The sequence below is a fragment of the Narcine bancroftii genome, chromosome 2 (genome assembly GCF_036971445.1).
Source record: "Narcine bancroftii isolate sNarBan1 chromosome 2, sNarBan1.hap1, whole genome shotgun sequence".
NCBI lineage: Eukaryota > Metazoa > Chordata > Chondrichthyes > Torpediniformes > Narcinidae > Narcine > Narcine bancroftii.
In genome coordinates, this window is record NC_091470.1 from 319,351,694 (window position 1) to 319,495,872 (window position 144,179).

General features: G+C 40.5%; 4 protein-coding genes and 1 long non-coding RNA gene across 10 annotated transcripts in view; 3 read left to right on the forward strand and 2 right to left on the reverse strand.

The window, feature by feature from the left end:
- Positions 1 to 5,129: 5,129 nt before the first annotated feature.
- Positions 5,130 to 50,492, reverse strand: LOC138755573 (phosphatidylserine synthase 1). 5 transcript variants are annotated; one of them, XM_069921798.1, is made up of 13 exons: positions 49,753 to 50,487; positions 49,370 to 49,461; positions 49,216 to 49,260; positions 47,214 to 47,338; positions 44,662 to 44,820; positions 43,223 to 43,374; positions 38,062 to 38,203; positions 34,793 to 34,905; positions 32,077 to 32,142; positions 26,938 to 27,037; positions 19,423 to 19,491; positions 10,626 to 10,704; positions 5,130 to 6,480 (listed from the first exon to the last, which is right to left on the reverse strand). In XM_069921798.1, the coding sequence occupies exons 1-13, from the start codon at positions 49,929 to 49,931 to the stop codon at positions 6,371 to 6,373; spliced, it is 1,431 nt and encodes a 476-aa protein (XP_069777899.1). In that variant the 5' UTR covers positions 49,932 to 50,487; the 3' UTR covers positions 5,130 to 6,370. The 5 variants fall into 5 exon arrangements, with proteins under 5 accessions (XP_069777899.1, XP_069777901.1, XP_069777902.1 ...); XM_069921800.1 differs by having other exon boundaries at positions 49,395 to 49,461; positions 49,753 to 49,841; XM_069921801.1 differs by lacking the exon at positions 5,130 to 6,480 and having other exon boundaries at positions 26,938 to 27,017; positions 49,753 to 50,490.
- Positions 50,241 to 94,874, forward strand: mterf3 (mitochondrial transcription termination factor 3). Of its 2 annotated transcripts, none has more exons than XM_069921804.1 (8): positions 50,241 to 50,453; positions 58,413 to 58,752; positions 61,639 to 61,797; positions 64,565 to 64,754; positions 72,429 to 72,576; positions 76,478 to 76,549; positions 88,004 to 88,165; positions 93,728 to 94,874. In XM_069921804.1, the coding sequence occupies exons 2-8, from the start codon at positions 58,434 to 58,436 to the stop codon at positions 93,920 to 93,922; spliced, it is 1,245 nt and encodes a 414-aa protein (XP_069777905.1). In that variant the 5' UTR covers positions 50,241 to 50,453; positions 58,413 to 58,433; the 3' UTR covers positions 93,923 to 94,874. The 2 variants fall into 2 exon arrangements, with proteins under 2 accessions (XP_069777905.1, XP_069777906.1); XM_069921805.1 differs by having other exon boundaries at positions 88,004 to 88,082; positions 93,728 to 93,862.
- Positions 94,875 to 107,191: 12,317 nt separating this feature from the next.
- uqcrb (ubiquinol-cytochrome c reductase binding protein) lies at positions 107,192 to 113,603 on the forward strand. Its single transcript, XM_069921806.1, has 4 exons — positions 107,192 to 107,298; positions 109,549 to 109,620; positions 112,518 to 112,684; positions 113,219 to 113,603. Exons 1-4 carry the CDS (start codon positions 107,280 to 107,282, stop codon positions 113,294 to 113,296), a joined length of 336 nt encoding a protein of 111 aa, XP_069777907.1. The 5' UTR covers positions 107,192 to 107,279; the 3' UTR covers positions 113,297 to 113,603.
- Positions 113,604 to 138,542: 24,939 nt separating this feature from the next.
- On the reverse strand, positions 138,543 to 139,714 carry LOC138755578 (uncharacterized). Its single transcript, XR_011352399.1, has 3 exons — positions 139,554 to 139,714; positions 139,079 to 139,122; positions 138,543 to 138,772 (listed from the first exon to the last, which is right to left on the reverse strand). It is a non-coding gene; the product is annotated as an uncharacterized lncRNA (long non-coding RNA).
- Positions 139,715 to 139,815: 101 nt separating this feature from the next.
- The window catches only part of gdf6a (growth differentiation factor 6a), a 10,950-nt gene continuing 6,586 nt past the window's right edge, over positions 139,816 to 144,179 (forward strand). The window contains exon 1 of the mRNA XM_069921807.1: positions 139,816 to 140,291. Within this exon, the coding sequence (XP_069777908.1) occupies positions 139,925 to 140,291 (367 nt within the window). The 5' untranslated portion in view covers positions 139,816 to 139,924. The remainder of the gene's footprint in view (positions 140,292 to 144,179) is intronic.

Sequence of the window (144,179 nt, forward strand, 5' to 3'; positions counted from 1 at the left end):
TACGAGTTTGCAAGATTCCACCCACCATTCTTCTAAACTCCTATGAATAAAACGCCAACTACCATAAACATAAAAAATTGTGGGGGGCGTGGCAAGATGGCATAAGGAATAGACGTGCCTTCCAGTCCCCTCCTGACTCTTTGTTATTGTTTTGTCTATAAGTGCCGGTTGAAACCTTCTAAAAAGTTTATAGTTAGAGGTGTTGAACTAGCTTCTAATGGTACAATTGCTGAAAAAAAGTAAAAGAAAACGGCAACAGATCACTAAGAAATTACATTTCCCGAAGTTATCTGAGCCTACCTGTTTACAAGAAGCCAGGACTCAGCGTGGAATGGATCCAGGAGGAGAAGTGCAGGATTCGGCAACGGAGCCTCGCACTTTACTGGTAGGGCTCTTTAAAGATGGCGCCCGGCAGCCTTTGGAACAGGCGCGTGTATTTCAATCAACGCCGGCTATGAGCGCTGTCACTGAACCTTTGACAGTTGGAACAGCTGGGACGCCGCCAGCTGAAGACCCGACTTTAAAGAGACGTCCGCCGATTATATAGCGGTGGCGCTGTGAAATGTACCACCAGTTATTAAGACTTCAATAGATCTTGATGTAATGAAGGCTCTTGATGTAATATGGGTTAAGGATAACCCTGACTATCAGTCTTCTGATACTACTGAGGAGGTTGTGGCAGGGGTTTCTACACGGAGTCAGACTGCAAGAAAAGCAGTTAAATTAAGGGAAGGATTAGAAGATCCTCCGGTTACTCAGAAACAGCAGGATCCTATTTTGCCTGAATCTATTCCAGTTGATATGCTTATTAAGAATCTTAAATTTAAGTTATCTTCTTCAATCAAAGAGTTAGGTAAATCTTTGGTTCTAGTTAACACTTAAGCTTAATACCTTGGTGGACATTAATACTCAACAGATGGTTGATTATGGAGCTTTTAAGCTTGAAACGAATGAAAGACTTGATGTTTGTGACCAAGGTATAGTTGAGGTACAAGATCAAATACAAGACATAAATAAAACAATTGAAACTTTACAAATTCAGAATAAAAATTTAGCGAAAAAGGTTGATTATTTGGAGAATCAGTCTAGATGGAACAACGTAAAAATTATTGGTTTGCCAGAAGATATAGAAGGACCAGATCCAAGAAAATTTTTTACCGATTGGATTCCACAAGTGTTAGGACAAGATAAGTTTCCGGAAGATTTAATACTGGAAATGTGCTCACCGAGCTTTGAGAAGAAAGCCTTTTCCAGGACAGAATCCAAGACCTGTTCTGGTCCGTTGTTTAAACTATTATGATAGAGACAATTTTGCGTGTGGCTAATGCGCAACAAAGTAGATCTCCTTTGATGGTCCACAACAATCGTGTTTTTTTTTAAATCCAGATTTGAGTCAAGAAGTTATGTCTCAACGACGTGAATTTAATCCTGTGAAAGAAATGCTATGGAAAAAAGGATATAAAGCAACATTTAGATACCCTGCAGTATTGAAGATTTTTCAGGATGGATATCAACCAAAATTTTTTGATAACCCTAAAGAAGCTATGGACTTTGCTCAACTGTTTCCAATCACGCAATTCCAGGAACGACGTAGTCCTCCACGGTCTCCAAAGAGGATGGAGACGCAAGATGGGAATCGAATTTCAAGAAGAAATGGAAGCAATGGTGGTCGGAGTGACAAAGCTGATTAAAATTTTTTTTTTCGAGAAGATTTCGATAATGATGATAGTTTAATGTGAAATGGGAGTTAGGAGAGGGAACTGGGTGGGCATTATTTTCCAGAAGTCGTCAGCTACGTGTGAGTTATCACACACCCAATATTTTGTGGGAGTTACCGCATTGTGCGGTTCAGACAGGAGGAGGTAGTTGTAACCTCTTACCTGTTTTTTTTTTCATTAATTTTTGGATTAAGGAGTGAAGTTTCTTTTTATTATTTTTTAAAAAATAATAATTGTCTTTTTTTTTGTTGTTGTAGTTTTAAGAGGGGATAAGGGGAGGGGGTCTTTTTTTTTCTTTTCTTGTTTTTTTTCTTTTTTTTTCTTTTTTTTTCTTGTTGTGTTGTTGTAAGAAATGTCTAAATTAAAGTTTGCTTCTCTTAATGTCCAGGGTTTAAATAATCCTATTAAGCGTAAGAAAGTACTTGCTTACTTAAAAAAATTAAAAGTTGATGTGGCTTTTTTGCAGGAAACTCATTTAACAGATAAGGAACACTTGAAACTTAAACGTGAATCGGTTGGACAAGTTTTTTATTTTTCATTTAATTCAAAGGCAAAAGGAGTGGCAATTTTGGTGCACAAGAATCTACCATTTCAGTTACAGAATGAAGAGAAAAATGGTGGAAGATTATTAAAACTGAACTGTACTTTTTGAAAAATATTTGAAAAATTGAATCAAGAAGATAGACAAGAGTTGGATAAATCTTTTACAGAAAATGAAATTGAAATGGCGATAAGAGATATGCCAAATGGAAAGGCACCTGGTGAAGATGGGTTTTCTATAGAGTTTTATAAAACTTTTTATGTTGATATATCTCTTATTTATAAGGATGTAATACAGCAAATTTAAAAAACTTTTCAATTACCTGAATCTTGTTCTAATGCAATTCAAGATAAGATGTCTTTTTATAAGTAGAAGTGGACTCCATTGTTAAGTACATGCAATTAAGTTTGACTTAAATGTTTTATGTGTGATATTTTAGATTTGATAACTTTTTTTTATTAGTATTTTTACCTGTTTTTTTTTGTTTGTGAGTGTTTTTTGGGGGGGGAAGGGTGTTTTTTTTATATATATAGATTTTTTTTTAGTGGCCGTATATATGGGGGGGGGGGTTAGACTGATTTAAGTTAGGTAATTAATGCTGTGTTGTAATAATTACTTTATTTTTATTTTTCTTTAAATGTAATTTTTTTGTTTTATTCATGTGATAAAATCTTTAAATAAAGTTTAAAAAAAACATTAAAAATTGTGAATGATTTACAATTGCCAAGGACTGATTAGGGTTAGTCAACATGGCTTTGTGCATGGTAGGTCATGTTTAACCAATTTGATAATTTATTTTAGGTTAGCAGTAAAGATGATGAAGGAAAGGCTATGGATGTCTACATGAACTTTAGTAAGGCTTTTGACAAGCTCCCACATGGGAGGTTAATCATCAAGGATCAGACACTAGTATTCATGGGGAGGTAGTAAACTGAATTCAACAATGGCTACACAGTAGCCACAGTGGTGGTGGATGATTGCTTCTCAGACTGAAGGACTATGACTAAAGGCGTGCCTCAGGGAGCGATGCTGAGACCATTATTGTTTGTTATCTACAGTAATGATCTGGATGATAATGTGATAAATTAGATCAGCAAGTTTGCAGATGATACAAAGATTGGAGGTGTTATGGACAGCCAGGTAAGTTTTCAAATCTTGCAGAGGGATCTGGACCAGCTGGAAAAAGGAGGTGAAAAATGGAAGATGGAATTTAATGCAGTCAAGTGTGATTTTGGAAGGTCAAAGCAAGAAAGGACATACACGGTAAATAGTAGGGAACTGAGGAGTGCGGTAGAAGAGGGATTTTGGAATAGAGTTACATAATTTCCTGAAAGTGATATCACAGGTAGATAAGGTTGGCATATTGGCCTTCATAAATCATAGTATTGAGTATAGGAGTTGGGATGTAATGGAAAAGTTGTACAAGTCATTGTTGAGGCCATAATTGGAGCATTGGGTACAATATTGGTCACTTAAATACAGGAAAGATATCAATAAGACTGAATGAGTGCAGAGAAGATTTACTAGGATGTTGCCTGAACTTCAGGAACAGAGTTACAGGGTAAGGTTAAACAGGTTAGGACTTTATTCCCAGGGGCATAGAAGAATGAGGGGAGATTTGATAGAGGTCTTTAAAATTCTGAGGGATATAGCCAGAGTAAATGTAGGTTGGCTTTTTCCACTGAGGGTAGGTTTGATATAAACCAGGGGACATGGGTTAAGAGTGAAAGGAGAAATGTTTAGGGGGAACATCTTCACATAAAAAGAGGTGGGAGTATTGAATGAGCTGAAACGATGAATGTGGGTTCAATTTTAAGAAGGATTTGGACAGGTATATGGATTGGAGGGGCATGAGGGCTATTGTCAGGCTGAAGATCAGTGGGACAAGGCAGTAAAGTAGTTCAGCACAGACTAGCAGGGCCAAAGGGCCTGCTTTTGTGCTGTAATGTTCTATGGAATACCTGAGCTCTATTTCTGGATCTAAACTTGGAACTTCCTGTAACCAACCATTTTAACTCCCCAAACCAGTGATATGCCTGTCCTTGGCCTCATCCATTGACAAGATGAGGTTAAACAAAAACTTGAACACATCATATTGTACCTGGACAGCCTTAAATCTAACAGGATGAACATTAATTATTCTAATTTTAGGTAACCTTTACTACCATCTGATTCTAGTTTCCAGCTCTTTGTTATCCTATCTATTTCTCTAACCTCCCTTCCTTATAATTTCTCCCTTTACCTGTCTCTCAACTTTTCACACTTTATGTTGCATGTTCTATCACCGTCTGGCCCCTCTCCCAGTTTATTTCCCCCTTAATTTATATAAAATTTAGGGATACAGATTGGTAACAGACCCTTCCAGACCACAACACCAATTACATCCATGCAACCACTTAACCTGCTAACCCGCATCTCTTTATATACTGTATGTAACTTTATTCATTCTGTCTTAGCCTTGATAAAAGGTTCACACCTGAAACATTGACTGACCTGCTGAGTTCCTCCAGAATTTCTTTCTTTCTTTGAGATTCCAACATCTGCACCAATTTTCTTTTGAAAGAAATCTTTTATTGTTGAATGTAAAAAAAATTAAATTTAGACATTCAGCACAGTAATAGGCTATTTTGACCCACAAGTCTGTGTGGCCCAATTTACACCCTACTAACCTACACCCCCAATACATTTTGAATGGTGGGAGGAAAGCAAAGCACTCAGAGGAAACCCATGAATTCACGGGGAGAAAATAGAAACTCCTTATGGACAGTGTGGGATTCAAACTCCACTCCAGATTGCTGGAGCTATAAAGGCGTTGCACTAACTGCTATGCCAACCATGCTGTGTAAAAATATCACACATAAAAAGAACAGTTTATTCCTCAAGTATTTTATTTGGAACCACTGTCTGTTAGTATCACAAATGTAACATTTTCCTGAGAGAAGACAGTCAGTTTTCAAAATAAATTTTGTGTTAAGATTGGGTTTTAATCTGCATATCAAACCTGCCAAACACTTCATTTGCTGTGGTCTGTATGGATTTTGTACCATAAACTTTAAAAAGTCAAGTTTCAGACAAAAAAAAATCAACTTTTTTTTATAGTGGCTTCAAAGGTACATTCTGTATTGTCCAGCATTTAATTTCAGGATTATTCACATCATTTATGAAAATTATAAATGTTCCAAGGAATTTATCCAAAAGCAAAAATGTGTAACCCACAGTCCATCTCATTTCTCATTGTAGCAGGAATGGCAAGTCATCTTAATTTATGACTTGTTCTTTTAAAAAGAGCAAGCAAGATTTCATATTTTCAAAAAGGTGACACATTATGCAATCAACATAAATTCACACAAACCCTTTACACTAGATTGAAGTGTACAACAATATTTAATTTGCATCGTGTCCCTCATTTAATTTTATTGTGCATACAGTATATATTATCTATCAAATAAAAATAGGTGAAATGTTCAAAAATTAAAAGGAAATTCAGGGAAAAAAATTCCACCTGGAATAAAGATTATAAAAACATTTAAACGTGTCAGCAAGGGTTGTGCCTTCATAAACCAAGCAGTATTAAGCAATTTCAGTCAATGCAAAGTGAAATCAATAACGACAGCATTTGGCACAAACAGTATGTATGACTGAAGCAAGCTTCGCACAGAGCACTTGTTTCGGATGATGATGTTGAATCAGAAACTAGTCAGAAAGTGCATACAGCATGTACATTACTAAAAAAATTTAACTTCACCTCACTAACCTAAATACAATTCAATGGTTTAGCTGTAATTGGGTTAATTCATTAACTCAGAAACAAAGCTGTCTGCAAAAACAAAATGTTTTAAATAAAAATATACAAAAGCTTACAGAATTTCTTTCTTTCTTGGCATCTTTTAAAAAAAAAACTTGCAAGAACTAATGTAGAAACATTTTTAAGCCTATGAATTGCTATCTGCAACAAAAACAGCAAAACTGCTAAGTCTTCATGCACCAGCCCTTGGCTACTGAAATAACCAATCATTTCAGTTTTCCCTTGTTCTAGTCCACATTCCAAGTGTTTTCAGATTCAACTCCAAAATTTCTCATGGAAGGCAGACTCCATCTCTTTGACACCAATTTACTTTTTGCCAAAGCCATTACTCATTCTACATTTACCAGAGAGTTTTTTACGTTTTGTGGCACCTTTGTCTGTTGTATTCACATTGGATACCTCACAGTTTCCATCGCCTAATTTAGAAAAAAGATTTTGTGAATGAAACAAAATGGAAGATTAAATTCTAAAACATTTCCTTGAACCAAGTGTTAAATATCTCATTTATAGATGGCAAAATTGCTGTTCAGAATGCTGTATATTCTCTGTCAATCATTCTCATTTCAGTTACTAATTTACATTTATCAGTATTAAAAGTAGTTTAGACATTTAAAATACACGAAGAGTAAATTTATTAGTTTGTTTTGTAAAAACAAACTTATGAAAGCAGTTTTAAAAAACACCAATAAAAGAACAAGAAGGCGATTGGTTGAAAGCATTTTAATGAGCTAGCTTTTTACAGGCTCAGGGTGAATATTTTAATCCAGAACTGACATTTGTCTAACTTGCTTTACAACTTTAATCAGGAAGTATTTAATTTTAAACAGTTTCATATTCCAACTATGAAGCTATCAATACACTGTCATGAATAACCACTTTATAATTTAGTTGGTTTGTTCCATCAACTAATAGTTTAAAAATTAATCCTTTGAATATGCAGCCCTAATACAATGAAATTTCTTCATATTCTATCCAACTGTCCGGTTAATAAGTTAGATCAGAACTAAACTTTTTTCCTCAAAAGTGTCAATATCACAACTAATTTCAAACTCCATCATTATCAATGCAAAGAAAAAATTATTGAGAATCCCAGAACCACTAAGGCAGTCATTCTCAACTATTTTCAGCTATGGACCCCTTAGGTTTCTGCTCAAAGTTTACAGGCTCCCTTCCCTGTGAGCAGTCAACTTTTGGTTTCTTCCGTAGTTCTCTCCTACCAACTACATAATGAATATTCATGCTACACGAGATGAAAACAAGTCCTTTGCTTAAATGTGCTGTGGCCCCCGTTAAGAATGGCTGCTGTAAAGAACACTATTCAAGGCAATGAGTTGAGGTTTCAATGTATGAGATATATTCTGGATTGTTGAGGATGGGAGGTGAATAGGTAAATAAAGACCATCAGGCTAGTAAGCTGAGGAAAGATGGAGAAGCTTCAAAGCAATACAAGAAAATGGACCCTTTTTTCCAACTATTCTTAAAATAGTCATAATTTTATTGTCATCAATCCAACATGTGTTAGAGATGTCAAGGCACCAAAAAAATATCAAAGACTGAACTTCATATTGGCACCAAGGCCCTGAAAAAATATGCATAAAGGACAGATTTTAAACTGCTGAGTGCTCTTCTTTCATCACTCCCACTGTTATGCAAAGGAAATGCTTGGCTGCATTTTGTATTACTGGAGCCCGTACAATGATTCGGTTTGGTGACTGGATCAGCATTGTATTTTATTACTGATGAGTAATGACCATCCAGGTCCATTGTATAATAACATGCTATGTTATGGTATTAGTTCAGTCTGTGTTGACTTTTCAGTAACTGGAATCATTCAAGGATCCAGTAGCTTGGGATCAGGGTTCCCCAATGATCAAGTTAAAAGTGATGGCCTCAATTTCAGAGCCTCAGGGTTAAGGAATAGTCCAAAGTGAGGTTTAACTTTTGTAAAACATGTTGGTTCAGTGTAAAAAGGTCACCTCTTGCTTTTATTACTTTCTTTGAGTGGGAATCTGAATCCCTCTTCCCTGTATCATGTATATCTATTTCCACTAAAAAACAAATGCAATATGGAAAATAAATAATGAAATTAATTAGACTTAATAGATGATCTATTTACCACACATTTACAATGATGTTGGTTCTAACTTTGTGGTAAAATCGACAGCACAACTATCAGTACTCAATAGGATTTTAAAGTGGATTCAACTATAACATTTGACATTCACAAACATGCTCTTAAATGGGAAGTCAGGAAATCAATGTCAATTTTTTCTGCTCCTCCACAAGCTTTTGCAACATTGGTATAATTTGGAAAGATTCCATGTATTATAGCAGATTGTTGTGGTTCCAAGCAAGTAAAATAAAATAAAGCTAGGCCCTTCAAAAGAAAGTGAATTTGTAATGATGCGACAAACTTAATTATTACTTAAGATATCTACATTATTTTTACTTTTAAAAGTATGGAGTCTCACCCCTTTGGGTTTAAAATATTGATTTTTATTCCCTCTTTCTCCTTGTTATATTTTTATTTTTCGTGAGAAGAAATTCAGTGGGATGTTGCCTGGAATGGAGGCTTTTATTTGTAAGGAGATTGGATAGGCTGGATTATTTCTCACTGGAACTCAGAAGGCTGAGTGGTGACCTTACAGAGATTTATAAAATTATGATTATAGATAGGATAGGTGGTCATTCTTTTTCTGAAAGAGGGGGTGTTCAAAACCAAAGAGTATTTTTCCAGGCCGTTTTAGACATGCCTATCAAAACTCAGGTTTCAGAAGTGGGCAAACCTTTGAAGTTCTGGCCAAGTCTGATTTAGCTCATTTGTCCCCTCATTTTGATGTGCCCTTTTCCACTATCATTTGGCATAAAGCATTTTAATGGCAGGTTTTGGGGAAAATTATGAACTGAGCTGTGTGTTAGTTATTGAGACCCAATTTTCTGTTATAGCCATTCCTGGCACCGTCAAGCAGAAAAAGAAGCCTTAAACATAAATGTACAGAAAAGTGATATTGTGGGAAAAAAACATGCAAGTTTAAAAACATCAAACTTTCTATATTGTTTATTTTAGGTACAAAATTCCTGATATTTGTACTTTTTTTTTAAAAGAAGTATCAATACATAATACTGCAATTATCTAGGATAGAGTTGAAGGCTGAAGGTACAAAATATAAACTTACAAAAATTGCAGTTTTAAAAAATTCAAAAGATAATTATCTTGCACATTATTTCAACTGCAGCAGAGAATGGGTTCTTCAATGTCCTGTTTTGAAGCAATCATTATTACTTTAACAAAGTGTCCCAATGATGCTTCATCTGGCACTTTTCCATATTATCCCATACCTCCTCAGCCAAGATGAGAAAGTCTGTGGATTTGAATTCTAAACATAACTATGTTCTCCACATCAAGACTGAATTATTAAGAGATGCTAAATAGGCTAGGACTTTCTCCCTGGAGTGTGGAAGGCCAAGGAGGGACTGAGGTTTAGAAAATCATGATGGACATATATAAGGTTTATAGTCATAGCTTTATCTCCCATAGCAAGCAAATCTTAAACTAGAGAGCACAGATTTAAGGTGAAAGACTTAATAAGGACACAAGGGTGGTAGGTTTACAGAACAAGTGGCCAGATGAAATGATAGAATGGTTTCTTTCATAAAGAAGTTTAGACAGGTACATTAGAGGGAAATGAGCTGAACTCAGTAAATGGGACTAACTTGGTTGGCATGGACAAAATGGACTGAAGATCTATTTCTGCAATGTAGAATCCTATTACTCTCACATGGTCTGTTGCATTTTTACTGCAAAAATACTATTCCTCTGCTGTGCTACTTTGATCATATCGTGGCATCATATGATTAATATAGGAAGAGTTCTTTAATGTACCGAATTCCTTTCAGTCAACAAAAGTTTTAATAATAAAATTGATACGATGTGAGCTAAACACTCTTTAATGGAAAAATATTGATAGTAGTTTTAGCAAGTGATCAATGGTAGGTTCATGTCAGGCTAATGAGAATGTTTTAGTAAAGGTCTGCGATTAGATAAATTTCAACTTGCTTTTGTATATTTAGCATTATCTGTAGCGAAAAAATGTATTGCTAGTACGTGGAAAGATACGAATATGATTGATATTAATAGATGGCATAATGAGATGAAACATTGTTTAATAATGGAAAAAATCACATATGTTTCGCATGATAACTATAGTTTATTTATTAATAAGTGGTTGTTATATTCAGAATATTTACATTTTGATTTACATTGATTAGATCTTAATATGTATGCTTAATTTTTCTTTAATTTTTTTTTCTCTTTATGGCTCTCCTTAGGAGAGTTGGCTGAAGGGGGGGGGGAAGGTTTCCTTTTTTTTCTTTTATATATAAAATATAGCGTTCATGCTTAGTTTATTGTTATATATGTTACTTATTATCTATTTTGAATGAATAAATAAAGTTTAAAAAATGGTAGGTTCATGACACAAACAGCTGTGGTCATTATTAACCTCCCCACTAATAGAGATAACTAGAAAGAGTAATTTCAAAGTTATTGAAATGCACAAACCTTTAGCAAATGTGTCACTAGGCAGTGGTGAGAAATCATCGCAGTTAGCTCCCTCTTCACATTCACATTCTGAAAGGGACTGAAACATAGAAAACATTGAACAGTTAAGTCATTACAAGTCACACAACTGGATTTTATTTTGTAATTTAGAGATACAGCATGGTACAAGCTCTTCTGGCTCACAAGCCCTTGCCACACAAATACATCCAAGTGACCAATTAACCTACCAGCCCTGTATGTCTTTGGAAAGTGGAAGGAAACTGGAGCACCCAGAGGAAATTCACAGAGATATACAAACACTTTACAGACGGTGCTGGATTTGAACCCAAGTTGCTTGCACTGTAATAGCTTTGTGCTAACCACTACACTAATCGTGCTGCTCTAATCCATAGCCAGTATTTTGCAAACACATGAATTAAAATGTTGGGTGAAAATAATTTACAGCAAAGAAATGGGCTGATTATCCCAAATGGTCCTTGTTTATTTTCTTCACAAGTATATTTTGCATTCAACTTAGCAGTGTTCCACAGTTAAACCTTTTTGATTCGCAATAGAATGAATAATGGAGGTAAAATTCCCACAGAATCCAAAGCTGTTTTTATTGGGAGATATTAGAGGGGTCAAACCTAAATTGAAATTGAATATATATCAAGTGAAATTTGTTCAAATTGCCTTAGCCATAGCTAGAAAATGTATCACAATTTGGAAATGATATTGATTTGGGATTTGATTGTTTGCATGCATAAGTTAGGAGTTGTATACCAATTAAAAAAAAGTTATAATAAATGAAATAGGAATCAAACGTTTTGGAAAATATGGACCCCATATTAACAGAGTGTGAGTATTAAAATTTTAATGAATCTCAGACATATTTTCTCTCTCTCTCCCTCTCCCTTCTGAAGAGATACTCCTGTTGTGGTTCTCCTGGTCTTTATCCTTTTCTTTTGTGTAGTATGGAGTTGGAGGGAGAAGGGTGGGGGTGAGATAGTAGGGAGTTTTTCTTTTCCTCTTTTTTTATATACATAGACACACATATATTTAGAATAAATTGCTTATTTAGTAGTTTGAAATAAAGTATTCAAAAAAATGGTGTTAAAGTTAAACACCACTAGAATTAGATTAGCACTGAGAAAACTATAATTCCTTTTGCCCATGTCCTTTTTTTGCCAGCTCCTTCCTGATTTACAAAAGTTTCAATGAGTTCAGTTTTTGTGCAACTCATCCAAATAAGTTTCTTTTTTGTGTAATTACAGATTTCAGTTTAATGTAAACTATATTGTTCACATCCTGTTCCTCTGTTAACTGCAGCTCCAAGTTGAAGAGCAGAAATAGAAGAGAAAACCTACTAAGGAAAGCTTCAGTTATATTTTCCTTGATTTGTCTATAGCAGACATTTCAGATTTCAGATATATTGTCAGAGTACATACATCGCATACAATCCTGAGATTCTTTTTCCCTGCTGAAGAATTACCACTAATTGGAAGTGCAATACAAAAAAAAACTTTATACAGCATATACATGTAAACAAATAAAGAACTGTAAATAGATAACAAATGTAAACAATACAGAGAGAATAAAAAAGAACATAAATTAAGTGCAAAAGTAAGAGTCCTTAAGATTGAGTTTGTCGTTGATGGTGGAGGGCAGCAGTTGTTCCTGAACTTGGTGGTGCAAGTCTTGTGGCACCTATATCTTTTTCCTAATGGCAGCAGTGAGAACAGAGTATGTGCTAGTTGGTGTGGGTCTTTGATGACAGCTCTGCTCTCAGACAGCAACATTCCCTGTAGATGTACTCAGTAGTGGGGAGGGTTTTTCCTGTGATGTCCTGGGCTATGTCCACTACCTTTTGGAGGGCTTTAGGCTCAGGGGTATCAATATCCCCATACCATACAATATGCAGCACACTTTCCACCACACCTCTGTAGAAATTTGCCAGGATTTCTGGTGTCTTACCAATTCTCCCTAAACTCCTGGGAAAGTAGAGGCGCTGATGTGCTTTATTCACGATGCAACTGGTGTGTTGGATCCAGGAAAGATCCTCTGAGATAGCGACTCTCAAGAACTTAAAACTTCACCATCTCCACCTTTGATTCCCTTAATGATCGCTGGATCGTATACCTCTTACTTTCCTTTCCTGGTCAACAATCAGCTCCTTAGATTTGGTGGCATTGAGTGCAAGGTTGTTGTTGGTGCACCATTCAGCCAAGTTTTTCATTTCCATCCTGTCTGCTGGACTTATCCCCTTCCTTCAAACAACCCACTAACATGACATCATCAGCAAATTTGTAAATTATGTTATTGATGTCGTACTGAACCACACAGTTGTAGGTGTAAAGTGAGTAGAGCAGGGGGCTAAGAACATAGCCCTGTGGTACTCTGGTACTGATGGAGATTATGGAGAAGCTCTTACCAATCTTCTTTTTTAATATTTTATTTAAGCTCGTACAGCCATATACAGTGTCATGCCATCAATGGCAGTTCACATTCAAATATACACATATTCATTTTCTTCATGACTTTTCATAAAAGCCCGTGTCTCTACGAACCTACCTCCCCCACACATAAAACAAGACAACTCACTCAAACTTCAACCAAGAACAACAACACTTTAACAGCAGCAAAGTAAATAATAAACAAGAGGCTGGGATTGTCGCAGCTCAGTAGACAGCCTCTAGGCCAATATTCGTTCCTGATTTCCCTTGATTGGGATCAGTGTGAAAGAGGGAAAGCCATAGCAAGGAACGGGGAAACCAATCACTGCCATGCACTTATGTCGTGACAGATATATAGCTGCCAGATCTTAAGAAAGGTACCGTATTTATTTCTCAGGTCACAAGTTATTTTCTCCAGGGGAACGGAGCTCTGCATTTCCTTATTCCATCATTCGATACTAAGACTAGAGTTGGACTTCTAAGTTTCCGCAATGCACTTCCTGGCCACTGCCAATGTGATCAACACAAATTAGATTTGAAATTTGGACAGCTTCATTGTAAGCCTTATGTTTCCCAACAGGAACAACTCTGGGTCCTGCGGGAATCGTTTACCTATGATTTTCTCTAGGACTTGGTCTAGTTCTGCCCAAAAGGGCCTCACCTTGGCACATGACCAGGTTACATGCATAAACGTCCTAGTCGTCATGCCGCATCTGAAAAATTGGGATGAGAGATCTGGTTTTGACCTGTTTATTTTCTGCAGCGTTAGATAAAGCTGGTGCAAGAAATTGTACTGCACCAACCTGTACCTTGCATTGATGACCATGGTCATGCTGTGCCGGCATAACTCGGACCAGCATTCCTCATCAATTACAATACCCAAGTCTGACTCCCATCTTTCTCTCAATCTATGGAGTCCCAATTTGGGTCCATCTGACTGGAGCAGGAAATACATTGCAGAAATGAATTTCTTTCCACTCCCCCTTAGAATCATGGTCTCCATGGCACTGCACCGAGGTAGGATCCACCGTAAAAAATATCTTATTTGAAGATAGCAGTGGAATGTCTGATTTGGCAAGACATATTTATTTTTGAGTTGCTCAAATGAAATTAATTGCCCTGCCCTTAACAGTCCTCTATGCAGCTGATGCCATTATGGTGCCAAGTGTCCAAGATCTTGTTACCTACCGTTAATGGTATTAATTTATTAGGAGTTGGGGATATCACCACTTTCAAATATTGGTTAATTTGTTCCAGATATTAATGTTTTAATATGGGGCTGCCCTCCTTTCCTGACAGCAATTTAGCGTTCCAAGTTCTCTGCCATCCTCTTACCCACCAGGTGCAGATCAATTTGTGCCCAGGATGGTACACCTCCTCTCTGGAAGAGAGAGGTGATGTATCTCGACCAGGCTGCTTCATAATATTTTTTAAAGTCTGGCATCTCACCTGGACTGTAGTCCCATGTTAACTTTTCCATAGAGACCCTTGCCACCTTACCATTCCAGAGAAACATTCTGACCTTGTGTAGAAGCTGTTTGAAGAAACCCTGGGGCAACAGCACAGGCAATGACTGAAAAACATACTGGAATCTTGGCAACACATTCATTTTGATGCAGTTAACCTTGCCCACTAATGCTATGGGCAGGGACATCCATCTATTTAAATCCTCCACGACCCTCTCCAGCAAGGGGTGTAATTTAACTTGTATAAATTGTTCAAATTGCCATCAATATCAACTCCTAAGTATTATAACCCCTCCTGTGGCCACTTTAAAATCATTATTTTATTTAAGTTGACTATAATTCTCCTCGGTGAGTGGCATCATCTCACTTTTTCCCCAATTGATCTTATAGCTGGAGAGTTTCCCATAGCCCTCCAATACCACATGCAAAGAAGTCGCAGGGTCTGTCAGATATATCAGCACGTCATCATCAAATAAGTTGATTTTGTGATCCTCCTTGCTCACTCTATAACCTTTAATGTCTGGATCTAGCGAATGGCCTCAGCCAGTGGTTCCATCGCTAGCACCCTAGAGCTGGTACCATTGTCTATTAGATCTGGCAAGTGAGAAAGCTGAAGAGATTTGTCCATTGGTTGTAACCTTTGCCTTGGGCACGTGGTTTAGCGCCCTAATGTAATTTCAATAAGTTGACCCTAACCCCACCTTCTTCAGCACTTTAAATAAAAATTCCCACTCCAGTCTATCAAAAGCCTGTTCTGCATCCAAGGAAACAGCTAACCCCTTCTCATTTCTGATTTGTGCTAGATGCATTATACTCAACAGTCTGCCAAAGTTATCCGTTGCTTGCCTCTCCTGCACAAAACCTATCTGGTCTTTGTTTATTAATTTCAGTAAATGCAATGCCTGTCTGTTTGCCAAGACCTTGGCAAGGACCTTTAATTAGTACTCAGCAGGGAAATTGGTCTATAAGAAGGCACAAAAGTGGATCTTTACCCTGCTTTAAGATCGTCATAACAATCACCATTGTTTTTTTAAATTTTTTATTTTTCACACTATGAACCAAAATACACACAAACATTTCCCTCTTGAATATAAAGTGTAATTTTCTCCCCTTTTTCCCCACTTCCTTCCCACCCCCCTCCCTACCCACTAAACGTTCAAAATATACATTACTATAAACCCATTAAACAATGTCATCACACAATGAAAATAAATAAGAAAATTGTATCATCTACTTTACACATTGGGTCAGTTCATTTCGTCGTCTTCTCATTCTATCATTTTAGGGGGTGGAGGTCCGTGGTAGGCCCTCTCTGTTATGTTCCATGTACGGTTCCCAAATTTGTTCGAATACTGTGACTTTTTTCCCAATGGAATACATTTATTAATTTCTATGTACCATTGCTGTACTCTCAGGCTCTCTTCTGATTTCTAGATTGACATTATACATTTTTTTGCTACAGCTAAGGCTATCATAATAAATCTTTTTTTGTGCTTCATCCAAGTTGAGGCTTAATTCTTTACTTCTTATATTACTTAGAAGAAAGATCTCTGGATTTTTTGGTATGTTGCATTTTGTGATTTTATTTAATACCTGATTTTTGCTACACAAAAATTTTTCCATTTTCTCACATGCCCAAATTGCATGTACTGTTGTCCCCGTTTCCTTCTTACAGTGAAAACATCTATCTGATACTGTTGGGTCCCATTTATTTAACTTTTGGGGCGTGATATATAGCCTGTGTAACCAATTATATGATGAAATCTCATTGTCGATCCTTGCATCTGATGAAATGGTACAGCCGAGATAGGTAAACTGGTTGACCGTTTTGAGTTTTGTGTGCAAGGATCGACAATGAGATAGACAACAGACTCGCCAAGGCAAATAGCGCCTTTGGAAGACTACACAAAAGAGTCTGGAAAAACAACCAACTGAAAAACCTCACAAAGATAAGCGTATACAGAGCCGTTGTCATACCCACACTCCTGTTCGGCTCCGAATCATGGGTCCTCTACCGGCACCACCTACGGCTCCTAGAACACTTCCACCAGCGTTGTCTCCGCTCCATCCTCAACATCCATTGGAGCGCTTACATCCCTAACGTCGAAGTACTCGAGATGGCAGAGGTCGACAGCATCGAGTCCACGCTGCTGAAGATCCAGCTGCGCTGGGTGTTTCACGTCTCCAGAATGGAGGACCATTGCCTTCCCAAGATCGTGTTATATGGCGAGCTCTCCACTGGCCACCGTGACAGAGGTGCACCAAAGAAAAGGTACAAGGACTGCCTAAAGAAATCTCTTGGTGCCTGCCACATTGACCACCGCCAGTGGGCTGATATCGCCTCAAACCGTGCATCTTGGCGCCTCACAGTTTGGCGGGCAGCAACCTCCTTTGAAGAAGACCGCAGAGCCCACCTCACTGACAAAAGGCAAAGGAGGAAAAACCCAACACCCAACCCCAACCAACAAATTTTCCCCTGCAGCCACTGCAACCGTGTCTGCCTGTCCCGCATCGGACTTGTCAGCCACAAACGAGCCTGCAGCTGACGTGGACTTTTACCCCCTCCATAAATCTTCGTCCACGAAGCCAAGCCAAAGAAAAAGAACCAATTATATTGTATCATGCGTAACCTCGTGTTTATTGTATTTCTCATAGTTCCGGAGCATAGCTTTTCCCATTTTTCATTTTTTATTTTTATGTTTAGATCTTGTTCCCGCTTTTGTTTGGGCATCAAGGAAAAAGGACAAACAAATTACATATAACCCAACAGAGATCAATGAAAACTTCCAGGAATTCTACGAGCAATTATACCGAACTGAGAATGAAGGGAAAGAAGACAAAATAGACGAGCTTCTAGCTAAAATTGAACTACCGAAATTGCAAGAAGAGGAGCAAAACAAATTGATAAAACCATTTGAAATAGAGGAAATACAGGATATATTAAAAAAGCTACCGAACAATAAAATGCCTGGAGAGGACGGACTCCCAATAGAATTCTATAAAACATTTAAAGACTTATTAATTCCCCCTCTTCTGGAAGTAATGAACCAGATTGAAGAAACAAAAAACATGCCAGATTCATGTAAAACAGCAATAATTACAGTAATACCAAAAACGGAGAAAGATCCACTAACACCAGCATTATATAGACCAATATCTCTACTTAACTCAGATTTTAAGATAATAGCAAAACTATTAGCAAACAGATTTGCAAAAATAGTAAAACAAGATCAAACTGGATTTATTAAGAAAAGACGAACAACGGACAATATCTGTAAATTCATTAACTTAATCCATGCAGTACAAGGAAATAAGACGCCAACAGTGGCGGTTGCTTTAGACACAGAGAAAGCCTTTGACAGGGTAGAATGGAATTATTTATTCAAAGTACTACAGAGGTTCAACCTACCAGAGAAATACATTAATTGGATTAAAGCATTATATAAGGAACCACTGGCTAAGGTGACAGTAAATGGATATATAATCGAACCAATTTAAATTAAGCAGATCAACTAGGCAGGGATGTCCACTATCTCCCTCACTGTTCACTTTAGCTATAGAACCCTTGGCAGAACTGATAACAGAAAATAATCCCTCATCTCTGACTCTATGACCCTCATGATTGCCATGAGCGCTGTCCCAGTCAACCACCTCCACATCCTCATCGGAGTTCATTAATCCCGAACTCACACTGGCTCTGCTCGAGCCTGCTGCTCCCTGACTCGACGCACTGCTAACGGACCCTGGCCGTCGGGAAGACTGCTGCTTGGCACACAAACTCATGAGCTGCAACAGAGAGGCAGCTGTCCTCCCGTGCTCCTGTTCACCTGCTCCAATGTTCTTACTGCCTTCTCTGCCAGTCGGGACAGTTCCTCTGCTCCTGACACAGCCCATTTGTGGAACTCCCGTTGGTGCTGAGGTCCGGGGGTGGGGGGAGGGTGCTGCGTCCTCCTCGATGGCTCTCAGGTCGTCACCACCATTACTTCCAACACGAGGCACCTCCACTTGCTTCGGATCTCTGTTTGGCCACCCATTTCCTCGCTGTATTTTTGCTTTCTTTGTTGATTGAAGCTTCCTCATCCTCTTGTATTCAGACAGGATTTTTTTTTTCTTTTTTTGTCCTGGATTTTAGATTTTTAATGCTGTTTTCTGGTCTAGGTCTGGGAGCTTTTAGGATCTGGAACCTCCTAGACTCTCACCATCACGTGACCTTAGTTCTTACCAATCTTCACTGACTATGGTCTGGAGGTGAAGAAATCTATGATCCACTTACACAGTGGGGTGTTAACTCCTCGGTCTTGGAGTTTGCTGGTCAGTTTTGGGGGGATGATGGTGTTAAATGGTAAACTGTAGTTGATAAACAGAATCCTGCTATATGCATCTTTGCTGTCCAGGTGTTCCAGGGCTTTATGTAGAGCAAGTGAGATGGCATCTACCTGTTATACAATAGGCAAGGTTGATGTGCCCTCATTTTAATCTTAAAATTAAGCACCTTTGAACATAGTTTCCAAGCAAACTGTCATGAATGACACAAAAAAGAATAAGAAATTATTTCTGATGCAGTGGAACTTTTGTGAAAGATTCAACCCTCTCCCCAATACCAGAAAGGGCAGCAGTAAGTGGTACTGATAGATGACTTGGTTAAGGATGAGAAAGGTGATTTTTCCCACTCCATTCCATAAACAAAACTGACATACTAGAGCTTTTCCTCTAGACTTGCACCTGCCAGAGTTCAGCTATCTCAGAATAAGCCTGTGACTTTACCAGAGATTGCTATGGTTATTCACAATGTTCTAAATATACAATCAAAGGCACCAAGAAATTTCATTAGATGCAACTTCTCCAAATGTAAAACAGTTGTTTTAAAACATGAAGGAAAATGAATCTTGTTAAATTTACCTTTTCACGTTGCCCAGTATGTTCAGCATACCACACCATTCCAGCAAGACAAAGGAAGGTAATGAAAGCCTGAAATAAATGTCGAACAAAATAGTCTTTAATCTTTTGCTGGCCCAAATTATGCACAATTTTAAAAAAATTATGCAAAATGTTTTCATTCACTCATTTTCAATATTTAAGGTGACAGAGAACTACAACTACTGGGATCTTTCTTAATTATAGAAATCATTTTCATCTACATCCCATTTTAAATAGAAAAATTGTTACACTCTAAATACATTATTCTGGTTTATATACACTATATCATGATAATTAAAATCAGTCCATTCATCCACAAACCAGTTAGTAACAAAAATGCCCAGAAATTGGTAATGGAACAATAAAGTATTGGTTAAGGTGGATCCAAGTAAGTTTGCAGGCTTTCCTCTTCAGGATTCAGAAAAACGAGGCTCAAGATGTTTTGCTTAATAGTTGTCGCAAGAAAATCCTGTAAGCCATTTCTGAATCAGGTAAGAGAATGAAGTTAAAAATCAACATTTTGGGGGTGGGATGGAAATAACCAGTGTAGTGTTGGGGCTTCTCAAAGTCAAGCCATGTCAAGAGGCTTAAATTCGCATTAAAATGCAACACCGTGGTACAGCAATTACAGGTTGCACAGAGATCCAATGTTCAATTCTGACGATATGGATTCTGCAAATTGTAATTTTGGGACCACTGCTGAAAGAGTAGGAGCAAGGAACTCAGGAGAGCTGTGAGTGTCAAAAACCAACTGGAGATGAGTGCATTTGAAAAGGGAGCAGAGGGCAAGTTAAGGGTTAAACAGAACAGTGATTGGTGGGTGGAGCAAGAAAGACATGGGGTAGTGACAAATAAAAAGCGGGGTAACTCAAGTAGAGCGGCCAGTGAGTGAGTGGCTCAGGGTAAGAGTGGGACTTGGAGGCTTTGGCTCATGATGCTTCTGTGCGCTGAGGACAACCTAGATTCCAGTGAGGTAAGGCCAGGTAAGATCTCTGAATTTAAATTAGGAAAAATTAATGAAGACAGCAGCTAGGGCAGTGGATTGCTCAGATTGCAGAAAGCAAGAAATCTTGGACAGAACAATTGTCCTTGATAACTACACCAGCAAGAGGTGCATCCAGCTGCAGCTCCTGGAAGACTAAGTTAGGGAACTGAAGGTGGAGCTGGATGAACTCCAGATCTTTTAGGAGGCAGAGTCAGTGATAGAGAGGAGCTTCAAGAAAACAGTCACCTCCAAAAGTCAGGAGGCAGATAACTGGATGACTCTTATGAGAGGGAAGGGGAATAAGCAGACAGTGTAGAGCACCCCGGTGGCAGTTTCCCTCAACAATAAATTTTGGATACTGGAGTGGGGGTATATGATCTACCAAGGAAACGCGGTGGTGGTCACGTCTCTGGCTCGGAAGGGAAGAGGAGAGGAGAGCTATGGTGATTGGAGATTTGTTGGTTAAGCAAGCAGTTTGGTGGTTGGGTGAATGATATTGAGGCTCCCAGATGGTATGATGCCTCCTAGGTACCAGGGATGTCTCTGATCAAGTTCACATCATTCTGGAGGTGGAGGGTGAGCAGCCATATGTTGTGCTCCATATGGGGACCAATGACATAGATAGGAGTAGTGATGAGGTCCTGAAGAGGGAATTATAGGGAGATAGGAAAGAGGTTCAAACAAGGACCTCAACAGTGGTAACCCTGGATCGCTGTCTGTGCCACGCTCCAGAGGGTAGGAATGGGAAGTTGTGGCAGATGAATGCAGGGAGCAGGGGTTCAGATTTGTGAGTCATTGGAATCTCTTATGGGCTGCACCTGAACTGGAAAGGGACCAATATCCTGGCGGGCAGGTTTACTGGAGCTGTTGGGGAGGGTTTAAACTAATTTGGCAGGGGGTACATGAGTGCAGAGAATAGGGCAGAAGGGCAAAAGCATGATGCTATATGCTCTGAGTATGTGAAGAAGGACAGGCAGGGGACAAAACATAAATGTAGCCAGTTAGAGGGTTTAAAATGGATCTATTTCAAAACTAGGAGAATTAAGAATAATGGGATGAACTTAAGAGCACAGATCAGTACGAGGAATTATTAAGTTGTGGCCGTTACAGAGTTGGAGGAAGGGCAGGATTGGGAATAGGATGGGGGAGTAGCATTACTGGTCACTGATAGTATCGTGACTAAAGGGAGGATGCTGCAGAGGGAGGGTCCACTGAGTCAATGTTGAAAGAAGTGAAAAATAGGAAGGGAGCAATCACTGTGGTTGGAGTAGTCTTAAGGCCCCAAAAACTCTCAGGATACCAATTAGCAGATAAGCAGACATATGATGGAATGGTGCAGGAAATGTAGTTATGGGTAATTTCAACTTCCCTAATATTGACTTGCACTTCCTGACTGCGAGGGATAGATGGGGCTACATTCAAGGATTCCTGAAATTGTATGTGAACTAACGATGAGAGGAAAGGCTAATGAACCTGATCAGGTGGCTGACTTGGTGGGGGAGCATTTTGGTGAGTGACCACAACTCCCTGAGCTTTAGCATAGCTATGGACAAGGATAAAAGTAGTCAAATGGAAAATTGTTTAATTTGGAAAGGGCTAATTATGATGGGATAAAGCAGAAACTAGCAAGAGTAAATTGGAAACAGATGTTCAAGGATGAAAGCAGAGGAAATAGGATTCTGTGTTGGGTTGAAAAGTGGCAGATGGAGTTCAATCTGGATTAGTGTAAGGTGATGCATTTTGGAAGGACAAATCAGAAGGCTGACTACAGGATTATTGGTTGATTACTTAAGAGTGTGGATGAACAAAGGGGCTTTGGGGTCCAAATCCATTTATCCCTCAAGGTCATTGCATAGGTTGATAGGATAATTAAGAAGGCCGATGGAATTCTGGACTTCATTAATAGAGGGATTAAGTTAAAGAGTAGAGAGGTAATGTTGCAACTCTACAAATCTCTGGTAAGACCACAATTCTAGTTCCATCATTACAGGAAGGATGTGGAAGCTATGGAGAGGGTGCAGAGGAGATTTACCAGGATGTTAACAGGATTGGAAAAAAAGTCTTAAGAGGCAAAGTTAGCAGAGCTGGAACTTTTTTCATTAGCATGTAGAAGGACAAGAGGAGACTTAATAGAGGTCTACAAGTTATGAGAAACATAGATAGGGTGGACAGTCCAGTGCCTGTTTCCCAGGGCAGGAATGGCAAACACCAGAGGACTCGAGTACAAAGTGAAGGGAGGGAAGTCTAGGAGAGACAACTTAACGCAGAGAGTTGTGGGTGTTTGCAAACCCTTGCCATGGGTGGTGTAAAAAAAACCACAAAATGCTGGAAAAATTCAGCAGATCAGTTTCCTTTATGTAGTAAACATAAAGGACACTACTTTGCTACATAAAGGACACTGTTTGACCTACTGAGTTTCTCCAGCATTTTGTGTTTTTACTTCAACCATGGTGTCCACAGAATTTTGTGTTTTACTTCTTGCCAGGGATGGTGGTGGAGGCTGAAACATTAGGGTCATTTAAGAGACTCTTAGACAGGCACATGGATGGAAGAAAAATAGAGGGTTACAGGGTAGGGAGGGTTTAGTACATTTTTTTAAGGAATATATAGGTCGGCACAACATTGAGGGCCAAAGGGCCTGCACTGTGCTGTAGTGTTCTATGTCTGTGTCAAATGCTCCCCAAGATTCTCTAATTTCCACACAAACTTCAAAGTGCTAGGAGAGGCAGCCTCATTAAGACATAGATTGATAGATTTTTGGAAAGTAAGAGAATTAAGAGTCTTGGGCAGCTCCATTTACCTGCCTAAAAAATGGAGCAGCCTCCACAGCCAGATAAGCCAAATTGGATTCAGAGCAGGCTCAAAGGGCCAGATGGCCTACTCCTGTTATTTCTTGTGTTCTTGTGCTGGAAGATTAAATCACAACTGTAAATGAACCATGGATAGGAGGAGAATTAGGAAAATGGATGGGCATCAAGAGAAGCAGGTTGCAGAGAGAAGGGGAACAATGATCAGTGTGCTCTGACAGTCTGTCTAAATACAATGGGCCAAATAGCTCCTTCTGTAACCCACAGAAATATGAAAGTATGCACAAAAGAATCTGCTAGGTGTGTTCCCTGAGCCACACTTCACAAAATAGTTTCTGTTCAGGTTCATGCTCTCTTAAGTAATACTGAAGCAAGTCTCACTTGTATAGCAATGGCCTGAACCACACCAAGCCTCCAGTCAGGGAGGCAATCATCTCCTATCACTCTTTGGCTTCTCACACAAAGCCAGTGACTGATCCAATTTATCTCATCGTGAATATCGTGTGACTGTACCTTGACCAACCTTCATGTTGGATCTTGTCAAAGGCCTAACTAAAGTCCACGTGGACAACGTACACTGTCTTTCCTTCATCAACTTTCCTGGTAACCTCATGGAAAAACATTATTAGGATTGGTTAGACATGACCCACGTCACACAAAGACAGGTTGATGATATCTAATCAGTTCCTGTATGTATAGTTATATATCTGGTCTCTTATAATATCTTGAAACAAACTCGCCTGTGATGAATGTCAATATCACCAGCCTAGAATTTTCTGGATTATTCTTAGAGCCTTTCTAAAACAGAACAACATCAGCTAGTGTCCAATCCTTCAGCACCTCACTCATGGCCAAGGAAGTTTTAAATACCTCTGTTGGGCCCTCTGCAATTTCTACACAACCCTCCCTCAAGATCCAAGGAATATCTTGCCAAATCCTGGAAATGTTACCTCCTTTATTTGCCTCAAGACAGGAAGCACCTCCTCCTCTGTAATCTGCAAAGGGCCCATGACCTCACTTTTATACTGTCCATTTCCTGAAGTAAATACTGTTCAAAAATCAATTTACAATCTCCCCCATTTCTTCTAGCTCTACACATAGTTGACCACTGTGATCTTCAAGAGGATCAATCATTCCTTGCGATGCTTTTTGCTCTTAATATATCTGTGGAAGGCCTTGGGATTTTACTTCACCTTGTCTGCCAGAGCAACCTCATGCCTTCTTTTAGCCATCCTGATTTCCTTTACAAGTGTGCTTTTGCATTTCATTTACTCAAGTCTGTCATTTTTTCCTTGCTGTCTATATTTGCTATACACCTCCTCCTTCTTCACCAGGGCCTTAATATCTCTCAAAAAACCAAGGTTGCCAATACCTGTTAATCTTGCCTTTAATAATGACAGGAACACACAAACTCTATACCAGGGGTCGCCAACCTTTTTTTTTTAATTTAGACATACACCACAGTAATAGGCCATTTCAGCCCACAAATACATGCATGTAGGTTAATTGGGTGGCTCAGACTCGTGGGCCGAAATGCCTATTACCGTGCTGTATGTCTAAATTAAAAGTTTGGCCACCCCTGCTCTACTCAAATCTTCACCTTTGAAGGCCCCCTCCATACTTGCCAAATCCTTCTTGATACCCTCAAAATTGGTCTTTCATTAATTTAGAATTGAAATCTGAGGGCAAGACTTATCCTTTTACATAAAGGTCTTGAAACTAATGGCATTCTTATCACTCGATCCCACTGACACACAATTCCCTATGTGAGATCCAGTTTTACACTCTCTCTGGTTGGGAATTCCATATATTAAGGAAACTTTCCTGAACACATCTGACAAACTCTAACACATACAGGCCTTTTATAATATGAGTTCCATTTAATATATCGAAAGTTTTAAAAACCTCCTACTTTCATAAACTTGTGCAACTGACTCCAATCTCTCTACAAATTTTCTCCTCCAATTCCTCCTGACTATTGGGTGCTGTACAAGATGATCCTATTAATGCAGTCATTGCTTTCCCATACCTCAGTTCTGACAAGCCCTTTCGTTTGTCCTGTCTGAGCACTGCTATGACATTTTCCCAGACTAGCAATGCCACCTCTCCACCTTTCATTCTCCCTCTCTACAAAACATTTTAAACCACAAAACTCCAAAAAAATATGCTGCCAGTCCTACCCCTCCTGCCACCAGGTCTCCCCAATGTTCACAATTCCACGTGGTGATTCATCCACGAAGCTCATCCGTTATTCCTACTTAACTCATTGTATTGAATAGACGCAACTCAGAACACTATTCACTGCATGTCTTTTATACATGCTGAACAACATCTTTCTCCATAACCATTCTACTATGTGGTCTGGTTCCCATTCCTCTGCAACCCATTAAACATTCCCACAATGTTCTGTTTTTATTTCAGATTGCTACTGTTTGACCTCTTTTTGTGCCTTACTTATATATTTAGTGAGTGAAATACTTGTATATTTTATTCTTACAAAATGTAATGGGCACTATTTACAATGTCTTGAACCTCATGAGGATGTTGACTATATTGACAGACCTGAAGAGGAAGTGGTGGAGGTGGCTATAATCATAACATTTAAAATACATTTGGACAGTGCATGGACAGTAAAATTACTCTTAGATAAATGGGATTAGCTCATGTAGACAATGAAGATTTTAAGCAATGGTTTGTCTGGATTGAATTTAAACATGGAAAAAAAAATCATAATTCTTGGTATAATCCAGGGCTGTCATATTTTAAAAATAACTTCACTATTTATGTTAGATCTGTTCATTCCTCACCATCATCCACTCCAAAAATCAAACTCTGCAGTTCCAATGATTTGAGAAACATCTTTACTAATTCTTTAGCTAAGTGATAGAAAGAGCACAGGATTGAATTCCTATCGTGATGTTATCTTTTGGAATTGATTTAATAAACTGTGCTTTAAACTAGAGAATAATTGATAACTGAATAAGAAATGTCCTGCATTGCACTTTACAACTGTTGCTAGTTGTTTGTTCCAAAAATACAAAATAAAATTGTAAAGTCATTGACATTATTTCCTCAAATTATATTAAACCTTGAAAGGGATATTTACTCTTTGCATGGTAAACCACTACATCAGTTAAAATAACGCCATTTTCCATTAATAACAAAATTTGCTCCAAAGGTAATTGTATCTGCAAAAGCAAATATTAAAAGAAACTTAATTTAATGAAAATCTGTTTCCCCTTAATTATATTAAATGCTAAATTAATCTTTATCAATTATTTTATATATTATCCACCAGACTGAAATAACTGGTGCTAATCCTAACAAGACACATCTACCAAGTTACAAACAGAACCCAAAACCTCAACAATTATATTAATATTAGAACATCACAATGCTCTTTAATACAAGACCAAAGCCCAACCTGAATGAATGTTATTTATTTTCTGCAGCAGATATCATAATTTGTCCCATGTGTAGACAAAAATAAGAAGGAATTCAAAACAAGATATTATGGAAAAAAAATCATTGATCTGCTAGTGTGCGGTTTTAGTAAGTCACTCCCAATAGGGGGAGCCATAGGTGTTAATCAGGGCCTTGGTTGCCAATCCATTCCCAAGATTAAAGATAGCCTTTGGGGTCATGGTATAACAATGAACTTATTTGATCAATAATAATCAATTATTAATAAATCAATTCTCTTACCATGCAAAGAAGCCAAAGGATGACATACCATCCCACAGTTTTGGAGAACAGATCTTGACCAGACTTGATGCACACTATTGCTTCCAGAAAGGAAATGGCACTGTTAACATTTTTTAAAAAGAAAGTTAGACAGATCTCATCAACACAGTCTAAGACACAGCCAGGTTTGCAGTCTAATACTTTTGGGATTAAATTGCACATTTCAGGTATCACTTTAATTAAATAAACAAGCTCCAAAAATAAATGAATACATCAAATAGTGTTTATGGTGAATCAAAAAAATGGGATTACTTAATAGGGGTTGGAAATGTATTGGGGTGGGTTTACACACAGGAACCATGTCAAAATTTAGGAGAACTAGCATGTAGAGTTTTGTGGATGTTATATACAAGTTCTTTTGTGTAACCAATAAATGTAAATAGCAATCAGGAAAGAAAAAAGGCCAACAGGTGAGATGGTTGTAAATGATGGCTACAATGCTTTGAAGGCTCCTGAAAAGGAACAGAAACGAAGAAGTAGTGGATGGTTCTTTGTTGATTGACCTTAGACCAGCAGAATCACAAATGACAACGAGGAAGCGTACAGGAGGGAGATAGATCAGCTCGATGAATGGTGTAACAACAACCTTGCGCTCAACGTCAGCAAAACCAAGGAGATGATTGTGGACTTCAGGAGGAAGTCAGAGGAACATAACCCAGTTCTCATTGTAGTGGAGAGGGTCAAGAATTTCAAATTCCTGGGTGTCAGTATCTCTGAGGATCTGTCCTGGAACCGCCATGTTGATGCAATTACAAAGAAGGCTCACCAGCGACTATATTTTGTGAGGTGTCTGAGGCAGTTTGGTATGTCACCGAAGACTCTCGTAAACTTATACAGATGTACTGTGGAGAACATTCTGGCTAGTTGCAACATTGCCTGGTACGGAGGCGCCAACTGTCAGAAGGTTGTTAAATTGGCCTGTGACTTCACAGGCACCAGACTTGACTCTATCAAGGATATCTACATGAGACAGTGACTTAAAAAAGCAGCCTCTATCATCAAAGACCCCACCACCCAGGCCATGCCCTCTTCATTCTGCTGCATCGGGGAAAAGGTACAGGAAACTAAAGATGAGCGCTCAACGGCATAAGGACAGCTTCTTCCCCGCTGCCATCAGATTCCTGAGTAATCAATGAACCAGACACTGCCTGACTTTTCATGCATTATTATTGTTATTATTTTATTTTTTTTATAGTCATGTTGTAAGATGGTTATAATATGAATGTTTACACTCTGACGCTGCTGCAAAACCCCCGAATTTCATGACTTGTTCATTTCAATAAATCCGGATTCTGAGAATCTACATTTTGGAAACAAATTAGCAGGATGATAGTTAACGTAAGACATAGAAAAGTAGTTAGATAAGAAAAAACTAATGTCTTTAATCCCCAAATCCAGCGAATATGTCCCTTCTGAAAACTTGCTACACCCACAACACATTATAAACCATTAGTGCCTGGGATGTACAATTAAGACAATTCCTGTATACATGTCCTATAACTCAAATTTAATTTGTCAACTGTAATGCAAAATCAAGTCGTCATTAGCAGCAGATTGAATTGTGAGAGTTGAATATGGGGAAACATAAGAAATAGGAGCAGGAGAAGGCCATTTGGCCCATCAAGCCCTGCTCCACCATTCAATAAGATCATGGCAGATCTATCTGAACATTGACTCAACTCCAACTACTGAAATTCATCAAATTATCTGTTACAATTCAAGTTAATCAGAACAATAATTACATCTGCATTTAAAGTGAAACTGATACAACCATAAACCAGACTAGATAAAATCTTAATTGCTTGTATTGATGGGAAGGCTTCAAAATTAATTTTAGGGCCCCAAGGAGTGTAATGGAGCATCTTCAAATGCAGATTCATAGTTCTTTAAAGATGGCAGCGCAGGTAGACAGCAGTGTCGAAAATGTTTGGAGCACCTGCTTACATGAGTCGAGCCAATGAAGACAAGTGCTGGGACATCATATTGAAGCTATACAAGATGTTGGTGAGGGAACATTTGGAATATTCTGTTCTGTTTTGGCCACCCAGCTGTAGGAAGGATGTTATACAAGGATGTTATTTGGTCACCTAGTTATAGGAAGGAATACAGAAAAGATTTATGAAACTGATGCCAGAATTAGGGAAGTTGAGTTATTGTAAGAGATTGGAGAAACTAGGCCCATTTTCCTTAGTGTTAGAAGTTAAGAGGGGATCCTATTGAGATCCATACAATCACAAAGGGCATTGATAAGGTGAATGTGGTAGTCTGTTTCTTAGAGTGGGAGAATCTAAAATGAAAGGGCATAACTATGAGGTGAGGGTGTGGGATTTAGAAACTACATGCAGGGACAGTTTTTTCATTCAAGAGGATGGTGGATAAATGGAATGAGCTGCCAGACAAAATGGCAGAGGGAGGTATGTTACCTTGCTTTAAAAAAAAATCATGGATAACTACATGGATAGGAGGGGATTGGAAGGATATGGGCCTAATGCAGGCAAGTGGGATTAAAGCAAGAGGGGATGGACAAACTGGGCCTGTATAATCACACTGATCTTATTTACCGTTTATGGCATTGAAACTTTAGGATAATTGCACTCATTTAATATCCAATAGAATTCTGATGTGATACCCATTAAGTCACAAGAGAATATTTATAAAAGTTTTTACAGCCAATAAGATAATTTTGCATTGCAGCATCAGAAACATTCCAGCTATTTGCACACAAGGTTTCACAAAGAACAAATTATAATGCTTAATTATTCTATTTCAATTATGCTGGATGTAGTAATAAATACTGAACTGGAAAGAGGTGATTTCTTTCTTCAACTAGTTTCATGTATTTCTTTTACATCCACTTGAGAAAGAGAACTTGATTTATGCCTCATTTAGAAGATTGCAAATCTCAGGATACTATTCAATCCAACTAACTGCCAGCAAAAAAAAAACTTTATTCTCAAATCCCTGACAAAATTATATGTCTCAGAGAAGCAAGGAAATTGGACTGAACGGTTGATGAATCCAACATTTCATAATATTTCTGAATACATAAGGAATTGTCGGTGTCTTCATTTTTTTCTCAAGATACCTTGCAAATGAACAGACCAAATACAGTAAAACCTTGTTAGAACACGGGAGTTGGGATCCAAGATTTCATACCACTTTACAGCCAAGTTGCAGAACAGATGCATACATGTCAGAGTGCCCACGGATAATCAAATCCAAACAGCCCCACCTCCTGCACGCGGGACGTCAGGGCCGGAGCGGCTGACGTGGGACTATGGAGCCGAGGAGGGGGGCTGTTGGCAGCAGGGAGGGGGGCCGTCAGGTGGCTGCCCCGCCCCGCCTCAGGAGGCAGCGTTTGCTCCACAGCATCTCTCCCTGCTGCAGACCTTTCAGGTGGCAGAACACCACCTTCAGCGCTGCCACCTGAACGTCCCTTCGCAGACACCCACATCTGGCTCTGGAGCCGCATTATCCCCGCGATTCCACCTGAAAGCAGCTTATAACTAACAATTTCAATGAAAGAAAGCAAGCGCATTCTTTTAATATTGGTATTCTGAATTTTAATCAACTTATTTTCAAAGTTTGGGGTTCATAGACACCCGCGCTACAAGTGATTCCGTGGATTAACGAATCATGTTCTAACGAGGTTTCACTGTATCAGGTTTTTGTAAAAATCTGAAACATGGTTTAGAAAATATAACAAAAGGAAAACATTTGGAAGTTTTATTTTTTGGGGAAGAGGAGACTAAGAAAAGCCAAAATATTTTCATCAACCATTTAGATACCAACATTATAAATAGAACACAAAATAACCATCTTTTAAAAATCCTGAATACCCTTATTCCCATGACAATACACAAATATTTTGGATCAACTGCTCCATAACTGTGCATCAGTAAAATATACTTTTCTGATATAGTTAATGGTAGATTGATGCAAATCTAAAGAAAATGCTGGAAATACTCAGCAGGTCATGCAGCAACTACGAAAACTGAAACAGAGGTTTCAAGTCAATGACTTTTCATCAAATCCAATGAAAGGCTATTTACCTGAAACATTCAAAAACTCTCTCTCTCATTTTGATTGATCTGCTAATCATTATCAGTATTTTCTGTTTCTACCACAGACTTTAATTTCTACTTTGCTTTTGGATTATGTTAACCAAATTCACTATACCTTCAGTTTAATGAAATGTAATTAAATACATTTTTATCCTTATCCACACCACGTCTTAACAAGAAAAAAAATTGTTCAATATTAATTGAATCAATCAGAGAAGGAACTCACATACCATTGGATGAATTTACCTTGAGTTCTTACACTGTATTGTATGTATCCGCACTTTCACAGCAATGCCTGATCTCTCAAACATGATGTCTTCAGAACAAGGGCAGAAAATACATCTGCCTTATTTTGTCCACAGTATTGAGCCCAGAATTTAAGCTCAAAGCCAAGTTCAAAACCAGAGAATGGATGCACATAATGTGCCATTATTTCATGCCTAGTAATTACAAAGCAGGCAGCATATTAGCTTGATCAATAATGTTATACAGTTAATGATGATCGGACACCAATCCAGACCAGATAAAACTACCCTGCATTATATTAGAAGTAGGTGCTGCCACTCAAGTAGAAAGTGATTTTGAAATGGGCACAGTGAAATGCCATGTGCAGAAGGCTGAGAATAGGAAAGATACAAACTAGATGGCCAAAGAAGTTGATGCAGGAGTCAAACTACAAAAAGTTCAATCAGCTGACTTTAATAGTCCATGTCAGCGAGTACAGCTTCTAATGCCACATTTGGACAATTGCACCAATAACCAAAGATGGTACTCAATTCGCCATATCTCACTGTTTCTGCTATAAAACAGAACCCACATCTAACATTCATATGCCTCACCTCATCCATGAACGCTCATTAGAAAAGAATACCTGATTTTGTTTTAAGATAATGACAGAAGGATCAAGGTTGAAGGCTCAAGGCTCCTTTTATTGACATGTAATAATACATAAAGATGTAATACACATGATAAACTTCGATTAACTAAAATGAAATTTATGCCGTTGTGGAAAAAGTTTAGAAACAAGCACACTTACCCAAATACCCAGCATTGAGTTCCTACTCTTTTGCATTGACTGTCAGTAAGATATGCATAATACTGTCTGTAAACAAAATATAAAATATCAGTGAACAAGTAAATGCTTGCAAAATATGTAATCGAATCAAAGTGCAGGCCAGACCCATTTTGGAGACTGAGTATTACATAAATGTCTGCATTCAGTAATTTGCCATTCAGCAGCTCCTTTGATAACAAGCAGTTCATGCACATCAGACAGGTTATTGAACAATTGATAAAGTCCCCACAATGCCGGTGATGAAAAATATTCAGAATTTATCCACATATTAAAGAGTTTATTGTTCTGTTCAAGGATCAACAAGAAATTAGGAATGGAAATGGAGACCTGCATTCAACAGGTTAATGTTCAAGTTCATCTGAAGCCTGACTTCAGAAATGTTATAAACCAACAAAGAGAGTTTGCAGAGTTAAGTGCAAAGGTAGATCGCTAGAAAGGATCCATGCTGAGAGGTGATGTTACATGTGCAATAGTAGAATCAAGTGTTGAATTGGCTCTTGGTTACTTGTTTCATGTAACATAATTCACAAACTAAAACATTAAATATTCATAATAAAACAACATTCCTTTCTTCTATCAGGCAAATCCAAGATCATCACTGGAGAATTTGGATCATTGTTAGTGACCCAAATGTGATTAAAGAGTTTTACATTTTACTCTGGGCTTCAAGTCAATTACATTTCTTCTGTTTCAACAGAGCAAGTGCACAGGGATAGAAGCTAATATTTTCACTAATCATTGAAATACACAATCACAAATTTTTGTTGAATGCAGGCCTTTGTAATCTGTTCTTAAAGAGATAAGAAATATGTTAAGGAACAGGTACAAAATGCACTGGTTAGATCATGCATGGAGTATTATGAATAATTTGGGGCATCAAAAATTTGGAATTGTTGGAACTTGCAAGATTAAGGGTGATTTGATCCAAGATTCATAATATTAAAAAAAACTAATAAAATAGATTGAAGGTTTCTTATGGTTGAGTTTAGCTATGGCTTATAATCCAAAATAAGAGCTAAGCTTTTCCCAGAACAAAAGTACAAACACGTGGTAGTAAAAAAATTTAACTCTCAGACTATAATTGATGGCATTTTAATGGATGATGTTATATCTGAGATCAATTCAATTTTTTTTTTTTAAAAACAGAATATGATAAAAAGGCAGCACCTAGAGTTAAGTTACAGATGGTCGTAGTCTCAAGAGATATCAGAATCACCAAGGATCTAAAACAACTACTGCACTTCTAATATTCTTCTCAGAACATAATTAAATAAACCCCACAGCAATGTAAATAGGAAAGCAATTAAATAGATCAATCTGCACATTTCTACAGCCATACAAGGACAATCCATGCAGTTGAACTATTGAAATTATGACAAGTTTAATGAAATGCCACCACTCTCAATACAATAAAAGCCCTGGAATCCAGAGTTCAAATAACAAAGCAGCCTCAAGTAACCAGAAAACAAAAAAAACAAGGAAAATAAATAAGAATAGGTAAAAAAGTACTTTAAAATTGTAAAAGCAAATGTTCTCTGAAGTAACATAAAACTCTGGTGAAAGTGGGAGTGAATATTTAGCCAGTGGAATGCCTTGGTTTGAATAAAGTTGTGTGAAACAGCAATGATTCACCCAGCAAGAAGTGCTGGTCGATGCCACTTTCCTTTGGGGTGACAGTCTTAAAGGGTCTTCGCCCTGCTTAGTAAGTGTTGCCCCAGTCAGAGGCTTTATCTGTAAATGTAGGAGAGGGGATGTTAATTATCTAAAGTTATTACTAATCTTTCAGGCAGCTCTGTGGAGGGTTATGAACCTGCAGATACAGCCACAGGCTTAAATGTTTGCAAAGAATATGACTGCAAAACAAAATGCTTTAAATATTCATGCAAGTTAAGTTTGTTCTGTGCAAGTACAGTATAGCATTTTTGTCTTTTAAACTGTTTATTCTTAATGCAGGTGTATTAGGCATTGTAAGAGTGGCTCAAGCCACTGGAAAATACACTTATCCAACATCTACCAATCCCCATAGGTGCCAGATACAAGGGGTTTTACTGTACTTCTGTTAATGTTCAGGTCCATTCTGCCCTCTACATAGTTTTGGGCCTTGTGTTCTAAAGTACTGGAAGTCACCCTGATCGAAGGCTCATCATCCCTTTTCACATTCAATATCAAATCAAAAAAGGTCTAAAGTCATAGTTCTAGATTCATCATTCTGAGAGACCAGGAGACCCTTTCTTATTCTTCAAGCCCTACCCTGAATTCACATTCCTCGCACATGTAAGTGTGCCCTGTACCACCAATTATTCCTTGCTCATCCCAGACCCTCTGTTTTGCGCTCAATTTATTTGTCAAGAAAAAATATTGTACAAGACAAAATTTAACAAATAATAAGTTAAAAGTGATACAATTATATGGAGATGATAGTTAAAAAGGTTATATTGAGACATGGGAAATTGTTAAGGTTGATGCTCGGAGGAAAAGAAAGGAAAAAGAGAAAGAAATAAAGGAAAATGTAAAAGAAATAAGGGAAAATGTAACAAGAAAAACAGTAAATTTAAAAAGTGATCAGGAATGTCAAAAATAGTTGATGAAAATAGAAATAATCTTTATTTTTATGTATAAAAAGCAATGTCACACAAATCCAAAAAATGTAGTTAAGTAAAATGTAAAGTTCCTTTACCGTACAGTTGGAGCTGTAATCACACCAATGAAGAGAATTCTACCATAACTCAGGGCATGGCTTGCTTGAAACACAAAGATATGTTTCAAGAAAAAGGTATTCAGTTCAGTCAACTAAAATGGAGAACAGAAAAATCACATAACACTCTCCCAAGCAACCTTTTAACTTTATTGAGCATTACTTAAAATGATTAGGAATTTCAAAGAGAGATAAAATGTTTCACAATCGAAAAGTATCAAAATTTGATTATCATTAGGAGGAAATGATACAACTAAAATACTGTCGTTGTTTCTATATTAATCTTTCCATATCCATGCCAATCAAATCAATAAAATTAATAAAATACCACACCTTGATAAATTCAACCTCCTCTCACAATGGAAAGCAAGATAACTCACTGTTTAGAAAAATAAGTTAAACAACCCTGGTGGTTTAAACGGCATCTAAACCCAGCAATAAGCGAACAGGCAACAGTTAACACGGTTGCTCTCAAGCTGCCAACCTTCTGTATGAATCAACTACACGTGTGGATATGTTTATCAAGGCATCAAAAAATTTCAACCTGAACATCACGTGGCGGTGAGCGGGAGGTTTGAGCTAGTGGAGTTGTTCTAGTGAACCGGTGCGGACTTGAAAGGCCGACATGGCCTGTTTCCGCTCCGTAAATGGTTATATGGTTATACATGTTGGTGGCCACACATTAAAAACTAAAAATGATGGCATTTTTACAATGCCATTTTTTTCAGCAAGCAAAATAAATGATAAGAATGTGGGGAAATCACACATGGGAAATGAAACAAAATGCGGAGTTTGTGATTCGGAGGTTTAAGGTTTTCTATTTGAAAATGGTATGACATTCAAAAGTGCCTATTTTCTTAGCCCTGTTTCTTCATCATAATTTTAAACTGTCATCAACCGATTGGTTCAAGGTCTCCACAATTAGCAAAGAGTTGCTCATCTGATCATTAACAAAATTTACATTTAAGAGAAGTACAAACTCACATATTTTGCATTCATAAGGATTAAACAGGAGCCCCAACTAGTAGATATAGGCAGAATATGAGATCAATAACAATGAGAACATTGGCTCTCATTGCATTTCAGGATACATTTTAAGAAATTTTGAAAGCACTCATTTCACCAACTAAAGCACGTCCAAGGCTTTTATGATCGCCATACCTGCGCTTTTTCATCTCCTTTATTTTCTTTTTCCCTTCCCTATCACTGTTTATTATTTCCCATTCTGTGCTTTCTCTTTTGCTACTGTTGTTTTCACCCTTCCCTTGCTTATCATCTTCCATTCCCTACAGCAGTATTAGTCCATAAGGAAGAAAAAAAAATTAAGATACATCAGAAACTTAGGCAACAAAAGTTTTAGAAGCAGATTAAAAAATAGTGAGTATAAACCACAGGCAAGACTATTTACAATAAATGATACAGGAATAGCTGGGTTAGAGACGAGGAACTAATAGGAGGCAAAAATTGGGTCACTGAAGTTCAGAAATAAAGAGAGCTGTTTTGAAGCAAATGGTTTGGGTTTTGTTGGGTTGGATGAGAAAACGAGAATAGGGATACAAGTTTGCAGTTGCTACCCCATGGAATGCAGGACATAGAGCAGATAAATCAAACCACTAGCATGGATTTATTTTTTTTTAAACTTTTTTGTTGAACTATGCAAAACTAGTTGCAACATAAAGAGTATGAAGGCAGGTGATATATTTAATTGTGATGCAGAAAGAGTTCAGTCACCAAAGGAACAGGAAGGCTCTCTATTTTCGGGGTCACCAATATAGCGAGGTCACTCTGGCTACAGCTAGGTTATAGCTCTCAGTTATAGCCCTAAAGCTGTAGCTTGAATCTGCAGAAGACACATACCAGAACAGTGTATTCGACACTGAGTTTATTCAGTGGCAGCTCTGTCTTTTCTAGTCAGCTCGGCCGCCCGATTGGGTCCCCTGTAATCCACTTGTGGTAATTGGCCAGTTTCACTGCTCTACCAGCAGCCTATGGAAACGGGCATTTCAGCCCGCATGATGATTTGCCAGTCGCCGTGATCGATGGCTGTCTCCTGTGTCAGTCAGAGGCGCGGCCCGCTACAGAAATATGATTTAGGAGATTTGCAGATCCCCAATTTTATAAACTATTATAAAGCAGCCCAGTTGTGTTTTATTAATGTAATGTGTGACTTAGATAAAATACCAGTTTGGGTAAACATAGAGTTTAGTAAAATAGGGGAAACAAATCCACAAGATTTTATTTGTAAATGGAACTCAAGATTGTTAACAGCGAATAGAGGAGCTTTTATATTGAAACATTTAATTGAGCTTCAAACGGGGGTTAAATTCCCACAGGATCCAATGTTATTTTTGTTGGGTGATGTTAGAGGGGCTAAACCTAAATTAAAATATGTATCAAGTGAAGTTAGATCAAATTGCTTTAGCAATAGCCAGAAAATGTACTGTTGTAACTTGGAAGTCTCAAATAGATTTGGGAATGGAGAGATGGCATGCAGAAGTTTAATATTGTACATCACTTGAGAAAATTACTTATAATTTAAGAAACAAATATCATATATTTTTGTGGGTATGAATATATCTCAGACATTCCCTTTCTCCTAAAGGTCTCGGTATATTAGAAGACTTAGTAAGGAGTACTCCTGTTGAAGATCTCTTGTCTCATTCTTTTTTGCTTTGTAGAGTATTAGAGGGGGGAGAGTAGGTTTATGGGGGAGATTCTCTTTCTTTCTTTTTCTTACATATACCACATGTATTTGAAATGGACGTATTACTGTAAAATGCATGAATCTTTTGTGATTTTAAGTTTATAAATAAAATTTATTAAAAAAAATTTCAAAATTGCACCAACACCACAAAAAGACCTGCCTGCACTATTGTAGCACCATTTTTACTTGCACTACAGTAAATGTGAATATTAAATATCTATTTTTTGAATTTATTATCACTTTTTAAATTTAATGTATACTATTAGATTTTTTTAAGTAACTGTTTATCTGCAGCAAATGAGAATTTTGGTGCAAATGTACATTGTACAATAAATTCATTCCATCTCTTTCAAATTTAGCAGAGATGAAAAAGGCAGCATTGAACTTGTTTCACATCCATAGGGAAAATCAAATAGGATACACAACACGTAACTCATCCAGTCCTTCCTATTTTCAATCTGAGTTTGAAAATGGCACCAGATAACTCAACCAGATGGATATGTATTACAATGGAATGTAACAGGTGTTTTCGAGGTGTATTCTTTACCTGCCAGATAATTAGAAAGAGGTAAATTCCAGCCACCCTCTGTACAGAAGATTTTGGGTCAAACCAACGCACGTATGTCCAGCTGGCTGGAGTAAATTGCAACACTGCTCGTTTTAGCTTTCCACTGGTGCTGTGAATTGCCCTGGTAAAAGCAGATATTATTACTGTGGTTGCAAATTCAAGCAAAAAATTTCCATCATCCTTCAAAGATGTATCATAACTTGCTCCATATCATTCAGAATAACATCATAATTTGTTATAAAAACCATTCATATATATATAAAGTGACAATCAACAAGAATAGTATTGAAAAGACTAGCATGAACACAATAGTTCAAATGCTTTACATTTTCTTGAACATAAGTGCAGAGGCTGTCACATTCAAATAAAAATCAAGACACAAAGGACAAACACATACTGGTAAATAAACTGGAAAAATTACAGATAATGAAATAAAAAAGTGGTGAAAACCATGCAAAATTGTAATAAACCAAGTCTTGAGAAATGTTTTCATTTCCATGCTCAACAGTTCACCTAGAAGTCAAGATAGTTCAATTGAAATGAGCAAAATTAAAGGTAAAAATAAATGGGAGTTGCAAAATGGTCAGTCTTGTGAAGAAAAGAAGGCACAAGTACCTTATATAAAAGGATTAAGAAAGAAATTTTAAAAGCTGGAAAGCAGGGAAGATACAAGATTGAATTATCATACAAAAAAAGTAAAAAAGTGTTCTGCAAAAATAAAAAAACAAAAGTTCGAAAAAATAGGTAATCTCAGTTAATTGACAAAGTAAACAATGAAATGGCAAAATAACAAATATTTACCCTGTTGAATAATACCATTGAAGAGACAATGAAACACATGAAGTAATTTCAGAATCAGAATTTATTGTCAGGAACATGTCACAAAATTCATTGTTTTACAGCTGCATTATTGATACAAAACAATTAAGATAGGTAAAGAGGAGTGGTGAGAAAATTCCTAGATCAAATAAATTATTCAGTCTGGCTAACCATACATTAAAATAATTTTGGGAAGAGAACATCATCAATATAGCGGCACACCACCGCGGCAATCGAGCCGGTGCTCCAGGAGCCAGCGGCACTAGGCCCAGCAAGCGAACTGGTGGTCGTACTTAGGCAGCGTAGGGGCCAACATCCTCAACATGGCACTGGCCCCTGCTGCATAGCCAACAGCTAGGGGATAGAGCACAGGGAGGAAGGAATTGCAATCCAAAAAGGGGGCCCATGCGTGGGAAACCCGCTACTGTTATGCGGGCAGTGACGTCAGTTGATGGGGCAAACAGCAGGAACACCAACAGTATAAAAATCAGGCTTCAGTCCCAATAAAACAGAGAGCTATACTTCACTACACCCCTGTGTGTCTTTCTTCAAGGAGCACGTGGCTACAATATATAAAAAATAGAAAAGACATCCACACTCAAAGACAAATTGAAGAAAAATAAGAAATGAAACCATAGATCAAATATCAGCAAAAGAAAGAAATTTGAATTTTTTCCTCCCCCTAAAAAAAATTAAGGACATCTGGAAATTGAAAACATGATGGGGTTGGGGTGGGCGCGGTGGGGAGAAATTCACCAGAATCCAAAAAGGATGACAGGAATATTGCATTATTTTAATAATACAACAGGCTTAATGTTTGGACTTCCATTGAGGGACTCACAACCAAAGTTAAGGCATGAGGAGATTTGGATTTCCAATAAGGGAATCATGACTGAGGAACGGCCAGAAAATTTAAAAAATTGTCTGCCAATTTGGCTGAAAAAATAAGGTGGAATTTAAAGTATATTGATAAATGGAGATAAGTTGTGCTAGGACTAATACAGTTTTCCATTTATATGCAGAATTTGAACTCTGAACTGGAAATAAAATTTCAACTTTTAAAATTAATTTGAATTGTAACTCATAGCATCTACTATATGAGCAAGAGGTCTTAAGATTATGAAAGGGTTTGTTTAGATCATGGAAGGCTTACCATACGTGGTTGTGAACCAAAGTTCACAAAAACTAAACTATTACTAATAAATAGAATGGATATAAATAGGGAGCATTTTTATCCTTAATATTTTTCAATGTCAGTTCTGATATCTATTTCATTCAGTTAGTTTCCCTGGTAATTATTGAGATATAGTGATGTTTTATTACTCCTGCCATATTTCACTGTCATTAGCCAAGCTTATTACATGGATCAATATCCATTTCCTACATTATTTTTGTTATTTGTTTGCAGAATTCTTTTTCTATTTCATGATAACTTATTCTAGTAGTGGTAAGACTGCACATTAACACAAAGATTTATCACCCAGTTGTAATTGGGAGAAAGCCAAGACAGAAAGGACTTGACTGAAGGGATTAAACGCAGAAAAGAAAAGCAAGAGCCAAGCGCTTGTGCAAGGCATACAGTGGGAGCCAAGGAGGTACTGCGCCCTTTGTGGGGGGTTTGGGGGGAGGGGGGGGCAACACCCTGCCTTTTGGAAAAATTTTGAAAATGTACACACAAAATTGCCAGTTTCAAGCCATTAAAAAAGTCTTTCTTAACAAAATCAATTTTTTTTTCTTAAAACAGTGAGCACAGTACCATCTGTATCTAGACTCTAAGCCCCTTCCAGATCACCAGGCAGTATCTGCTTAACCTATGCTCAAACTAGAGTGCCTTTCTTTTGACCCCAAGCAGTACTACTTGCCCATAACTAGCACCCAGCATGCCAAGCAGTGCCCTTGTCCAACTTGCATCTAATCTGCCCCTGGCTAACCTGTCCTTAATCACCAGGCAGCAACCCTGTTCAATTTGCACCCAAACCCCAGACAGACCCCTGTCCAACCTATCCTCAACCATCAGACAGCATGTCTGTCCAATCTGCACCCAGAGCCCCTGCCCAACCTATCCTCAATCACCAGGCAGAGTACCTGCCCAATCTGCTCCCAATCCCCTAGTAGAGCCCCTGCCCAATCAGCTGGAAGGCAAGAGGCTCCTTCCATGGGACAGCCATCACCTCCCTTGCCTACACTACATCGTCCATTCGCAGGCCAGCTCCCCAGAGTCATAAAGTGGGCTCAGGATTTCCTCCTCACAAACCGCTACAGATTGAATTTCAGTTAAGGTAGCCTCAAAATGCTGCAGTTACCTGAACAGATCCACTACTCCTGTCACCTCGAAGGCTGATACTGAACCACTGTTATGTGTTGACTCACTGCGCTTGTTTGACCCAGCCCCGCAGCCAGGCACGAGCAAGCACGCCTGCGCATGCACAGCCCACCTCTCTCGCGGCACACCATTCATGCATCATTGATCTAAACGAGGAAGGGAGCAGCAAGCGTGCAATTGGACAGCCAGGCATAGCTGTAGAGGCAACAGTGCTGATGACCGAAGGGATGAAAAATGCAGAAATCATTTTAAAAACACGGAAAATCAATTTTAAAAACCACAGAAATCCACAAAAATACGAAAAATTTACAAGCCCCAAAGTGTAAACCAGGGGTGGGCAACCTACAGCCCTCGGGCCAAATCCAAATTTATACGGCCCAGTGCATGGCTGTCCTATTCAGTGGGAGGCCCCCCCTCCCCTCCCCCCGTGTGTGGTTCCCACCTTCAGTGCGCAGCTACTCCCCCTAGGTGCGAGCTTCTCCTCAGTGCGTGGCTCCCCTGCTCTCTGCATTGGAGGCTCTCACTCTCTGTGCGTGGTTCCCTCGCCCTCTGTTGTGGATACAGCTCCCCATGCCATCTGCATGGGACCCCCCCCACCAACCCCGTGACATTCTCCCCCTCTCAGAATGACATTATCCCACTCTCTGTGACAGCCTTCCCCTCTGAGTAAGATCCATCTCTTCTCTGAGAGGCCAGTGTCTGGGAGAATCCACCCCTCTCTCTGCAACATAACCTCTTTCTGCAACACTTTTTCAACTTTTCTGTGTGGTACTCCTCTCTCTCTTCCTGTTTCTGTAAGTGAGACCTTCTGAATGTGCATATGATAGTATTTCTCTGTGTGATTCCTTGACTCTTTGCAATCATCTGCCTCTCTGTGTTGAACTCCCTCTCAGAGCATTGCAATCTCTCTCCCTGGATTGGACTTTCTCTCTCTATCCCTCCCCCTCACTTCTTCTCTCTATCCCTTTTGTCATTTGCTAATCTGCCTAGGGAATGGGAAAAGATTGCAGGGCAGGCTGGACCTGGCAGTGTTTCTCACTGCACCATTATTTGCAGAGAATTCAGGTATTCAGGATTTTAAGGATGGGGGGGGTTCCGCCTCCAGCAGTAATGACACAAGTGATGTATTACATTCAGCACTCTGACAGACAGCTGACCACAGAATTTCACACCTGTCACAACTTTAGATATTATGATCTTAAACACAAAATCACAATCAGATTAATTTGTCAAATGATTATTGTTGAGGGGGGGGCGGGGGGCTGCCAAAGCCGGGCCAACTGCACTGTGAAATTTACCTACCAAACTGATGCAAACATGCAGACACTACCAACACTAATCATTCCTGGTAGGATTGGTTGTCGTTTCACACTGCCAGAAGGCATTTGATGAGTTAACTAGGCTGGGTTCTCAACTCTGCTCAAATCAGAGTTGAGAGCCCAGTTGAAATTGACTTGCCCTGGCTGGTTATTTCTTTTCATACCAAGCGATTCCCACGATTTAACCCTCCAATTTGAAGAGTTAATTCACATGGACTTAGCGGCTCTGTGCGCACAAGTTCCCCTCTCCCTCCCTCTGCAAGGCCCCCCCTTCCCTGCGCGAGGGCCCCTCCCCTCTCACTGGTGTGTTTTGGGGTTAGCCATTTTGTTTACATTGTGACTAATTTTTCTCCTTTTGACTTGTATGTTTTTTTTAAAATTGTGTCATTTTAACTTGATTTTTGGTGCATTTCCAGATTTGAAGATGCCTTCCCTGACCTGAGATATATCATCATATTCATTCCATTTATTTCTTTATTTCTTTTTTTTATTTATTTCATTTATGGTAACATCAGTGTAGCCCACCATTCAATCACTAACACAACATCCGGCCCAAGCATGGTAAAAGGTTGCCTGCCACTGGTATAAACCATCAGCTTGGATCTATTGGTTGAAAGGTGCTTTTTATGTTCTATAATTTCTTTGTATCAAAATAAAAAAACACCTCAAGGTCACCTACCTGAAACTTCCCCAGTGATAGGTTCTCATTTCTAGAAAACGACAGACCACCATTCCTAGCCAAATGCCACCACCATTGCAGAGCAAGATGTCAAGAATGACCTGATCCCACCAGCATTCAGCAAAGTTTGGCAATAGATGCATAAAGAATAGCTAAAACAAAAAATGGCATATTCAATACATAACAACTTAGGAAATCAACATTAATTTATAACAGTCAAATGCTTCAGCAATCAAAATGTATACTAAAACGCTTTTTCTTTCATAATGGCAAATTCAAATTGAGATCGAGAGAAAGCAACTATAAATTGATTTACAATAGGTTGTGCCTTCAGAGAACTGCATTCTCTCACTCTCTAAACTGTTCCTAAAACCCAACTGAGACATGGGAAGATAACTCAGGTGGACAAATTGAATTCTACCAGTGCTTTCTAAATGCTGAGAACAATTTAAGAAAAACAATGTTGATAAAAACAATGCCATTCCAATTCTTTATTCTCACTGAAAAATTGGATTCTTCATTATAAATAATGCACTTTGCAGCTCTAGAGGCAACAAGCAATAATTGAATTAGCAAATGTAAATCACAGTATATTCCAGTGAATTGTTGATGGCCATCATAAAATGCTTTTGATCATTGAACATTACAGAACACAGGCCCTGCATCCCACAACCTACTCCATAACAATCTAATTCTTTGCTGACACCTCTTATCTGCTTAAATCCATGTGCAACAAGTCTTTTAAATGTGCCTATTGTACCAGCATTCACCACCAGCCCCAGTAATATATTCCCAGGCATCCATCACTCTCTGTGTACAAAAGGTTACCTCTGACCTCTCTCCTAAACTTCCCTCCACTCACCTTAACCATATGTTCTCTGGTATTTGCTATTGTCTAATATTTGATGCTGAGACCCATTAACCAACCTCCAAATTCAACTCTTGCTACAGTTCACACCAATGTAACCCAACAAGAAATAAGGTGTAAGGTGCAACACTGCCCTACCCTTAAAATGGACTTTCAGGAATGTTGAATGACACCTCTTTTTATGAAATCCCATTCCTGCTGCCTTTAAAAACAATGTAATTTTGAAAGTGTACTAGTTTTTTTTAAAAATATACATATTAATTTTAAACTGACGCATAGCTTGTTAAGATCTCTGTGGCATTACTCAGCTCGTTTGTTCCTGAAGAAACACTTTTATTGAGGTATAGTTCCATGGATTTCAGCAGTTGAACTGAAGAGCCAATCTTAGTTCCTCTCCAAGAGCATTAACCATTTGCTACTTGAACTGAATTATCGTGGGATTCAAATTCCCAAATCGGTATGACTATCCCAGACTTCTGTATACTTAAACTCTCTACTAATCAAATTGAGAAGGCAATCATAGCACAACTTAACTATTTCCATTGGCATTATGACTTTGTTCAGGCCATACCTCAGTCAACTCCCAAGTAATGCTGATAGTCCAGCAGAGTCCATAGCTACGTATAAGCAATGCTTTCATAGCCCAACCCCAGAAGTGTCCAAAGGCAAAGATGTCAAAATGGCTGAGAATCCTTTCCCAAGATATGTCATGACAGTTTATTGCATATTCCTATTAAAGACAAAACACACAGGTTTTAATATTTGAAGCCCTGTTAATTGTTTAAATATAGCATTTCCAGCCCTTCCAGTTCCAAAATCAGATCAAAAATTGTAGACCAGTTTAAAAAAAAGTACTCCAAGTCAGAAAAAAAATCTTAATAGAGGATAATTATAGTTTCTGGATCTCTGATCACATCTGATAGTTGTTCATTTAAAATTAACTGACTACAATCCATTCTAGTAATGGAGAATGAAAATCTTGGTGTATATGGTCATTGAACAATGACTCCACACACTTCAAATGGAAAGGAATGGCCATAAAACTCCCATATTGAATATAGGTGATACTCAATTTTTCTTTTAAAAATTTCAACAATTAAGCTAAGGTTTGTGTGCCTTAACTAGTTACCAAAGTTTTATTAATGTATTCATTTTTTAAGTGTTTCTAGATCCACTGTGTATTATATTTACAGGGCCATTCACATGAGGAATGGATTCCACAAGGAATTTCTTGCTGAAGGATCTGCAAAAGCAGGTATAGCAGGCGAGTGAGGAAATTCTGTCAATAAACAGGCAACCTTATTGATCAGTATTTTCTGAAATAAAATGTTCCACCTTCTGCCACTTCTAAATAAGGAATCTATCGTACATATCACATATACAATTTGATGCCACAGGTTGTCAAGGCAAATATTTTCTTAAAACCAATCTAAAAGATAGTTCTCAGCAATAAATTGTCTTTCTTCCCCCCACACAGAGACACATTGAATGCAATATTTGTTCCAAGAATCAACAGGTTAAGGAGAGTTTTAACCAGCCACATAAGGCAGCACAACTGCTTTGAATGGATTTGATTTTCCTTAACCATGTTTTTAGTACATTTTTGTTTAAATGGAAGCCAATAGCTATAGGAGTGAAAAGATTAAGTAATGGAGTTAGAAAATGAATTTGCTTCATCCTAAATATGATGTTCTCCAATTGGAGTACAAACGTCATCAACAGAGACTTCTTGACAAATTTGGTTTTCTTCATCAACCTCCAACCCATTAACCATGGCCGAAGCTGAATTTCAAGTATACTCCCTGGGAAATGACTTACATTAAGTAACTAGCAACCTTAAGCAAACATTTCCATCAGAATTACCTTTCAATGGCCCAATGGCATGGCTGGACAAAGTGACGACTCCCTGTCTGCCTTACGGAGAACAAAACTTAAAGAATTTCGTATATGTTACATTCTAAAATATAGTATTACATGACAATAATGGAACTTTTATGTATTCTTCACAGGTAATTATTAATAAATATCTAGTATCTCATGAGATTAAATTTTAATTCAATGCTGTTTAAAAAAACAATGCACGAGAAGCTATTAAAAGTGTTCAGAACACTGTTGTACTTTCGGATTCAAATGTATAATGTAGACCAGCCATTCTCAGTGGGAATCTTACGAACCCCTGGGGTCGCAGCACATTTAAGTAAAAGGTTTGTTTTCTTTTCCTCTCATGTAACATAGGTATTTTTATGCTTTTTTATGTTGTTGGTAAGAGAGAAGGACAGAACAAACCAAAACTTGACTTCCTTACAAGGAAGGGGTTCGTGAACTTAAGAGCAGAATCGTAAAGGGGCCACAGCCAAAAAAAGGTTGAGAATGGCTGATGTAGACATTAAGAATGTTATACTTTATATCTCAAGCCACCACTGCATCAATGGGTTTTTGTTAAATACAGTCTTGATTAATCAGTTTTTATCTAAGGAAAGGCAATTTGATGCTGATTTCATATACTGCAAAACAACATCTCTGCTCATCCTTGGAGTATAATGATGATCACTTGGGAATTGAAGCTTGTATCTAGTGAAACAACAGAACACCTGGTGATCTACATCAGTGGTTCACCTTTCTTTCCTCCCCCCCCCCCCCACTCTCATACCACCTTAAGTAATCCCTATTAACCACCTATGGCATAGGGATAATCATGGATTATTTAAGGTATTACGTGAGTGGGGAAAAAAGGTTGAGAACCACTGATCTACTCAATTCAGTAATAAGTGTGGAAACTGAATATAAATAATATTAAGAACAAAACTGGATAATATAAATGAAATACTGTAAATTAATGGTCTATTGAAATCCAGTAAAATATTCTTTTCATTTTTGCTTCTTCACTTTGTCTTAAAACATCAGAAAATTGGTAGTATCACACTTATTAAAGCAAAATACTGCAAATGTTGGAGAGAGCATCAACCTGAAATGATGGTCTCTTTCTTGCTTTACAGATGCTGCCTGACTTGCTGTAAATACTCACCATTTTTTGTTTTGTTTCATACATCTATTGTTCATGAAAGCATCTTTAAGTAACAGACACCAATGTTGGACTCTAAAGCTATTTCAGACAAAACGTACCATAACATCTGCTTCACGAGTGGCATAGCGCAGATTAGGATCCAGCCAGTACATGACTGATTTCACTTGCTCAAAATTCAGGAATAGCAAGAACACCAGAAAAAGGAAATAAAGTACGCTGAGGCCTGGAATATTATACAAAATAAAACACAAAGTAAACATGACAATACCCAAGCCTGGATGGTTATGTTCTACAGTGGTCTACAGATCATCATTAATTTTTTTTAAAAAAGCAATTCAATCCTGGTACTGCCTCACAACTTTTGGCGAATACAATTAGCTGATTCTCAACTCCACAAAATAGGTTAAAGTAATTAAATCCTTTGTGGGAAAGTCTTAGAATTTACTTATTAATGCTGAACACTCATGTAAAAAATACACTGCAAAGTGCTTTGCAAATTTATTGAGACAATGTATTCCTGGTAACAGCTATAAGAAAATGAACAGCATCTATCCAGCACCTGTGAGCCAACATCATAACACTGTTTAGCAGCATACACAATCAGAAACTCACTTTTCATTCACAACAGCAGAGATGCTAAATTATGCCTGCCTTTTTTGGTAGATACAAAGGTTTCCACAGCTGTATTAAAAGGGAAGCAGTAAATTATCATGGTATCCTCAAAGTTCCTCGATAAAGATCTGGAGAATTTTGCTGGGTCTTTATATAAATTGCATAAAAAGCATTCTTGCCCACTTGTGATTTAGTTAATGTACTTTGGTCATTTTAAGAAGCATCTATCATAAAAACTGTGACAAATGGGTTTGGGATTCAGTACTCCAATGAGATTTGTTAAGGTTAAACTGAAAGACATCAATGTTACATTAAAAATGAAGATGTTCTTGGGAGAAAGTTCTAAGCAGATGATTTTCACTATGTAGAATTACAGTGACAATTTTATCTCTTTATCAGTCTCTTCTATTCCAAGGTAAACAAACCCAATCCATTTAAACTTTATTTATAACTAAAGTATTGCATTTCACACAGCATTCTGGAAATCCTTTGCAATCACATTTTCGATATTTATTTTGACGGTGTACTGAAATAATAATGATTTTGAAAGGTAACAAATATTTCAAAACACGTTAAGGAATATTAAGATCAATTGATGGGTCTAAATGCAAGTGTAGTCTTATCTGCTGTTAATTCCACAACAGAGCCTGCACTTCACTAATTTAACAAAGACCTGATCCTAGCTTGAATAACATTTTGATGCAATGTATCATTATGTTCCTATTAAAGTTCAAAGATGGATGCACTTCACTCCCCATTCTGTTAAAATTTGAATATTTTTGATTCTAACTTGTCAACTGGACAAAATTAAAACTATAAGCAATTTTTCACTTGAGCCGCCATCAAATTATCAAATTATGATTTGTATAAGGCTCACTGAATAGCAGAGGTAAAGGTACATCTTTATTTTTGGGGCAGCTCAATTTACAGGACAGATTTCAATGGAAAAAAAATATCCAAGAAAGAATGACAGTCATCAGTAAAAGCAACAGTCACATCCCATGAACGAATATACAATTTATTTGTTTGACATGAAATAATTTAACTAATGCCGAAATACATCTGGACACACCTAATTTTTTTTTTAAAAAACACACTAGATTCAAATAGAATAAATCATCACATATGTTATCAGTCTAAAGCAGAGAGGTCAGACTGCTTGATAGGTCTATCAAGTGGACATGACAGAACAAGCCTCTTCGTGTATTGCACGCTTCTACAAAGGGAGCTTCGAGCTGACTTTTAAGTCCATCAAGCTTTTTCATTCGGAGATCGAGCAGCCATACACACATTTCTGGTCATTCATCCATATCTAGAAACAAAGTGTTCTGCACTACCAACATGAAAGCACAACGTAATTGCTCAATACCCTCAAAATAAAACTTCAAGGTATGCCAAGGACACGAGCCAACCCAATCTTTAGGCGAAATACTCAAGAGACAGATGTGAGATAATCAAGGTTCAGACAAAACAGCCATTTGGCCTTACCAAAAACCATTCTCCATATTGCTGGATGTGGTCGGGTAAAAGGACCTGAAAAAAATGGAACAAAAAAAACCCTGAGCCGTGTATTTTAGAGAATAAAAGCTGAAAGTTACATGCAAGAAATGTGATTCCCGATAAAAAGCAATAACCAACTTACCATTAGGAAACGCTAAAACACTTACAATTAGAAAAAAGAACACCACCGAGAGAACACCCTTCCATATGTTGTCTTCCGGACTTGAATCATCCCTAGATAATTAAATATAGGACTTGAACATACACTTTAAATGATCATTAACTTCTTGGAGCAGAGACGAAAATGTTACTAACGATACGCGGGCGGGTGGGGGGACATTAACATTTCTAGAGAAGCTGGAAACATTATTTAGTGGGAATACACGCTCTGGGAGCAGGACCTTCACCAACTCGACAGGACACACGTGCCCCGGTATTAACTCGCCCCGCGACTGGAAGCAGCAGCAGGAGGCGGCGGCGGCGGCACCGTCAAGGCCAGGAGAGAGGGGGCATGGGGGACCGTACCTGGTAAAAGCAAAGTACATGACACTGATGATGGTGAAAGTGAGCAGCGTGATGGTGTGGGGCTTGTAGAAGAAGTCTATGGTGATATCCTCGACTTGCTGTTCGTTGATCATGCGAAAATGCAGTTTGTAATTCACATCGTTTTTGCTGATTGTCCGGCTCCCCCCAGCAGGCGCCATCGCAGCAAAACTGCGCACCCCGGGGCGGGCTCTCTGGCACCAAACCCACCGGAGCGCGCGGCAAAGCAAGTCGGGCCCGGCCGGGGGGCGGGGTCGGGCGGCTCAACGGCCTATCAAGAGCCACGTGGTACTGAAACAAAATATTTCGCCATAAAAAGGGGTTTAGCTCATTCATTCACTGCGATCAGTCAGAATCGCTTTGTGTCCACAAATAATGAGAACGATGGAGAAAGAGGGGTTTTTTTGGTGGGGGCGGGGTCGCCGCCACCTCTTCGTTTTCGCAGTGATCTCTCCCGTTCCGCCCTTGGCGCATGCGCGTAGCGGGACGCGCGGATTGGCTGCTGTCCCCGGCGGCGAGACCGGCTGCTGGAGGCCGATCGGGGGCTGCTGGTCACGCTGATCCGACAGCGGCGATGGCGCCTCTCCTTCCGTTATCTGTGCTGTGAGACGGGTAGTTTCTCAGACCGATTCGCGGGTTCAGGATGTGGATAACGGCCATGATCTCTTCCGAGACAGCAGCTGGTAGGTTCGGCGCACAGCGTACTTTGCTCCGTGCTTCTTTTCGGCAGCATCCATACCGGGGTGGGAGGGGGAGGAGGGGAGGGGGAACGAGAGGGAGGAGGGGAGGGGGAACGAGAGGGAGGAGGGGAGGGGGAACGAGAGGGAGGAGGGGAGGGGGAACGAGAGGGAGGAGGGGAGGGGGAACGAGAGGGAGGAGGGGAGGGGGAACGAGAGGGAGGAGGGGAGGGGGAACGAGAGGGAGGAGGGGAGGGGGAACGAGAGGGAGGAGGGGAGGGGGAACGAGAGGGGGGAGGGGAGGGGGAACGAGAGGGAGGAGGGGAGGGGGAACGAGAGGGAGGAGGGGTGGGGGAACGAGAGGGAGGAGGGGTGGGGGAACGAGAGGGAGGAGGGGAGGGGGAACGAGAGGGAGGAGGGGTGGGGGAACGAGAGGGAGGAGGGGAGGGGGAACGAGAGGGAGGAGGGGTGGGGGAACGAGAGGGAGGAGGGGTGGGGGAACGAGAGGGAGGAGGGGAGGGGGAACGAGAGGGAGGAGGGGTGGGGGAACGAGAGGGAGGAGGGGAGGGGGAACGAGAGGGAGGAGGGGAGGGGGAACGAGAGGGAGGAGGGGAGGGGGAACGAGAGGGAGGAGGGGAGGGGGAACGAGAGGGAGGAGGGGAGGGGGAACGAGAGGGAGGAGGGGAGGGGGAACGAGAGGGAGGAGGGGAGGGGAACGAGAGGGAGGAGGGGAGGGGGAACGAGAGGGAGGAGGGGAGGGGAACGAGAGGGAGGAGGGGAGGGGGAACGAGAGGGAGGAGGGGAGGGGGAACGAGAGGGAGGAGGGGAGGGGGAACGAGAGGGAGGAGGGGAGGGGAACGAGAGGAGGAGGGGAGGGGGAACGAGAGGGAGGAGGGGAGGGGGAACGAGAGGGAGGAGGGTGAGGGGGAACGAGAGGGAGGAGGGGAGGGGGAACGAGAGGGAGGAGGGGAGGGGGGAACGAGAGGGAGGAGGGGAGGGGGAACGAGAGGGAGGAGGGGAGGGGGAACGAGAGGGAGGAGGGGGAGGGGGAACGAGAGGGAGGAGGGGAGGGGGAACGAGAGGGAGGAGGGGAGGGGGAACGAGAGGGAGGAGGGGAGGGGGGAACGAGAGGGAGGAGGGGAGGGGGAACGAGAGGGAGGAGGGGAGGGGGAACGAGAGGGAGGAGGGGAGGGGGAACGAGAGGGAGGAGGGGAGGGGGAACGAGAGGGAGGAGGGGAGGGGGAACGAGAGGGAGGAGGGGAGGGGGAACGAGAGGGGGGAGGGGAGGGGGAACGAGAGGGGGGAGGGGAGGGGGAACGAGAGGGGGGAGGGGAGGGGGAACGAGAGGGGGGAGGGGAGGGGGGAACGAGAGGGGGGAGGGGAGGGGGAACGAGAGGGGGGAGGGGAGGGGGAACGAGAGGGGGGAGGGGAGGGGGAAACGAGAGGGGGGAGGGGAGGGGGAACGAGAGGGGGGAGGGGAGGGGGAACGAGAGGGGGGGAGGTGGAGGGGGAACGAGAGGGGGGAGGGAGGGGGAACGAGAGGGGGGAGGGGAGGGGGAACGAGAGGGGGGAGGGGGAGGGGGAACGAGAGGGGGGAGGGGAGGGGGAACGAGAGGGGGGAGGGGAGGGGGAACGAGAGGGGGGAGGGGAGGGGGGAACGAGAGGGGGGAGGGGAGGGGGAACGAGAGGGGGGAGGGGAGGGGAACGAGAGGGGGGAGGGGAGGGGGAACGAGAGGGGGGAGGGGAGGGGGAACGAGAGGGGGGAGGGGAGGGGGAACGAGAGGGGGGAGGGGAGGGGGAACGAGAGGGGGGAGGGGGAGGGGGAACGAGGAGGGGGGAGGGGAGGGGGATCGAGAGGGGGGGGGAGGGTGTAGGTAGGGGGAACGAGAGGGGGGAGGGGAGGGGGAACGAGAGGGGGGAGGGGAGGGGGAACGAGAGGGGGGAGGGGAGGGGGAACGAGAGGGGGGGAGGGGAGGGGGAACGAGAGGGGGGAGGGGAGGGGGAACGAGAGGGGGGAGGGGAGGGGGAACGAGAGGGGGGAGGGGAGGGGAACGAGAGGGGGGAGGGGAGGGGGAACGAGAGGGGGGAGGGGAGGGGGAACGAGAGGGGGGAGGGAGGGGGAACGAGAGGGGGAGGGGAGGGGGAACGAGAGGGGGGAGGGGAGGGGGAACGAGAGGGGGGAGGGGAGGGGGGAACGAGAGGGGGGAGGGGAGGGGGAACGAGAGGGGGGAGGGGAGGGGGAACGAGAGGGGGGAGGGGAGGGGGAACGAGAGGGGGAGGGGAGGGGGAACGAGAGGGGGGAGGGGAGGGGGAACGAGAGGGGGAGGGGAGGGGGAACGAGAGGGGGAGGGGAGGGGAACGAGAGGGGGGAGGGGAGGGGAACGAGAGGGGGGAGGGAGGGGGAACGAGAGGGGGGAGGGGGAGGGGGAACGAGAGGGGGGGAGGGGAGGGGGAACGAGAGGGGGGAGGGGAGGGGGAACGAGAGGGGGGAGGGAGGGGGAGAACGAGAGGGGGGAGGGGAGGGGGAACGAGAGGGGGGAGGGGAGGGGGAACGAGAGGGGGGAGGGGAGGGGGAACGAGAGAGGGGGGAGGGGAGGGGGAACGAGGGGGGGAGGGGAGGGGGACGAGAGGGGGGAGGGGAGGGGAACGAGAGGGGGAGGGGAGGGGGATCGAGAGGGGGGAGGGGAGGGGGAACGAGAGGGGGGAGGGGAGGGGGAACGAGAGGGGGAGGGGGGGGGAACGAGAGGGGGAGGGGGGGGGACGAGGGGGGGAGACTAACTGCACGGTATTGTGATGATGCAAGCTGAGTTTCTCTGTGATTTCGGGGGCTCCTGATAGATGCAGATGCTGGAATCTGGAGCAAAATAAAAACAATCTGCTGGAGGGGCCTCAACGAAGTGAAAACACAAAAGTCAGCAGTTACCGTGGTTCAAGTAGAAACAGGATATTGGAGAAAGTCCGTGTACTCCATCGAGCAAAGATAACGATCCATAACCAACAATTCGGACTTCAGGAAGGGCCAAAGCCCAAAATGTTAGTTATGGGTCGTTATCTTTGCACTATACACCGACCTGCTGAGTTTTCATCAGCATTGTGTTTTTTTTTTAACTGGAGTAGCTCAGCGGGCCAAACGGCATCGGAGGAAAAGTCGGGTTGGAATTCTTCAAGCCCGGACCAGTTGCTTGTAATGCTGCTCAACCCGTGGAGATCCTGCAGTTGATTGGGTTTTTTTTTGTTCTGTTTGTGACTTGGCATGTTTCGTCGCTTACATAATAACAAATCCTTTCGACACGCCTCTTAAAACCATGTCAAAATGTGGAATTCAGAATGTATGACAGCAACCCCGCTAAACTAACATATTTTAGCATCAGCTAGGTGCATTTCTGAATTAGGGTGATATGGTACTTTTGTAAACGAAGCATCATCTGCTGAAGTCTTGCCGCGCATAAATGGTTGGTTTTGATGGTAATTGGTCTGCCATACACATAATCATTGAATTTTGAGCAGGCGGATACCACAGCCAGAAGCTCCCTCTTGATTTGGGCGAACTTTGTCTCGGTGTCTGTAAGCAATCTGGACGCTTAAGCCGTCAGTTTGCCATCCTACAAGCATGCCGCGCCTAGACCATACTGTGAAGCATCGCAAGTCAGCAGCATGGGCCTGCGCACATCAAAGTAGGATAGGACTGGTGGGCAGGACATGTGTCACTTAAGGGCCGCAAATGTGTCCTGCTGGTGCCAGGTTCACTCAGTGTCCTTGTGGGTCAGCTGTCGGAGTTTTTAGTTCACTGGTGTTGCATATAAATTTGCCCAGATAGTTTGCCATGCCCAGGAATCGCTGTCGGGACACCACATCCCTTATGTACTGATGACCCTTGTTTTCAAAGGGTCTGCCTTCAGCACCTCGCTAGTAAACATGTGACCCACATAGCTGACTTGGTTGATGCAGAACCTGCACTTGTTGGGATTAAGCTGCAGGTTTACCTCCCGTGCTCGGTCAAGCACCCTTCTCAGGTTTTCATCGTGTTCGCCTCGCGATGTTCCACCCACCAGTATATTGTTGCCGATTATCACGCAAGGGTATCCGGTGAATATCTGTTCCTAGACCTCTGGAAAACTTACTTGCCAAGTTAATGCCAAATGGCATTCTCCAGAACCTGTACTGGCTGAACGCCGTGTTGAAGGTGGTCAGCAGTAACGAGCAACAGTCGATTGAGATTTGCCAGAACGTGTTCTTTGCATCTAGGACCGTGAACACTGTTTCACCGACCATCTTTGCGGCCATTTCCTCTACTGTCCACGTGGGGTGATGCAGTCTCCTTAGGGCTGTGTTGAGGTCCTGCAGATTGATACAAATGCAGAATTCTTGACCGTCCTTCTTGCGGCCATCATGGACGACACCCACTCTTTCGGTTCCGAGACTGGGATTATGACGTCCAAATCCTGTATTCTGTCCGGTTCGGCCTTGACTCTTTCTTTCATAGTCACGGGGATACAGTGAGCTGGATGGACCACGGGTTGAGCCTCTGGGTTGAACCACACGGAGTATGTCACTGGTCGCCTTCCTAGCTCATTTGCATAAAGTTTTTCATGCTCTGAGAGGATTGCTCGCGAGAAATTGTCTTCTGACGGACTAAACTGGTGGACGTCGGCACCAAAGGAAAAAAGTCCCATGTCCTTGCACATAGTAAGGCTAAGCAGGGGTTTGACATCTTCACGCGCTACAAAGAAAGACTGTATGAGGCCTTCCTTGTACCCAGTACTGCAGCTGTACTGTGCCGTTGGACTGAATTTTGCTCCCTCCAAAAGTCACCAGGCTTGTAGATTTGATGCATGTTTGGACCTGCTCTGTTTCTCAGCCAGTGGAAGACCTTCAATGGCATGATGTGGCATGTGACAATCACTCCAGTATAGATTTTCATCTCAGCTACCTTGCTGTTGACCTCCATGGACACGAACACCTCGTTATTACCTCTGATCTGGGTCGTCTGTCACTCCTGTAGAAATTCCATTGATGTGGTATTCATCATCCGGGTCACTCCATCTCTGCTTCGGTTCCAGGTGATTGACGGCTCTCCTGGGTCTAGTCCGCGTAAAGGTCTGCTGTCTGGACCCGCCACACCTGCTGTAATGGTTCTGTCTTCCGCAGCTCCGGCATTGCTGCCCATACACTGGCTACATCTTTCAACTCAGAACGTGGTCATCTCTGCAGTTGCTGCACCCCATCCTGGGTGTAGAGCAGGATGCTTGGGGAGGCAGGTATCTTCTCTGGTCCTGCCTGTACTGTATCAATACTCATGGTCAGCTGTGGGGGGGAAGCCAGTCTTTTACTGTTTTTCTCAATAGACTCGTAGGCTAGACAAATGGTGATGGCCTTTTCCAAAGTTAGCTTGCTGTCTTGCAGGAGCGCTTTTCTCATGTTATCATCACAAATTCAACAAACCATCCAGTCTTTGATTAACTCGTCACAAAGTATACCAAAGTAGCAGGTTTTGGCTTTAATTTTCAAATCGCTCACAAAGGAATGTATGGACTCGCCAGGCTTTTTGTCCCTCCTATTAAACTTGTGCCTTTCCATTGTGACATTTCTCTGGGGGTTGCACAGTTCTCTAAACCTACATTTTAGGCACTCAGGATCCTCCCTCGTTTCACGATATTCCCCTCATGCACCTCACCTGCGTAAATGAACCCCCCCTCTCCCCTGAGCCTGCCAAATTCAACAGAATTTACATTCTGGTGCGGGCAGGCTTATCACCGTGTGCAGCCGCTATAAAAAATATCATACTCACGTTTGAACACACGTCAGTTCTCAGCCACATTTCCTTCAAACACCGTGGGGTTGGGCCACCTGATCATGTCGGCCATTTTGAAGTTTCACAAATGTGGTTTTAATTACTCACTGTGGTAGTTCTTCAGTTGTGAGGCTTCACCTCTGACATGATATATCTGAAATATTGACTGGAGCCGGCGGGTGCAGTGAACCAAACAATGAACTTTACTAAGTATAAATCAAACACATTAACATAGCAGCCTACAGCTCGGCGTTTGCTCTATTCACAACATCCTCTCTGTTGACCTCACAGTACCTGCACATATGCAGTGCACCCTTGTAGGTATGGAGGCTACAGCTCGATTGCAGTGGAAGTAGGACAGCTGATAGAAGCAGCTGTCTACAAGAAGTACATTTTCTTACAGCAGAAATATATTAATGTTCTGACCAGCACAAAATTGGCAAATGGTATTCGACCCAGGGAAGTTGGGCAACTGGGGAGACAAAGAAAGCAAGGGATCTTGGATTGTGTATCTATATATCCCTGACTGATATGATTGTGGATATTGTAGTTTAGAAGCTATATGAATACTTCCCATTATTTTTCTGAAGTATAGAAAATAAGGGCACTTAAACTCTCAGGACTTTGGCGCCAGGTTGATAGATGTTCCAGACAATTGGATGTTATCCCTATTAATACTCCAACACTTTTAATTTGTTTTTGATATTTTGTGATAATATACATTTTGGACTGAACCAAGTGAGTTTAAAAGGATTCCTGGATAGTGCCCTGGTGAGTGTAAAAGAATGATGGAGATGGCGCCTCAGTAAGTTTGAAAGAATTGTCAGGAAACAAAATAAATAAGATAGTGATTTCCACTCAATAAAATTATAGATTGTAGCGGCTACTATGGTAGAGCTACTGAAGTAATACAAACACTCAGGCAGATTAGTCAACTCAAGACTGATTTATTCAGACTTTACAAGCTTCTTTTATATACTGCATGTCATGGACTCCACGGGACCAGCAGATTTAAATTTAAGCCTTGTGAGTGTCCCGCACCTTCCGGCAGGAGACTCAACAGATCAATGTGCCGATCCTCGGCACTCAGTATCTCTCACGTGTGGTCCATTAGGTGAGTATTCAGCTGATCGTATTATGGTTCTGCGTGCCCACAGAACTGCTGGCAACAGTTCATGATACCACGCTGTGCGCCTGCTCAGCCTGCTACACGGCCACGACAAGATCATTGATTTTTTTCATGTAGTTAAATCTCACGGTATTCCATTTGAGTTACTGTGCTGCAGGAAGGTTATGCTGGATTAGAAAGGGCATTGAGGAGATTTAAGATAATGTGCAGGGCTGGAAAATGAGAATTGAGACTGGAAATTTTTCTTGGGATAACAGAGACACATGAGTGTTAATTGAGATGTACAAAACTTATGAGGGGCTTGGAAAGAGTAAGCAGTAAAACCTGAGTGTTAGTGACTTCTCTGCTAGGTTTCCCTTGGTAGAATAGTAATTAAAAATTAGATTTAATTGTAAGATTAGGAGGAGAGTTGAAGAATTATTTTCCACCTGAAAGAGTTATTGGAGGGGGGGGGGGGGTGTTGTCTGGATCTAGCTGCCTGTAAAAGTAGAAAGTCTTATTTAGTTCTAGCTACAATTCAGGAACTGAAAATGGGCAGCTCCTGTATTTTTTTTTGTGATTGAATTTTCTAAATACAAGACAATTTATCAAGCTAGTTGGTTTTCCAAAGTTACTAATTAACATGGAAATTTGTATTTTGTAATAATGGAAGCAGTGGAACAAATGGAAGATAACTACAGGTACACAATCCTTTATCCAGACATCTAAAATTCCAAAATCCGGCAAGTGGGTAGCGAGACGGCAGGGCGAGGGGGAGAGACTGGCAGTGTGAGCAGGACATTTGAAAAGTTCCCAAACTCTTTGCAAATAGTTGTCTACATTACAGTATTAACTATTCTGTTTTGGGTTGTGAAAGCTTTTTTTAATCTAAGGTGTTTTGTTGGGGAGATTTGTTCCAGCAGGCTCAGATATTGACTGTTTCTCGATATTCAAGGGATATTTTAAACTTTGGAATTGGAAATTACATATTAGAAGGTTATCTTTAACTTTTAACTTCAGTAAAGTAGATCATGTGCACTTCACTCATTAATTTTTTTATTTGCAGGATCTTAATTCAAAGTAAAAAATGTCTTCACTGTATCGCTGCATTTACTCCAGATGGACTTCATTGAGAATCTTTGGTTTAGTTATCTCTTCAAACCAAAAGATAAAGACAATGCCTGTAGCATTGTACAGCCTTCATTCTCAATCTGGTATACATCGTTTCCTAGTTCAAACCCACTTGCAGTTGAGAAATTGCAATTTCAGCTCTTCAATAGACCATTCACCATCAAATAAAGATGGTAACACTGTGCAGTTCATGGAAAACAGGCGTATGGTAAATTCAAAACATAATCATGACCTAACAGAACTGTCAACTCTGGATGATGACTTGCAACCCATAGGTAAGATGATATAATCATGGTACTTTTTGATATGTTTAGATTTAGTTAAAATTGCATGCCAGTTTAAAGTTAATGATGTTAACTAGCTGTGGAGCATTTATTTCTTGCATTCTGAAATTCAAAGTTAATTGACTATTTTAAGTTGCCAAGTGTATCTGGCAAGATATAGATGTAGTAATCTGTAGATTGATGTTAATAGACAATTTAAATAATTCTATTCTTCCCTGTAAATAATACACATGCTCACTGATCTATGTTGTGGCCTAGTTTGAAAGTGCTTTAATTACCCAATCTAGTCAAATCTTTCTGTGGCCTTTTTCCTCCCAGTCTTTGCAGATGAACTCTTAACTGTGGTCTGCATGTATAATTTATATTATTTCAATGCAGTTGTGATGTCCATATTTGCAACTTAATCTGTGCTGTATATTGAACATGCAGATAATAACATTACAAAGAGAAAATTTGTATCCAACAAGAATATATGAAAATAGGAACAGAGGTATCTTCAAGTCTGCCCTACCATTTAATATAATCTTGGCTTATCTGTGCTGGCCTTGACATCTATTCTGTGTCATTTCTCCACACTCTTCTATTGCTCTATCAACTATTCATCTCCACTTTAAATTCTTCTAAATATGGGGATAGATGCAAAAGGTACCTAAATTAAAGTAATGTTGGAGCTACTGTGAAGCTTCATCTAATACTTCCCATAGCTATGTATGTACTATTTATGACTGAGTAACCCAGTGATGTGCATGTGTGCAATTTTGCTTGTTTGTCCATATTAGTGAAATGGTTAATTTACCACTCTAGATATTTGAGATCGGGTACACAATGACAGCTGAGAAATTTAAATTCAAATAATTAAATAAATCTGGATTTTTAAAAAGCATACCACCTTTTACTGAAACCATTAGATTATCACATTGCACTTCTGGTTTACTTATGTGCTTAATAAAAACAGTTTCTGGAAATACTCATAGGCTCAGCAGCAACTGAGAAAATAAATAGAATTAATATTTCAGATCAAAGGCCCTTTAATATTTTTAAAAATATTAATTTATTAATGCCATATTGGTCTATATGTGTCTGTAGATCCACCAACAAGGTTGAATCTTAACTGCCATGCACCCCATCCATGTTCTATAAAAAAGATACGGGAGTGTAAATGCATATAGATATAAAGAGTTACAGGGATATAAAGATAACCTTTTTGTCCACAATGTTTGGATAGGCTGAACAAGGATAAGGAAATCTACAAGAGATCACAGATTTTAAAATAAACAGGAAATTTTCTGAAATAATTATGAAACTGAGATTTTGTTTAGTATGTTGGCATCTGATAGCAGGATCAATGTTGTTAAACCATGCTCTTCCCCCAGTTCTCTGCTCAAATATAAACATTTCTCTCTCAAATATAAGGATTTGAAATGGGTGGATGTTGAGAGATCGTTTCCTCTAGTTAGAGAATCTTTGGGCATAGGTTCAGAAGAAATACAATCGTGAAGGAGGTCAAGTGAACTTCTGGAATTCCCAACCTCAGAGGACTGTTAGTTCTCAATTGTTGAATAAATTCAGGGCTGAACAACTGGATTGTAAATATTATGGGGGATTACGCAAGAAAATGGATGTAGATGATCTTCAAAGTTGAGATTTATTGTCAGAGTACCTACATGACATCACCTACAAACCCTGAGAATTGTTATCCTGCCGACAAGGCAGAATTTCTACTTATCGGTAGTGAAGTAGTATTCATGAGAGAGAAATGTAAACAAAGAAATAAGTGCAAAAAAAAACAGAGCAATACAGAAAATAAACATTCAATAATAAATATTGTGCAAAGTAAGAATCCTTAAATGAGTCACTGAATGTGGAGGGATAGCAACTGTTCCTGAATCTGGTGGTATGAGTATCCTGGTACCTATACCTCTTTCCTGATGGTAGCAGTGAAAACAGAGCATGGGTGGTGTGGATCCTTGAGGTTGCTGCTGCTCTCCGACGGCTTTGTTCCATGAGGATTTTCTTAGATGGTGGGAGACTTTTTCCTGTGACACACTGGCCTGTGTCCACTACCTTTTGTAGGGTTTTCTGCTCTGATGTAATGGTGCCCCCCTCCTCCCACCAGGCTATGATGCAGCCGGTCAGCACACTTTCCACTACACCTCTGTAGACATTTACCAATGTTTTTGATGTCATACTAAACCTCTGCAAACTCCTGAGAAAGTTGAGGTGCTGACGTGCTTTCTTCATGATATCATTAGTATGTCTGGTCCAGGAAATATCCTCCGAGATAGTGACTCCCAAGGATTTAAATTTGCTCACCCACTCCACCTCTGATTTCCCCAACAATCACTGGATCATACACCTTTGGTGTTCCTCTCTTAGAGGTCACCATCAGCTCCTTGTTGTTGTTAGTGCACAATTTGGCAAGTTTTCAGTTTTCCTCCTGCATGCTGACTCATTTCCCCCTTTGATAAAACTCGCTACCATAATATTTCAGCAAATTTATAAATGGTGTTATTGTCCTTCTTAGCCACACATTCGTTGGTGTAAAGCTAGTTGAGCAGGGGACTAAGAATGCAGTCCTGTGGTCCTACAGTACTGATAGAGATTGTAGAGAAGATGTTCTTACCTCACTGATTATGATCTGGAGGTAATGAACTCCAGGATCCAATTACATAATTACATATCTAATTGAATATAAACATTCTTAAGGAATTATACAGTTATTTCCTAGTTCTGTTTATGCTCTTGTATCTAATAGGAGAGAGGGAAGATAAATGTATTATTTTTTGTTTTTCACTTTATCATTTGTCAACTTAATGGAATTTGATTACTAAGGAATTAGTTTTTGCGCTAATGTGTGTGGTTTTTTTTCCTCCCAAGTCCCAGAATTTGATGATGCTCTGCCCCTAGCATTGTTTGAAGAAATATCTGAAGAAACTGCTGTAAATATCGAAGCAAGCACACCACTTCCTCCAACCTCTTTTACCTTGTGTGACTATGTGGATAAGTCTGAGACTCTAACTAAGCTGGTTCTTCTTGGTATGTGCTATTTGAGAAAATAAAAACCAATTCTTTTATTTTTGAGAAATAATGCTGGAATTGTGTTAGCCTGTTGGACACACCTTCATTTAGTCATCATCCACAAAATTGGATTATTAATGTACAATTGTGAAATTACTGAAGGAAAAAAGGACAGCTGGTTCATTGAGCCTTTCTAGAACTTGGAAAGGTTTGGCACAGAACAGACCCTTGGGCTTGCAATGTTGTACTAACCTTTACAAATGTATTCACATCAATTGAACCCTTCCCACCCTCACAGCCCATAACCCTCCATTTAACTTGCACTTATTTGCATATCTAAGAATTTTTAAAATGTCCCGATTTTATCACTCCACCATCACCTTTGGCCAGGCACCCTGGGTTTTTTATTTAATATGACTTGTCTCTGAAGTCTCCTAAAGTTTCCTACACTTACCTTAAATAGATGTCCTCTGGTATTAATTATTGCTGCCCATGGTTTTTTAAAAAAAGAAGGTTGCTAGCTGTCCATTATGGCTTTCCTAAACTTGTACATCTCCATAGTGAAAACTGATCCGAAAATACTCATGTAACTCCTCTGCCATCTCCTTGTTTCCCATTACAGTTTGTTTCTGATTATCTGAAATGCTTGGGACCTGACCTATAACAGTTATATGGATTTTTGGGATAATTGATACATTTCTTTAAGCCACCCAATAGCATCAGAATACTCGTATCAGCTGTCGGTGATCCCTGATACCCCCACCGCCATCACCAATTCTGCCCGAGAACCCGAGGTCTCAGCTCACCTGGAAGTGGTAGGAAATTGCACATATAGTCCCAGAGATTGACCTCCAGCAGATTTTCAGTGACCCTGCTGAAAGGGTTTGGGGGGGGGGGAGGTGGGGAGGGAGGGCTCAGGCAAGCAGGGGGAGATAGCACGGTATTCAATTCAAATATTCAAATTCTGAGAATGCCACAATGTAATTTATATAATCAGTGCTATCCTTATGTGTTTCTTTGGCTTGGCTTCGCGGACGAAGATTTATGGAGGGGTAAATGTCTACGTCAGCTGCAGGCTCGTTTGTGGCTGACAAGTCCGATGCAGGACAGGCAGACACGGTTGAAGGGGAAAATTGGTGGGTTGGGGTTGGGTGTTGGGTTTTTCCTCTTTTGTCAGTGAGGTGGGCTCTGCAGTCTTCTTCAAAGGAGGTTGCTGTACGCCGAACTGTAAGGCGCCAAGATGCACGGTTTGAGGCGATATCAGCCCACTGGCGATGGTCAATGTGGCAGGCACCAAGAGATTTCTTTAGGCAGTCCTTGTACCTCTTTGGTGCAACTCTTGTCTCGGTGGCTAGTGGAGAGCTCGCCATATAACACGATCTTGGGAAGGCGATGGTTCTCCATTCTGGAGACGTGACCTACCCAGCACAGTTGGATCTTCAGCAGCGTGGATTCGATGCCGTAGGCCTCTGCCATCTCGAGTACTTCGATGTTGGGGATGAAGTTGCTCCAATGAATGTTGAGGATGGAGCAGAGACAACGCTGGTGGAAGCGTTCTAGGAGCCATAGGTGATGCCGGTAGAGGACCTATGATTCGGAGCCTTATGTGTAACTTGTGGACAAATGTCTCCTTTGTAAAACTGATTCCATGCTCCCCTACTTGAGCACAGTTAGAAAAAAAAATTCAACTTGTGATGTAATGTCTCATCCGAAAGGGGGGAAAAAAAAGTTGGATATTCAATAATTTCAGTAGAATGGTTTTCGGATAATCAGAAACGTACTGTATTGTTTCTCCAGTGCCATATTTTAGTTGTCTGATATCTAACCTCATCTTTTACATTGGCTTTGACTTCCCCTGTCAGCCACAGTTGGAACATTTTTCCATTCAATTATTTCTTCTTTTTCAAGAATACTTCATTGTCAAGTAATAGTATAATTAAAAGTATATATAATAATATACAAGAAATACAGCATAAATAATAAATATAACAGTTAGTGCCTCACCTTTACAGCACCAGTGATCGGGACCAGACCAAGGTTTGAATCCCGTAATCTGAAAGAAGTTTGCATGTTCTTCCCGTTTGCATAGGTTTTCTCCAGGAGGTCCAGTTTCCTCCCATCATTGTGTAGGTTAATGAGGTGTAAATTGGGTGGCACAAACTAGCCTGTTACCATGCTGAATATCCAAATTTAAACATGTAATATTATACCAAATTGCTTTCTGCCTGCCATCAGGCAGATATAGCATCACCCTTAGTGTCGTCCAGTGTCCCTTACGGTACAAAAGAAAGCGAGGTACAAGAGAGTCCCTTCAAGGACACTGAGTGACTGTGGATTCTGCAGCCACACAGAATCTTGTGCAATTCATCAGCGAGCTCTGTTTATATGACGTTCTGGCCATCACTGAGACATGACTTGATATAAAATATCCAAAAATAAGAATGCAACGATAGTTGTTATTACATGTTAGATCATTGGTACAATGTTGTCTGAGTCTTAACTTTATTTACAGAAGCCTGGTAGTGCTTGTTATTAACTTTCAAACTTCTGAGAAAAGTTTAAATTGGCATGGTTATATAATTTTTTTTCATCTTGAGTAATTGGCTTTCCATTTCTTGTAGTTTAAATGGTTCCTTCTGTGTTTCTCCATAAAACCATTGTTGAGTGTCTGGGGTCTGTGTCACATATTAATCCACATGTTAATCTTATTAGGGTTGTGACTTTTCTTGTGATCAATTGTCACAATAGCAAATACATTGTACTGTTATTTTGCCTACAATTCTAGGTGTAGATCTATCTAAACTACAAGGACGACCAAATGTGGCCAACATGCTGTTGCGACTGGATTTTGGCAGAGATGTTAAAGATAGACTTCTGTTCCTTAAAGATGTAGGAGTAGATGAAGATTTTCTTGGAGCATTCCTCACTACAAATCCCTTCATTCTGTCAGAGGACATGGAGAATTTGCAGAAGAGGTAACAAACATAATTTGGAGATCTAGGATTGATGAGAGTTGCACACAGATTGTGAAAGAAATCTAATGCAAAACAAATAAACATTAGATTGGGTGAATCAAGATGATCGAGGCAGTCTTGAGGGGGACTTCATAGACGCATATGTTATGGCTTTCTTGAACAGCATCTAAACCCACAAGGGAATATGCTATCTTGCATTTGGTCCTGTGAAATTTCACAGGTAAAATTAATTCAAGTTAATTTATCTTCGATTGCACGAGTACAACCTGATTAAAATAACATTGTCCGGTCTTTGGTCAAAAGATGCAAACACAGAACCATACATAGCATGCATACAGACAAGTGATACATGTGCAGAACAAATTTATTTGTATATATGTATATTTATATATATATATATATTTATATATATATTTATATATATATATATTTGATAAATACTAGAGTCTTAAAGGGTTAGTGTGAGTCATTCATTTAGTCATTCAACAGTCTCGTTGCCCTTGGGAAGAAGCTGTTTCTCAGCCTTGTGCTACTGGCTCTGATACTTCTCTATCTCTTCCCGATTGGAGCAGCTGAAAGATGTTATGTGCAAGGTGGTAGGGGTCCTCAACAATGTTGCGCGCCCTCCTCAGTCAACGATCCCAGTAGATCACGTCGATTAGGGGTTGCGGTGGGGGGGAGGGGGAGGAAGCCCTGATGATGAGAACTGCTGCTCTTAAGGTCCTGTGAATTGGCCTCCCATCCTATTCTCTACTGTTATGATGCATGTGGCCAGGATCCTCTTGATGGAGCTCCTGTAGAAAGTTGACAAGATGGTGGCTGGTAGCCTTGCATGCTTCAGTCTTCTCAGAAAATGCAGACATTGTTGTGCCTTCCTGAAAAGTGAGGAAATGTTGTATGTCCAAGATAAGACACTTGTTAAGTGGACTTCAAGAAACTTGTTGCTCTGTACTCTTTCAACTACAAAGTTATTAAGATGGTCATACCTGGACCTCTTGAAGTCCACGATCACCAATTTATCCACATTGAGAATTGGGTTGCTATTCTCTTACTATATCTTGAGATTTTCCATCTTTTCTCTGCAGTGCATCTCATCGTTGTTGCTGATGAGCCCAACTATTGTGTCATCTGCAAACTTGATGACTATTGGAGCTGGATCTAGTACTGCAGTCATGGATCAGTAGCGTTAACAGGAGTGGGCAGGGCATAACTGTGCTCAATGTTTTTCTGCCAACCAGGACAGGCTCTGGTCTTTCTGTTAGGAAGTCCAGAATCCAGTTACAGAGAGGGGTGTTGTGTTCTAGTGAGGACAGCTTCTCCACCAGTCACTGGGGAATGATCATTTAAATGCCAAGCTGAAGTAGATGAACAGCAGCTTGGTGAATGAGGTGTTGATCTTGTGATAGATTATGTTGTATTTTATATTGTATATAGATATGCTTTTGGGTGATAAATTGTGGCAGGTTTTTTTTAGTGTAGGTCACATACAAACACTTCAAAACAGATCTCATTTAAAATACTGAAGCTGGACAAGCCAAAAATGCTCAAGCCAGACATTCTGGCTCAGAGCCTTTGCAAAAGCTTTGGGAAGTGCCTATAGAAACTTCACAAATGGATTATTGTTTTGAAAAGCAACAGATGAAAGAACTTGGAGGATTAGGTCCAGAGCCGCAGGCTGTCTTGAATGCAGTTTGCTGTTCTAAGAGAATCATGTGGTTTTACAACTAGAGAGGGTAAAACAGGCTTTTCTCTGTGTGTGGTCTGTGTGTGGTCTGTGTGTGGTCTGTGTGTGGTCTGTGGGTGGTCTGTGGGTGGTCTGCGGGTGGGGTGCGGTGCGCGGGTGGGGTGCGGTGCGCGGGTGGGGTGCGGTGCGCGGGTGGGGTGCGGTGCGCGGGTGGGGTGCGGTGCGCGGGTGGGGTGCGGTGCGCGGGTGGGGTGCGGTGCGCGGGTGGGGTGCGGTGCGCGGGTGGGGTGCGGTGCGCGGGTGGGGTGCGGTGCGCGGGTGGGGTGCGGTGCGCGGGTGGGGTGCGGTGCGCGGGTGGGGTGCGGTGCGCGGGTGGGGTGCGGTGCGCGGGTGGGGTGCGGTGCGCGGGTGGGGTGCGGTGCGCGGGTGGGGTGCGGTGCGCGGGTGGGGTGCGGTGCGCGGGTGGGGTGCGGTGCGCGGGTGGGGTGCGGTGCGCGGGTGGGGTGCGGTGCGCGGGTGGGGTGCGGTGCGCGGGTGGGGTGCGGTGCGCGGGTGGGGTGCGGTGCGCGGGTGGGGTGCGGTGCGCGGGTGGGGTGCGGTGCGCGGGTGGGGTGCGGTGCGCGGGTGGGGTGCGGTGCGCGGGTGGGGTGCGGTGCGCGGGTGGGGTGCGGTGCGCGGGTGGGGTGCGGTGCGCGGGTGGGGTGCGGTGCGCGGGTGGGGTGCGGTGCGCGGGTGGGGTGCGGTGCGCGGGTGGGGTGCGGTGCGCGGGTGGGGTGCGGTGCGCGGGTGGGGTGCGGTGCGCGGGTGGGGTGCGGTGCGCGGGTGGGGTGCGGTGCGCGGGTGGGGTGCGGTGCGCGGGTGGGGTGCGGTGCGCGGGTGGGGTGCGGTGCGCGGGTGGGGTGCGGTGCGCGGGTGGGGTGCGGTGCGCGGGTGGGGTGCGGTGCGCGGGTGGGGTGCGGTGCGCGGGTGGGGTGCGGTGCGCGGGTGGGGTGCGGTGCGCGGGTGGGGTGCGGTGCGCGGGTGGGGTGCGGTGCGCGGGTGGGGTGCGGTGCGCGGGTGGGGTGCGGTGCGCGGGTGGGGTGCGGTGCGCGGGTGGGGTGCGGTGCGCGGGTGGGGTGCGGTGCGCGGGTGGGGTGCGGTGCGCGGGTGGGGTGCGGTGCGCGGGTGGGGTGCGGTGCGCGGGTGGGGTGCGGTGCGCGGGTGGGGTGCGGTGCGCGGGTGGGGTGCGGTGCGCGGGTGGGGTGCGGTGCGCGGGTGGGGTGCGGTGCGCGGGTGGGGTGCGGTGCGCGGGTGGGGTGCGGTGCGCGGGTGGGGTGCGGTGCGCGGGTGGGGTGCGGTGCGCGGGTGGGAGAATTCAGTGCTACAGTTCAGCAGCAGTAGCTGGGACTGGAATAGGACAAGGGGCAAGCTTGTGGAAAAGCCCCATTTTGAAAATGGGTTGTGAGTTCTTAGTTCATCCTGGTCAAAGCCCTTGTGGTCCAAACAAGAGGAAAGGACTGGCTGCCTAATGTTTCACTTGAAATAAGAGAAACAAAAAGGAACTCCATGATGTCATCTGGAAAACTCTGATGGGGCAAGTTTCTTCGGCAAGACACTGACATGGTTGATTAGAAGGAATCAGTTTGTGTCCATCGAACAACAAATTTCTCTCTGAAAACTGATAAGAACTTTCCTGAGAGGTAGCCATTTACCTTTCAAGCACCAAAGCCTGGTGAACTTCATAAATGTCAAATTCTGTACACGGTATAAGAATTGCCTGCACCAGTAAACTTGGAGGAATGAGAAATGAGATTGGACTGTGAATCAAAGAACTTTTCTAAACTTACACACACATTACATACATGTTCGCTTATAATTAGAAGGGGGTAAAGTAAGTTAATAGTAATAAGTTAGAGTTTGATCCTGTTTTCATGTTTAAAGATAATTAAAAGCAACTTTTGTTTAAGTAACCATTCGCCTTGGTGAATTTCTGTTGCTGCTGGGTTTTGGGGTCCTCTGGACTCGTAACAATCTCCAGGTAGGTCAGGACAGAGTGGACGGACAAGACTATGGCATCAGCAAAACAGCTTCTGTAGTTGAATTGAAATGGGTCCAGTCTCTCTGTGACGTGTGCTTTGATGTGTTCCATCACCAGACGCTCAAAGCATTTCATGGTGGAAGTCAGTACCACAGGATGGTAGTCACTGAGGCTTGTTACTGTCACCCTGTTTGGTAACAGGATGATGGTGGCTGTCTTGAAATCCACATGTGTTGAAGACACCTGTAAGGTCTTGCGTCAGTTGGTCTATGCAGTCATTCTGTACTTGACCAGGTTTGTTGTCTGGTTCCGCTACCTTGAGTGGGTTCACCTCACCTCATGACTATTCCTCACCTCGGCCGCAGTTCCACAGGGGCCCAGTCATCAGGAGGACAAGGAGCTAACCTCTGCATCAGCCTGTTCTTCTCATTGAACTATGCATAGATGTTCAGACTGTCCAGAAGGGAGTTGTTATTGTCTTTAACTCACAAGGTTGTCTTATGATTTGTTATGGTCTTGATCCCTTGCTACGTGCGCCTTGTGTTGCCAGTGTTGCACAGCTGTCCATGGATCCTCTGTGCTCACCCATGCTTTGCCTTCTGGATTGCATATGAGAGTTTGGCCCCAGCTGATCTTGCAGTTCAGGATTCACTCATAAAGATGATCACTTGATGACTGAATTTTTCAGACAAATAGAGGGTGCATTAGTTCAATTTAAAACCAATGTATTATACCTAAATAAGGAGACAGCAACGCGATGAGGAATGAGTTGGCTAGCATAGAATGGGAACACAGGCAATTTGATGTGACATTTAAGGAACACTGGAGGCTTTCATGGATTTTTCACAGGGCACATGAAAAGTATATTCTAGTTAAAACCAAGGATAGTAAGGGTGGGGAGAACTAGCCTTGGATTACTCAGGAAATGAAGGATGGCATCCAGCTTAAAGCTCATGCATATAAAATTACCAAGAGTCGTAGAAACTTCACAAAAAGCAACAAACAACCACTAAGCAGCAATAAATGAAGGTAAGATAGATTATGAAAATAAACTGGCACAAAATATCAAAACAGAAGGATTTTCTGTAACTATATAAAAAAAAATAGCTAAAGTGAATGAAGGGAAAATAGAGTTGATTATGAGATTACCTGCTCCCTTCTGTCTTTCATGATTTTTCCTTTCTCAAAGCTATTTGGATTGCAACTATGGTATTGACTCTCCTGTAGAATATTTCTTTCATCACTTTTGGTTGAATCGAAAATAGGGGGATTGCTGGATAGCGAGGAAGATTTTCAGGGATTACAGAGGGATTTGGTTTGTCTGGAAAATTGGGCTGAAAGATGGCAGATGGAATTTAATGTTGAGAAGTGTGAGGTGCTTCATTTTGGGGAAAAAAATAATCAAAATAGGACATATGTAGTGAAGGGGAGGACATTGGGGAATGAACAAGAACAAAGAGATCTTGGAGTTATGGTGCAGCGTTCCTTGAAGGTGGATTCCCATGATGACAGGGTGGTTAAGAAGGCATTTGGTATGTTACCCTTCATAAATCATAGCATAGAGTATAGGAGCTGGGAAGTGATGCTGCAGCTGTTTAAGGCATTGGTGAGGCCAGGTTTGGAGTATTGTGTTCAGTTCTGGTCTCCAAATTATAGGAAGGATATAGATAAGGTGAAGAGGGTGCAGAGTAGATTTACAAGGATGTTGCCTGGCTTAAAATACCTAGGGTACAGAGAAAGATTGAATTGGTTAGGACTTTATTCATTGGAATGTAAACGGTTGAGAAGGGATTTGATAGAGGTGTTTAAAATTATGAAGGGAATAGACAGACTAGATACAAGTAGACTCTTTCCCCCCCCCCCCCCCCCCCCCGAGAGCAGGGGAGGTTGAAACAAGAGGACACAAGTTGAGGCTAAGGGGGCAAAATTTTAGGAGAAATATTAGAGGATGCTTCTTCACTCAGAGTGGTGGCTGAATGGAATAATCTTCCGGAGGAAATAGTTGAGGCAAAGTCACTTCTTTCATTTAAGAGGAGGCTGGATGTATACATGGATGGGAGAGGGTTGGAGGGTTATGGGCGGAGAATAGTCGGGGGGATCTAACAGTTGTTTGAGTGAACCGGCGTGGACTTGGAAGGGCCGTGATGGCGGGTTTCCATGCCATAAACTGTTATTTGGTTATATGTTATATTAGAACTTTGTCAAACTCCTCTTTCTCTCACACCTCCAAGTTTTCTCTTCACTCCATTTCCCTCTGACATTTTTAGTTCCATATGAACAAGTGTCCCCTCACCTACTGTCAATTGTACCAATTTGTTGAAATTTATCTTGGTGGTGTTGGCACTTCCGACAACCTCCCCTTTGTTACACTTTCATTACTTGCCATGCTGGCAGTCTATCCCTTGTTCATGCTGTTCAAAAGATTTTATTGCTGACCATCTATACTAAACTTAGTACAAAGTTCTATCAAACATTTGCATTTTCCCTATTCTCCTTTTTCTTTTATGCCTAAAACTTGTCTCCTCAGACCCCAATAATTTCCTTTGTCCATAGGCAAACAATGATTCCTGGCTTCATTCTCTGCAATTCCATTTTTAACTTCAATTTTTTTTCCCCATGAGACTTGGGTGAATGAGCAAGTTTTTGGATCCTCACCCCTCCTATTAGGTATATCTCGGTGGCTCCTTGAAAAGCTTGTGACACTTTTCTTAGAGATATAATGCAAAGTAGTGGTTTTAAATTTTTTAATTAAATGTAGACATACAGCACAGTTACAGGCCCTTTCAGACCACAAGCCTGTCCTTCTCAATTACATCAAATTGACCTATGTTTTTGAACCGTAGGAGGAAACTGGAGTGCCCGGCGAAAACCCCACAGACACTGGGATAATGTACAAACTCCTTGCAGACAGCGCAGGATTCAAACCCCGGTTGCAGTCGTACTAATAACAGTACAGTAAAATCCCTATTATACGGCACCTACAAGAATTGCGGATGTCAGATATGTAAATTTTCCAATTGAGACTCACTCTTACAATGCCTAATTAATACACCTGCATTAAGAATACACCATGTAAAAGACAAAAGACAGTGCAAAATGTCATTTGAATTTTAAACATCAGTATTTGTGGACTTTAATTCTGTGAAGTTCACTTTAATCAAGAAATTCCTGAAACTTACAAAATTTAAATTCAAACTCCAGTCGCTGGCACTGTAACAGTGTTATGCTAATTGTGCTGTTGTCATAATTAAACCCCTCCCTCAAGTTCACAGCTAAAGACTTACTCATATACCTAATACTCATCAAAATAAAGACTCTTACCAAACAGGGTTAGGGAGACACTTTGGGAGAGTTGCCCCAGCGGTGAGCGGCATCGACTGGCTCTTCATTCTGGTGTCCTGGTCAGGTCCTTGGTGCAACCCGACTTGCTTTCACACAGGTGTCCCGGTCGGGCCCTTGGCACACCTTCCCCGCACTGACAACCCAACTCACTTCCGTGCAAGTGGCAACAGCGAAAGGAATTAGTGAACATTGGGTGGCGTGGTCAATTCAGCCGGGCAAATCTGCACATGTCCAACGAAGACTCACTCTTCGCTTGCGAGATCCATCTGCCCAGTCTTATTTATTTGAAATTCTATTTACTTATTTATTGCCAGTTGTTTGCATTTTTTGTTGATTGAGTGTCAGATAATGGGGATTTTATTGTACAGATATTGAAGCCATGGTATAATCATATTATCTATTGGCTATTAGAAAAGCTTGACTACGAATGTTATAAGAATATTTTGTTTATAGTTAGAAAACGTTATTACATAAAGTTTCTTTACAATGTGCTATGTGAGGACTGTTTATTGCACTGGGTGTAGTATATTACATCATAAATTTTATAAATTCCAAAGTTTGTAAAATTTGGCAAATTTTATAATGTGGATGATTTAAATCTTTTATGAAAATGTTTGCTTTTCCCATTTAGAATTCAATATCTGCAATCTAAGAAATTCAACAAGGAAGCCATTTCAAGGATGGTGTCAGGAGCTCCTTATTTATTAAATTTCAGTGTGGAAAGACTCGATAATAGGTTGGCATTCTACCAGAAGGAACTGGGGCTGAGTACGCAAAAAGTAAGTAATTGAATTCACTAAATGCAGAATTTCCATCAGGAAAATACAGATGCCTGTGGGAGCCTTGATATTTTTTTCATTAAGGAACCTTTATTTAACTATTTTCTATTCTAGACGTGGAACCAAATTAGTTGCCCATCAGTGACACCCTGATTTGCTCATTACAATATGGGTCGTCTATTGTGTAAAGTCAACTAATGTGATGTTTAGAATGGGCACACCATCCTCAAAGTAGTTCACATGAATTGAATTGCTTTACTTCCTCTTGTAGGGAGAACAAAGATGCCATCAATGGTAAAGAGATGCTAATTAATCAAGGCTGTTCAATGCCACACAGATCATTTCCTTTGTCCTCTTAAATCATACAATATAAACTTCTAAAGTCAGACTAATTAACTGAAGTTTTGTAAGTGGACGACAATTCTTGTTTTAATGTCTCATTGAAGAATACAATTTTCAATAATGAAGGATTTTACAAAGTGCTGCTTTGGGGAAAATATAGCATTGTCCTATTAACTACCATATATACTTGTGTAATAGTCAATCCTGTGTAATAGTTGACCACCCCTCCCCCCTTTGGCCTAAAAATTGTGTATTTTCCATTTACCTGTGTAAAACTCAACCCCCCCCCTATTTTTGGTCTCGACTGCCCACCCATCTGACTTCCTGATGCCCCAACCATGAACACTCACATTGACTGCCCATCCAAGCTCTTGACACCCCAACTGCCTGCTCATTCAAGCTTCCAATGCTGTGACTGCAAATTCTCGCACCGTCTGACCTCCCATCCGAGCTCCTGACACCACAGTCACAGACTCTCCTTAGGCCTCACCAGCTCACCTATCAGAGCTCCTGACCCCCCTGAAAGTGAACTTACCACCTGTTCTCGGCCATATAAGCTCCTGGCATCTTGAATGACACAGTTGGTTACTGTAGTTAAAATAATATGACCAATGTAAAAGCCTACACCTCCCCTCCCCCCTCCAAATTTGGCTCAAAAAAAGATCCAAAAAAAAACTAGACTATTACACAAGTGTATATGATATTTAATGCTTTTAAAGTGATGATTCTTTGCAAGGATTATTATAGGTTATTTGCAAACAATATTTGACATGCAGACACTTAAAAAGGACATTGCAACAGTTAACCAAAAATCTAAGTTAAAGGGTTGAATCAGGAAGATGTTCTGAAGATGGCACTGTAGTCTTTAGGCCTTAAAAAGCTAATGGTGGATCAGTGAAGATTAGGGTTTGCAATAGGCCAGAATTGTAGCCTTCAGCAGGGCTTTTCTACAAATGTTGACAGATGTTATAATTGATGTTAATATAACAAGTTTCATTTAGGAATTTTATTGAGAGATTAAATGACAGCAAGATACTGGAAACACCCAGCAGTTTCCTACTGTGCTTGTAAAAACCAGGTTCCATTTGAATTACTGGGTTGTGGTAATAAACCAATAACTGAATTAATAACATTTTTTGTTTTTTGATTTTGTTTACTTGTGCCAGTTCTTGCTTTTAATTTTCTAGAACATCACAGCACCGAAATCAAGCCCTTCTCGTCTGTGCTGAACTATTATTCTCCCACTGACCTGCTCCTATTCCATCTCCCTCCATAACCCTCCCATCCATATACCAATCCAACTTTTTTGTTAAATGTTAAAATTGAGCCTGCATTTACCACTTCAGCTGACACCTCGTTCCCTATGCCCATGACTCTCTTTGTAAAGAAATTCCCCCTGATGTTCCTTCGAAACCTCCCCTTTCACCCTGAACAAGTGTCCTCTGCTTTGTATCTCACAGAGCCTCGTTGGAAAAGGCCTACTTGCCTTTACTTTATCTATACCCATCATGTAGCCCTCTATCAAATCTCTTCTCATTTTTCTACACTCCAGGGAGTAAAGTCCTAACCTGTTTAACCTTTCCCTGTAAGTCATTTGTTCACATCCTTGTAAATCTCTGCACTCTGTCTTATTGATATATTTCCTGTAGTTAGGTGATTTAACAGTGATGAAGTATTTTGGAAAAAGTTGGCGTATAAGCATATCAGTTCCTGTCTGAGAGGTGACATAGATCTGTTCCAATTCGCCTATCATAGCAACACCTCTATGATAGATGCCATCTCACTGGCTCTACACAAAGCCTTGGAACACCTAGACAGCAAAGATGCATACATCAGGATGCTCTTCATCAACTGCATTTAACACCATCCTCCCCTCAAAACTGATCCACAAACTCCAAGACCTGGAACTCAACACCCACTGTAATTGGGTCCTTGATTTCCTCATCTACAGATCTTAATTACTGAGAATTAATAAGCACATCTCCTCCACAATCTCCATCAGTATCAGAGTACCACAGGGCTGCATTCTTATCCCTCTGCTCTACTCGCTTTACACCTATGACTGTGTGGCACAGTACGACAACAACACCATCTACAAATCACCATGGTAGTGGGTTGTATAAAGAGAGGCAATGAGTTGGCATACAGGAGCGCGATTGAAAACTTGGCCGAATGGTGCACCAACAATCACCTCACACTCAACGTCACCAAAACCAAGAAGCTGATTGTTGACTGCAGGAAGAGAAAACCAGATGTGTACGATCAAGTGATCATTAGGGGATCTGAGGTGGAAAAGGTGAACAAATTTAATTTCTTGGGAGTCACTATCTTGGAGGATCTTCTCTGAACTCAACACACTAATGGCATAGGAAAAAAGCACGTCAGTGCCTCTACTTCCTCAGAGTTTGCAGAAATTTAGTATGACATTGGAAATCCTGGCAAATTTCTACAGCTGTGTGATGGAAAGTGTGCTGTCTGGTTGCATCATGATCTGGTATGGGGACACCAATACCATCGAGCATAAAGCCTTGCAAAAGGTAGTGGACACAGCCCAGGACATCACAGGCAAAATACATCCCACTGTTGAGAACATCTATGGGGAACACTGCCATCGGAGAGTAGCCACAATCATCAAGGATCCACACCATCCAGAAAACGCTCTGTTCTTGCTGCTACTATCAGGAACAGCTGCTAACCCTCCACCACCAGACTCCTCAACAGCAAACTCAATCAAGGACTCATTTAAGGACTTTTACTTTTGTACTTCATTTTTTTCTTTGGTTGACATGTGTACACTATGTACAGTTTTTTGCATTAACAATAAGTGGTAATTCTGCCTGGCCCACAGGAAAAAGGATCTCAGGATTGTATGTGATGTCATGTATATACTCTTTGATAATAAATTTGAAATCTGAAAATGTACGCGATATTCCAAATTTGGCCTCACCAATGTCTTATATAACTTAACCATACCATCCTATCCCCTATACTCAATGCTTTGATTTATGAATGCCAATATGCCCAAATCTCTTTACAACCCGATCTACCTGTGATGTCACTTTCAGGGAATTGTGTCCTGTATTCCCAAATCCCTCTGTTCTACTGCACTCCTCAGTGCCCATCTGTTCAGTGTATATTGCCCTACCTTGGTTTATCCTTCCAAATGCAACACATCACTCTTATCTGAATTAAATTCCATCTAATATTTTGCAGCCCATTTTTCCAGCAGGTCCAGATCTCTGCAAGCTTTGAAAGCCTTCCTTGCTGTTCACTCTGCCTCCAATTTTTGTCATCTGCAAACTTGCATGTACAATTTACCACATTATCGTCGTCTAGATCATTGATCAAGATGACAAACAACAATGAACCCAGCATTGATCTTTGAGGCACACCACTAGTCACAGGCCTCCAGGGAGGTAAACATCCACTACCACTCTCTTCCTTCTCCCATAAAGTCAATGTCAAATCTGGTTTACTACCTCACCATGAATACGAAGGATATTAATTTTCCTTTTCATTTCAAATGATTTTACTGAATGTGTCCTTTATTCTTTCCTAGACTCGTAATCTAGTCACTCGACTTCCCAAATTGTTAACTGGCAGCTTGGAGTCAGTAAAGGAAAAGCTTAAAGTAAGTGAAAACACAATAATTCCCCTTGTGCTTCTTGATACCAAATTGCAATAATGTCTGATCCTTTTGAGAAAATGACTTATTTTTTGCCCCTTGAGCACAAACCTACTCATTAAAATCACATTTGACTTAAGTCTTTATGCCCACCTCCACCTCTTTTCCCTGCCCCATGAATAATTTTTGGTGGTCCTGTTCAACTATCCAGTAATCGTTACACAATACTAACTGAATAGCTCCATCAGAACCATCTGGCTGGAGTATTGAGAGTAACTACCAGAAACATCAAGGCAGCATTTAACAGAATACAACACCAACAAGGGGTGGGGGTAGGGGGAGGGAAACTCCACACCTGGAATCCTACTTTTTGCGTGGAGAGATGTTTGTGATTCGCAGACCACAAAGATGTTATATATTTTGAGATCCTTATGGCAGTTTTCTTGTTCCTGTTCCCAGAATAAAAGGTTAGGAAAGGGACTGAAATAAAATAAAACAGGAATTTTATTCCAGAAACAGCATGTCAAAACCTGGAAAATATCCAGTAACACTTGTTGATTATTGTCTATGACTTGTATCCCATAATAAGTTCATGACCACTTTCCCCATTTTAGTACTTATGCCAAGGCCCTGTCATCAAATTCTTGTAGAAAAATTACGAGTAGACTGAAGCAAATGGTACAATTTATCCTTTTTTTTTTACTTTTCATAACTGCAAAGCTCTCGTGAACCTGAACAACATTCTGAGAAGAGTGGATGAACTGTAACATCTTTTAAGAGTGTGTAGGTTTTTAAGATATTGTATTCAACTTTAGCAGTGCCTCAGTCACTGATTATTGTATTTAGGAAGTGTAATAGTCAAATTTTGCAGACCGTAGAGACGGCTACACTGCTAACTGAAGGATCGCACAACTAGCCGGGTTGAGTTCAGTGAGCAAAACTGATTTATTGCAGGCTGCCTGGCTGGTGTTATACTCCCAGCCCGGACCTGACTCAGAACTGTGCTGGGGGGCCCCGACATCACCAGGGCGTCAAATGGGTCGCCAAGCAAGGGCTTCTGAGCCCGGTGCTGAGGTTGAGAGGAAACCCCCGACGGCACCATTTTTGCCGGCTGCCCTGTCGCGTGCATGACAAGTGGGGCCGGTTCGCCTGCCTAATGGCGTACCGCCACACAGACCCCCCCCAGAACCGGCGCCAATGTCCTTTTTTGCCGGGCGGCTCGCGTTTTGGGTTGGGCCACACATACTGTCGAGGTGGGCTGGCCTTAACCTGTCCACCGTAAACAAACAGTTCCCTCTTTTCCCCCCCCCCCCCGATGTCCAGTGTGAAAGTGGATTCTGAACGCTGGGTGACTTTGTACGGCCCTTCATATGGTCTTTGTAGAGGTGCTGTGGACGGGCCCCGCCTGATAAAAATGTACTCTGCAGAGTACAGCTTGCTGGGGACGTAAGAGGCCCGTGTGCCGTGTCTGGGCGGCGGTGGGGGTGTGAAGGAGTCCAACTGGGCCAGGAGGTGGGGAAGTAGACCATGCGGTGACTGCTGGGAGTTCTGAGGTGCGATAACGAACTCACCGGGTAGAGCTAGTGATGCCCCGTAGACCAGCTTGGCTGATGACACCTGTAGGTCTTCTTTGGGTGTCAAGCGAATGCCTAGGAGCACCCAAGGCAGCTTATCCACCCAGTCAGGGCCGGTGAGGTGGGCCATAAGTGCCGACTTAAGGTGGTGGTGCAATCATTCAATGACCCCATTGACCTGTGGGTGAGTGTGCCCAGACCTCAGAGGTGAACTGGGTGCCCCAATCACTGATGAGGTGGTTCAGGACGCAGACCAGGCAACCCAACTGTTCAAGAATGCTCAGGAGCAGGAGTCCGTAGAGGCATCTGGCATCAGGATCGCCTCACGCCAACGAGTGGTGCGGTCTACTACTGTGAAAAGCTAATGGTTACCTTGGGAAACGGGTAAGGGTCCGACAATGTCCACATGTATGTGGCTGAACCGTTCCTGGACGTGTTTGAAATCTTGTACGGGCGCTCTGTTATGCCTGTGTACCTTGGAGAGCTGGCAATGGGTGCAGGTTCCGGCCTAGTCCGCAATCTGCTTCCGAAACCCATGCCAGACGAAACGGACTGAACCTGATGGAAGGGTGGGTAAGGTCATGGATATGGTGGAAGACTTGCCTGTGCCACTGCTGGGGAACTACTGGTCGTGGGGTGCCCATGGAGATATTGCATAGGACAGTGCCCTCACCATGAGGAGTCAGGAGGTCCTGGAACCGCAGGCCCGTGATGGCAGTCCTGAAGGCCCGCGTCTCCTCGTCGGACTTCTGGTCCCAGGCGAGCTGGTCGAAGTCGAGGCCGGGTGTCAATGCACAAATGGCCGGTCATGAGAGTGCATCGGTGACCACGTTGTCTTTCCCCGTCTTGTGCCGAATGTTGGTGGTGAGCTCCAACATGAAGGAGAGGTGACGCTGTTGGCAGGCTGACCAGGCATCTCTTGCCATAGCGAGTGCCTGAGTGAGGGGTTTGTAGTCGGTAAAAATGGTGAAAGATCTCCCCTCCATGAAATAATGGAAATGATGCATCGCCAGGTACATGCCCAGCAACTTAAGATTGAAAGTGCTATACTTGCACTCTGGCGGGCGAAGAAGTCGGCTAAAGAATGCCAGTGGTTTCCATTGTCCGTTCACCTGCTGCTCCAGGATGGCGCCGACGGCCGTGGCAGAGGCATCGATGGAGAGCGCCATTTGCAGGTCGGTGCATGGGTGGACGAGCAGGTTAGCCTTCGCGAGGGCATCTTTCGTGGCTTCAAATGCCCTCCTGGCCTCTGGAGTCCAGGCGAGTGTCTTGTCTTTGGCTGCGATAAGGATGAAGAGCGGCTGCATGATGTGCGCAGCACCTGGAATGAAGCAGTTATAGAAATTGACCATACCCGCGAATTCCTGTAGCCCCTTGAGGTTGACCAGGCATGGGAACTCCCTGACTGCAGCGACCTTTGTAGCGGCTTGTGTAGCTCCTTCGGTTGTGATGGTATGGCCCAGGAATTGCATGGACTCTTTCTCGAACTGGCATTTGGCCTGATTGATCATTAGTCCGAAGTTGACCAGTCGGGAGAAGAGGGTGCGCAGGTGAGACTTGTGTTGTACCTGGTCTCTGCTGGCGACAAGGATGTCATCCGGGTAAATTAATACGAAATTCAAATCCATGCCCACTGTGTCCATAAGGCGCTGGAAGTCTGAGTGGCAGTCTTGAGCCCGAACGGCATGCATAGGAACTCGAACAAGTCAAAGGGGGGTGATGATGGCATTTGGTGATACCTGCACACCAGATCAACCTTGGAGAATCCCCTCGCGCCATGCAGGTTGGCTGTCGTCCTGGATGTGAGGGATCTGATAACGGTCAGGCACTGTCGCATCGTTAGTCCGTCGATAATCTCCGCAGGGGCGCCAGAGGCTTTCAGGACCAGGTGCAGTGGTGAGGCCCAAGGACTGTTGGAGCGACGAATGATCCCCAGCTCCTGCAGATGTGAGAACTCTTCCTTCGCTATCTGGAGTTTATCCGGCGGAAGCCGGGGTGCCTTGCCATGAAACACCCCATGGCGTGGTGAAGCATTGGAGAACTGTGGCTTGAGGAAGGACGGGAACTCATCCAGGATACGCTGAAACTCATCCTTGGGCTTGCTGACCGTGGCCATCTGCAGCTGCTCTGTGCGAGAGGCGTTGAGGCAAATGGATTGGAAGGTACGGGCATCTGCCAGTCGCCTACTTCGAATGTCGACCAGGAGTCCATAGGCGAGGAGGAAGTCAACATCCAGGATGATGGTTGGGAGGGACGAAACGAAGAACCTTCATGAGATCTTCTGCTGGCCGATCTGGAAGTGGACGGTCTTGTCTCCATACATTCATCCATCGAATTGGCTGCACGGTGGGGAGGTCCTTGAGGCCGGTTCCAGGACTCGATGGCTGTGGCCGGGATAATGCTGATCTGTGCCCCAATGCCAACAAGGAAGTGTCTGCCACTGACTGAATCCCGCAGGTAAAGAAGGGTGTGTTCTTGGCCAGCCACTGCAGCCATTAATGGTGGCTGGCCTGCTCGTTTCCCTGGAACAAGGAGGGCTGATGACACTTCCGAGCCTTGGCTCCCCAGCGCTGGTGGAAGAATGAGAGGCCTGAAGTGAATGGCTTGCTTCTGGCTATGCTCTTTGAGGCCCCTGCAGGGGCCGGGTGTTCTACCGCAGCGCTAGAGGAAGGCTTGGCGTGGTCATCCCCATGACTCGTAACCTGCTGGACTGCTGAACCCTCCGGGAATCATTCAAGCTATAGCTCCTGAGCCTTTTGAGTGACCTTCCTAGGGTCGACGAAGATCTCCTAGAACATGAGCGTGAGCATCTTGTCCATCAACTCTATTGGATTTCTGTCCCTCAAGGCACAGCATCCGAGCCACACGCTGGCACCTGGAGAGGCCAAGGGAGCCAATGAGCACCTGCTTGATGGTCCCATACTTATCTTCCACAGGTGGGTGCTGACCAAAATGCAGCACTCGTTTGGCGGTGGCCTTGTCCAGGGCGGCGACCACATGGTAAAACTTGGTCTAATCTGATGAAATCTGGCAGAGGTGAAACTGAGCCTCTGTGTGGCTGAACCAGGTTTCCAGCTCCTGAACTCAAATCAGGAAGCTTGATGGCTATAGCGTTGATCGAAGGGTCGTTCATGTCAGATTCAAAGACGTTTGAACCTGTCAGGGTTACCAATTGTAGCAGTGGCTACACTGCTAACTGAAGGATCACACAACCAGACGGGTTGAGTTCAGTGACCAAAACTGATTTATTGCAGGCTACCTGGCTGGTGTTATACTCCCAGCCCGGACCTGGCTGAGAACCATGCTGGGGGGCCTCTGATGTCACCGGGGTGTCACGTGGGTCGCCAAGCGCAGGTTTCTGAGCCCAGTGCCGAGGTCAGGAGGAAATCCCCGACAGTGCCATTTTGGCTGGCTGTCCCACCGTGTGTGTGACAAGCAGGGCCGGTTTGCCTGTCTAATGGCTTACTGCCACAGGACCAAATTTTAGGGTAAAATTTAGGGGGTTAACTATTACACGCATACTACTTTTGACTGTGGTAAGTATCTGTGACATTCAAGGCATTGGGAGCTTGGATAGGCGGGCAGCCAGCTGGGACCCAGAGTCAGTCCCCAGTTGGAGTTTCGGTGTGTGGGCGGCTGGGGACAAAAGTAGGGTGATTGACTTTTATATGGTATCAACTATTACACACATTTATATAGTAATCATCTCACAATTAAATGCTCTTTGGCATTGTTTCATATAAAATGTATAGTGGCTGACTTGGCAGGTATGCTTCTAAATGGCACATCTAATCTCACAAATTACGACCACTGTAAAAGATAATGCTGCTTAATATCCTGTCCTTTCCACCATTTAGCACCTTCATTCATGGCTTGTTGTCCAAAAGTTTTCTGCCCAGTAGTACAGTTGGGAGTGCTGCAAAAAAGTTCTTAAATTTTTGCCACCATTTCCTTAAGTCAAATAAATATTCTTTCTCTTTGGCTTGGCTTCGCGGACGAAGATTTATGGAGGGGGTAAAAGTCTACGTCAGCTGCAGGCTCGTTTGTGGCTGACAAGTCCGATGCGGGACAGGCAGACACGGTTGCAGCGGCTGCAGGGGAAAATTGGTTGGTTGGGGTTGGGTGTTGGGTTTTTCCTCCTTTGCCTTTTGTCAGTGAGGTGGGCTCTGCAGTCTTCTTCAAAGGAGGTTGCTGCCCGCCAAACTGTGAGGCGCCAAGATGCACGGTTTGAGGCGATATCAGCCCACTGGCGGTGGTCAATGTGGCAGGCTCCAAGAGATTTCTTTAGGCAGTCCTTGTACCTTTTCTTTGGTGCACCTCTGTCACGGTGGCCAGTGGAGAGCTCGCCATATAACACGATCTTGGGAAGGCGATGGTCCTCCATTCTGGAGACGTGACCCACCCAGCGCAGCTGGATCTTCAGCAAATACCGTAATATCAATCTCTACGTCATAATAAATATGCGCAGAGAATTTTAGAATGGAAACTTGGTTTATCATAGAAGGAAGATTTTTTTTAAACTTTATTTAAGATTTTATAACATGAATAACATATAGGATTACATTTTTAAAAAAAATTAAGAATAAAATAATAAAATTACAATGCAATTTCAGTAATCTAAATAAACTATACCCTCCCCAATAATTATTACACATTAATAACCCAACTCAAATTAGTCCAACCCCCCTTTCCCCCCAAAATAAAGAGTGAAGAATTAATAAAGTTAATAATATATGTGAGAAAAAAACCCACTTACAAAAAAAACAAAAACATAACCAATTAAAATACTAACAAAAAAAGTAATTAATACTAAGATATCAGACTTAAAAAACATATTTAAATCAAACTTAAATGCATATATTTAACAAACGGAGTTAAGATGAAACATATATTTAACTCAAACTTAATGTTACTAACTTTACTAATTTTTTATATTATCTATCAAAAATTCTGTGTTAGATCTACTGTTGGCAAATGGGATGGGTCAAGTGACGGAGGTTAGTATTGGCGAGCACTTCGGGTCCAGTGATCATAATGCCATCAGCTTCAATGTCATGGAAAGAGAGAAGTCAGGGCCAAGGGTTGAGGTTTTTGATTGGGGAAAAGCTAGATTTGAGGAGATGCGAAAGGACTTGCAGAGTGTGGATTGGGACAATTTGTTTTATGGGCAGGATGTAGTAGAGAGATGGAAGTCTTTTAAAGATCAGATTTTGAGAGTGCAAAAGCTTTATGTTCCTGTTAGGTTAAAAGGAGGGGCAAAAGGTTTGAGAGAGCCGTGGTTTTCAAGGAATATTGGAAACTTGGTTCGAAGAAAAAGGGAGGCATACATTAGATATAAGAAGCATGGAGTTAAAGGGATGTTTGAAAGATACATTGAATGTAAGAGGAATCTTAATAGAGGAATTAGGAAAACTAAAAGAAGGTACGAGGAAACTATGGCAAGCAGGGTGAAAACTAATCCAAAAGAGTTCTACAAATATGTTAATGGTAAAAGGAAAGCTAGAGACAAAATTGGTCCCTTAGAGAATCAGAGCGGAAAACTGTGTGTGGAGCCTAGAGAAATGGGGGAGATATTGAACAGTTTCTTTTCTTCAGTATTCACTAAGGAGAAGGATATTGGGAGATGTGAGATTTAAAAAAAGCAAATTGGGTAAATATGGGGAATATAGAGATTACAAAAGATGTAGTTTTAGGGCTTTTGAAGAATATAAAGGTGGATAAGTCTCCGGGACTAGACGGGATCTTCCCCAGGACATTGAGAGAAGTGAAGGAGGAAATAGCAGAGGCTCTGGCGGTAATTTTCCAAATGTCATTAGATATGGGGATAGTGCCGGAGGATTGGCGCATTGCGCATGTGGTTCTGTTATTTATACAGGGTTCAAGGAGGAACCCTGGCAACTATCGGCCTGTAAGTTTGACATCTGTGGTAGGTAAATTAATGGAGAAAATTCTTAGAGATAGTACTTATAAACATCTGGATAGACAGGGTCTGATCAGGAGCACTCAACATGGATTTGTGGGAGGAAGGTCATGTTTGACCAATCTGATTGAATTTTTTGAAGAGGTGACTAGGAATGTGGATGAGGGTAGCGCAGTGGATGTTGTCTATATGGACTTCAGTAAGGCCTTCGATAAGGTACCACATGGAAGGTTAGTTAAGAAGGTGCAGTCTTTAGGTATAAATTTTGAGATAGTCAAATGGATTGAACATTGGCTGAAATGGAGAGGCCAGAGAGTGGTAGTGGATAATTGTCTGTCAGGTTGGAGGCCGGTGACCAGTGGTGTGCCCCAAGGATCTGTATTGGGCCCATTGTTGTTCGTTATATACATTAATGATCTAGATGATGGGGTGGTAAATTGGATTAGTAAATATGCAGTCGATACTAAGATAGGTGGAATAGTGGATAATGAAGAAGGTTTTCAAGGATTGCAGAGGGATTTGGGCTGCTTAGAAAAGTGGGCTGAAAAATGGCAGATGGAATTTAATGCTGATAAGTGTGAGGTGCTTCATTTTGGTAAGAAGAATCAGAATAGGACATACATGGTAAATGGGAGAGCATTGATGAATACAGAAGAGCAGAAAGATTTAGGAGTAACGGTACATCATTCCCTGAAGGTAGAAACTCACGTGAATAGGGTGGTGAAGAAGGCTTTTAGTATGCTGGCCTTTATCCATCATTGCATGGAATATAGGAGTTGGGAGGTGATGTTGAGACTGTATAAGACGTTGGTGCGGCCTAATTTGGAGTTCTGTGTGCAGTTCTGGTTGCCTAATTATAGGAAGGATATAAACAGAGTGGAGAGAGTGCAGAGAAGGTTTACCAGAATGTTACCTGGGTTTAAGCATCTAGAGTATAGGGAGAGATTGGACAGATTAGGTCTTTATTCTTTGGAGCGTAGAAGGTTGAGAGGGGATTTGATAGAAGTATTTAAGATTATGAAAGGGATAGACAGGATGGATGTGGATAGACTATTTCCGTTAAGAGGAGGAAAGATTAAAACAAGAGGACATGAGTTAAGAATTAAAGGGCAGAGGTTTAGAGGTAACATGAGGGGGAACTTCTTTACTCAGAGAGTGGTAGACGTGTGGAATGAGCTTCCGGGAGAAATAGTGGCGGCGGAGTCGATTGTATTATTTAAGAAAAGGTTGGACAGGTATATGGATGAGAAGAAGATGGAGGGTTATGGGCATTGTGCAGGGAGGTGGGACTAGAGAGGGATGTTTGGTTCGGTGTGGACTAGAAGGGCCTAATGGCCTGTTTCCGTGCTGTAAATTGTTGTTATATGTTATAATCAATTCTTAAAAAAAAAATTGTAGCATGAAAAAAAGATGAAAAAAAACTTTCTCTATAGAGATAAACCTTCACCAAATATCAACTAACTTCACATCTATCATCATTTTAGTTACATAAACCACCATCTTAAAACAAAATTCAAACCTCATTAAGTATTGTACAATTCAATTTTAGTACACTTCCACCATTTTTCCCTTTTACTCTTGAATAGTTATCCAATAAAAGCTCCAATACCACATTTAAATATCCCCAATCATTACATTAACATTCAGATATCCAAATAATAAAAACACATCTACAACGAAATCTATATCTTCAACAAATGGAGCATAAACCACAAACAAAATTCAAGCCTCATTAAGAATTGTACAATTCAATTTATAACTTTCACCATTATTCCCTTAGTTCTATAACTAAAATAGCAAAATAATATATACCAGAATTACCACTTCTTTCACCTTAAAGTTAAAGAAAAAATATTTAAAAAGTCTTATCCATCCCATTCACATTTAAATTTCAGATATTCCTTATCTATTGAATAAACTTTACAAAAAAAACACATCAATTTTTAGTTTTTTTAAACAATCAAATACTTTCTTATGCTTTTTTTTATATTTAAACAAAAAAAAACCCCTTCACTCTTTAATCTAACAATACAAAAAAAGGAAAAAAAAAAACGGGTAGGATGTTAAACCGTCTAAACCATGCAATACGGTAACTCCCAAAAAAAAATGGGTGTGAGATAACTCACATGTAGCAGATGACTTTCAGGAAATAGTGCCTATCCAGTTCTCTCCCTTCATCTTAAACTAACATCATCATTATTTAATATCCCTTTTTTAAAAAAAAAAGGACAACTCTTCTTTTAATCAGCTCCAACTGCCGAGTCACCATTACAACCATTCCTTCTTGGAGCACGGCTCTTTTCTTCCATCTCTTGTCTCCTTAGAGATCGCAGCAGACTACGTCTCTGTTGAAACTGAGTAATTGGCAGCTCTTGAGCAAATGCTATAGCTTCCTTTGGAGAATCAAAGAACTTTGGTTGGCAACCATCTTGAAAAACCTTCAAAACAGCTGGATATCTAAAGGTTGCCTTGTAACCTTTCTTCCACAACAACTCTTTAGCAGGATTGAATTCCCGTCGTTGGAACATAACTTCTTGACTCAAATCCGCATAGAAGAAAACTCGATTATTTTGAATCATCAAGGGTGATTTTCTCTGTTGTGCATTTCTAATAGCCACTCGTAAAATTATTTCTCTGTCGTAATAATTCAAACAACGAACCAAAACAGGTCTTGGACTTTGACCTGAAATAGATCTTCTACGCAAGGCTCTGTGAGCACGTTCCAGTATTATATCTTCCGGGAAATGTTCCAACACCTGCGGAATCCATTCAGTAAAATATTTTCTTGGGTCTGGTCCCTCCATACCTTCTGGCAAACCAATAATCTTTATATTGTTCCGTCTGGATTGGTTTTCCAAATAATCAATCTTTTTCACCAAATCTTTATTTTGAGTTTGTAAGTCTTCGACCATTTTGGTTACATCAAAAACTTGATCCTGTATTTCGTCTATATCTTCTTCACACGAATTAAATTTATCTCTCACTTCAAGCTTAAAAGCTCCAAACTCAACCATCTGTTGAGAATGTATTTTCACCAAAGTATTAAACCTAATACCAAGTTCAGTCATAATCTTGAATAATCCCTGCATTGTACCAGATAATTTAGATTCAAGATTCACAAAAATCTTTTCAATTGGAAGAGATTTTGGCTCAACAGATTCCTGCTTCTTCTCCAAAGGATCTTCTATTCCTTCCTTCATTCTGGTTGCCTTCCTTGTAGTATGACTGCGTGTGGAAACCCCAGCCACAGTCTCTCCAGCAATGACTGGAGGGCACTGGCCGGGGTTTTCCCCAGTCCATATGTATTAAATTCTCCCAGTACATCAAGTTGTATAGGTTCTTGTATCTCAAGAGATGCAGTTTGCAGCGCCACCTCTACAGATGACAAATGCCTTTGAGTAACTCTTTGTTCTAAAGGCTGTTTGGCGCCCTCTTTAGGGGGTTCTACCGATGTAACATAGAGCTCTACATCCGAACACTGTATCTCTCTCCTGGGATCCATTTCACGCTGAGTCCCGGTGTCTTTCCTGTAGGTAGGCTCCAAAACTTAAACTTATGGAAATGTAGTTTTTTGATGATCTGTTGTCATTTTTTTTTGCTCTTTTCCACCAATTGTACCATCATAACAGCACTGAAATTATCTAAACTTTTAAAGAATTTTAACGGGCATTTCTAGACAAAACAATAAGATAGAGTCAGGAAAGGACTGGAAGGCACGTCTGATCCTTACGCCATCTTGCCACGCCCCCCATAGAAGGAAAATCTTAATGTTTTTGTATTATTTCTATTTCACAAAAGATATTTGTAGTGCACTCTTGTTATTTGGTGTGAATAACAGATTACATGATGTGGTCTAAAATGGAGCCCATTAGTTGTGTATAATACTGCAGGAGCTAGTTTTGCATCTCATATTCCATTTCTGTTGCTGCAAAACTTTCACTCAAGCAGCTTTATTTTTTTTTCCAGGTTTGTCGTATTGAGTTGGGCTTTCGTGATAATGAAATCCAGCACATGGTCACTTGTGTCCCAAAGTTGCTGCTTGCTAGTAAGAGTAAAATAACTAGGGTTTTTGATTATTTGCACAATGTAATGGAGATTCCTCATCATCTGATTACAAAATTTCCTCAGGTAAATACATGTTTGTTTTATATTAAAATTGGAAGAAGAACATTCAAACTGCAATGAAAGATCTTTTTGTTTGTGTGTGGTTCTTCACTAGCTACATAATATGGTAAGAGATGATTTTACAATTGCCTTTTTCACACTTCAGCATTGGATTGTACCAAAATAATCTAAAATGTTTGAAATTAGTTTACCATATGCAACAGCTTCTTTGAAACTTGCTGTGTATAGGGACATGCTATTAAAAACTTGCCTTCCTTGTATTTGTTTTATTACATTTTACAAATCATTGTAATTGTGGTAAACAAAAAAAAAATCTCTGATAGGTTGAATCCAAAGGGGTTAATTGAGGCATAGCAAACACATTTAGTGCCTTTGTCTGCAATGTTTTGTAAATGGTGAGACTTTGGTACATGCCCAGCAGGCGAAACGAGAGGAATAGGAGCTCAGGAAGTCATGAAGTGAGCCCACTCTGTTTATAATTTTGAGAGGCAAGAGAAGAGAAATGTGTGCCTGGTGGTGAAATCTTGAGGAGCTGGCAGAAATCTGAATGTGGTGACTTGTGGGATGGACTATAAGGACAAAGGGAATTCTGTTCTTGATCTTTAGAGGAGAGGGTGAGGTGTGGACAATGTATGGCTGTCTGGTCTGCCCTACTGTCTCAAGCAACCACACAATTCCCTGCACTTCACTTTTTAGCATTATTGAAAGAATTGCTCTCTTTGCAACTCACTGGTCTCTTCTGTTCCACCAACCATTCTAGCCTTTTCTCATGAAGCTGCAAGAGATGCAATGACTGTTCTTTCACCTCTTCTCTTTTCTCTTCCCAGGGATCCAAACAGTACTTCCAAGAAAAACTGTGATTAATGTTCTTCTCCATCTGGTGTACTGCATTCAATGTCCACAATGCTGTCTCCTACACTCTAGTAAAAACAAAAATGCAGATTGGGTGATGGCTTTAGTGTACCCATGTGCAGTCACCAGGAGTGATGATGCCTGCTACTGTAATTCTCCATTGCAATTCTATTTTAACCTTTTTATCTGTAGTCTCCTCCACAATTACAATGAAGACTAACATAACCATGAGAAACAACACTCACTTTTCATTTGGGAACTTTGCAGCCTTTGGACCTGATTTAATTCAAACTTTCTTTCTGCATTAGAACTCATCATTTTGCCTGTCCTCATTGTGGCTCATTTTTTCTTATTCTATTTGTATACTCTGTTATGCTAGGCATGTCCATAAGCCTAGTTATTTACCACAGATTACTCCGAAAGATAAGCTTAATGTTCTTGCAAAAAACAAATCTGCTGGAAAACAGGGCATAATAGTGTGGAGGTGAGGAATTATTGATGTTTCTGGTCAGAATTTCAAGTCTTGAGGCATTTCATAATTTTGTACGACAAGTACAAAGTGAATTCAAAAGTTAGAGGTGTAGCTATATTAATTAATAAAAATGTACCAATCAAAATAGAGGAAATAATAGATCCAGCAGGGAGGTATGTAATGATAAAATGTCAGATATATTCAGTGTTTTGGAATTTTCTCAATATATATGCACCTAATGAAGAGGATCAAAAGTTTATGCAAGATATTTTTTTGAAGATTGTAGATACACAAGGAAATATATTGATAGGAGGGGATTTTAACCTTAATTTGGATCCAATGTTGGATAAAACTGGACAAAAGACTACCAAAAAGAATAAAGTGGCCAAATGTATGGTTAAATCAATGCAGGGAGGAGGCAGCACCCAAGAGAGAAGGAATACTCATATTATTCGAGTAGGCATAAAACATACTCAAGGATTGATATGTTTTTGTTGTTGGCCCATATTCAAGGGAGGGTTAGGAAAACTGAATAAAAAGCTAGATTACTATCTGATCATTCACCCCCGTTATTAGCAATAGAACTGGAGGACATCCCACCAAGAACATATAGATGGAGGTTAAACTCCATACTACTTAAAAGGCAGGAATTTAGAGAGTTTATTGAATGCCAAATTAAAACATATTTTGAAATAAATATGGAATCAGTGAAAGACAAATTTATATAATGGGATGCAATGAAAGCCTTCATTAGAGGGCCAATAATAAGTTGTGTAACTAAGATGAAAAAGGACTACAATCGGGAAATAGAGGAGTTGGAAAAGGAGATGGTAAGTACAGAAAAGGAACTAGTAAAAAGGGATGATATAACGAAAAGGAGAGAAATGGCAGACAAAAAATTAAATACGAAGCATTACAAACTTATAAGGTGGAGAAGAACATAATGAAAATAAAGCAAAAGTATTAATAACTAGGAGAAAAAACATAAAAATATTAGCCTGGCAACTTAAAACAAAACAAGCTGAAAGAACTGTATTGGCATCAAGAAAAAAGGACAAACAAATTGCATATAATCCAATAGAGATTAATGAGAACTTTAAGGAATTTTATGAACCATTATACCAAACTGAGAACAAAGGGAAAGATGATAAAGTAGAAGAGTTTTTAGCTAAAATTGAACTGCCGAAATTGCAAGAAGAGGAACAAAACAAACTGATAAAACCATTTGAAATAGAGGAAATACAGGATATATTAAAAAAGCTGCCGACCAATAAAACGCCTGGAGAGGATGGATTCCCAATAGAATTCTATAAAACATTTAAAGACTTATTAATTCCTCCTCTCCTGGAAGTAATGAACCAAATAGAAGAAACACAAAACTTGCCAGATTCATATAAGACAGCAATAATTACAGTAATACCAAAGACGGGGAAAAATCCACTAACACCAGCATCATTCAGATTATAAGATAATAGTGAAATTATTAGCAAACATACTGGCCGATTGTGTACCAAAAATAGTAAAACAAGATCAAACTGGATTTATTAAGAAAAGACAAACACCGGATAATGTCTGTAAATTTATTAATCTAATTCATGCAGTTCAAGGAAATAAGCCAACAGTGGCTGTTGCTTCAGACGCAGAAAAAGCCTTTGACAGAGGAGAATGGAATTATTTATTCAAAGTGTTAGAGGTACAATCTACCAGAAAAATATATTAATTGGATTAAAGCATTATATAATGGACCATTGGCGAAGATAACAGTAAATGGATATGTATTGAACCAATTTAAATTAAGTAAGTCAACTAGACAGGGATGTCCATTATTCCCCCCTCACTGTTCGCTTTAGCAATAGTACCATTGGCAGAACTGATAAGAACAGAAAATAAAATAAAAGGAATAAAAATAAAGGAGAAGGAGTATAAAATCAGTTTATTTGCAGATTACATCATAGTATACTTAACAGAACCAGAAATATCAATAAAAGAATTACATAAGAAATTGAAGGAGTATGGAGAAATATCGGGGTACAAGATCAATGCAAATAAAAGTGAAGTGATGCCAATGAGTAATGGGGATTATACAGAATTTTTTTAAAAATCACCATTTAAATGGCAATCCGATACCCAGGTATTAGGTTAGATAATAACTTAAGCCGCCTGTACAAGTTAAATTATCAGCCACTAGTAAAGAAATTCCAGGAAGAATTAGAACATTGGAAAGAATTACTGCTAACATTGATAGGGAGGGTAAACTGCATTAAAATGAATATCTTCCCAAGAATATAATACTTATTTCAATCATTACCGATTCCCTTAACAGAGAAACTCTTCAATGAACTAAAGAAAATAATAAGGAAATTCTTGTGGAAAGGGGGGGAAACCGAGGATAGTGTTGGATAGATTAACAGAGAGGTACAACCAAGGTTACAAAACTTTAAAAATTATTATATTGCTGCACAATTAAGGTATTTATCAGATTTTTACCAGACAAGGGAAAAACCAGACTGGACTAAGATAGAACTAGATAAAATACGGGAGAAGGTACCGGAACATATACTTTATAAGCGGGATGAAAAGCTGGTGCAATATAAAAGCTCACCAGTATTGCATCATTTACTCAATATATGGAAGAAGATCCACTTAGAAAGGAAAAAAAACAAATTACCAAATACCAAAATTACTATTGATCAAAATCCGCTAATCCTTTTTACAATAGATAACCTTTCCTTTAGAGAATGGGAGAGAAAAGGAATCAAAAGAATAGAAAATTCTTTTTTGGGAAATAATGTATTAACATTTGAACTGTTGAAGTACAAATTTGGAATAACTCATGGTACAATGTTTGCATATTAGCAACTGAAAGCTTATTTAAAGGATAAATTGGGAAACAGACTGAGATTGCCAGAAGTAAGCAGCTTTGAATATGTGATTACAGACACAATGATAATTAAAAGATTTATAACGAACATGTACATTAAGCTGCAAGATAAGGAAAATGATAAAATAAGCTATAAATCCAAACAAAAGTGGGAAAAGGATTTAAACATAAAGAAAAAAAAATGAAACATGGGAAAAGTTATGTTCTGGAACAATGAAGAATATAATAAACACAAGGTTACACATGATAGAGTATAATTGGTTACACAGGTTTATATATCACGCCCCAAAGTTTTTTTAAAATGGGATCCAACATTATTAGATAGATGTTTTTGCTGTCAGAAGGAAATGGGAACAACAGTACATGCAATTTGGGCAAGTGAGAAAGTGAAAATGTTTTGGAAAGTTCTAAATCGGATATTAAATAAAATCACAAAAAATAACATACCAAAAAATCTAGAGATCTTTCTTCTAAGTAATATAAGAAGTAAAGAATTGGGCCTCAAATTGGATAAAGTGCAAAAAAGATTTATTATGATAGCCTTAGCAGTAACAAAAAAAATGTATAATGTCTACTTGGAAAATGGAAGAGAGCATGAGAATACAGCAATGGTACATGGAAATGAATAAATGTATTCCATTGGAAAAAATAACATATAATTTAAAAAATAAAGTCACATTATTTGAACAAATTTGGGAACCATACATGGAACATAACAGAAAAGGCTTGCTTCGGACCTCCACCCCCTAAAATGATAAGAAGACAAAACAACTTGATCCAGTGTGTAAAAGTAGATGACACATTTTTTCTTGTTTATTTTTCATTGTGGGATGACATTGTTTAATGGTTTTATTGTATTGTATATGTTGAATATTTATTGGTTTTGGAGGTGGGGGGGGAGAAAGGGGAGAAAATGCCACTGTGTATATTTAATGAGAAACGTTTGTATATATTTTGGTTGATATGGTTCACAGTATGAAAAATAAAAAATTATTTAAAAAAAGACAAGTACAAAGTGAGAATATTATAAACTATATTCAACACATTCTTGAAATGAAAATGTTCAGTCTTAAAATTTCTTCAAGGAATTTAAAAGACAAAGGCAAGCTAACATAACCATCCAAGGTGATGGCACATTTCATCTTCTGATATTAATATCAAATCACTAATCTAGTCATCAAAAAACATTTAATAATACTAAATTAAGTTCATTTTCTTTACATTCTGGAAACTTTCCAATTGACTATTTTCTCTTTAGGTACTATCTTGTTGATGTGTATTAGAAAATTAGAAAAATATGAAAAAATGTTTGTATAACTTGTGAAATCTTGTATCTAATGAAAAGTTTTTATTGTCATAGGTATTGAACACAAGATTTCTTCGAATAAAAGAAAGACATCTGTTTCTTGAACATCTGGGGCGAGCACAGTATGACCCATCTCAACCTAACTACATTTCCCTGGATAAACTGGTTGCAATGCCTGATGATGTATTTTGTGTGACATTAGCAAAAGCTACACTGTTAGACTTTAAGACTTTTCAAAAAACTCTCTAAATTATTTTACATGACTTCAAAATGGGGTGACCCATAGCTGTATTTCCTTAAACCTAGAGGGAGGCATCTAGTCTATGTTGGGTTGCAGAGTAATCCAATTCCTCCATTCATTTTCCTTGTAACCTATTCACTCATTCCCATAAACTCCAACACCATCCCCAAAACTGCAATCCCCCTACACATTGGAAGCAATTTAGAGTTGTCAAATAACCTACCACTTGTTCTTCTTTGACACCTGGGGGGAGGGTAGTAGAAGCATGAAATCACATCAAGAGCATGCAAACTCCATACAGACAACTCTGGAAGTCAGGACTGAATCAGTTGCTGAAGTCATGAGGTACAATATTACCTGCACCATCTTAGGCTTAGAATATTTTTCCTGTGCCCTCAAAAACTCTAGAAACAATTTCCATGTCTGGGGGGCGGGCGGGTGTCAATTCATCTGTAAAACATTTCTGTATTGTATAACTAGATTTTTGCTTCAGTTTTGTTCTTTATGATAATAATATTCACTGCAAAATGAATTAAAACTTCCCACAATAATTTGTAATTACAAGTTGCCGTATTTTTTGCCTGTTTTAGAAAATTAATCCAAGACCAAGAGGTGAATACGCCACGTATGCACTCACTAAGAATCCCCAATTGGATTAAAGATGTGTCCTTTCAATGATTAGGATTGGTTTTCAATGCTTTTTTTAATTTCATCGATGTTTTGATACCATTTTCATGATGTTGATATACTTTTTTCTGTGAGTCTGTGCCCTTAATGTAGGTACTTTATAACTATTCAAATACAGTACTAACCTAATTTTTCACACTATGATATTATCCAAACCAGGTTTTGAATTCACTCAACAATTTGCTATTAAATATATCAGCATTTGTACAGAGGTTGTTATAATTGGAATTTAAATTATTTTATTTTTATTAATAAACTACCTTGTTTGAAATATTTTACAATCAATTTATTATTATCATCATTCAGGCCCTCCGATACTTCTGATTTGTCGGTGCTTATTCAACATCCAACATGGAATCTGCTGGAATATCCTCCATTTCAACATTGGAAAAACTGAAACTGTTATGAGCCCAGAGGACCCCAAAACCCAGCAGCAGTAGATATTCACCAAGACAAATGGTTACTTAAACAAAAGTTGCTTTTATTTATCTTCGAACATGAAAACAGAACCACACTTTAACTTATCTATTATTAACTCAATCCCCTTCTAATTCTAAGCGCACATGGAAACATAGAAAATAGGAGCAGGAGTAAGTCATTTGGCCCTTCGAGCCTGCTCCGCCATTCAATGAGATCATGCCTGATCTTAAAGTTCAGTACCCCGTCCCCACCTTCTCTCTGTAACCCCTAATTCCCTTACACTGAAGAAATATCTAATTCCCTCTTAAATATATTCAATGAAACTGCCTCTACTGCTCTCTGTGGCAATGAATTCCACAGATTCACCACCCTCTGGGTAAGGAAATTCCTCCTTATCTCGGTTCTAAATGGTTTGCCTATTATCCTCAAACCATGGCCCCGGGTTCTGGATTCCCCCACCATTGGAAACATCCCTTCCGCATCCATTCTGTCCAATCCTGCCAGAATTTTATGTCTCTATGAGATCCCCTCTCAATCTTCTAAACTCCAGCGAGTACAATCCCAAATTGCGCAATAGTTCCTCAAGTTATTCCTGCCATTCCAGGTATCAGCCTGGTGAATCGCCTTTGCACTCCCTCCATTGCAAGAATATCCTTCCTCAGATAAGGTGACCAAAACTGCACACAATACTCCAGGTGAGGTCTCACCAAGGCTCTGTACAACTGCAGTAAGGTATCCTTATTCCTATAAACCCTCTTGATATGAAGGCCAATATACCATTTGCCTTTTTAACCGCCTGCTGTACCTGCATGCTCGCCTTCAGTGAATGGTGCACAAGAACCCCTAGGTCTCTCTGCACTTCCCCATCTCCCAATCTATTGCTATTCAAATAGTAATCTGCCCTCTGGTTTGTATTACCAAAGTGGATAACCTCACATTTATCTACATTGTAGTGCATTTGCCATGTATCTGCCCAGTTCCCCAATTTATCCAAATCACACTGGAGCTTCCTGACCCCCTCTTCAGTGCGCAGTGTCGTCCTAGCTTAGTGTCGTCTGCAAATTTGGAAATATTACATCCAATCCCCTCATCTAGATCATTAATGTAAATTGTGAACAGCTGGGGTCCCAGTACAGATCCCTGTGGCACCCCACTGGTCACTGCCTGCCACTCAGAAACTGAGCCGTTTATCCCTACTCTCTGTCTTCTATCTGCCAGTCAGTTCTCAATCCACATCAATACCTTGCCCCCAGTCCCATGAGCCTTGATTTTGCATGCAGTCGTTTATGTGGGACCTTATCGAATGCCTTTTGGAAATCCAGGTACACCACATCCACTGGCTCCTCCCCATCTATTTTACCTGTCACCATCTCAAAGAATTCCAATAGATTTGTCAAGCATGATTTACCTTTTGTAAATCCATGTTGACTCTGTCCAATCCCTTCTCTGCTAGTTGACTCTGTCCGATCCCTTCTCTGCTAGTCATATGCTCCTCTATTACATCCTTAATAATGGATTCCATCATTTTGCCCACTACTGATGTAAGGTTCACCAGCCTATAATTCCCTGCTTTATCTCTACCCCACTTTTTAAATAGTGGGGTAACATTAGCTACCCTCCAATCCATGGGTACTGATCCTGAGTCTATCAAGTTCTGGAAAATAATTCTTAAAGCATCTGCTATCTGAATGTCCACTTCTTTTCAGTACCCTAGGATGTAGATCACACATGTCAAACTCTGGCCCGCGGGCCAAATTGTATTTGGCCCGCAAGATCATATCAAAAATGTATTAGAGGTGGCCCGCTGGCCGCCGCGCCAGTATAGCGCATGCACAGTAACCACTGTGTCCCAGGGTGAGAGAGAGAGAGAAAAATCCTGGTCCTTGAAAAGTAGTGGTGGGTGGTTTATAAACATGCTGTCGTGTCCCCCCGCCCACTCCCCCACCGCAGCGCGGCCTGGCCAGTGTCAGGGGAAGCCAAGGCCGCTTCCCAGCACTCAGAACCCCAGTGGCACAGCGTTTCTTGGAGCTGCAGATGGAGTCGGGACGCTGGAGGGAAGATTGGGGCTCCCCACCGGGCGATGGGGGCGCCGGCCGCCCTGCGCCTTCCCACCGGACCAGCGGCGGGTGCCCGGAGTACATGTGGAGAGCGAGGCTGGTCGGGCAGGTAGGGTGGAACCCCCCCGCCAATCTCGGGAGTGGCGTGAGTTGGATCGGGATTAGCCACGCTCACCTGCTCCTCCACCGCTGACCGGGATCCCAGAGCGGTCCTGAGCGCGGAGATTGCCCTGGAAAGGTCCTGGGACACCGGCACGGAAAGATGAGCAGGGTCCTTAGAACATTACAGATCAGAAACAGGCCCTTCAGCCCTTTGACTCTACCTCGTGAAAACCCAACACTGGAGAAACTCAGCGGCTTAAACCATATCCTTTATCCAGCAGAGAGGTACCTGACAATGTTTGGCCCTTGATCCCCCTCATCAATGTATGAGCGTAAGTCTGTGGTTCTCGTAAAAACACCAGAAGGGAGAAACTCAGCAGGTCAAAGGGGGTCCGGGAGAAACTCAGCAGGTCAAAGGGGGATCCAGGAGAAACTCAGCAGGTCAAAGGGGGGTCTGAGAGAAACTCAGCAGGTCAAGGGAGGTCCGGGAGAAACAACAGGTCAAGAGGGGTCCGGGAGAAACTCAGCAGGTCAAGGGAGGTCCAGGAGAAACTCAGCAAGTCAAGGGGTTTCCGGGAGAAACTCAGCAGGTCAAGGGAGGTCCGGGAGAAACTCAGCAGGTCAAGAGGGGTCCGAGAGAAACTCAGCAGGTCAAGGGGGGTCCGGCAGAAACTCAGGGGAGGCCTGACCTTGCCAGGACCGTTGCCCACTCCCCCTCCCTGCCGCAGGCCGACCCGCGATTCACGGTGACGGGGCCGCTGATCCGCCGAGATGCTGCCCTGCAGCGAGAGCCGATGCCCCTGCACTGTCGTTGTCCAACCCGATCGCCCGCAAACCCCGCCCTCCCGCACACAGGCCTGAGTAAGGATTATGAACTTTAATCTCAGGATAAAACGATCTTCCAATAGTTTCATGTCACAGTGATAATTATATTCCTGGTTAAAAATGGTCCTGCACCTGGATACAAGCTCATTAGGCATAAAACTTGAAAAGTGTGTAAATCAAAGGATATCTGTACCAATGGAAAAAGGGCATGGCAAATAACCCTGCTAGAGTTCATGCCCACAATCAGTCACCCATTTGATTGTTTCAGGAATCATGTTATTCTCCCACATTCTCAATAGCCCTCAGATTTTACTATTCGACAGCACACTAGCAACATTTGACAAATCCTCTATAGAGAAATATTATTTATTGAATATTTTATTTCTCATTTGTTAATGCTTCTGGAAAGAGTTTATTAAACATATTATTAAACATTTATTTTAATAAGAAAAAGTTTAACATTACATATGTTGAAAGAAAAGAAAACATGCAGATATTGTTGAAAATTTTCAATAAATATTTAGTTCGGCCCTCGACTTAGTCCAAGTTTTTAATTTTGGCCCTCCGTGAATTTGAGTTTGACACCCCTGATGTAGATTATCTGGCCCTTGGGATTTATCAGCCTTCAATTTCCCCAAAACCATGTCCTTAGAGATACTGATTTCTTTCAGCTCCTCCCTTGCATTAGTCTCTGTTTCCCAACATCCTTGGGAGGTTATTTGTATCCTCTCTTGTGAAAACAGAACTACGTGTATGTAATGTGTGTGTGTAAGTTCAGAAAAGTTCTTTGGTTCACAGTCCAGTCTCACTTCTCATTCCTCCAAGTTCACTGGTTGCAGGCAATTCTTATACTGTGCACAGAATTCAACATGTATAAAGTTCACCAGGCTTTGATGCTCAAAAGGTAAATGGGAACGTTCTTGTTGGTTTTCAGAGAGAGATGTGTTGTTCCAGGACATCCACAACTTGTGTACTTCCATCAATCACCTGTGTCTTGCTGACGAAACTTGCTGGGTCAGGGTTCTCCAGATGATAACCTCTTTCTTTCAGGACACCACAGAATTCTTTTCTGTTTCACTTATTCCAAGTAAAACATTAGACAGCCAGTCCTCTCCCCTTGCTTGAACCGCAAGGGCTTCGACCAGGCTGTCTTCCAAAAGCTTGCCTGCTTGTTCTGTTCCAGTCCCAGCTTGCAAAACCACATGACCCTCTTACAACAGCAAAACTCCTTTCAGACCACAGCAGCTCCAGCCTACTCTTTCATCTGTTGCCTTAGTAGACAATAATACATTAGTGATGTCTCTGGAGCACTCTTCAAAGCTCTTGCAAAAAGGTGTGAGAAGCCACTATGACTCCAGTATTTCAAATAAAATCTGTTTTAAAGTGTTTGTATGTGAGCTACTCTAACAAACCTTTCCCAATTTATCTCTGACACAAAACCATGTACTAAATCCCACTGTAGGCTCCATTCCCATGCTCTCCCTTTTTCTGACCACTGTGACTAAGGTAAATGTTTTCAAGCAAGATGTTAAGTTTCTGATGTCTTGCTATTTTTCATAGAGTATCTCAGTAACATTGCCCAGCCCACTCATGTGCTGTTAAAGCCCTTGTATGTCCTTTTACCTCTGGATTTGCCAGTGCTCACTTGGCAGGGCTTCTACCTTGAACCCTTTTTAAATCTGAGCTCATTGAACTACAGGATTAGAAAGACTATTTTGGACACTTTCTCAGCTTGCCTTTCCACTTTCAATAAATCATGCAAATATATTTAGACATTTAAATTTAGACATACCTACAGCACAGTAACAGGCCATTTCACCCCACATGTGTGGGCCACTCAATTACAACCAATTAACCTACAACCCCCAGTAAGTTTCAAATGGTGGGAGGAAACCAGAGCCCCCAGGGAAAACCCACAAAGACACGGGGAGAACATACAAACTTCCTACAGACAACACAGGATTCGAACCTTTGTCCTGATCACTGATAATGTATAGGCATGGTGCTAACCTCTACACCAAACGTGCTGACCTACAATGAAGAATGCAGGTATTGATCCCACTACCTCTCGCATGCTAAGTAAGCATTCTACCATTTGACCAAAATTCCCCACACTATACTTCCAGTTCTCTGATCTTGTACCCCTTTAAAAATTGTGCTGTCCAGTTTACATTAGCTTTTGATTGTATCAAAGTGGGAAAATTAAAATGTCTTCCCATTAAATTTCATCTGCCACCTATCTGTCCATTTATTGCCTCATAATCCTTAAAAATCTATTCCTCACCTAGTAGAATATTAAACTTCCAAATTGTATGTTATATGGAAATTATGCTCTTTACATCCAAGTCCAGTCCCAACTAGAAAACAAAGTGCTGGAAATACTCACCAGGTTGAGCTTTATCTTCACATTAACCATTCTTGGAAGAGAAATAGCAGTGAATTCAACAAATGAAAATAAAAATTACTGATTCTGGAAATTTAAAATAAACTAATTTTTTTCTGCAAAATTGTCCAATCAACTGGAAGGATATGTCATCCTCTCTCATGCCACTACACCAGCAATGAGACATTAGTATGATGTACTATACAGACTACATGACTGATACCAGGCTCCTGAAATATGCACTCTTTATTCTTTTTCAAGCTGTCAGAGGAAGATATTACCATGTAAACAGAAGAAAGAATTTAAAACCTTCTCAAAACTTCCTTCAAAGAGTGTAAAGTCCTTGCAAATTTCTGATACGTGACTGCTGTAAGTGAAGAAGGAGAGTCCTTGTGGTATTGAGAACTTCAATTCCCTGCATAAAGAGAACATAGCAGAAGGACCATTTCACCTCACAAACTATCCAACCATCCATACAGTTAGCCATTACCTGCTCCACCTGTGATGAATTCTGCAGGTCCCACAGGTACTTGTTAATCGTTGCAGAACCCACAGGATCAGAGTGGTAACAAGTCATCCTTGATTTTGAGGGACCACAAAAGAATGCATGCACATGGAAAACATCTTAGATGAGACAAAACATTATATTTTCAAGTTTGCTGACAATACTAAACTAATGAGAGTTGATTGAAAACACAGAAATGCTGGAAAAACTCACCAGGTCCCGCAATGACTGTAAGATATATAAATAAGATAAAGATATATTCATTGGAATGACTTCATCACCAACATCGAAGTACTCGAGCTGGCAGAATCCGCAAGCACCCAACTGCGCTGGGTGGGTCACGTCTCCAGAATGGAGGACCATCGCCTTCCCAAGATCGTGTTCTATGGTGAGCTCCCCACTGGCCACCAAGACAGAGGTGCACCAAAGAAGAGGTACAAGGACTGCTTAAAGAAATCTCTTGGTGCCTGCCACATTGACCACCGCCAGTGGGCTGATCTCGCCTCCAACCGTGCATCTTGGTGCCTCACAGTTCGGCGGGCAGCAACCTCCTTTGAAGAAGACCGCAGAGCCCACCTCACTGACAAAAGACAAAGGAGGAAAAACCCAACACCCAACCCCAACCAACCAATTTTCCTTTGCAACCGCTGCAACTGTGCCTGACTGTCCCACATCGGACTTGTCAGTCACCAACGGGCCTGCAGCAGACATGGACATACCCCTCCATAAATCTTCGTCCGCGAAGCCAAGCCAAAGAAATATATATTACTTGATATTCGGGCCTGAGCCCTAATTGAAGGTACAAGTAAAAAGCAGGTAGATGTCTGAATTAAAAGCTGGGGAGAAGGAAAGAAAGGGCAAGGGAAGGAGCACAGACCAACAGACAAAAGGTGATAATTGGGCATGGACAGAAGAAAGAATTGATAGATGGAGGGAGTGGCTCTGGAAAGGAGATAGAGGGAAAAGGAAAGAGTGAGATCCAGAGGAAAGGAAAAATAGTGATAGATGGAGATTTGAGAAGTCAAAATTAATACCTTCTGATTGGAGGCAGTCCAAATGGAATAAGATGCTTTGTGCTACCAATTAGCAGGAGGTCTCAGTTGGGCAGTGCATGAGACCATAGGAATAGGGCAGATAACTGAAATGGGTTGCCACTGGGAGAGCTGGGAGATCCACACTATTGCAGCAGACAGAGCTAAGATGCTCAATGATGCAACGTCCCAGTCTGAGTTCAGCTTCTCCAATGTAAAGGAGAACACATCGGGAGTACCGGATGCAGTAGATGACTCCTGTAGATGTGAAGTGTTACTTCACTTGGAAGGACTATTTGGGGCCCAAAATGGTGGTGAGGGAGGGGGTGTGAGTTCAAATGTGGCACTTCTTGCAGATGCAGGGGAAGGTACCAAAGGAGCTGTTGGTGGGAAGGATGGAGTGGAAGAAGAAGCCATGGTCCCTATGGAAGCAGAGAGGGTATCTGGAGGTGGGATCATGTTGTACATGATGGAAATTGTGGAGGTAATGTGTTGGATGCAGAGACTGGTGGGCTGGAAGGTGAGGACATGGGGAAATACTGTTCTTGTTGTGTCTAGAGGCAGCGGGACCAGGGCAGATATGCAGGAAATGGAGAAGATGCAGGTAAGGGCTGAGTTTATGGTGGTGGAGGGGAAACCATGTTTTATGAAGAAGGAGGACATTGTTACGAGCCCAGAGGACACAAAAACCCCAAGACAAATGGTTACTTAAACAAAAGTTGCTTTTAATTATCTTTAAATATGAAAACAGGATCACACTTTAAATTATTACTATTAACCTAACTAACTTAACCCCTTTCTAATTTTAAGCACCTGTGTATATAATATGTAAGTAAGTTTAGAAAAGTTTGTTGATTCACAGTCCAATCTCATTTCTCATTCCTCCAAGTTTCCTGGTTGCAGGCAATTCTTATACTATGCACGCTCCAAAGCTTTTACAAAGGCTCTTGGAGCCAATCTGTCTAGCTTGAGCAGAGCTCCAGTATTTTAAATGAGATCTGTTTTGAAGTGTTTGTATGTGACCTACACTTAAAAAAAAACCTTCCCCAATTTATCTCTCAAAAACATATCTATAATCTGTCATAACATCTTTGATGATTCTGGAATGGAAGACCTCATCTTGGGAGTAGATGTGATGGAGACAGAGGAATTGAGAGAAAGGAGTAGAATCGTTACATGGGGACTGGGTGTGAAGAAGTGTAGCTGAGGTAGTTGTGGGAGTTGGCAGGTTTGTAGAAAATATCTTTAGAAAGTTTCTCTCCCCAGATGGAGATGAAGAGATCAAGAAAGATGAGTGTCGCCAGAGATGGACCAAGTGAATTTGAGGTCAGGAGAAAGTTAGCAGCAAAGTGAATGAAGTTGACAAGCTCATCATGAGTGCATGAGGTACCATCAAGGTAGTGGAGTAAGAAATAAGGAGCCTCATGGATTGCTCCACAAAGCCAATAAAAAGGCAGGTAAAACTGGGACCTGCGATGGTACTATGGTTATTCCTTTGACTTGGAAAAAATGGGATGAGTCAAAGGAGAAGTTGTGGGCAAAGGAGTTAAGGGTTATGGGGATAAGGCTGGAAAGGGGTACTGATAGTAGTGATCAGCCATGATCTGTAAAATGGCGGTGCTGACTTGACGGGCCGAAGTGCCTACTCCAGCTCCTATTGTCTATTGTCTAACAAGTTCTACCAGGCAGGAGAGCAGTTCCCTTGCAACCGCTGGGAAAATATAAGAGTCTGTTAATTAAATTGTTTTCTTTTAGTAGTGCAGCTGCCAGACATGTGAGCCAAGGCCATGCTGTTCTCAAAACTCATGCTAGATATTTTGCTGAAGTCTGCTGATTACAGGTCCTGTGGATAGTCGCAAACAGGCTGCAGAATGGGAAGGTAAACCATATACAAAGGCTTGTACCCATCTGTGTATTGGCTTTCTTGCAGAAAGACCGTATTGTAGGTTATAACAGGTCTTCACGTATAACGGAGCACCTGCTTTACAAAGCTAATAAAGTTGTGATGGATTCTCTTTATTTGTCATACATTTCTTTATATTTGATTTAAGTTAACACTCACATCATGGAAAATTCTATATTCTACTATGTCTTATTCTATTCCTCTTGAAATGAATAGCATTGCATTTGCCTTCTTCACCACTGACTCAACATGCAAGTTTACCTTCAGGCTATCTTGCACGAGGACTCCCAGGTCCCTTTCCATCTGGGTATTTTTAATTTTCTTCCCATTTAAAAAATATAATCTTCCTGTTTATTTTTTCTAACAAAGTGCATGATAGTACATTTTCTAATATTGTACTTCATTTACCATTTCTCTGTCCATTCTCCTAATTTGTCTAAGTCCTTCTGCAGCCTCCCTGTTTCCTCAAAACTACCTGCTCCTCCACCTACCTTCATATCAAACTTGGGCAAAAAGCCATTAATTCCATAATCCAAATCATTAATATACAACATAAAAAGAAGCAGCCCCAACACTGACTGTAACATCATTACCAACTGGCAGCCAACCAGAATAGGATCCCTTTATTCCAACTCTCTGGTTCCTGCCAATCAGCCAATGCTCTACTCACACTAGTATGTTTCCAGTTATACCACTATCTTGTTAAGTAGCCTCATGTGCGGCAGCTTGTCAAAGGCCTTCTGAAAATTCAAATTCACAACATCCACTGCATCTCCCTAATGCAACCTGCTTGTCATTTCTTCAAATAATGCCAATAGGTTTGTCAAGCAACCTTCTATGCCTGCTTTGAGGAGGAGAACCAAACAGTGCCTACTGGAATCCCTGCAAAGGCTGAGGACCCTGTGATATCTGTCTCTGAAGACGATGTCAAAACATCATTCAAGAGGGTAAACCCTCACAAGGCATCAGGCCCTGACGGCGTATCTGGCAAGGTACTGAAAATCTGCACCAACCATCTAGCCAGTGTTCATGGACATTTTTAACCTCTTATTGCTGCATTCAGAGGTTCCCACGTGCTTTAAATGGGCATCAATCATCCTGGTGCCAAAGAAAAACAGTATGAGCTGCCTTGACAACTATTACCCAGTAGCACTAACATCTACTGGTCATGGCCAGAATTAACACATACTTAAGCAAAGATCTGAACCAACTGCAATTCACCTATTGTCACAATTGCTCCACAGCAGATGTATATCACTGGCTCTCCATTCAACACTGGATCACCTTGAAAAGAGCAACTAATACATACTCTTCATTGACAACAGATCAGCCTTCAACTGGTCAAGAAACGACAAAACTTATTGCTAAATGTAGAGAAATTTGCTAATGTTGATGTTCAATTGGATCGAGGTATTCTTGTATATAACATACTCCCCAATGATCACTGGATTGTACACCTCTTGCTTTCCTTTCCTGAAGTCAACTTTGTTTTAGTGACAATGAGTGCAAGATTGTTGTTGGTGCACCATTCAGCCAAGTTTTCAATCTCAATCCTGGATCCTGATTCATCTCCTTCCTTTATACAACCCACTACTGTCGTATCATTGGCAAATTGGTAGATGGTGTCATTGTTGTACCGGGTCACACAGTTGAGAATTTCATGTATGTTATGTTCTAAATGTAATATTTCATGACAGTAATGGAACCTTTACCTTTACATGCCATTTCGTAGGAATGATTGTCCTGATCCCCTTAATAAACAACCTTCTTCAATTGATATTTCATTGTATTGTGTATAATAAAGATCCCATTCGGGAAAAGTAGCTTTGGCCTTGGGCCACCCATTTAATATTAAATATAGAATCTTTGACAGTGTAGCTTCTTTCCGTACTTCTTTGCTGATAGTATTTGCTGTAATTAGTAAGGAATGAAGTTGTTCCTGATTAATAGCTATAACTTCTGCCATCCATTTAATTATCTCATCTTTCTGTTCAGTTTCAGGTAGAGGCAAGTGAGATAGGGCATCAGCATGGCCATTTTATGTTGCTGGTTTATGTTTTATATTGTAATGATATGCGGCGAGCTGCATGGCCCACCTTTGAATTCTTGTTACAGCTAGCACTGGAATCCCCTTTCTAGGGCCTAGAATCAAACTCAGTGGTTTGTTATATGTTACCAAGGTAAACTTCCTACCATATAATTATTGGTGAAATCGTTTGAACCAAAATATTATGGCAAGCCTTTCTTTTTCCTGTTGAATTTAATTACATTCACAACCTGTCAAAGACCAGAAAGCATAAGCTACTAGTTGTTCCCCCTTTTCCATCACCTGTGACAATACTACACCCAAGCCCACTGACGAAGCAGCTACCACAAGGGTGACATCATAAATACAGGTCGAGTCAACTCAGAGCATCTATCAAAACTGGAAAAGGTCCTAACCCAAATGGAACAAGCAAATGTCTGTCTGCGCCAGGACGTGTATATTTATGGTACCTTCCGTAACATTTTTAGGATTGAAAGAGTCTGACTGGAGACCGCTGGTACCGAGGCCATCCGCAGAATGGAGAATGTGAGGTGAAAATAAAACAAGACTTTTAATTAAATGTGCTGTGGCCCCCCATTGAGAATGGCTGGTTTAGAGCATAGCCATACTTTCCTACCCTCTATGGTCTCCATCCACAACTTCCGCTGCCTAGGAAAGGCATATTGAGGGACCCATCACAATCTAGAGGGATTCTCGTCTTCCTCCTCCCATCAAGGAGAAGATTTAAGACAATGAAAGCATTCACCAACAGGTTTAAAAAGTTTCTTCCTCGCTCCTGAATGTACTCCATAAGAGTGTCATCATTCTGCCCTGGCTTTTCATTGCGATATTACTCTGTGATTGTCCTTTGCCCGGTTATAGGAATGTGAGAGATATCGTGTTTGCTTGCAGAAGAATCCTTTTGTATTTTGCTCCAAATAAACTTGCCATGCGAATTCCAGGGATGGTTGACTTGCCAACTGAGAACAAGTTGCTTTGATGTATATTCTCGCGAGTGCGCAGCAATGGGAGAAATATTATTCAAGCATTCTGAACTGGACAGAGAGGACATTTAGGAGACACATTCACAGAATAAGCGGCACTCCGTTCAGGTCTGGGATACCTGGAAGCAGAGAGGCGGTCACTTGGAACTTCTCCGTCCAGGAGGCCTTTGGAAGGTCAAAGAGATGATTCGACTAAAAGACCTTCTGGATATTGAGACCTTCTGGATGATGATAGTGGAGGAAAATTAGAAACTCAACCACGATCTTGAGAGATGGAGGGGCCAAATGGCCTGCTCTTCCTTCAGGGTCCTGCTCTCCACGTCCTTCCGCGTGTACGTCACGGACGCAACGTTCTTGCGTCACTGGGGCCGGCGGTGACTTTCAGGACGTCGACAGGTCGTGTGTCGGGCGAGCGAGCGAGGATGGCGGCGCGTGCCCCAGGTCCGAGCTGGTGCTTTGGGAATCGGCGCGGCGGACGGGGAGGGAGGGGAGGGGGTGTGTGTGTGTGGTGCGAACGGCTTCGAGGCAGCGCTAGTTGTGCAGCGGCAGTGGAGCCAGGCCTAGGGTGGCCGTCGGGGCGGGCCAGCGAGTGCACGGTGGAACTGGCGGGGAGAGCGTTCAGGCCGGGTACGGTGCCTGCTGGGCGCCCTGCACCCACCCGTGTCCTTGCACGATAACCTGGAGAGCCAGTCGCTGCTTCAGTTCATTGCTGGTGTTGGGGTGGCCTTGCCGGGGATCTCAAGGTGACTCGGAACGGAATCCAGCATAAAGATTACAGATGACCCATCTCCTGTAGGTGGAGGTTCCCAGTCCCACAAAAATCCCACCTTCAAGTGTGTATTTAGTTTGGATGTTGTATCTGTTTCTCACGCCGCTTCGCGCAGCTTGTAAGTGTTTCCTAATGGGCTTCATGGTCTTTCTAATTAGAAATACAAAAAGTGCATGTAGTGGAATCTAGAGCAACATAATGAGATTTTGCAGGATCTCAGTGGCTCAGGCAGTCTCCGTGGGTAGAAATGGTCAGTTCATCGCTTCTGGTCCTGATCTCTGGTTACTGATGAGCTGCCATTGGAATGCATTGCTCTCAACCATTTATGATTTTGCACAGGCCATAACTTGCTCCTAGGCTCTCAACTTCCAGCATAACACGGCCTCATTCTTGCATCCCCTGGTGATAATCCACCAATTGGAAATTGGGAATCGTTTTTAAAAAAGAGACAATGTGGAGAAGTAGGATCTTTCTAGACTGTTTCGATCAGTTATATATAGTTTGTTACTTCATAAGAAGTGAAATTTTTAAAAGTGTTGCATTATATTTGAATGATTACAAACCATAACTTAGATAAAACTGCCAATCTGCGTGATTGTTTTTCTCCTTTGGAACTTGGAATTTTCAGAACCCTCCCTTTGGCCTCTTGCCTTTTTCTTGTTCTGTTTTTGATTTGGCTGATGTCATTTGCCCTAATTTTCCCATTCCACTAAATCTAACTCATCCTAAATTTAAAGTAAATTAGATGTACAGCACAGTCATAGGTCCTTCCAGCCCACAAGTCTGTGCCCCCCCAAATACACCAATCACTCTATAGCTCCCATAGGTTTGGAAGGGTGGGCAGAAACAGGAGCACCTGGGGAAAAACCCAAGCTGACACGACAGACAGCGCTGGGTTGCTGGCCCTGTAATAGCATTGTGCTAAATGCTACGCTAACAGTGTCACCCCTATCTTCCTCTGAACTTCCTCAATTCCACTCAAACAGAATTAATTCTGGTACCATCATCAAACCTGCTAACAAGAATGGTGCAATAGTAGTCTGGTGAACTGATCTCTACCTTCCAGAGACCACATTCTTACATCTTGATTTTGTTCATGACCCACTGTCAAACAGAACCATAGAACATCACAGCACAGAAAACAGACCCTTTGGCCCCTCTACTCTGAACACAACTGAAGAAGTAGGAGCAGGAGTAGGCCATCCAGTTCGTTGAGCTTGCTCTGCCATTCACTGAGATCATGGCTAATCTGATGATAGGCTCATTTCCACGTACCTGCCTTTTCTCCATGTTCCTTAATTCAACAGATGTTTGAAAATTGCCACTAAAGTAGATAGGGTGATAAAGAAGGTATTCATCCTATCTACCTTCATTGGTCAGAGTATTGAGTGTGAAAGTCAGCAGACGTTTTGCAGGAAGGCTGTGTTGGCTTTGGAGAGGGTGCAGAAGAGGTTCACTAGGAATTTGCCTATATTCTAGAGTATTAGCTCTAAGAGAGATTGGAGAAACTTGAGTTGTTTTCTTGAGTGTCGAAGGCTGAGAGATATTTACAGGCATAAATAGGATAGAGTTTTTTTTTTCCCAGGGTGTTTTCTAGAGGGCATGACTTTAAAAAGTGAGAGAAGAAAAATTTCAAGGTGATTTGTGAGGAATGTTTTATGTAGAACGGTAGGCACCTGGAATGCACACTGGGAAGGTGGTGGAGGCAGATACAATGATAAAGTTTAAGAGGCATTCGGATGAGTACATGAATGGAGGGGTGTAGACCATAATGCTACTGATGAAAGTCAATTGGCATCACAGTCAGCACAGACATCGTTAACTCTAATTCAGAGATAAAGAAAGATTAAAACAAAATTCAATCATTTGATTTTAGAGTTTCCTTCCACAGAAGAGTAACATATTTTATTTTCCTCCCATAGTCAAAGCAACAACTAATTTGCTTCAGAAATTTCAGAAATGGTACTACAATGCTGCTGGATTTAACAAGTTAGGTAAGTTTCTACTAAATATTTTTTCTACATTTTTAATTCAATATTCAGTATATGGAAATGGGCAGTATACCAGTAAATACTGCTCACATGGGCAGTATTTACTGGTCATCCCTGATGCCTTCAAGATGGTGGTCATAAGAAGTTTCCTTGAATTGGTGCAATCTTATTGAGCAGGTTCTCCCAATATGTTGATAAATAGAAAGATCAAAGATCTTGACCTGATGATGATGAAGAATTGCAATTGTGTATTTTCTTTTAAAAATATTTTAATTGATTTTAATAAAAACTTATACAAACAAAAAAGGTACAATTCAATAAGATGCTATGGGCAGTTACACAAACTAAATAAGATATTCTGTATATCACTAACATAAATTGCAAATCATATCCATAATTCATATTCTAAATAGTATATACCTTTTTTAGAAAAAAAACTAATAATGTAAAAAAAAAAGAAGAAAATAGTAAAGGAGGAAAAACTCAAACCCCTTACTTAACCACATTGTCAGATACTATATATAATTGGTATTAAAAGAAAAATGAAGATTAAAAGAAATTAATATAAGGAATGTGGAAAAGATACAAGTCAGACAATTTAGTTACATTGGAGTAAAATTATAAAGTAAGATAGTGAGTCATAAATGACCCCCCATAAACTTCTAGAATCCTTCACCTGAATTATCAATTGAATAAAGAATCTTTTCCATATTCAAACAGGACATGATGTCCTACAACCACTGATCATGAGAAGGAGGGCCAGTATCCTTCCATTTAAGTAAAATCGCACGCCTCGCCAAAAGAGAGGCAAGAGAAATAGCATTGCTCTGAACCAAAAATAAAGAAAAATCTTTCCCTCCCATTGTACTGAAGAGGGCCACCAAAGGGTTCAGTGTTAAATCTCTTGAAAGTTTTTGATGGAATATGGAAAACCTCTCTCCAGTGTTTTTCTAGGCTAGAACAAGTCCAGACATATGAATTAATGAAGTTAATTCATATTAACTTGTGACACCTGTCACACCATGGAGTCGTATTGGAATAAAAGCAAGATAATTTAGCCTTAGACATATGTGCTCTATCTTTCACTTTGAATTCTAATAGACAATGTCGAGCACATAATGAAGATCTATTAACCAATTTAAGCACTGTGTCCCAATCCACATCCGATATAGTTAAATTTGTATCCTGTTCCCAAGCATTTTTGATTTTAACTAATGAAGTCTGATTTAAACATAACAATTTCTCATAAATAATAGATATTAAACCTTTACAAGAAGGCATTAAGCTAAAAAAAATATACAAAATTTGATTCAGACTCTCTTGGAAAAATAAAAACTTGTGATTTAAGAAAATGTCGGACTTGCAAATATTTAAAGAATTGATTGTAGATTTGAGTATGGTGTGATTTGAGGTAAGATTTAGCGTAGATGCATATTCCCATCAGACTTATAGAGTGCTGATTAAAAGTGGCGAAGTTGCTGGAACCTATTCTCAATAGTGAACCATGGAGAAAATATTTTTATATTATCTGTATATTTCGGCATATAAGTCAAGTTGTAAAACCCTAAAAAATTACTTAAAAAATGGGGTTGAGTTATATACCAGATATACTTTTGAGACCTTTACTTCAAGTCAAAAACTGTTTGACACTGATTTAGCTTATAAATCAATCCTGGAATCACCAATTTGGCATATTAGTCGACCCTGGAAGCATCTCCTCACTGCTGGCGCTGCCGTTCCCCGACACCTCCCCACTGCCAGGCCCCACCCTAATCCACCCAGACATTCTACATTTATAGAGCCCAAGGTCCTCACCTACCCAGGACCTTGAGGAAGCTGCTCCTGCCCAGTAAACCTAGTTCGGCACTTCTGCCACGTAGGCTGAGGTCACCGTTCTTGCTTGGGAGAACGAAGTCACTGCTTCTGCCACATGGCAGAAGCTGCAGCCTTGTTCTCTGGAGCAGGAACAGCAGTCTCATTTTCCCAGCAGGAGGTTCCCACTCCCACTGGGAGAATGAGGTCGTCACTCTGCTACTAGTCCGAGGTTCCTGCTCCTGCTGGGAGAATGAGGTCGCCACTCTTGCCACATAGGCCAAGGTTTCTTCTCTTGCCTGGTAGACCAAGGGTTTTTTTTTACTGTTTCTTTTTACCTGGTTAGGGTCATTTACAGTTTGTTGCTTGGTGGTTGGGTGTTTTAAAATTTTTTGGGTTGTTGCTTGGAGGCCTGGACAGCCAGAAAATGGGGGTTGGCTTGTAGGCTGGATATACCATAAAACCATTAAAATGAAGCTAAAAAGGAGGTCCACTTATAGGCCAAAATATAAGGTAAATTTAAAATTATATTCTTTGGATTGCTAACCCAGCCACATAACAACACTCTGTACATTTCAATCCCAGTAAGCAACAATCTCCTCCAAGACATGTCATGTATTTCCTTGTAGCCTTTGGGCAATTTTTTTTTACTTAGTATCGTTATATAATTTTTGATTTTCACTATTCTCTCACCTATTGAAGGAAAAAAGAGTAAATCTGCTTGGTTTGCTGAGGAGCTCCCTTACTAACCACAAAGCAAACCCCTTAAATATATTATTTTTAAATTTCTGTTATTCTTTCAATGTGTTCTTTTTGGTACTGGTGTCATTTGTACTTAAATACTGAATATATCCTTTTAACCCTTTGGACTCCCACCAGTTTTAACCTTGTATAGTATATACTCTGGACTATGTCCATGGGTAAACCTTTATAGGTACAAACACTAGTATGAACCAATTGGTGGTTGGATAGAAAACCAGTCCCACAAAACTGGGACACAGAGTATATGCTCTTGTTGGTAGTCCTGGAAATGTGGGACATAGAGTTAATGTAAAGGCCATAAAAGTGCCATATGTATGTCTTTCCAGGTCTTGTGCGAGATGACACCTTGTATGAAGATGAAGATGTGAGGGAGGCTGTGAGAAGGTTGCCTGAGAAGCTGTACAATGACAGAATGTTTCGCTTAAAGCGAGCTTTGGACTTGAGCATGAAGCATCAAATTCTTCCAAAAGACATGTGGACAAAGTTTGAACAGGTAAAAAATTACCTTTTAAGTGGGTAAGTATTTAATGCATTAAGGACTGTCTTGACGTGTTTGAATCATGTCCAACCGTCCAAGGTACAGGTGATTTCAATGTGCAAGAGACAACAAGCTCAGTGCTTAAATGAGTCAATGTACATTAGTAGTTGACTTGCCCATTGTCTTTTTCCCCTTAATGGGGAAATATCGAGTAGGAATTCTTTACGGTATTATCAGTATGTAGCTTTATGATGTTTATCCAGTTCGATGCAACACTTTTACCCTTGGCTATACTCCACATGAGTGTTCCTCTTCTTCAAACTTCCTACATTCTGAAATATATGTATATTCTAGAATACATGGAATGTTTTGCATTCTAATCTACTTGGTAAAGGTATTTTCTAATTATTTACTAATGGCTATCCTATTTACGGCTCTTCTTCTTGTTTCATGCTGATTTTTTATTATTTTTGAGTACACAAAAACAATTTTGCCCTTCAAACATTTACTTAGTTTAAAAAAAACCAAATTTCTCTTTTGGTTTTATAGGATGAACGCTACCTTCAACCATATCTTAAAGAAGTTATTTGTGAGCGAATGGAGAAAGAAGAATGGAATAAAAAATAAGATGGAATCTTGACATTATTTGATCCTTGTCACAATCTGGGCATGGAAATTTAAAATGCATTTTATTGTATAGGTAATTTCCAGCAGAAAAAGGGTGATGGATCCCATTCTTAAAGAAATAATTCCATATTAAACTGCAGGAAAGCTGTTTTGCCTGGGCTCTGAATTATAAGTTTAAAACTCATTCTGTGATTCTTTGGTGGCCAGTTTAACTCATGTGATTTATTTTTAAAAGCAATATCAGTTAAATATTGTTCCTCATTTATGTTTGACAAGAAGATTAGAATAAATTCAAAAAGTAAATTTGTATTATGCATTATATGTGTCTGTTCATCTGGTATTCTTGAACTAGTCAAAATCAATTTAAATACAAAGTTTGAGTCATCGTTGTAATTAAAGCACTAGAGCAAGATTCTGGTAACTCATACTGTTCAGTCGCTTGTTGTAATACCTCCTCAAACACCAAAGATAAATCTTCATTAAAAAGTTTTATAAAATTCCACTGAAAACCCATCATCGCCTGGTGACTTCCCATTGGGCTTTTCCAACATAGCTGCCTTAATCTCTAATTCTGTAAATGGAGCTTTCAGATCCATAACATCCTCCTCGTCTAATGCTGATAACGTTAACTTAGATAAATGAGAATCAATAGAATCACTATCCTGTTTCCCCTCAGAAGTATATAATTTTTTATAAAATGAATAAAACTGGTCATTAATTTCCTGAGGCTTATAGGTAACTTGAATTCTTCTTTACAGCTTTAATAGTCCATGAAACCGGTTCCATCTTTAACTGCCATGCAAGTACCTTATGTGCCCTCTCATCCAACTCATAATAACACTGCTTAGATCGATTAATTAAACGTTCAAATTGATAAGTCTACAATGTATTATAATGTAATTTCAATTTAGTCAAAGCCACTTTTTTTATCTTCTGTCACTTCCTTCTGAAATTCCTTCTCCAATTCATCAATTTGCTTTTCTAATTCTAAACTTTCTACTATATACTGCTTCTTAACTTTAGTGGTGTAGCTAATAATCTGTCCTCTTAAATAAGCTTTGAATGCATCCCATAACACAAAACGACTTTCTACTGAATTGGCATTCTCAGACAAAAAGAAAGTAATCTGTTCTTTAACAAAGGTAACGAACTCTGGTATTTTCAACAACATTGTGTAGCAATTTTAATTCATAAGAATTATTCAGGTTTTATGGACTATTAATGCTGTAAAGAAGAATTCAAGTTACCTATAAGCCTCAGGAAATTAATGACCAGTTTTATTCATTTTATTTTATACTTCTGAACTTACGCAAGAAAAAAAAAGAATAATCTGATATAACCCTGCTTTTATATTCCGCCTGTAGTACCCTTCCTTGTAAATGTGCTGACACTAAAAAAAATCTATTCTAGAAAATGAATCATGTTGAGACGAGTAAAAGGAAAAATTCTTCTCTGTAGAATTAACTCTTCTCCAAATATCCACCAAATTTAAATCCTTCATCAAGGCCTCAGTTTGTATCACCATCTTTGATTTCTTTATAGGTTTTGGGGATCCATCCAATAAAGGATCCAAGACAATTAAAATCTCCCCCAACTAAAATATTTTCATTAGCTTGATTTAATAACAAAAAAGCATCCGAAATAAAACATTCATCGTCCACGTTAAGTGCATAAACATTAAGCAAAGTCCAAGATTCAGTAAAAATTTTACAATTCGCCCTTAAAACTCTTCCAGCATTCCCTTCCATAGTTTGCAATTCGAAAGGCAAATTCTTATGAATTAAAATTGGTACACCCCTTGCCTTAGAATTAAATGAAGAAAAAAAACACATGTCCAACCCAATCTCTCTTCAATTTCAAATGTTCTTTTTCAGTCAAATGTGTTTCTTGTAAAAAGGCAATATCAATTTTCATTTTCTTGATATAGGCCAAAACACGCTTTCGCTTAATTGGATTATTTAACCCCTGAACGTTAAAAGTTGCAAATTTCAAATTAGACATCCCATAAACTAACAATATAATCACTTACTACAAAATATCGCTCCCATTCTAGTAATTTAAAACCACTCTCCCTCCCCTAAATATTTTTTAAAAGTATATAAAATAAATTTAATTATCCCCCCCAAAAAATCTACCCAAAGCTAGTAATGCCCTAAAAAAACTGGTGTGGTAAACCCCACAAGTGGCAGATGACTATCAAAGATTTCAGTGCTATCCACCCCCCCCAGCCAGAAATACATCATTCATATTAATACAATTCAATACTGTAAATTATTCAACCCAATGACTCCATTCCCAATGATTGTTCCAGATCTTCAATGTCAATAAGACTTTGTGTTTCTTTCCATTTTTTCCATTCTGCCTATTTCCATTTCCCCTATTTTTAGGCGACGATGGCGAAACTCTTCCATGTCCTCGTAAACTCGGTAATGAATTAGCAAAAATTAATGCATCATGATCATTCTCAAAAAATTGAGATTGAAAGTTGCCATAAAAGACTTAACACAGCGGGGTATCGAAAAGCAAATTTATAACCCTTCCGCCACAGTACTTCTTTAGCCGAATTAAATTCCCGTAGTCGCCTAATAATTTCTTGACTCAGATCTGCGTTTTAAAAAAAACAAACTGTTATTTTGAATCAGCATTGGAGATTGACTTTGTCGTCCCTTCTGTCCCGCCAACCATAATATCATTTCTCTGTCCTGATAGTTCAGGCACCGAACTAAGACCACTCGTGGCCGTTGTCCCGGTAACAGTTTCTTTCGTAACACTCTATGTGCCCTCTCCAATACTAAACATTCCGAAAAAAAACTCTACCCAACACCTCGGGAATCCAATTCTTGAAAAATTTTATTAGATCTGGAAGACCCACAATTTTAACATTGTTTCTCCGACTTTGATTTTCCAATGAATCAATTTTTTTTCAGTAAGTCTTTTGGATTCCCCAATTCACAAACGAATCTTCCACTTTCTCTATTTTTTCCTTGTTACTTTCAACTTGAATTTTACACTCAGAAAAAGCTGTTTTAATTTTTAAAAAAAATTCTTGCACTATATCCACTGATTTAATACATTTATTGACATCCCTCTTAATGATATATCTTTAGACATATTAGATATTTTAGTTGCCACATCCAGAAATCATTGAGTCATTTGTTTAAATATATTGTCCATTTGATAGGCAATCCCTTCCAAGACTGTGCAAACAAACTCCATTCCAGATTCCAGTTCCACATTTTGAGGCCTACCTTCTCTAGACGCCGCTCCTCGGGCCTCACAGCCCACACTTGGTCCAGTAGCTCATGGACCCTTGAAGCACCGCACATGCCCAGCAAGGCCAGGGACTGCGCAGAGGCGGCTTCCGACGCCATTTTGCGCATCCCCAGCCCACCCAACGGCAGCCCAGGCTCAAGAGCTCTTCTCAGCCGGGTTGTCCACGAGCCCGACATCACAAACGCGCAGATCAACTCCGGCCGAGCTCGTCGTCATGCCGCCGCCATCTTGTGGAGACAAGGTCGGCACCAGTGTAATACTCAGCCTGGCAGGAGTTCTCTGTGCCTTGGAAGTTCCAAATGACAATTCCGTGGCTTCAGTTGAACAAGTCGGCCTCAATTCTTCAGCACTTTTGAAAGGTAATTTCTTCTGTAATTGAACTTTTGTTTTTTTTTAAACATTAGTCGCCATTATGACCCACTAATGTTCCTAAAAATAAAGATACACCTTTTAATCACAGATAAACTTTAAAGATGGGTGCTTAAAAACTGGCTGAGGGAGGATGGGATCGCACATGTGCCCTCTATGCCATCTTGCCACCCCCCCCGAATCATCGTTGTAAGTTAATTTTTAAATTGTTATTTTTCCCCAATTTGAAATAAATGTACAGATTGTTCAGTAATGATTTTAAGTTTATTTTTACTTTAACTCAGTTTATTATACCAAGATTGCAAAATGACTGGTTCTTGATGAACACTAAAATAGTGTTAAGAGCAATGAATACTGATTTGGGATCATAAAGTGCAAGTCTTAGCCATACTGGGCTAGGTGTGAGTCCAGATGTACTTGTAAGGGATTAGTCAAATTTTATTGTCAAACTGAAATAATGCACTGAAATTCCTGCTGCAGCCAAACAGATACATAAAATGCACCCTCTACAATAGCATAAATGAAATTAGCAGAATATACAAAGACAGAACAATAGTTAATAAATACGAAAGAGTAGATAATAAATTCAATTGCAGTTAATACAAGAAAGAGGAGATATTTTTGTAGTGCATTTAGATCTTTTTATAGTTCCAAAGTAGCTTACGGTTAGGGTTGTGTGTCGATGGTCATGAGCCTAATGACTGGTGGATAAAAGCTGTTCATGAACCTAGAAGTGCTGGAATCCAGGCTTCTGAAGGTAGCAGTGAAACTAGCTCGAAATTGACTGAAGGAGTACCAGGTATTGGAACCGGGATGCAAGAGGGTGCTAATTGTGTTGGAGATTGGATCTGGAGCTCTGGTTGCCAATGGCTTGGACTGGAGTTTGCATGGCTCCCAAGGCTGCGGTAGTACTGGAGGCCAATCCATGGCCACTGTGACGCTGAGACAGCTCTCTTTTGCTTCTCTTTCTTTGACTGTAGGAGCCACCCAGCAATTTCTGCTGATGGTGAATCTGTGCCGTAAGGCAGACAAAAGTCAATTTTGAGTGAAATTACACTTTTTTTTACTACATAACAATAATCTTGAAGATATAGTGACCAGGGTGAATGAGGTCCACGAAGATGTTGGCTGCCTTCTTGAGGTAGTGTCTCTCATAAATGTCTTCACTAGATGGGAAGTCGGTTCCCTTGGTGGACTTGGCTAGGTTTGTCCCTTTCTACAGCCCTGTGTGTTCTGGGCACTCCTGAACATGATGCAGCCAGTCAGTATATTTTCCACAGTGTACCTGCAGAAATTTGATGACATGCCAAATTACCTCAGACTTTTTAGAATGTAGTGGTGTCGGTCTCTTTCCTGTACAGTTGCCTCAATGTGTGGTCTGATGCGTGGGCTCCCAGGAACTTTCTCCAGCACCTCTATGGAGCACGAATCGGCTGTTCCCATATAAGATATTGTTTGATCTTTCCTCTCATGATGCCTTATTCCCTGACAACCAGCCTGCTCAGAAATTTCTATCTAATTACATAAAACAACTAAATCGAAAAATAGTTTTCAAAAAAGGCGTTATTTGGATGTATTTCCAATGTCTCCATTAAATCCAAACTCATGTTATATTATCAATGTCCACAAGGTGTCAGTAGGAACATTCAGAAAATGTGCTTGCATTTTTGATTCTGTTTAAGTGCATCTAACAATCGAAATAAACCAATTTTTAAAAAGGCATTGGTCCGAAACAATTACAATTCAAAATGGAAATGTACAGATACGAGAGTCGATCAAGGGATTTCATGAGCTCAACAGCAGACTTCTGTCCAGAGAAAGGAAGAGTCGCGCACGGATGTCTTTGGTTCACCTGATGCCTACCCCGTAATTATTGAGTTACGGACCACGAGCCTGCTTTTTTAAAAAAACTATTTAGTCCAATGAGAAATACATTGGAACGTTCATAAATGTAGTTGTATCTTCAAAGCATCGCGAGCAGTTCCAAATTTTCTGCATAGTTCTTGAAGCTACTAGTGAAACACAAGTCTGCTAACACTGTGATTGAAGTAAAAACACAAGGCTGGAGAAACTCAGCAGATCAAACAGTGTCCTGTCTATGTATGGCAATGATAAAGACACATTGTTTTAGGCTTGGCCCTTCATGAAGACATGAGGAGGTATTGAAGCTAGAATTACGCACCGCTAAAATCGTGACTGGCTGGCAGGCGATTAAATCATGCACTTTTAATAGATATATTTTAAACAGAATTACCACAAAAGTAACATTTTAAAACTCAAAATATTAATGTCCAGCCCAAAACGTGCAATTGTTCAATGTTGGGATTCCAGTGAGAAAGACCTATCCAAACTCGAGGATAGAGTCCATGATGCTGCAGAGAACTGTGACAGATGAAGCACTGCCCTGTCCAAGAGTCATCTTCTGCATTGTTAATCCTAGGCTCCAGCTGTCCCTTGCAGTGGACATTAAACATTTGCTTGCATTTTTTCGATGGAGGCTGATGCCCTTTCCAATACTTATATGTCCACCAACATCACAATCAAGGCAGGTTGTATTGTTAAAATTTTTCCGGGTTGCAGCTTGTAAGGAATGTTTGTACCTGATGTATCATTATAATAATAATAATAGATACATTGATTGTAAAAAGGTTAAACTAAATTAACTTTATTTAGAACATTATATGAAATAAAACTAGTACAGTATACAGGAAATATGGTGTAAAATAAATTGGTAATAAATTGGTTACCTGAAAATACTGTAAAATATTTAAATTAATTATTTTATAGTATATTAAAATATTTTTAAAAATTAATTACTATTATATAAACATATTTTAATTAAAATATTGAATATTACAATATTTAAAAATGTGAAATACTGTAAAAAAAAATTAAACCAAAGATTACTATGTCATGAAAATACTATGTAATATATAAAATGGTAAAGTCAAAGATGAGTCCAGTAAATCAACAATTATTAAAAGGTAATATAAGGATGTTGAAGCCTTGGAGAGGGTGTGCAGAGGTGATTTACCAAGATGGCTTTATGAGGCATGGTTACTAGAGCTGAGACTTTTCTCTTTGGAGCGTAGAAGGATGAGAGGAGACTTAATAGAGGTCTACAAGGTTGCGAGAGACATAGATAGGGTGGACAGCCAGTGCCTGTTTCCCAGGACAGGATTGGCAAACATCACAAGACGTGTACAAAGTTAGGGGAGGGAAGTTTAGGGGAAGCATCAGGGGTTAAGTTTTTTTTTACACAGAGATTTGTGGGTGCCTGGGATAGTGGTGAAGGCTGAAGCATGAGGGGGCACTTAAGAGACTCTTGGACAAGCACATGGATTAAGGAAAAATAGAGGGTTACGGGGTTGGGTGGGTTTTGTACTTTTTAGGGATATATGGGTCAGCGCAACATTGAGGGCCGTGAGCCTGTACTATGCTGAAGTGTTCTATGTTTTTATGTTCTATGTTCTAACTCCAAACCAGAATAATTTGGAAAGAAACAACCTGAACAATGAAATTGCATCAAAATGCTAAGGTAACATTATGACATGTGTAATATTATTAATTTCAATTGTTTAATATGGCATACTACAAATAGCATTCAAATATAAGATAAATAGATTGGATAATATTAAAAGCCCAGAGGAAAATGTAAGTATAAAATATGATGTAAAGTGATGCAGAAAGGTGTAAAACTGACATGCGATACAAATGAATGCTGTAACATAAATGTTAACAATGCAGATATGATGCAGGTGCAACATGAAATAAGATAAAATAGTTACTGTAACACATCCTGCACAATTATTCTTTAGTGTTGTGCTTGGTGCCATTTTATGATGCAGCTTTGAATAAACTGTTATAAAACAAGGAAATGCAGCAAACACTCAGCAGATTTCTGGAAAGTAAAGCAAGTAAAACATTTCAGATTGAACTGACAAAGGGGTTTCAACTTTAAACTGAAGCCACTATAATAGATCAAGCACAAAATTCACAAGATAACGATGTTACGAGCCCAGAGGACCCCAAAACCCAGCAGCAATAGATATTCACCAAGACAAATGGTTACTTCAACAGAAGTTACTTTTAATTAGCTTTAAACATGAAAACAGAATCACACTTTAACTTACCACTATTGACTTAACTAACCTAACTTAACCCCCTTCTAATTCTAAGAGTACGTGCATGTAATGTATAGTGTATAAGTTCAGAAAAGTTCTTTGGTTCACAGTCCAATCTCACTTCCCAATCCTCCAGATTCACTGGTGGCAGCCAATTCTTATACTGTGCACAGAATTTAACATTTATAAAGTTCACCATGCTTTGGTACTTGAAAGGTAAATGGTTACTGCTCAGTAAGGTTCTTGTCAGTTTAGAGACAGAATTGTCCAGGTCCTCCACCACTGATTTCTTTTTAATCAGCCTCTCGGTGTCTTGCTGATGAAACTTGCCCCCTTCAGGGTTCTCCAGATGATAGCCTCTTTCTCTCAGGTCACCACAGAGTGCCTTTTTGTTTCTCTTATTCCAAGTGAAACATTAGACAGCCAGTCCCCTCCTCTTCCATGAACCGCAAGGGCTTTGACCAGGCTGAATTAACCCCAAATGGGGTTTTCCACAAGCTTGCCAGCTTGTCCTGTTCCAGTCCCAGCTGCTGTTGCTGACTGTAACGCTATAGAAGTGATCTCTCTCTCTTTATCTGAGAGAAAGCCTGTTTGACTCTCTCTGCTTGCAAAACCACATGACCCTCTTAGAACATCTCCAGACGATCTGTGGCTCCAACATGGTCTTTCATCTGTTGCCTTTTGTGAACAGCAATCCATTAGTGAAGTTTCTTGGGCACTCTCCAAAGCTCTTGCAAAGACTGTTGGCCCCGACACGTCTAGCATGGGGCAGAGCTTTAAATAAGATCTGTTTTAAAGTGTTTGTATGTAACCTAAAACTAACAAACCTTTCCCAATTTATCTCCCCAAAACATATCTATATACTCTGTCACAATGATAATTATTTTATTGCCATATATATATATAAATATAATGTGCACTGAAATTCTTACTTTCCACAGCCAAAATAGTATGTAAGGTACACTAACTATAAAAGTACACATTAAGTTACCAAATACAGAAAGATAATATAAAAATTAAACAGATAAATAAATATTTACAGTTACAGTTAGTGTAAGTTAAAATGTTTCAATCTTTTTGGTGGTTCTGGAGGAGTTTATGGTTAGGGTTAGCCTGATAGCTGATGAATAAAAACCAGTTCTTTTTTTGAATATTTTATTTAAAAAATTTTCCATACATGTAATTAATTGATCATTATACAATAAAAAGAGTGCTTAAATTGAATAAATTTTCATTTGTTACATCATTGCTATAACCCTTCCCTTCCCTTCCTCTTCCAACCCCTCACCCCATAAAGAATTTTTTATATATATATATTTATATATATATATATATATAAATTTTATCTGATCATTTTCATTTTAAGAAATAGGTTAACAAGTGTCTTAAGAGGCTGGGAGAATATTTCTAGATATTTATACCTAAAAATCATGTAAATAGGCTCCAAATTCACAAAAATATAGGATATTTATTTCTTAAATTGTATTTAATTTTCTCTTAAGGAATATAGCTTTGAATTTCTGCATTCTATCTTCCCATATCTAAATATGAGTCTGATTTCCAAGTCACTACAATACATTTCCTTGCTACTGCCAATATTATTTTAACTAATTTCAAATATAAAATATATTAGAATATATTTGTCAAATATATTCAGAATTGTGAACTCTTCTCAATCTTTATGCACCAAATGTGGATGATGAAAAATTAATATAGGAAACTTTTTTGAACTTAGCAGAGGTTCATGAGAACATTTTGATAGGAAGGGACTTTAATTTTTGTTTAGATCCAATCTTAGTGTGACTAGAGGAACATCAACAGCTAAAGCAGCAAAAGCCACATTAGTACTAACAAGAGACTTGAACTTAATAGATGTTTAATACATCCTAGAAAAAGTGATTATTCTTTTTATTCAAGTAGACATGACTCTTATTCCAGAATTTATCTCCTTTTAATTTCAGCACAACTGCAGGTTAGGATATTAGATGCAGAATATAAAGTGAGAATTTTGTCTGATCATTGCCTTTATTAATGATGATTTTAATGCCAGATAAAGAGAAATCTGTTTATAGATGGAGGTTGAATTCATTATTATTAAAAAGATCAGATATATGGGATTTTATTGGAACCCAAATACAGTTTATTTTGTGATATAAATGAACTCTGTGAGTGATAAATTTGTAATATGGTATGATTTTAAGGCATACTTGAGAGGGAAAATTATGTTTTACTTCTTAAATTAAAAAGGAATATATGAAAGAGGTAGATAGATTAGAACAATAAATAATGTTTTTAAAAAAACTTCAAAAGAGAAGTTCTGTGGATAAACATAGACAACTAATTAATAAAAAAAACTTCAATATATATTATAAACATATAGAACAGAAAAGGCAAAAATAATGAAATCAGATATATCAGATCACTGTTTTAGGTCAGTGAAGAGATTAGCACTTTCCTGCATTCAACTTGGCCATGTTTTAATGTAAAACCTTTTAAGGTGGATATACAAAACTTTTTAGAATAAGTTACAGGTACAGTATTTCCATTAAACCCAGATTTATTTCTAATGGGAAATATGGAAAGACAGACCCAAATTAAAATTGTCACTATATCTAACAAAATTTGTTAAAATAAAAGCTGTTCTTGACTTAAAAGTACTTCTTTACCTTTTCCCCAAAAGTAGCAGAAAGGGAAGCCTGTGACAGGGTAATGGGGATCTTTATGATATTGACTGCCTTCTTGAGGCAGCGTCTCACATTGATGATTTCAGTAGTCGAAGCTGCTAATGGGCTTGGCTCGGTTTATTACTTTCTACAATATTCTGCATTCCTGGGCACTCCAATGACCAAATCAAGGGAAAAGACCAAGGCCAACTCATTTATTATAATTATTAAAGTGTAAACAATGGGCTCTGTGACCAAACATGAGATTTGCCAGCGTGGAAGAGTATTATTAATAATGAAGCATGCTATTGCTTCAATGATAATAAATAAAGTGTGACAAGAGATAAACAGGTAATGAAGCAAATGTGCATCTTGGCGCCTCACAGTTCGGCGGGCAGCAACCTCCTTTGAAGAAGACCGCAGAGCCCACCTCACTGACAAAAAACAAAGGAGGAAAAAGCCAACACCCAACCCCAACCAACCATTTTTCCCTTGCAACCGTGCCTGTCTGTCCCGCATCGGACTTGACAGTCACCAACGAGCCTGCAGCAGACGTGGACATTACCCCTCCATAAATCTTAGTCCGTGAAGCCAAGCCAAAGAAGCAAATAGCTCTACGAAGTGGTGTGATTAGACAAACATATGCTAAAGGCAGTAAAGTTTAATGAGTTATTTTAATTTCTATATCAATAAGGATGAGAGAACAATGGTGAATTTGTGCATAATGTTTCCACGACTCTATGTCCAAGAATCAAGGAACAACTACTAAAGAGAGTTAAGAAATGTCAAATTCAATTGAATTCACCGTAGACTCCCTATAGTATATTTCTTAATATTTATATAAAATGTGCATGTATCATGTCTTGAAGCTCTCAAACATCTGAACTTTATCGTATGTGGGTCTTACGTTAAGCAGGTTTGGCCTCCCCTAGTCTACACTGATCATTCACTTGTTAACAGAAAAAAATGGCAGGAAGTTAGTGGGGGTTTTCAAAGAACTGAATATAAGGCAGAATTAACTAATGGGTAACGTTTATACCTATTCGTTGAAATTCAGAATATTCGGTTATTGCGAGAACGTGGCGGAAAATAAGAAAGCACTTAAACATAGGGCACAGCTCGGCTTGCCTTCCCCCCGATCATGGAAAGAGTGGTAGCTGATTTAATTTAGGCGCGGGGATTTTGGCGGGACCTGACAGCGGAACAAAGCAGAAATGTTTCCCGCTGGTAGGTAGGTTTAAGGTAGTGATGCACAATAAAGCGAGTTAGCAGGGAAAGTGAGAAAGTCCTTACATGCAAAGATGAATGGAATCTAGAACCCTATCCCATAAATGCGACGAATCATTAAGTAAATGATGAATGTTTACTCTCGCAAATGATTTAGGTTGGGTAAGATGCGCAGCCAAGAATGGCTGGGATTGGGATCTGGAGCGCCAATAACTTATGGAATGAGAGCAAAGGTTCAAGGAATTGCGTGACCGCCTGATCCCATCTTTTCCCATTGCATTGATTTAATCTCAGGGTCTCGTGATTCCAGTGATGACATTACCTGGACGTCACTCCCAATAATTCAACACCAAACTGTAGATCCACAGTAAGCGTTCTCTTTTGTAGGTATGCATAAAAATAACCCAAAATATTTGGTAATGATCTCATCAGAAGGACACCACTCCGCCCCTCCCCCCACCCCCGCCGGATTCAATGAGAGCACAAAGTCAAACGAACCAATTTATAAAATGTGTATTTGAAGAATTTCTTCTTCAGATTTCACCTACTCTAGGTCCAATTCAGGAAGTGTCCATTTGAATCCATTCTCCAGATACCAGGTGATCTCGGAAGTGATGGGTTTGCAGCCTGACCCTTTAATATCCGCTTTCAGCCAGCTGCATTCAGGTGGCTGGGGGAGCCGCTGAGCTGATTATCGGAGGAGGGTTAAGTAGCTCGCCTCAAGAGCGTCTCCTGCCCATTCAGGTGGCCTCAAAACAGCCGCATATTGCCTAAACATGCCTAGCACATTCATTTCATTACATTGTCAACCAATACCACAGAGGGTTATAGGCGGGAGGGGGGTGGGGGGATCTAGCGGAGTTGTTTAAGTGAACTGGCGTGGACTTGAAGGGCCAAGATGGCCTGTTTCCATGCCATAAACTTTTATATGGTTGTGGTTTATATGGTTGTCGTTGTCGTTTTTGCTTTATTGAGAATGCATCTCAGGATTATCGTCAACTTGCTTTTTTAAAAAAAATCTGGTGTCTGAAAAAAAAAAAATCGCTGGATGCATAAAATCGTTTTGGTCGGCAAACCCAGTTTTCTGCATAGATCATAGGAACTATAAAAGGTTGGGTGATTTCTTGAGAGAGAGAGAGAGAGAGTATAAATGTGATAGGAATGGAGGTGTTCTATGGTTATTCAATCGCGCAAAAAATGGAAACGTGTGATATTTTAACACAGTCCAAATTTGGTTGTGTTGTGTGATTGAATTTTATCAGTCGGGTTCAGTCCACTCAATCCTGTAAATACCACCTATTTTTTTTAAACTTTAAATTACTGTAACATGGGCGTCTTTGGTAAACTTGGGAACGTTTGAATTATTGCGCCCACGGATCTGCTTTGAAAGATTTCCAAGCTGCCGTGTGAACAAACTAGTTCGGTTGAATCCCAAAATAAAATTGACTCCCCCTAGACTTCTGGACATTCTGTTGGTTTGCACATATGCTGATTCCTAGATCGCCCCCGGATGTGAAATCAAACCTTATTTTTAATCAGACACCTGTACGCCCCAAAATATTGCAGGAATATATGCCGTTGCTTTAGTTTGTGTATTTCAGTTTCATAATTCATTACCAGCGTATCCTATACTTGGTTTCCTGGGTTATGACTAGGCGAGCATTGACGAACTTAGCGAGGTGAATTTCAGATGACAATGTAAAAGTGGGTCATTTAAACTTCAACCAATGCAATATCGGTGCGTGGTGTTTGTTTCTGAGATAGTAGATACCTGTGTAATCGTACACAGTAAAATTCATGGACAACATCCTTTCAGGACATGACCTGCGGATTCGGCGTGAGGTGAATCGAGCTGCATTATCCAGAACCACGTTCAAAGTCTAATATTTGCAAAGATATATTTGCCTGTAATATCAGCTTTGTGTCTGTACACCCAGAACTCCACAGATGACAGCTTTTGCTTGAAGAGATCATTATGTGGGAAGTCACTTTAATGTTATCTAAAATTTCTGGTTCTATTATTGAGCTTAGAGTCAAAACATACAAAAATATTTGATCTATGACAACAATTTTTAAATTATAAGTACAGATCCAGACCTGTTGGTTATTCTTCTTAGTATTGTTCTTGTCTCCATTGTTCTTTCCTCGCGTATTAATTTTCAAAGAACTCCCTAATTTATATCGATGTCCAATTTCTTCGATTCTCTCTAGGTAGTTTCTGCATTTTCCGGACATGTATCTGCCAAGGATTTCACTCGTTTCCTTTCCTTGATGTTTAATTGATTTTTTTTTTAAATCACGAAGTTAAACTGGAGCCAAATACCAGGCTGCCACAACATAAAACCGAAAAGGCTTCCGTGATGTTGTGGAAATAAACCGCGCATACATTGTTCATTGAATGGTTTGCGAAAGGGAGCTGAGTAAAGTAGCTTCCATTACGAAAGCTGGATCAGTTCTTGGGATGGAATCAGGGTCTTTGAACTGAGCATTTTGCTTTGGGCAGATTCAAGTTTGTGAAGCGGAGACAGGCTTTGCCTAGTTTATTAACAGACACAATGAAGAAGGTGGTAAACGTTTACTGCAAGAGCACCAATGGCTGACATTTAAAACATTAGGCGTTATTGCAGCAACTCTAGGCAACGTGCAGGTGCCCGGCAGCTCATTTCTCCTTTTACTAACTATTCAGCCCCGTAAGGTCATTCTCTTCGTCCTTTTCCAGCGTCTGCCCCCCCAAGTCTGCACAAGATTCTTTTCGAGAGGCAATGTGACAGCGCCATGTACACTTTTCTTGCGACCGTTTTAGTTTTGAACCCCAAGGGTGTGCGCATTTTAAAGAAACCCTCCATCCGTGCAGATAATCATCGACATGTTAGAAAAAAGCGGCGCCACCCGGGAGCAAAATAATATTTGGCATTAAATTTACTCAACACTTTCAAAAATATATTGGAACAAAGGCGTCACGTGTTTTTGAAACTGTATAAGTGACCGTTTCAGTTTACCAAGACCTTTCACAAATAATACAGTGGCTTTATTGTCGCAGTGTTAAGATTCCGTTGCTATTTCAGAAGCCCCGGTCACTTCATTGCTTCTAAGGTCAGATCAGGACAAATACTGTGTTTAAAAAAAACCCCACATTGTTCACCTTCGCACATCGAACCTGAAAGAGAGTCGAGATTCAATGAGAACATTGCTTTCATGGTGTAAAAATAACGACAAATTCAGATTTCTTTTTAAACGCGCTAACGCAGACTCGGTGCCTCTATTCTTCACACCTCAAGAGTAGTTTCCGACTGATTGTGGGGAGTGGAGGGGGGGACTCAACACCGCTTTCATATTACAGGTGGAAATACTGTGCAAGTAAAAGGCAAGGAGGTGGGTTGCACTGTAATAAATGTTGTCGCATCCGTTCGGTGCTTCATCCCGTTCTATCAGAAGCCAGCGATGACGGGCTGCCAGACTTTCTTCGTGGGCGGTAGGAACCGAGACAGATTCATATCCGTCTCAGGTATCAGAGCCGTTCCCAAAACCCTATCAAAGAACAAAATCCAGACTTCTGTGTCCAACGTCTCGGTCTCAATGGGGTTGTCAGTGCAGCCGCAATAAACAGGGCAATGAGAGAGCGCAGGGCGGTCTAGTCTCCGATGTCTATGAAGAACAATGACCAGTGGAAAATCTGTGGACGTGTGATGGGACCTAGCGGAAGGCCGGGAGGGCTGGTGCCTCAATCATTCTTCATTCCCAGTTTGATTTTTCGACTGCATGAAGCTTGGATATCCAAATGCCGGACTGGGTTGGGAGCGGGGGAGGGAAGGTCTGATAAGACAGCTTACAATCTGATTCGTCGAGGGATAGAATTAGATCACATCTAATGTGATGGCAAAGCATTTTTAAGGAAACACAACTTTAAGGAAATGAGATGATATGACCACTTTATCGCAACAGACCTGCTGTTTGATCGTTCACTTACTCAGGTCGTATAAAACACATAATATTGTTGCGACCTTGATATTGCTCAATGTCCTTTTTTCCCCTCCTTGTTTCGATTTTCATCCCGCTCCCCCTGTTTTATATGGAGGAAACCTTCTCTGGAGGATAGGCAGAGGATCGTTGACTCTGGGTAAAAAGAAATGTCAAATGCTAGAGGACATGCGTTGAAGGGGAGGGCGGGTAAGTTTAAAGGAGATATGCGGGGCAAACATTTTACCCAGAGGTGCCTGGAATTGGCGGCCGGCGCAGAGGATGCAGTCACGATAGGAACTTTTAAGAGGCTCCTGGATGTACATGTGAATGTGCAGGGAGCGGGGAGGCATTCTGATCACATGCAGGCAGGAGTTTTCGTTGAATTTGGCATCATGTTCAGTGCAGACACCGTGGGCCGATCGGCCTCTTCTTCTGCTGCGCCATTCTCTGTTCTCAGCTGCTTGCAGTAATGGCTGTGTATCCATGTAATCTCAACCCTTATTTAAATGTTATCATAAGGCACTTTCAGATGGCCAAAATACCCCGATGTAAAGCCGCATATTATACCCCCATACGGCTGTCGGGAGCCCACCTGAAAGCGTAGGAGGCACACGCGAGGTGCAACTTTGTAACCCTCCTCCAGGAGGGATAATCGCCGGGAGCACTCAGTACTTTCAGCGCTGCCACCTGAATGACCATTCAACAGGTCTGAATCCGCTTCTGCAGGCACATTCTTGGTGGAGAATGCACCTGAAAGTGGCTAAAGAAAGCAAAGATAGATGTCTAACAGATTTGAATCCTTGCATTCAAGTCTGGTTGGATATTCTTAAAGAATATTGTGTTTACCAAAAACAGTAACGTGAGTAAAGACTATTTTCATTATAATTGAGAATCCGGATTTATGTGTGCCCCAGATTTGTACTGATACATTAGATAGCTGTTAGGTTGTTCTCATGTCGTAGAGATGAAGGTATACAGCATTCCAAATATAAGATGCAGTTTAATCCAGAAGCTAGGTTGATAAATGTCAAGAACATTCTTTTGCCATTAGTTAGTTTCTGGTGATCAGCTCTAACTTTAACATCACAAAACAGCAGCAGGCAACGTGAAATCTTTTTTTTTTAAAGACAATAACAGTTCCACAATCTGTGTAAAACCAATGTGATGTGAGGTAATCTCCTGACATAACCAATAAAATGCGGCCAACTGATGATAATTTTGCTGAAAGAAAAATAATCTCGCAGGCTGTGAGGTGCTTCTGAAGTAGAGTCACTGTTTTATACAAATGTAGTTACTGAGATTTGTGGCAGTTGCTGTTAGAGTTATTGGTCTCAGTTAATTGGAAAGTGATTCTCCTATTGAAGCTTTATATGTGAAAGAAATTATAGCTCACAAAAATTATAGGCCACAAGGGATGTTTTTAAGTTAAATCAGTGCAAATTTGACCAAAGATGATAATATTTGTTCAGTAAGTTAAAAAAAAAGGAAAGAACTGCAGAAAGGCAAAGATATTTTAAAAAGACAACAGCGACATGTACATCAGTTACAGCAATTACAGCAATTTTTAACACCATCAGTGTTGGTCAACAAATTCCAAAACCTTGGCCTCTGCACCACCACCACCACCCCACCCCCCACTCCCAACCACCTCTACAACTGGATCCTTGATTTCCTCATTGGATGACCACTGTCAATATGATTGGAAACAACATCTCCTCACTGACAATTAACCCAGGTGCACCTCAGCGATGTGTGCTTAGCCCATAGCTCGACTTACTCTACACCCATGACTGTGTGCTTGGCAAATTCAAATGCCATCTATAAATTTGCTGATGACAGCACGGTCATTGGCAGAATTACAGACGGCAATGAAGAAGCATACAGGAGGAAGATAGATCAGCTGGTTGAGTGATGTGACAACAACTCAATGTTAGGAAAACAAAGGAGCTGATTGTGGACTTAAGGAGAAAATCGGGAGAAAACAAATGATTCCTCATTGAGGAATGGAGATGGTCAAGAACTTTAAATTCATAGTGCTAACATCTCTGAGGATCTGTCCTGGGCCTCCATGTTGAAGCAATCATGAAGAAGGCTGGCCAGAAGCTATGCTTGAATTTGAGGTGATTGGAATGTCACTGAAGACCATTGAAAATTTCTTCAGGTGTATTCTGACTGGCTGCATCACTGTATGGTATGGAGGTGCCAATGCACAGGTCAGGAAAAGGCAATAGGAAGTTGTGAATTCAGCGAGCACCATCGCGGGCATTAGTTTTCACTCCAGCAAGGACATCTGTAAGAAAACAACCTCTATCCTCAAGGATCTCAAACACCCAGGCCATGCCCTCTTGACACTGCTACCATCAAGAAAGAGGTACAGGAGCCTGAAGATGAACACTTAGCAGTACAAGGAGAGCTTCTTCCCTTCTTCCATCAGATTTCTGAATGGACAATGAATCACAGATACTACCTCACTTTCTCTTATTTTTTTTGCACTAATTTACTTTTTTAAATGTAATTTAAATGCTGCTGCAAAACAATGAATTTCATGACATGTTCATGACAAAAAATTCTGATTCAGAAAAGCATGTTGAACATGAAGCTTGTCTGGAAAGGGGTAGGTGATTAATGGTGAAGGGACCAAATGCAGATGTAGTAGCAAGTGCTGAAGGAGATTGCAAATATAGGGAGGGGTACAACCATGGAGAAATTTTCAACATGAGTGAACATTCTCATATGCTGTAAATGATGGTCAATTAACACAAGGTAATAGGCGGGCAGCAACCTCCTTTGAAGAAGACCGCAGATCCCACCTCACTGACAAAAGACAAAGGAGGAAAAACCCAACATCCAACCCCAACCCACCAATTTTCCCCTGCAACCGTGTCTGCCTGTCCCGCATCGGACTTGTCAGCCACAAACGAGCCTGCAGCTGACGTGGACATTTACCCCTCCATAAATCTTCGTCCGCGAAGCCAAGCCAAAGAAGAAGAAAAAGAAAGAAAGAAAGAATAGGTGACTGTTTTGCTGTCAATTCAGACAGAGGTAGCAGAGAATTGGATGAGCTCAAATTGATGAAGATTCAACTCAGTGAAGATGATTAGGATCACATTTGACTAGTCATGATCAAAAGCAGCAAAGGCATGGATAAGAGCTTCAAATGCAGGTGAGTTTAGGCAGTCCTCATCTAGCAATGTTACAATAATAGTAATAGATGGCTTAGTAATTAGCAGGGATAAGTCTGATAAAGTTCATTGCAATGTTGTAAACAACCTAACTCTACGTAATTAGAAATCAGATGGACTTAATAAACTAGGTTGAATTTTGTGATGACACCAAAGATGAATCCTTCAGTGTACATGACATTCAATAGGAAGATATCTTTGCTCATCAATACCTAGATGTCAGACAAGAGTTAAATAACATAATGGAAATGGAAGGATGCTAAGAAATAATGATGGAGTTGAATGTTTTCAAGGAATGCAATCAACATGATGCTGAGATAAAGTTTGGGGTCATGCGAACATGTTTGAAAACTGATATTGGCATCTTTAGTGATGTTGATAGATAGCAGGTGGAAGAGAAACAGAACATCTCAGTAATGGATCCTTGGGAGACAGCATACAATGTATAGGTATGGGAAGAGAAGCCTTTGTTACTGGTTCTCCAACAATGTCCAAATAACTATGAATGTAAATACAGGCACACCCAACTGAATAATAGCATCGGGGGAGGAGGTATGGCAACCATGTTATGGGCAAAAGGCACTTTGATGAGGATAAAGATTGGATAAACTTTGAATGTGAAATTTCATTGATAGCTTTCATAAAAGGTACTGTTATATGATTGGAAATATATCTGGAGGAAGTTAACAAATGAATTCTAAATAAGATGAGTTGAAGTTTGAGGGACTGAAATACATTTAAGTAATTTGGAGAGACAGGAGACATGAAACAGCTCATTAAACTGCATGGATCTGAGGATGACAAGATTTTTTAAAATGAGATGCATGATAATGGAACAATTAAAAATAAAGGGAACTGTACTCGAAGAGGTTTTGATGAGTAATCTTTGAACTGAAATATTATCTCCGTTTCTCTTTCCAAAGATGCTACATGACCAGTGGATGAAAGGGGAGCACAGGGGCATTAAAGAGGAAATGGCCAAAGTTGATTGGAAAGGCCCACTAGCAGGGAGGACAGGAGAGAAGAAATAGATGAAGTTTCTGTGAGAGATAAGAAATATTCCATAAAATAAGAAACATTGGAATAGAAAAATGAGAAGTCAAAGTAAAAGTGAACAAAAGGGCCATGCAAGGAAGCAAAAATTATTAGGAAAGTAGAGGACTGGGAAGTTTATAAAAGCACAGAAGAAAACTAGGAAGGTCATTAGGAAGGAAAATGAACTTTGAAAGAAAGCTAGCAAATGATGTTAAAAAGGATACTAAAAAGCTTTTTTAAGTATATTGAGTTAAAAAGAGATGAGAGTAGATATAAGACTGATAGAAAATGATGTTGGAGAAATTGTAGACAAGGAGATGGCAGAAGTTCTAAATGAGCTTTTTGCATTAGTCTTCACTGTGGAAGGCATTAGCAGTATACCTGACGTTCAACGCTGTCAAGGAAAAGAAGTGAGTGCAGTCACGATCACTAGAGAGAACATTGTTGGGAAGTTGAAAGGTCTAATGGTAGATACATCTCCCAGACCAGATGGAATGCACTCACAGGTCCTGTAAGAAGTAGCTATAGAGATTGTGGAGGCATCGGTAATGATCCTCCAAAAATCAATAGATTCTGGTATGGTTCCAGAGGACTGGAAAATTGCAAAGGTCACTCCACTATTTAAAAAGGGAGGGAGGCAACAGAAATAAAATTAATGGACATGTTAGCCTAACATTGGTGGTTGGAAAGTGACAAGATAGGCCAAGTTCAGCATAGATTCCTTGATGGAAAATCTTGCCTGACAAACCTAACGCAATTTTTTGAGGAAATCACAAGCAGACTAGACCAGTGGTTCTCAACCTTTTTTCTTTCCACTCACATACCACTTTAAGTATTCCCTATGCCAGAGATTACTTAAGGTGCTCTGTGGGTGGAAAGCAAAAGTTTGAAAACCACTGTTTTAATCGTACCTAATTGACTCGTTATGTGCACATGACTTAAGATATTAGCATGGGTAGAGCATTGGGTGATTTTCAGGAAACAGAGAGAGGGAATAAAGGGATCCTGTTCCAGTTATCAGTGTTCCGCAAGGGTCAGTATTTGGGCCACTTCTTTTTATCTTGTATGTGAATGATTTGATTGAAGAATAAATGGCTTTGTGGATAAATTGGTAGATAGTACAAAGATAGGTGGACAGCAGGTAGTGATGAAGGAATGGAGAGTATACAGAAATGCAGAGGTTAGGAGAATAGGCAAAGATGTGGCAAGTAAAGTACAATGTTGTGAAGTGTAAAGTCATGTTTTTTGGCAGAAAGAATAAAAGGGCAAACTAGTATTTGGATGGGGAAAATTTTCAAAAATTCAGAGGTGCAAAGGGATTTGGGAGTCCTTGTGCAGGGTGCCCTAAAGGTAAACCTCCAGCTTAAGTCCTTTGGTGAAGAGAGTGGATGCAATGTTGCCATTCATATCTAGAAGAATAGCATATAAGAGCAGAGATGTGATGTTGAAGCTTTACAAGGCACTGTTGAGACCTCACCTGGAGTAGAGGGTACAGTTTTGGGATTCTTATTTAAGAAAGGATATGCTGGCCTTGGAGAGGATTCAGAGAAGATGCACAAGAATGATTCCTGGAATAAAGGGATTATCAATATGAGGAACTTTTTATGGGTCTGGGACTGTATTCCTTGGAGTTCAGAAGAAAGAGGGGGTGTAGGGGATCCACATAGAAGCATTTTGAATGTTGAATAGCTTGATCAGAATAGACATGGCAAAGTTGTTTCACATGATAGTGGAGTGCAGGACAAGACAACACAACTTCAGGATTGAAGGGCACCCATTTAAAACAGAGATGCGCAAGAATGTCTTTACCCAGAGAGTAACGGCTCTCTGGAATTTGCTACCATAGATGGTTGTAAAGGCCAGATTGTTGGGTGCTTTTAAGGCAGAGATTGATAGGTATCTGAATAGCCATGGTATCAATGGTTATGGAGAGACAGTGGCATGGGACTTAGTGGGAGAATGGATCAGTTTATGACTGAATGGTGGAGTGGGCTCAACAGGTTGAATGGCCTACTTTTTCTCCTACATCTATGGTCTTTTTGCTGAGTGTTTCTAGCATTTTTAATCATGAAAAATAGGAAATATTCAACAGCTTGATGGGAACAATGTAAACAAGGTGACTGTACAGCAATCTAGTGGGAAGAGATCAGATGATCAATGGGCCTCACAGACATGAGGTGCTTTAAAAGAAAAATTGGAATACTACAATTATTTTCAGTTAATTCACTTCACAATATAGTTAAGGCCTGTCAATTGCTTGAGGACATGCTGAGATAATAAAAATCATAAATAAGATCTTTCTTATTTCACTTTATTGATAATAATTTCATGTAATGGGTTAGTTTAATATCTTAGGTGAGAAATTGACTGCAGAAGTCTTGACATAAAGCAGTGTATCTTTGTTTGACAACTATGTGCAATATTAATGTGCTCTAAAAGAGAGCAAAGTGATCTTAGAACAATAAAGCTAGACATTTTGGCAATGAAATGAGCCTCCACTCAAAGGAGGGTGTTTTCTTTTCAAATGATGTAGGATTCCACACTGAATAAGTGTAATCTCTATTCATTACCGACAAAGAGTTGACAACGCGATATATTTAAAGGATTTGTTCTCATTACTTTAATGAAAAGCACCGTTGAAAGATTTATTAGTCTTTAGTTTCTCAAGGAGAGAATCAATTACCTGATGTTAAACAGAAAGTCAACAAATGTATTAGGCTGTGTTCCAGGAAAAGGTATTATGCTTCAAATAATAAGAATGAATTGGGTGTATGCTGTATAATTATGATCCCACAGATCATGACTGATTATTTTATCATGGATCTATTCTGTCAAATTGATTCTGCTAATAATGATCAAATTTTGATTTTGTTAATTTTATTGAAAAGTTTGCATTTGAAATTAAAATATGAACAGTCTATTCACTGAAACAAGGACTAAAATGATAATAACAAGGACTATATGATAAATATGATAAACAAGAAAACCAATGGCTGTTCAATCTATTTTAAAAACAACAAGGGCTTTCAGCAATGAATTGTGGATTTGATCCACATAAAAATTAAATGTGTTTTATTTTAATGGACATGTTAGCCTAACATTGGTGGTTGGAAAGTGACAAGATAGGCTAAGTTCATACTAACAGCAGTAGAAGAACATTCTCTCTGCTTTTGAAGGATACAGTAGTTTAGTTTTATTTGTGACAACATTTGATGTAAGTTCTCAAATTGGAGGCTTCTTTTCATTGAATATTGTTCATATAATCAGGAGAAGCCTCAGCTTGGGTGGATTTCAAAGCGAACCTGGAAAAATGGTTGGACTAAATAGTAAGTTCAACAGTGTCTGAAAAGTAAAAGATGCACTTACACTTTAATAAAGGCTCTTTATGAGTGATAAATTAAGGCAGACTGGTCCTAATAAAGGGCCAATAAAACAAAGATTGTGGATGAATGACGGGTAAAGGCTGCAGATCAAACATGCTGGACTGCTACAAGAAAAGCTATTGAGATTAATAGCTTGTGAACAGATTCCTTCCATGACACTCATTCACTTTTTTTTCACTTCCAGCCTTCACTATGACTGCTTCTTCATAGGCATGTTCTCATCCAGCCATCACAGCCAGAACATCTTAGTTTATTTTAGAGATACAGCATGGTTACAGACCCTTTCAGTCCTCAAGCTCAAATTTACCTATCTACCCTTTAATTTTTCTTTCTTGACAACCTTCTAAAATCAAAATTTTTTTGCACACAATGATGATATACATTTAATTTTCCAATGTAATGCATTGCAGATGAGATAATGTGTCCCATATTGAGAACACCATGTCATGATTTCAAACCATTGTTATCTATCTACTGGTGAAGAAGGCTTTTCAACTTGTTTGTACTTTTTGTAGTAACATATATTACCAATTCACAAGTCATATCTTTGACCATCTGCACTTTCAAACTAAGTCCAACAACCTCTTTCTTTGGAGGAACAAATCAGTGCATAAACTTTATTTCAGAGCATAATTGGTTTCTCTTGTGTTTTCTAAAGAGTACCATAATGACTCTTTAGAAAAAAAAAGCTTATTTCGCTCTCAACTTAACTAAAATCAAGAGATACTGAAACTATGTAAATAATGGTAGAAAATAAAATGACCTTCTATATATAGTCAAGTACGACAATTACATATACACGGGACAGTCAAGAAGGCAAACACTAACAATGCTATTTTCTGCCACTATATGGTTAGTTTTAGTATCTTTTTGTTTTAAGTGAAGTTCATGTTCTTTCAAAGGAATTAGTTTCCAATTGCTTTATTTCAAATGATTTTAGATCTTAGTCAAAACACCTTCCCAAAAATACAACAAAATGTACAAATAGTGAAAACTCATGGCACATTGTCCACACAAAACTTTGACAATGGAAATTTAATTGTCACAATACATCATGACATGAAAGTGAATAAAGCGCCACACCAATGAACACGCATAAAACAAAAAGTTGGCCAACGATAATTGCATCAAAAAATTGGTGAATACACTGAATGGATATTTTGCAGGGACGTAATTAAAATATCATACAATAAATAAAGACGTTTACCACGTTATTAAACCGCGATGTGGCAGTATTGTTTCCCATTATTTGTCCTGTCCAGGAGCCCGAAAATGTGCCCCGAACGGGTACAGTGCTCTTTCCTCCACATTTCCGTGTTTCGTTATTTCATGGAGCAAAGTACCAGGTATAATAATGAAAATATCTTTATATATCAGTATTGTTTCTATTGTGCATTGCAAATTAAATTGTTTTAATGCATAATTTTCTATAATTGATTTATCAGTATTGTTTTTAAAAGAACAAACTTTATAAAATATTTTAGTTATTCTATCATTAATATATAGCTATATTATTCTTAACATCAGAGTTAATTTTCTTTGCAAATAATGTTCAATGGACTGCTTATCTCTACCATTGTCTATTATATTGTTAATTTCGTCAGCTAAAGGAAGCTAATTTTTTAAAACCTTTTCAATTATATAATTTAAATTAAATAATGGATATTAGACAGCACAATGATCACGTGGAAATTTAATGTTAACGTAAATATTCAAATATTATAGGAAATTATGTTTTTGCTCAAAGAATGTTGTCTTCTTTTAAACGGACAATGGGAGTATCTATACATCTATTTTTTTTTGCAAGAATGTGACAAAGTCCTATTTAAAATTAAAGTATCGCAAAAGGATAGTCTCGATGAAAGGCTCCGACCTGTAACGTTGACCATTCTTTTTCTCCCAAGATTGCTTTTATTACACAAGAGTTTTGGTTTCTTATATATCCACGTTTTGTTCAAACTTTGTAAGTCATAGTAATTAAATATCGAGAATCAATCGAAAATAATTACAAAATCGTAACAGCAAAAGTATTTTGTTTACAGTGTCAAATTTTAATTGCGCAGCAAAATCAAATTGAAGGAGCACACCTAGCAATACCATTTCGTTGTTTTCAGTTGTTCAGTTATGCATTACTGCTTCGTGTTGCCACCAGATGGGGGAATCGTTTAATGTTTCAGGCACTGACTACTTTAACTCTACAGGCAGTATAATCATGGGATTGAATGGTGGTCAGTTGGATGTCATCTGTGGAAATACGAGTCTAGAAATGATGAATTACAGATATTCACACATTGTACGAATATTCTCAGCAAAGCGTATAACGGCCGATTCATCTTCCCAATGAATGATTCCACCTCAACAAGCAGTCAATTGAATCAACATATTTTAAAGCACGACTAGATCAAAACGCACAAGCTGCATGCAATACTAATTATTCTAAACCACACAATTTTTAACAACAAGCATTTTTCGTTGGAAGGAACTGCGTGGATATTTGATTTCCTTGCACTGTGTGCACTCACCCATCCACGTAAATTGGGGACAGAAGAGGCTGCAGATACTGTACCTGGAAAACAACCCGCTGGAGGAACTCAGTGAACCAGGCAGCATCTGTGAAGGTAAAGGGACAGTCGATATTTCGGGTCGAAAGCCTGATGTCCTGACCCGCTAATTTCTCCAGTAAAAAAATTACAGAAGGAACTCAGCATGGCAGAGAACACTGTAAACCTTCAGTGCCACGCCCCATAACTTATTTTATGATATGCCTTTAACCCAAAATTCCAAATCTCGAACTCTTGTCATGCATCTAAATGTATCACATATCATTTGTATTAGTTTCAAATTTCCATGTGGACGGATAGGTATACTATGTGGCCTTACTTTTAGAATTTTTTTATCGACTAATTCCCATGCTTATTATTTGATAATGGAGACGCTAATATATAACAAAGTTTATATAATAAATATAGCAAAATATAACAAAGTTAAATGTTACTTGACGTGCTATTTGTAAAATAGACATGTTCATTTTGTTTGCATACTGTGTCTTAAGCGATTGAACTTTCAAACTAAGGGTCCTGAGTGCAGTAGCGGTGATTCCCTTGAGAAAAGGGCAAAGTCTTTTTAGTTGAGGGAACCGGTGAATATTTGGGTGGAGATTGTTCCTTCTTGAAGCGGACGGTCCGACGCCTTCCCCCAGGGGGAGGGGGGCGGGCAATGCTCGCTGATCTACCAATCAGCAGGGTGAATGCGTGTATTGTACGTGGGTGGGCGGGTCAGCATCCGACGTCGGTACAGTGGGTGCCGGCCGGGCAGCTGTGAGGCGAAGCGCTTTTGGAGAGGTTTTTTTTTCTGTGCTTAAGCGAAACGTCCCGAACGGAGTGGTTTAAATTCCATTCGGGGATCATTCGGGATGGATCCGCTCCGAGCCGCTGCCCTCTTCCTCTGTTCGGTCACCTGCTGCTGGTGGGATTTACAGTACGTGGAGCCGGCAGCTCTGTCCCCGGCTCCGGCTGCTGCTGTTCCCCGTGCCGCCTCCTCCGGGACAGTGTTCCGCGGCGCGGCGCTCCGAAAGGACGGCAAAGTGCGCGAGCTGCTGAGGAAAGAGACGAGTCAGCGGGCTGGCAGAGGCCGGCGGGCCGACACCGTGATCCCTCACCAGTTCATGATGTCAATATACAGGACTTACTCAGCAGCCGAGGAACTTGGAATAAACGCCAGTCTTTTCCACGCAACCAAGTCTGCGAACACGATCACAAGTTTCGTGGACCGAGCTGAAGGTTGGTCCTGACCACAAATCCTTTCCTTTTAATCCTATTGCTTTCTGCCGAGACCCGCGTTCGTTTTCTTTCCCTCAGATGTCCGTGGTCAGATCGAATAATTATTCTCCTTTGTTATTTTGTCGGTAACAATCTATGCCACTTTGCCGAGACTTGGTTGCAACATGTTGCTGATCTCATCGAAGGACGATTCACGGAAGTGTTGGGGGGTGGGGGGGGGGGGGGGTTACTTTTGAACCGTTAAAATAGAATAATATTAAATTGTCGGAATTGTTGCTTCGGAAATAATGGGGACACATTGCAAGGTTTTCAAGTAGCAGCTTTCTAAAATAACGTTTCCCCATAAGCTTAATATGGCACAGGTATTTGATTTTGTATTACAGAAGGTTACTTGTATCTTATGTTTCAACCATGTTTAAAATATATTTTAAAGGCCAAACCGAATGCACACACTTGATCTTATCAGTAAAGTTACGTTATCAGTATTACCTGCTCCGCCATACGTGGGAGTTGCTGTACTGATTTTCTCTAAGCACTCTCTGTTGCATTCTGCAAATGCTTGGCAAAATAGAGACACCGGGTTGGTGCATATTATGTGCGTCCATCATGGGGATCCCGAAAGATCACTTTGTTGTCCACATCAAACTGATCTTTTCGCAAGAAGAGTGTAAAAAGGAACGGGCTACTTTCGGCACTTGAAGGATACAACAGGTACAGAATTCCCGCGTTCTAAAGACCACAATGTCATCAAAACTAATATGTTCCAAAGACGATGACTGAATATACCTACTAGAAGCTGTCATTCGGGTTGCAATTAGCTGCACCTCTTGCACAATGGAGGCAGGAGCGCTTGTTTATTTACTTCGACCCCTAATTTCATGAGAGAGAAAAAATGAGCCTAAATTGGCGTTCATTTGTGACCGATAATATGTTAATTGATCTCAACGACTGTTGTAAATTCTGTCCTTACCATGTTGTACGTAAAATAGATTTTAACAAAGCCTGCGTGGTTTGAGAACGACACTGCGGCAAATTCGCAAATTTGAATTTAAAGCAGCGGGATTGCTAGGTCGTTGAAAGCGGATGATATAAATGACCTTAATTTATTTCCAACTGATGTTGATCTCAGTTTCCCCGCCCCTTCGGATTCTGGAAAATGGGCTCACCTGTAACTTAATTTATAAATAATGTTTTGTAGTTAATTGGAGAAGACCATGCGCGCCTGCATGGTTTTGTGACCGCAAATACTTCACAATAAGCCCCTCAGTTTAATTATGCATGTTGTGAAACTAAATACGGACTTGTTCTATTTGAGCACCTCTCGGAAATTCGAAGCCACATTATATTAAGATTTAAGAAGATAGATTTTATCAATGCTATAGGATGAATTTTCAAAATTCTTCAATCCAATCAAGTCGAGAGGTTTTATTGAGAATGAACGGAAATGATGAAAACGACAGGGTCTAATCTGGTCGCAATCAAAAAAAGAACCTGTAAATTACATTGTTCAATGCAAGGGGGTGGGGGGGGGGGACCCCAGAAAATGCAGAGTCCGAACATTTAGTTATTCGTGGACCAAGGCAGAAACACGATCGACAATAATCGATGTTTATTCATTTTAAATTCTGACACGAGTTAAATGCCACTAGTTGAACCCAGCATTGGTTTTCCTCATCTTGTTTTTTTTTACATATCTGTCAAAAAAATCGTTCACGTAGTCTCACAAACATCTATTGATTGACGTGTTCGGAGGGAAACAAACCAGCTTCCGTGTCTGCGACGGTGGAGGAAGGACGGTTTTGACAATATTGAGAAATGTGCTGTTAACTGTAAACCGATTAGCATGCTGCGCAGACCTGGCGGCTTTTTCATAAATATATCCAGTAATCAGCTTTAAAATATTAACTTTATTGACAGTAAATTCCTACAGTGATTTGCTTGGCCTATCTGCTAAATGGTGTAATTTAATGTAGAAAGTAGCTACTTCTTTTACTGCAGACCGGGTTCAGCTTGGCGGCAGAACTTTCGGCTCGGGCCTTTTTTCATGAACCATGCCAGTGGCTGGAGTACGAGCCTCAGTCTCCTCGTTGATGTGATTTAATGTGTCACCGCGTTGACCCTGCGCTGGACCCTTGGAGGTTTGCTTAGCAGAAAGACAGTGATTTGAGTATTTGAACTCAGTGATCTAATTGAGTGTTCATGTCACAATATATCAAATATTGTCTGTTCTCCCGTAATGAACGGGTCCAGCCAATGGCACATCACGAAAATTCAACAGAACTCCCGTTCCTCTGAAATTGTTATTCCTTTTACTGTTCACCACCCTCCGTGATCGCTACTTTGCAAGGCATTAATTGCTGGATGTGAATTCCGCGGCTCCCTGGAACAGCAGACTTTTAGCAATGAACTCATTTAAAAAAAAAGGATTTTCTGTGCAATATTCTAACCTTAACTTCCGTCATTAGTCCCATTCTTTATAAAATCAATTGATAGAATGGAAATATATATATATATTTTTAAAAAGCAAAGCACATCGAATTTCATGTTTATTATGGTCGCAAGATCAGTCAAATGCAAGCCGAATGCAGCAAAATTACTTTTGGCACATGAAATAACTCATTAAAATGCAGATGGTGCGCACTGGCCTCGGGACCCCCAGCAATAGAGTTTGCCGACTAAAACATAACAATTAGAGGTAGATTAAAGAAAGTACAACGGCTTTACAAGCTGAATCTAAAGCTGAAGGGAAAGAAAAGTACTTTGAAATCAAAGGATGATTTACTCAGTCTTGCTGCAAGTACGCGTGGTACCCTCGTGATAACCACACTGGGTGTTATGTATGTGTTGCACAGCATATTGAATATTCCGTTGTGTTTTCGATTCACAAACCATAACTTTCCCGTCTGTTTGTTTGCGGTTTTTTTTTAAAAAATACATCATTAGTGCAGTTAAAATCTTTTTTTTATTTGCTCCAGGTTTTCGATTCCAGTGTGACCTAGTAATGCCAAACTTAATGCAACGCTGGGAAACGGCAGAAGGCTGAACATAGGATGCATTTTAATAACCCCCGATGTTTGTTTAAACCATAAGAACGAACCCCTTTCTCCGCCCAGCTACGTTGGATTCCATGTAACTGAACGCAAAAACTGATGTCTTTATAAACTCTAAGACGTAGGGGAAATGAAATATAAGCAGGGAAGTATTTTAATGGATGAAGAGAGAATTGGAAACTGTTAATTATTTGGTGACCTTGTATTCGATTTGTTTGAGACCCATATAAAAACACTAATGCGGAACAGACCGCTTGAAGTAAGTGCCCAAACAGAAGGTTCCAATCTAAGTTTAATATTACACCGTGTTGAGGAAAAGTGAAGGAAGAAGGGATATCAAAACGATTAGCGGGATAAGGCAAATGGACACGTTCTCTGACCTAGTCCAAATTTGAACCTTCGGTAAGAAAGGCCCGAAACGTTCTCTGTGCAAATATCTTGCACATTATGTTTATTGAATGGAACCCCTGCTGATGTGTCATTGGGTGAAACGGAATGCATTCAATTCTCGACGAAAGATTGATAGGTGAATTTTTAAAGTCGCGTTTCTTTTAAACTTGCATTTACAGTTTGCCAATTCAATCCCATTTCCATTTCCCTTATTTTCATAGTTTGGAAGAAGAGGTCGTGACGTTAATTACTTGAATCAATTGTAAAAGCGGAACTCCATTTGCTATCTCCAGAAACTTCTTCGCGTTTTCCCAAGTGAAATCCATGCATCATATGTTATTCTCATAAATATTAGAACCAGATCGTTTGTTCAACCCACGCCATCGTTTTACCATTGCTGTTGATTTAGCTGCAGCGAAAAGCTGCAGAGTTTCAGAGAACTAACTGG

What these genes read in the sequence shown, in the direction of transcription:
- LOC138755573 (XM_069921798.1), bottom strand. Translation starts at nt 49,931, where the DNA reads ATGGCGCCTGCTGGGGGGAGCCGGACAATCAGCAAAAACGATGTGAAT. An exon ending in ATGTACTTTGCTTTTACCAG is followed by an intron (nt 49,462 to 49,752) that starts GTACGGTCCCCC and finishes TTAATTATCTAG; the next exon opens with GGATGATTCAAGTCCGGAAG. An exon ending in TGTTTTAGCGTTTCCTAATG is followed by an intron (nt 49,261 to 49,369) that starts GTAAGTTGGTTA and finishes CATTTTTTTCAG; the next exon opens with GTCCTTTTACCCGACCACAT.
- mterf3 (XM_069921804.1), top strand. Translation starts at nt 58,434, where the DNA reads ATGTCTTCACTGTATCGCTGCATTTACTCCAGATGGACTTCATTGAGA. An exon ending in AACTAAGCTGGTTCTTCTTG is followed by an intron (nt 61,798 to 64,564) that starts GTATGTGCTATT and finishes CTACAATTCTAG; the next exon opens with GTGTAGATCTATCTAAACTA. An exon ending in ATGGAGAATTTGCAGAAGAG is followed by an intron (nt 64,755 to 72,428) that starts GTAACAAACATA and finishes TTTCCCATTTAG; the next exon opens with AATTCAATATCTGCAATCTA.
- uqcrb (XM_069921806.1), top strand. An exon ending in TGCTGGATTTAACAAGTTAG is followed by an intron (nt 109,621 to 112,517) that starts GTAAGTTTCTAC and finishes ATGTCTTTCCAG; the next exon opens with GTCTTGTGCGAGATGACACC. An exon ending in TGTGGACAAAGTTTGAACAG is followed by an intron (nt 112,685 to 113,218) that starts GTAAAAAATTAC and finishes TTGGTTTTATAG; the next exon opens with GATGAACGCTACCTTCAACC.